The sequence below is a fragment of the Astatotilapia calliptera genome, chromosome 19, assembly GCF_900246225.1.
Source record: "Astatotilapia calliptera chromosome 19, fAstCal1.2, whole genome shotgun sequence".
NCBI classification, from domain to species: Eukaryota; Metazoa; Chordata; class Actinopteri; order Cichliformes; family Cichlidae; genus Astatotilapia; species Astatotilapia calliptera.
This window is the reverse complement of record NC_039320.1, coordinates 22,294,225-22,398,116: the sequence shown is the minus strand read 5'-3', so window position 1 is coordinate 22,398,116 and position 103,892 is coordinate 22,294,225. Positions and strand designations below refer to the sequence as shown.

The 103,892-nt window shown below is 40.1% G+C and overlaps 5 protein-coding genes, 1 long non-coding RNA gene and 1 other non-coding gene across 10 annotated transcripts; 2 read left to right on the top strand and 5 right to left on the bottom strand.

The window, feature by feature from the left end:
• Nucleotides 1–265: 265 nt before the first annotated feature.
• On the bottom strand, nucleotides 266–2,704 carry gnly (granulysin). The gene is made up of 4 exons (XM_026152833.1): nucleotides 2,660–2,704; nucleotides 2,491–2,585; nucleotides 2,301–2,393; nucleotides 266–516 (listed from the first exon to the last, which is right to left on the bottom strand). Exons 1-4 carry the CDS (start codon nucleotides 2,700–2,702, stop codon nucleotides 337–339), a joined length of 411 nt encoding a protein of 136 aa, XP_026008618.1. The 5' UTR covers nucleotides 2,703–2,704; the 3' UTR covers nucleotides 266–336.
• Nucleotides 2,705–19,096: 16,392 nt separating this feature from the next.
• stac (SH3 and cysteine rich domain) lies at nucleotides 19,097–49,488 on the bottom strand. 2 transcript variants are annotated; one of them, XM_026152484.1, is made up of 12 exons: nucleotides 49,033–49,488; nucleotides 47,888–47,920; nucleotides 46,152–46,485; nucleotides 39,117–39,250; nucleotides 32,529–32,610; nucleotides 32,267–32,373; nucleotides 31,425–31,506; nucleotides 30,586–30,653; nucleotides 27,496–27,593; nucleotides 23,730–23,781; nucleotides 23,077–23,214; nucleotides 19,097–21,218 (listed from the first exon to the last, which is right to left on the bottom strand). In XM_026152484.1, the coding sequence occupies exons 1-12, from the start codon at nucleotides 49,144–49,146 to the stop codon at nucleotides 21,120–21,122; spliced, it is 1,341 nt and encodes a 446-aa protein (XP_026008269.1). In that variant the 5' UTR covers nucleotides 49,147–49,488; the 3' UTR covers nucleotides 19,097–21,119. The 2 variants fall into 2 exon arrangements, with proteins under 2 accessions (XP_026008269.1, XP_026008270.1); XM_026152485.1 differs by lacking the exon at nucleotides 47,888–47,920.
• A 4,104-nt stretch (nucleotides 49,489–53,592) lies between these two features.
• LOC113012543 (uncharacterized) lies at nucleotides 53,593–55,680 on the bottom strand. Its single transcript, XR_003270715.1, has 3 exons — nucleotides 55,586–55,680; nucleotides 54,812–54,887; nucleotides 53,593–54,723 (listed from the first exon to the last, which is right to left on the bottom strand). It is a non-coding gene; the product is annotated as an uncharacterized LOC113012543 (long non-coding RNA).
• A 6,472-nt stretch (nucleotides 55,681–62,152) lies between these two features.
• On the top strand, nucleotides 62,153–62,234 carry trnas-gcu (transfer RNA serine (anticodon GCU)). The gene has a single exon. It is a non-coding gene; the product is annotated as a tRNA-Ser (tRNA).
• Nucleotides 62,235–67,235: 5,001 nt separating this feature from the next.
• Nucleotides 67,236–74,148, bottom strand: mtfr1l (mitochondrial fission regulator 1-like). Its single transcript, XM_026152886.1, has 8 exons — nucleotides 74,014–74,148; nucleotides 71,805–71,887; nucleotides 71,606–71,713; nucleotides 71,407–71,516; nucleotides 70,816–71,027; nucleotides 69,307–69,682; nucleotides 69,065–69,224; nucleotides 67,236–68,932 (listed from the first exon to the last, which is right to left on the bottom strand). The coding sequence occupies exons 2-7, from the start codon at nucleotides 71,817–71,819 to the stop codon at nucleotides 69,107–69,109; spliced, it is 939 nt and encodes a 312-aa protein (XP_026008671.1). The 5' UTR covers nucleotides 71,820–71,887; nucleotides 74,014–74,148; the 3' UTR covers nucleotides 67,236–68,932; nucleotides 69,065–69,106.
• Nucleotides 74,149–75,812: 1,664 nt separating this feature from the next.
• LOC113012592 (oxidation resistance protein 1) lies at nucleotides 75,813–94,180 on the top strand. Of its 3 annotated transcripts, none has more exons than XM_026152881.1 (16): nucleotides 75,813–76,023; nucleotides 77,217–77,439; nucleotides 79,164–79,360; nucleotides 79,628–79,707; nucleotides 82,785–82,928; nucleotides 83,407–83,580; nucleotides 86,007–86,138; nucleotides 86,226–86,410; nucleotides 86,493–86,860; nucleotides 88,306–88,465; nucleotides 90,108–90,291; nucleotides 90,509–90,625; nucleotides 91,565–91,717; nucleotides 92,680–92,775; nucleotides 92,979–93,052; nucleotides 93,197–94,180. In XM_026152881.1, the coding sequence occupies exons 2-16, from the start codon at nucleotides 77,339–77,341 to the stop codon at nucleotides 93,330–93,332; spliced, it is 2,301 nt and encodes a 766-aa protein (XP_026008666.1). In that variant the 5' UTR covers nucleotides 75,813–76,023; nucleotides 77,217–77,338; the 3' UTR covers nucleotides 93,333–94,180. The 3 variants fall into 3 exon arrangements, with proteins under 3 accessions (XP_026008666.1, XP_026008668.1, XP_026008669.1); XM_026152883.1 differs by having other exon boundaries at nucleotides 75,814–76,023; nucleotides 83,410–83,580; XM_026152884.1 differs by lacking the exons at nucleotides 75,813–76,023; nucleotides 77,217–77,439; nucleotides 79,164–79,360; nucleotides 79,628–79,707 and adding an exon at nucleotides 79,716–82,017.
• A 193-nt stretch (nucleotides 94,181–94,373) lies between these two features.
• On the bottom strand, nucleotides 94,374–102,401 carry selenon (selenoprotein N). The gene is made up of 12 exons (XM_026152885.1): nucleotides 101,985–102,401; nucleotides 101,192–101,309; nucleotides 99,599–99,729; nucleotides 99,064–99,276; nucleotides 98,841–98,965; nucleotides 97,392–97,529; nucleotides 97,209–97,290; nucleotides 96,717–96,905; nucleotides 96,534–96,639; nucleotides 96,091–96,203; nucleotides 95,866–95,967; nucleotides 94,374–95,452 (listed from the first exon to the last, which is right to left on the bottom strand). The coding sequence occupies exons 1-12, from the start codon at nucleotides 102,171–102,173 to the stop codon at nucleotides 95,285–95,287; spliced, it is 1,674 nt and encodes a 557-aa protein (XP_026008670.1). The 5' UTR covers nucleotides 102,174–102,401; the 3' UTR covers nucleotides 94,374–95,284.
• Nucleotides 102,402–103,892: the final 1,491 nt, after the last annotated feature.

The following is a 103,892-nucleotide window of genomic DNA, read 5'->3' as shown; positions in this document are numbered from 1 at the left end:
AGGACACATTATGAGTAAAATAAGACTTTCTAATTCTAATCAATAGAGTCAATTGCTTTGTTAATAGCTTAGTAGTTACAGAAGACGGTCATGCTTTATGGTGATGACTAATTAGGCAATATGTTTCCAGTATGCACACTCAAAAGCAACTATTTTAATTTTCATCTAGTCTATAGTTGACAGAATATGAGTCTCATAATACGTATATGTATAAGAAAACCAATGACATCACAGTAAAAATATGTTTTTTTATTGGGAGGGAAAAAGCAAGAAAACATGAACACAGGCTTGTGTTATTAACACAAACAGTTGAAGCATCACAAGTTCTTCAGAACTTTATAAAAAGGTGGCCTTGCAGAGTTTCAGATTAGTGCAGATGGTCTTGGCAGACTTGCCGTTGGTCAAGGCGTCAATCAACTTGTTTTTTACTGTTTTCAAGATCTTTCTGCAGGCCGACTTTAGGAAATTGAATTTCAGTTTATTACAGGCACCATCCAACAGCCTCCTGATTTTGTCCTTCAAGTAAAAATATGTGAAAACAGTAAACAAGCAGCTTCAGTATAGGTTTCTTAAAGGTTAAATTAAAATAGCTTTAAATTATGTGTCCAACACTGAGACTATAGACGAAAAAAGTATGACAAAAACAGCAAATGCACAGCATTAATAAAACTTGACAATAATGTCTCTGCTGGCTTGTGGCATATATGTACAAAGCTACAGATGCGTCAAAAAATATTTGCCCCCTTCCCTTTTCTAGATTTTTGCATATTTGTCACACTTACATGTTTCAGATCATCAAACAAAGTTTTACATTAGACAAGGAGAACCCGAGTAAATACAAAATGCAGTTTTTAAATGATGATTTCATTAATTTAGGGGAAACAGCTGTCCAAACCTACCAGGTCCTGTGTGAAAAAATGATTTCCACTCTTGTTAAGTTATGATTTAATTGATTAACCACATTTTTGGAAAGCTGACTTCAATTTCATTAACCCAGCCCAGGCCTCATTACTGCCAGAAATCCTTACAGTAAGCTAAGAAAAAGTGTCAAAAGCAACACATCATGCAACGATGTAAAAGAATCAGCTCATTGACCTCTTTCAGTCTGAAAAGGGTTTCTAAGGCTTTGGGATTCCAATGAACTACAGGGAAAACCATTATCCACAAATGGAGAAAACCTGGAACAGCGGTGAACCTTCCCAGCCTACCAAAATTCCTCCAAAAGCACAGTACTGACTCCTCCAGGAGGTCACTAAGGAGCCCAGAAAACTTCAAAGGAAGTGTCGGCCTCACTTACCGTAGTTAAGGTCAGAGTTCATTATTCAATAATAAGAAAGACACAGGGCAAAACTGAGACCCATGCGCGAGTTCCAAGGTGAAAATCACTGCTGAGCAAAAAGATTACAAAAGCTCACCTCACATATTCCAAAAAACATCTTTATGATCAGTGGGCCCACTGACAAGATAAAAGCGGAACTTTTGAGAAGTCAGAGTCCCATTAAATCTGGCATGAAACTAACACACTATTTCATAAAAAGGCCATCATGGTCAAATACGGTGGCGGTGATATGACGGTCTGGGGCTGTGTTGCTGTTACAGGACCTGGACAGCTTATTGTAACTAATAGACCGATAAAGTCTTCTCTCTACCAAAAAAAAACCCGAAGGCGAATGTTTTAGTTCATGCCCCAAAGCTCAAGTGCACATGGTTTATGTGGCAGGATGGTCATTCAAAATTCAACAACAAGTTCACCTCTGAATGACTCACAAAACAAAACAAAAAAACACCCCAAAAAGCAAAATGAAGGTTTTGAAGTGGTCTAGTCAAAGTCTAAACCCATCAAATGCTTTAGCAGGACCTAGATACAACGGACATAGATACAACTGTCTGTGAAGCAGCTAATAGACTTACATTTGTTTATGTTAGCTAACTAGTGACAGAATCCATAACTATAGGAGGAAAAGAGACAATAAAACTTTAAAAAATCAGTTTAAGGGGATCACATTTGTGCTGCCCCTGACTGCACTGTATATAACTTCCTATTATCTAAAAATCCCCTCCCAAATGTCAAACCCCAGAGGGCTATTTCTGTGTCAGTGTCACATTTATGTGCTGAAGAAGACTTTTCTACACATTTAAATAATTTCCTATACCCTACCACTTCAATCCAATAACAGCTTGATATGCTGGTATTTTATTGGCAGCACTGTCAGGTTCTTTATGTGGAATTTCTGAAAAATTACAAGAAATTCTGAGAGGTTATTACAGCAGTACTGTTCACCATATATTACAGTCATTACCTTTGATTTATCACTTCCAATCTGCTTCTGCACTCTGGACACAATAGTCATGCAAGTATGGCAGGAGCCTGGAAAAACTTCATCCCACAGAATCTGAGATAAAAGTTTTGGTAAAAAGTTTTCAATTTGCACAAAATAACAAAATAAGCTTCTCTACAAGGGAAACTTTGTCAAATTTTAGCTTTCTCACCTCCTCTTTGTTGTGGTCACCTTTCTTTTTTTCATGCTGTGGAAAATGCTCCTCCTTAGTTTGGTCCTTCAGAGTCTTCAACGACGCAACAAAAGCTAAGAAATAAAGCATGCTTTAGAAAAGTAGTTCAGTTATCTTAAAGGTGGAGTAAATATTGCTACTTTTTTACTTGTGGAGAGCAGGAGAAGGCCGATGGTGATGGCAGGACTCATGGTTTTCCACGCTGTCAGATTTGTGCTGTTTTCTGGGCCTTTTATACTTCTCTGCGGCTTATTCAGTTTACTTCTCAAAAAAAAATCAGCACTTATTTTACCACATAGTGACCCTTAAACAGCATTTTTAAAATTTGCAGAATAAAGTGTTTTTTAAACAGCATTAACTGTCAGTTGAAATACAACCCCAACTCTAACAAGGTTGGGATTCTGTGAAAAAAGGAAATCAAAAGAGAATTCATTGATTTGCACATCTAGTAAATAAAATAATTTGCATTGTAAAACATAAAAAACATACCAAATGTTTAAACTGATACATTGTAACCTTTCGAGTAAAATATTGGTTCATGTTGAATTTGATTTCAGCCACATATCTTAAACAAGTTAGGACAGGGGCAAAAAAAAAGCTGGAAAAGTAAGCGGTTCTCAAAGGAAACAGCTGGAAGAACATTTTGCAAATGATTAAACCAGCTGGCTTTATTTAGTATAAAAAAGCGTGTCACGGAGAGGCAAAGGTTTTACAAGTAAAGATGGGCCAAGGTTCACTGATCTGCAAAAAAACCCTGCGAAGTGTGGAATAATTTACAAACAATATTCTTGAGGTTGTCTTGAAAGCTTCCTGAAAACCTTCAGTTGATTCAAAATCCTGCAGTGAGAATACTGACAGGGACTAGAAAGAGAGAGGCATATCATCACTGATCAGGCACAATTAAATGAGCACTGACAAAAAAGAAGTTTAGAATTATTTTACGGGGAAAGTGTTTTTTTTTTGTCCTCAGAGTTGATGTTAGGAGCATAAAAAAATATAAGAGCAAGCATAAGGATTTAAGCAAGTATGACAAGGGTCAAATTGTGATACTGGCTGTAGCTCAGGTGGTAGAGCAGGTCACCTGGACAAGATACTAACTGCATGTTTATTTCTGATTTATCCATAGTAGTATGAATGTGTGTGAATGTTAGTCATAGGAGGCCCTAAAGTGGCTCAAATTCCCAAAAAGGTCAGTGCTTGCTGTAGTTATGGATGAGGGTCGCCTGGTCTACTGAATCTTTTCATTTACATCACATGGATGGCTGGGTGTATGTGCGTAGCTTCCCTGGGGAACATGAGCACCAGGATCTACTTTTGTGTGCTGTGGTTATTTATGCTCCCCTGGTTTGACTTGCACCTTATCGTGGGTGCGCATGAAGAGGTGAAAAACATGCACAAATTTGATAGCTCTTCTTACATTTCTTGTCTTGGCAGCCCATTCTCCCACTGGTAAGCTGCAGCTTTGAGCTAATGTTAAAAGCATATAAGTGCATGGTCTAGCAGCTCCTTTATTTTATGTTTTTAATCAATGCAAAATGTAAAATGCAATGTAAAAATAAAGGAAAAATAGCTTCTTAATGATGTCTGATAACTTGTTCTTAGTGACTGGTATATTTTTGAAGTAAATATTGCAAGGGCAGTGTTATCAGATTTTACTTCAGATCTACATTTTAAAGATCTTACCGGCCCTCTCCACCACCACTATGCTTTTTGTGGCTCTCACACCACAAGTTTTCACATTTTGACCACGTGTATATTTTGAGGTTCCGTCAATATTCGTATCTGTATGTGTTTTTGTGTGAGAATATGTGCAAAATGGTGCAATGTGAAAGAATTGTGCAGGCACCTTTTCTCATTTTACCTGTAAGTTAGTAACGTCCTGACATTATAATGGCAATCTCAATCCCCACACTACAGGGCTGTTGGGCCTCTCACACCGCATGCCACTTTTGATATTTCGCCAAATGTATGGTTTGAGTCTTCCATTGTGTATTTCAATTTTGAAGATATATTTGCTAGTGAGCTTTCTATAGTTTTAACAGCTGAAAAGGAAACGCAGACCAACACCTTCTTGCTTCGAACGCTTACGTGTTGTACATTCTCGCTTTCAAGAGCACAGTCAGCAACATTGTAAAAAGAAAAAAAATGCTGCTGACAGTTGCTGACATGTGTCATAGAGTATAGAGAGTATGTGTGAAAGTTCACAATCTGACAGAATTGCAAAATTGAAAAACAACTTAAAAATGGACATACCTGCATGAAATCCTATCATGTTCTTCTAAAACTGCAAAGAGAATATGGGAATGTGTGGCAAACACCGAAAACGCAAGGTTAATGACTCTTTAGCTTTTACACACTGCTGAGCAGGTAGTGCAGAGCCTGTACAAACAGTGAGGGGGAAATTAAGCAGTCAAGTTGTGGGCCGGCAGGTGCTGTGCATGAAAATATCAGTAAAGACATGAGGTTGGTCAGGTGGGAATAAACTAAGGCTGCTTAAGGTCATCCCCTCTTGTAGGTGCTGTTATGAATCTATTTCAGCTGAAATAGAACAAGATACACCCCAGTTAGGTCACCAGTCTGTCACACATAAGCGGATGAAAATGGATTGATAAAAATATCCAAAAGGACATTCAAGATGATTCACTAAAATAAAAGTATTACCAAATGAACAGTGGTTCATTTCCAACGTCCTATTGGAGAACACATCCGTGAAAGAGTCAGTTTCACACATGCCGCCACAAAGGCACCACTTACAACTGGGGAAATTTCCTGCGGGTTTTTAAAGCCAAGTTGTTCTGAGTGGCAGATAGCTTTGAACAAATTTCATGCATGCAATGGCGAGGCTCTTCTTGAAACAAAGGAAGTGCAGAAAACAGTTTTCTTAAAGTAGATATGAAACACTGCATTTTTAAGGGCTAATTTACTCAATGGACACCTACTATAAAACACTCATAGATTTACTGTGAAGCTTTGATTTCAAGATTTGAGATTCAAAGTGTTTATTGTCATGTGTACAGAAGAAATAGCATTTCTCTGTGCAATGAAATTATTCCTTTGCTGTCCATACACAAATGCCAAGTTAGGTAAGGGTTAAAGGAACAAGATAAATAAGGATAAAAATAAGGATAAAAATTAATGAAAGATAATTAAATAAGTACAAAAATAAGTAAGTGAAGACAAGTGAGGTATGCAGATGTACAAAGGAGCTTAATGTGCAAAATGAACTTAGTGTGCAAAGTGTCCTGATGTGCAAATTGCAGCTGAGGTAGGTCAGCCGTTCAGGAGTCTGATAGCAGTGGGGAAGAAGGAGTTGTTGAGTTGTGAATTTCTGGATTGGAACAGTGCGTGTTGAGCGTGTGTGGGGTCTTTGAGGATGGAGGCAGCTCTCCTCTGGACTCTGTGATGGTATGCTCTGCAGAGAGGGCAGCGGACTCCTGGTGATCTTCTCCGCAGTCATCACTCTCTGCAGGCGTTTGCGGTCCGTAGCAGTAGTGCTGCCGTTCCATGCAGTGATGCAGCTGGTCAATGTGCTCTCCACAGTGCAGCTGTAGAAGCTGCTGAGGATCTATCTTGGTCGACATACCAAATTTCCTCAGCCTCCTCAGGAAATGCAGCCGCTGCTGAGCCTTCTTGACCAGCTGTTTGGTGTCCAGGTGAGGTCCTCACTGAGACCCACCACAGTCGTGTCATCGGTTGCTGCACAGTTATGAGTCAGCAGAGTGAACAGCAGTGGGTTGAGCACACAGCCCTGAGGGGCTCCAGTGCTCAGTGTGGTGTGTGGTGTATACTCTGTCGCAGGGCTAAAACAGAGACTGGCAACTCATCCATACATGTGTAACCAGTATGAGGCTTTTATTGCGTTACCCTTACCCCAGATAGAAAAGGGGTGTTTTTGTTCATTTACTTTTAATATTCCCCACTGAAAACAGAAAATAGAGGTCTGACTTTCTTTACACCATTAAAAATTCTAAGAATTGCCACCAGAAGAATCACTAAAAATGTATGTGCATGACTTGACTCAGCAAAAGCTGTGGTGCTCCTGCTTCATAGTGACAGTTCGAACATTCATATCTTTGATAACAATGGCTGCTCTGAACTTGAAGTTTCATTTAGATTTGGCAAACACAAAAAAACAGAGTCAGTGAAATGATTTAATCTGTTTATTTTTTAAGCTCTGCATAGATAGAAGAATGGAAAATGCAGCCATTGTAAAGGAAATAAAGGTAAGCTGTTTTGAAGGATAAAAGTGATGATACTTTAAAGTGTGGGAGCTAGCTCTTGTCAATTATTTTTGGAATAAAGTTTGATGGGTTTTTTTTTCATGCATGTAAGGTCATTGAAACTCCTTAATTTCAGTGTCTGGACCTCCCTCCTTTGGATAAAAGAACAGGTCCACTTCCCTTGGCCTAAAGAGGGAAAATTGGAAAAACAGAAACACATACGTTTAAATATAATGAGTTATGATAAAAACTATATTTCATTGTTTTATTGTAATCATCATTAAAGTATCAAGGGTGTGAACCCTGATTTAAACCATATGGTTTCAGGTCAGTAAGACAAAATAGTGGGAACTTAAAGTCGCTACAAAGTGACTAATCCCAATAATCTGAAAAATGAAAGCATTTAGATGAACCACTGCGAACTTACTTGCATGCTCCCATGTTGACACAGATGGTCGTGAGTTCCTCGATCAATTCTTCCAGGTGCACCTTCACAAATTTGCGGCACAAAGATTTTAAGAGTCCAATTTCATCGCAGATAGAGAGCAACTTTGACTTCAGGCTCTGTGAAAGTAAAACTTGCATTACTGTTCTGACTGAATGATGCCGTTAACTGCTGCAGGTACTCTATCAGACATTTTACCTCTGCAGTGGCTTTTGGTCCTGCAAGTTTCTTCACCTTGTTTAAAATCCACTTGCAAGCCCAGCACTTTCCTGGAAGCTGCAAATATAAGACACACCCATGCATGTTAGGTTTATTGGTGACGTTAATTTTAGTAGTACTTTTTCCAGGTTGGAATCATTAAACAACATATATCTTTCAATTTCGGCACCATGGTGAAAAAGGCATGGATGTGAGAGTGAATGTTTCTGTGTTTCTGTCTCTGTGGCATTCACGTGATGATGATGATGATGATGATTGGCTGTCTGACCACAGTGTACCCTGCATCTCTGTGATGGACCAAGCAATGAAGAAAACTTAGGCACAGATTAAAGTCCAAAAAAATGATTTTTTTATTTAACCCAAAAAACATAATTGGTTAACTCATGCAAAAAGACTCAAAATCTTGGGCACATAAAAGAGGTCAAAATAACAAAACTCTACTCAAAGTTGACACCACAACTGATAACTCAAACAAACTGACCAAGACAAAGGGGAAACTTAAATAGTGGCTGATCAGCCCACAAAAACAGGAGAAGGGGTAAAACACACAAAACCTAACTAAACCAAACATAATGAACTCCAATTCCCCGCCATGGTCCTGAGTTATGGCGTGAACCAATTTGTAGTCTTCCTTTAAAGCTCGCTCCGCCCCTTTTCTGCCTCTTGGCTCCTTAATCAAGGGACTGGAACAGCTGGAACTAAGGTAACTCAGAAAACAAAAAATTAATCATACATAACAGTGTAAACTAAAATGTGCGCACTTATTTTAGAATGCAGTGTTATGTGGATATGTGGATTAACTCTAAACCAAAACCAGTTATTTATTGTCCTGTAAATTAATTCCTATATTTAAAGAAAGAAATGTGAATGCAAGGTTACTTATTAGCCTCTACACTAACATGGTGATATTACCACTGTGTGGCTGTAAGTGCAGCCATCACAATCTCCATCCCAAGTGCAAAAGTAGTTTGATAAGTCACTGAGACAATGGACCCTACTTGCTGATACTATTATTAATATATTCTTTGTTTCTCTTTCTCTTTTACTAAGTTCACTTTTAAATTCACTGTATTCACTTGTGCCAGGGATCTTTTTTTTTTACTTAGGTAAACTCTGAATACTTCTACCATTACTGATCATAAGTCGTATTTTTTGTTTAGTCATGTGAGGATGAACATCACATGTGCATTGGGGACTGCAGTCTCAGATAAACTGCACACCACAGGACCCACCCTTTATCTGGTAGATTAAGATAGCTTAATAATCTGGAGTGAAAGATCAACGAAAAGTTCCTCACATGGTGAACTCCCTCACTTGTAGTCATTTCTTCTGACCTGGCTGATGCTGCCTCCCCCTCTCTCATCTCTGTCCTCATTTTTCTGAACATTTGCCTCTGATCATCTGCAGAGTGTTGCAGGGCACGAAGCATCTCTTCTTTCCACTTGCCACTCTGATGAAGCTGCTGCTGATGGGATATACAGTGCATCTTTTTCTAAATGATTATAAAACTGATCATTAATGACAGGGAATGTGGGTGTTTTTTAAGGAATAAATACGTTTTTGTCAACAGGAAAATTAGCATAATGTATTTGCATTCCTGCTCTGAAGATTCCCAAACAGCTTTCCTTGGGACTGAAAGGCTGGAGAGTGAGTGGGTCATAGTATCATTTTGTGTTTGGTGGTTAAATCTCTACAGGGGTTGCTTACTTTAATTCTCCTTGTAGTCCTAACATGCCCTGGACAGCATTGTGGGAAGTGCAGCCTCTGATGATGCAGGATAACGCACCATGTCATGAATCTCAAACTGGTTTATTAAACATGACAATGAGTTCATTGTATTGGAAGTCACAGTCATCAGATCTCAATCACACAGATAGATATGCTGCTAACATATCTGCAGCAGTCACCCCCAATATGGACCAAAATCTCTGAGAAATGTTTCCAGCACCTTGTTGAATCTCTGTCACAAAGTGTGAAGACAGTTCTGAAAGCAAGTGTGCTCCAACCTTTTACTACAGCACTATAACTAACTTCAATGAGCTGAACTGAACAGCGAGTTCTTTACTTGTTCTTACACACTGATCATTTATTAACCTGATGTTATTTTTTTTTAAAGCTAGTTAGCTCTAAGCAAAGTAAAATGATGCTACTGTTGATGATGAGCACAGTGTGGGAATCTTTAGTTTGAGCTACACAAAACTTATCTACGATCGAGACTTTGCATAGAATGTGGGTTCTGTTTTTTTTTTCTCTGGTTAGACACTTGACCCATGATCGGTTATTTATTTTTAGTTTTTTCATGCAAAGTTATTTGCTGGCGAAATGTTCAAGAACGACACAGACAGCTCACTAAGTCATCATTTTCACTGACACATGCCACACCAAGAAGAAATAATGGTCTTTGGCTGAGGATATTAGCAGCACACACCAGCATCCTGTTATGGTGAAGCCTGATGGGCTGAATGAATTAATGAATGCTTTTCCTCTTAATATTTAAATGATCATTACATGGATTTCTTTACAGGATTAAAGGTTTCAACAAAGTCCCCCCTGAAGAATTGTTTAAAATTTATGTGCATGACTTTATTGAAGTGCTGCTGCTTCATAGCGACAGTGCTGGCATTCATATCTCTGATCAGAGTGGCTACTCTGAAGTTTGGTTTGGAAAACAACAACAATAACAACAACAAAACAGAGTCAATGTGATGATTTCAGCGGTTTATTTGTGATACCAGTGCATAGATACAGATAAAGAAATTGAACGTATGGCATTGCAAAGGAAATAAAGGTAAATTGATGCCGTTTGAAAAGAAAGCAGAAGAAGAAACTAAGTGGTTAATTATTGGCAAATGCGACTGGGATGACTTGTTGATTGTTTTTTCCAAAGCCGTTGTGGATTGTATTCGTGCAGATGAAGTCAGTGAAACTCCTTAACGTCAATGCGTGGAGCTCCCTTCTCTGGATAAAAAAACAGGTCCACCTCCTTTGGGCTAAAGAGAGCAAATCAAAACAAACAGAAACATTAAAAACATATAATGAGCTATTACAGATAATATTAGGGTATGTTTGCATATTGAAGCTAGCCTATGTATTTAGCATTTATCACCTGAAGTTAAAGTTGTAACAAAGTGAAGTAAACACTGCTGAGACATTTCTGAAAATGAACTGTAACCCACTTTAATATAATCTAATGTGAATTGTATTTTGCACTCATAAATAACATTGCTGTTGTTATTTTGCACGCTTCTATTTGGTGTATTGTCCCTTTATCAAATTTACCAGAGACAGCCACTCGCTGGTGGAAGTAAAGGGGGGGAGAACGCACGAACGTACGAGCCTGTGAGTGAAGAGAGACTACCGAGCACGTTGGGAACAGATGCCTTTTTAAAAATTTTATTTTAATGTGATTGTGTCCAGCTTCGGTCCTTGTGGATAACATCTACTGTGAGTCTGAATGAGGATTTGGCCAAGTTGTGCCGCGTGGAGACCCTAGCGTTGAAAACCCGACGCTGTTAACCTGAGACTGTTGGATCAACTCACGTCCCAGAGATAAGGAAATGATTCACACTTCTGGTAGCACTTCACTTTAATCTCTGTTCCGCAAGGACTCAAGCCAACATTTGATTTTACACATGTGATCCCCAAATAGCGCGCATAAGAGTGGTCAGTTTTCCGGGTTATTTATAAAAGCTGTGCTATTTTTTTTTTTTTTTCATCCAGACGCCTTCAAATTTAAGAGCAAAATACCTTAACCTCCCCTTTCCGGCGTGAAATATCAGCGCAAAGATTAGTAGATTTCATGTCGCAAACGTTATTAAATCTGTTTGTGCACTTAATTTAAATATTCTCCTCCCAAAACTATCTGAAATGCATATGCAACACGGTCAGCTGCAAAAGTCTTTTTCTCTAAGAAGTTCACACCTGTTGGAGGCAATCTTGTCACTGCGCTCTCTTTGAAAGTATCGACAGTAACGCTTTCATTGTAATTGTATTGGTAACCCACTGAAGTGCTACTGAACGTTCCCAACCAGTCATTCTGCAAGTGTAGCAGACAGAAGAAATCTAGATTAACCGCAAAGGAGCTGATGATGGTTAGCATGTGTTACAGGCATGGCCCTTTAAGGATGAAGCCTGATGGGAAATGTATTCGGGATGTGTGTAGCGGGACTGCCTGGTGGGTGTGTGTAGAGAGAGAGCGGAGAAGAAAGTAACGGTTAGCTACAGAAGAGACGAAAAGAAAATAAATAAAAGGAATATAATAACTCCCTCGACAGCCAGAGTTGTGTCGGCGATGCTCGCTGTGAGTAAACTTTCAGCCCACTGTACGCGGTGTTCGTGCCTTGGAGAAGAAATAAAGTTCGGTGAAGCAGTTTCCTACGCCTCCTTCGATCTTTTTGCTAGCGGAGTTGACCTGTATAGTAAGCTGTTGCCGGCTACGCGTCAGTTACGGAACCTTCAAGTAACTGCCAGAGGTTTCCGCGGATCTGGCGCGGTAACACATGACAGAAAAACCTGAACTGGACACGGAGAGATATTTATTTATTCTGGGACTTAGATGTATAGATTATTTTGCATGGATATTTCTGTGTCTTCTATTTCCCATAAACAAGCCAGCACTTCAAAATTCACGCTGGTCTGTTTTTTTTAGGGCTCCTACTTATAAACTGCTACTTTGGTCCCATAGCTATCTCTAAAATTCTGCAATGCTGCAGAAACCATTCAGATCAACCCTGATTTAAACTATGTGGTTTCAGATCAACAAGACAAAATAGTGGGAACTTACTTGCATGCTCCCGTGTTGACACAGATGGTCCTCACATCATCAGTTGTCGTGAGTTCCTCGATCAATTCTTCCAGGTGCACCTTCACAAATTTGCGGCACAAAGGTTTTAAGAGTCCAATTTCATCGCAGATAGAGAGCAACTTTGACTTCAGGCTCTGTGAAAGTAAAACTTGCATTACTGTTCTGACTGAATGATGCCGTTAACTGCTGCAGGTACTCTATCAGACATTTTACCTCTGCAGTGGCGTTTGGTCCTGCAAATTTCTTCATCTTGTTTAAAATCCACTTGCAAGCCCAGCACTTTCCTGGAAGCTGCAAATATAAGACACACCCATGCATGTTAGGGTTATTGGTGGCTCTAAATAAGACGTTAATTATAGTAGTACTTTTTCCAGGTTGGAATCATTAAACAACATATATCTTTCAATTTCGGCACCATGGTGAAAAAAAAAAATCAGTTCAAAGGAATCCTTAAAAAAAAAAAAAATTCCCGGATATTCATGCCGAAGATGAGTGTATCCAAACCTCTGACCACAACTGTATCTGTATATTTGTGATATACTGTATGTGTACTGCTGTTTATTAATAATAATGATGTATAAAAATATAAAATACGTTTTTAATAAAGGCATGGATGTGAGAGTGAATGTTTCTCTGTGTCTCTGTGGCATTCACATGATGATGATGATTGGCTGTCTGACCAGTGTACCCTGCATCTCCATCCCAAGTGCAAAAGTAGTTTGATAAGTCACTGAGACAATGGACCCTACTTGGTGAAACTATTAATATATTTATTCTTTGTTTCTCTTTCTCTTTTACTAAGTTCACTTTTAAATTCACTGTATTCACTTGTGCCAGGAATCTTTTTTTTTTTACTTAGGTAAACTCTGAATACTTCTACCATTACTGATCATAAGTCTTATTTTTTGTTTAGTCAGGTTGACTTAGAAATTAAGTTGAAATGGAAAAAGTTCAGATTTTTCACTGAGACCGCGAAGTGCCACCCCTGATATTCAAAGTGCAAGCTCAGTTCTTTAAAGCGGTAACATTAACCACTTGCCCCCATCGAAACTTCGATGTCCACGTCCTCTTCATCATCGATGCTGACCTCTAAGGTCCGTCCATGGACAGCACGGACTGCGATTCAAACAAGTAGAAATGCCAAATTACAATTTAAGTCATAAAGACACATCGGTGATTTTGCAGTTTCATATCCACTCTCATGCAAACAAGTGTTAAGGTACACACCTGAAAATGCTGCCACAAGGCACAGAAGGAGGAGTGAAGATGTTTCCATCGCAGCCAGTGAGAGATGATGCCTGAGTATCTGTGGTTATAGATGCTTTTATATAGGAAAAGGTGCATGGGTTGCACATGTACATTTCTGAAATTCAAACCCAGTTACCACAGAGCAGAAAATATACACATCACCGCAACAACCTACATATTTGGATTTGTCTTTTTTAGTCAGTCAGTGCACTCCCTTATTAACATAAAAGGCAATGGCATCTTGGGGCAATATTTTATCTCTTATTTGAATATTAATGTTTATATGACCATCTTTATCGAGTTTATTTAGTTAAGTTTTGCAAAATCTAATAACAGCTAGTGTGTTGTCCACATTTAGAGCAGGGCGATGCTTTTATGCACAATGTTCTCACATCACTTTAGAGGTTTTTGTGACTGGTTAACAGTAGAATTTCAGAGAAAACTGATTATAAATTTACTATAATATAATATATAGATGTGGTATTGTTAGTGCTTTTTGACTTGTATTTCACAGTGTTTCTGACTTATTGGTAAAGCCCCTGCCATGTAGCCACTGATTAATGGTATATATTATATATATGTAATTTTACCCATAACTGATCCATGAATGTGGGTTTAGATATTTGCCAGTTTTGCAGTCATATAAAATAAATAAATAAATCCAACACTGATGTGTACAGGGGTAATCATAACTGTGTGCATACATATTCTCATCTTGCCTCTAAACGAATAACTTCCTCCAACGTAATGTTTGACGTTATAAAGGTATTTGTGTCCGGTGTGGTGACTCAAAGCTGCCCAAGTGGACTTTCGAAATTTCTGTCAGTGATCAAAGGTGAGAAAGAACAAGGGTTCATTAGCAGCTTGTTGATAGGAAGAAAGGAAGTGTATGAAAAAAGTATGCATACTTCAATTTTCTTAGCAAGAAGAAGAGGAGTCAACTTCCAGATGGAACCTGTGTGGGTTAATGACCTTTATTCAAAGTTATGTCCAAGCATACGCATAGGAAAATTAATGACATCGCAGAAATAAAAACTAATTTTGCAATGATAAATAGAAAGTAACTATACTGTCCTGTTTCTGATGGATGCAAAGGGCTGATTTAGTGTCATTATCTCAGATGTTTCTGTCTGTTTGGACTGGCTGTTAGATTGAGTTGATAAAGAATGTATCTTGCACACCCACAGAGACTGCTGCGGCTGCTGCACCTGCAAACATTCGTTTGTCTGTGGTAGGTTGCATAAGATTCACTCCCTGTGAATCAAGTTCCAGCTTCAGTTTTAAAATGTAATGTGCAAACACAATATGTACACATAGCTCACCACTGACTACCTAAAATGAACAACTGCTGCATGTTGCTTACACAGCATGCATCTGTAATTCCCCACTAACACAACAGCATCCCACGGCACTGCAGAATGAATAAATGACTCAAAGATGGTCAAATAGTCATACAACTTGTGGAGAACTTTCATCAGTCAAAGGTCCGCAAACAGTTTGGGCCCCATGAGAGTAGCGTAAGTGCTAGTAGATTTTTTTTAGGGGTGGAAATGCTCAATATGCAGATGTCCAACTAAACTGTGCGACGATGAAATGCTTACAGAGTTTCAGATTAGCACATATGGTCCGGGCAGAGTGGTTGTTTGTTAAGACATTGATCAACTTGATTTTTTACCGTTTTTAAGATCCTTCATTAGCCCAGCTTCAGAAGTCTGCCACTCGCTGGCACATTAAAGGCCTCCTCATTTTGTTCTTTAAGTAAATACATTTAAAATAGTAAATTAGCAGATTCACTATGGGTTTCTTCAAGGTTACGCCAAAATAACTTATTTATTTGCATGTATATAAACTGTAAAACAACAAAACTATAGAAGTGATAAAGCAGAAAGTAAAAGCACTACTGACTTGTGGCATATTTACTGAGATTTACAGGAATTATGAGAGATGGATTTCTCCAAAATAATTTTATTTATACAAACAAGATACAGTAAAATAAATGAAATCATCATTTAAAAACTGTATTTTGTATTTACTTTGTTTTTTTTGTCTAATATTAATATTAATTGGTGATTAAACCCTCAGAAACCCTCCAATGGGCCGGAATTAAAGGAATTCTGCAAAGATGAGTGGGTCAGTTATCACAAATACTTGATTGCAGGTCTTGTTGAAGAACTGGTTATTAGGTTTAGGGGGCAATTAATTTTTCACATCAGACGTAGGCATACCTGAGTTTCAGGATATGAACTGATGATTGTCCAGGTCCTGAACCAACAAAGCAGCCCCAGTCTATTACACTACCACCACCATGTATGATGTTCTTTTTAAGAAATAGTGTGTTAGTTTTATGCCGGATGTAGCCAAATTTAAACCTTCCAGAAAATTCAGCTTTTGTCTTTTCACTATTTCTTTTTGTTGAATCATAAAGTCTGACCTCAGCTGAGTCAAGTGAGGCCTGCAGTTCTTTAGATGTTGTTCTGGGTTCTTCATTGACCTCCCGGATGAGTCATTGGTACATTCTTGGAGTAATTTTGGTAGGCCAGCCACTCCTGGGAAGTTTTCTCACCTCTTTTCCCATTTGTGGATAACAGTTCTCTCTGTAGTTCACCAGAGTCCCAAAGCCATAGAAATAGTAACTTGTTCCAGACTTATAGATATTGATGACTTTGTTGTTTCTTAGTAATTTCTTTAGATCACATCATGTGTGGCTTTTTGAGATCTTTTAGCCTGCTTTACTTGCATAATAAGCTAAAAGTCTCAGCTAAAAAAAACGCTTTCAAAATAAAAAAGCACTCGTTTGGATGAATATAATAAATGCAATGTGCTCACATGTCAGTGAGTCACTATCTCTGCAGAGGAAGTTTTAGCTTTCTCACCTCCTCTTTGTGGTCTTTGTTGTGGTCATCTTTCTTGTTTTCATGTCGTCATAACTGCTGTGGAAAATGCTTCTGTACAGTTTGGACCTTCAGAGACTTCCATGACTCAACAAAAGCTAAGAAATAGAACATGCTTTAGAAAAGTAGCTGAATTATCATTAAGGTTTAGTAAATATTGATGCTTTTCTTACTTGTAGAGAGCAAGAGAAGGCCGATGGTGATGGCAGGACTCATAGTTGTCCACGCTGTTTCATCACAGCTGTTTTGTGGGCCTTTTATTCTCTTTTCAGCTTATGGAGATTGTTTGTCAACTGTATCAGGGCTTATTTTACTACATATGTGACCCTTAAACAGAATGCAATTATTTGCAAATCTCATAAAGCCATCTTTGACGCCCAGCATGTTTGCAATCTGAACCCAGGGCCCTGCAGATCAACATTTTTAATAACATTCAGCTTCTTAATGATCTGAACCACATCCAGCTGTTAATTCTTTCTTGATGGTCTTAAGTTTTAAATTAAAAATTCCCAAGGTGGTATTGTCAGGCTTTTCTTTTCAACGTCAAAGCTTTTCGAGGTCTCGGTCTCCACACCACCACCATCAATCACTACTAGGGTGCATGTTGGACCTCTCACACCACATACCACTTTTCATATTTGCCCACATGCATAATTTAAATATGTACTGTATTTTGATTGTAAAGGTTTATGTATCCATGAGGGTTTTATGGGTCAACAGCTGAAAAGGAAACACAGACAACCACCACCTTCCTGCATCACACCTATTCAAGCACATGATGTACGTGCCTTCTTTTAAATGCACACTTGGCAAATTTATGAAAAGAAAAAAACTTTACAAGAAGTCGTCTTATTGCTGCTGACAGCAGGTGCTGTCATTTTGTACATCTGCATATACATTTGTGAGTCAGAGATGCAGCGTATGTGCGAAATGACACGATGTGAAAGAATTGAAAAACTAATCTGAATGAAAAAAAATGCATGTATCCGCATGAACCCCCTTCAAATTCTTTTAAAAGTGCATAAATATAGAAATATGTGATAAATACAGGAAGCACACGGTGAATGGCTCTTTAACTTTTTCACTCTGCTCATAAGCAACTGTGTGTTGCTTAGTGCTGAGCAGGTAGTCCAGATCCTGTGCAAACAATGAGGTAAAAAGCAAGCAGTCAAGCTGTGGAACTAATCAATGTGACCACTGAAAATATCAGTATCAGTAAATATCAGTTCAGAAAACATGAGCTCAAAACAGACACTTTGTCAGTTATGACAGTTAAGTTTTGCACAGTTTGTGAGTTCCTATTTTGTTTTGTTGAGAACATTAAACATTTGGCAGTAGCTCCAACCAAAGGGCAGATGGAGGAGGTGTCCGTGCTGAAGATATTAAGGTTTTAATTGGGGGTTATCAGAGTAGCCAATCAGAATCTAAGGTGCTGCACTGCAGTGGAATAAATCAGAATTTCCGAACAGTTTTTGTGAAAAGGCGAATCTTCTTCACACACAAAGGTTAACTATGGAGTTCCACAGGGTTCTGTGCTAGGACCAGTTCTGTACTATTTACATTGATCTTACTTGTCTTAGGCAGTACAATTACAAGGCATAGTATACATTTCCACCCACCTTTTTCTTGCCATGACATCCGATGGCATTCATTGATTAGTTAGACTTATGGCTTAAAGACAGAAGGGCCCAGATGGCCTCCTATGAGGTCATTGGGGCAATCGTGGTTCAAGATTTGGGCGTTCGCCTTGTAATCGGAAGGTTGCCGGTTCGAGCCCCGGCTTGGACGTTTTCGGTCATTGTGTCCTTGGGCAAGACATTGCACCTTATTGCCTACTGGTGGTGGTCAGAGGGCCCGGTGGCGCCCGGTGTCCGGCAGCCTTGCCTCTGTCAGTGCGCCCCAGGGTGGCTGTGGCTACAATGTAGCTGCCATCACCAGTGTGTGAATGTGTGTGTGGATGACTGGATGTGTAAAGTGCTTTGTGGTCCTTAGGGACTAGTAAAAGTGCTATACAAATACAGGCCATTTACCATATTGTTTTTTAGCAAATATGGTGTCAAAGCAGATACCTAGTGCACTGTAAGGAATTTTTTTGACCAGGATATCCCCTTCAATGCGCATATTAAACAAATGTGTAGGACTGCCTTCTTGCATTTCGACAGTATCTCTAAAATTAGAAACAGTTCAGAGTGATGCTCTCTCAGAGCACTCCTCTTTCAGACTCCTGACTTTTTTGTGGTTCCTAAAAATTAGAATGGGAGCCTTCGGGTTTCAAGCTGCTTTTCTCTGGAACCAGCTCCCAGTTTCAATTTGGGAGAAAGACACCCTCTCTATTTTTAAGATTAAGCTTGTTTCTTCCTCATTCACCTGTTTTCACTTTCTGTGTATAATTAATCTCTGGCTCTCCCACAGCCTGTCCTTCATTGTGTGTTCTTCGCCTCACCTCAAACGGTTGTTTCTACTGTAATCAGCCACCAGGGGGCGTTGCAGTCAAATATATGAGACCTGCTGGCGCCCTGCAGTGATGACCTGGTGGGCGTTAGCAATTTCACAAACAAAGAACAGGAAGATTAGGAAACACCAAAATAGCAAATTGTTTGTGGTTGTCTCAACCTCTATAGTTAGGCAACTATTTAAACTTGTGAGCAGATGCTTAATGGAGCTGCTGAAGCCTCTGAATGTGCAATAAAATTCTCAGAATGCAGGATGTGCACTGACTCTGCTTGCGCTAGATCAAACAGGAATAAACCAGGACTGCTTACAGACTTAAAAGAGTCCTTTAAAAGAGTGTACAGGTTACATTTTGTTAGCAGGCTCCATTTAAAGACCGTTAACATCCATGCGTCACAATTTTCTTGCAAATACCGAACTTTTAGCCCCCTTTCTTCCTTATTTTACTCTTTGTTTGTCTAAAGTGTCAGTACATTTAGACATTTTGTGATTATACATTATAAACAACGACATGGTCTATGCAAAGCAGACAACCCACAAACCCAATATCAACTTTTACCTTTTACCTTTTATTTATATTTGTGTACAAATGTATAAAAAGTATTTGTACACAATCAAGGCTCATTCTTTCTCAAATCAGAATGGGTCCACGGTCGTCTCAAGGTGCTTTAGGCACTACAAAACAAGACTTTGGTCCTAAAAGAGTTGCTCATTTAGCCTAATTTTTAGCATTAAATACCTGAGAATACATTAAGCTAAAACTCAACATAGATTTTTTTCTCTGATGTTTGATTGCAACCTTTGAGCTGCCAGTTTGGAAACTGATGTGAAGAGCGAGAAAATGTAAGTGTGAGATAAATGAAACATATCCTCCTAAGTAATTTTCTGATACTGCTGCAAAGATGAATTTGTTTCGCACGCCTAATAAATTGAGTCACAACCATTCACTTCCACTGAAAGCCAGAATAAACTGTGCCTATAACTGTGGCCTATGTCAGCTTATCATAAGGTGAGTGGAAGGGTACATCCTGAACAGGACCCATAATCTTTTTGCTGTGAGACGAGAAGACCGACCATGAAGCTTTTCGGGAATAACTCTCTGCAGAATACTTTAATAAAGAATTTTATTTTTGTACATATATTATGTACAGTTAAGCTTCCTTGGACATTCAATAAAGCCAAGTTTCAGTGCAGAACAGCCTTTAACAGATATACTATATCTACTCTGATGCAACAGCTTGCTGTAAATGCACTTGGCTATAAACTGAATATGAAGTCCCGCTCATGAGAGTCTGTGCCGAGGAGGAGGAAAAGCACACCAGTTAGCACTTCGAAGTTAACACGCTAACTAGAAATGTGTCATTTAGTTACACATTTTCTCCACAGGCCTTTCCCAGCAGATCAAACACATTGTGATCATTAAAAACACTATTCTGTTCCTATTATACTGCCATACTGTAAATCTTTGATGAAAAATTTAAGCAAATAATAAATCAATGGATAAAATAATAATTTTGAGACAAGTCTTGAAAGTAAAGATGGTGAAAGGACAGTGAAGCTTGGGAGTGTGCGGGCAATTATTTTGGAAGACCACAGAGAATTTCAAACTCTTTTGAAATTACTCCCTTATGTGCTTTTCTTTAACTTCCTGCGCTTTGCTGTTTCGTACCTGTTACAAGAGAAACGTGTTCCTTTTTTTTGGAGGACTCTGTAGAGAGACAAAGGACAAACTGGAGGCTTAAATAATCTAATTTTGCAGTAAGCAGTTTATACAAGTTGCTCGTACGTGTTCATTTCAGTTTATTTTCCATTGCCCTCCCATGATGTGCACTCTGCCATTCAAAATAGCCATCTTTGAGCTTACACTATGTTGCATTTACTCTATTTTTGCTTGGAGCATAATATAAAAGCATGAGAAACTAAATTATTTGAAGGACTTCCATTTATATACTGAAAAATAATCATTCAAGCATGTGTTTGTGTTTTAGGCTTAAAATGTTAGCCCTGCTTTCAAAAAGTAAACAGGCTGGATAGAACTAAGGGGAAATTTTTAAAAAACAAACCCCATCTAGGATAAATTTAAATAAAATCCAGTGACACAGTGATCTCCCGTCTCCTTGCAAACAAAAAGCAGTTTCTCATCTCATCTCTCCTTTTGGTTCGAGAGGGAACAAAGAGGAAGGCGTGCTGATAAAACAAGCGCCGCTTTTACGAGTTCGAACTCCAGTTTCTGATGGGGTGAACTCCTCCAGGTGGCTCATCCTGAGCTCTCTCTCTCTCTCTCTCTCTGACTCTCTCCGTCTCGGTCTTCATTTCTCTGAAAGTTTGTCTCAGATGATCTCCAGGACATCGCAGGGCACGAAGCCCCTCTTCTTTCCGCTCTCCACTCTGATGAAGCCGCTGTGCTCGCCCTCGCTGCTCACACAGATCTGAAAGCCAGAAGAAAAATTTTACTTTACCGACAAACAGGACATGTAGAAAGCAGTTAATCAGAAAAAAGTACCTAATAAAGCACAAACAGGTCTTACTATGGATCCATTCTGAGTTACTGGAAGGTAAGATGCTGGAAAACCATAGCCATAATAAGGAAAATCCAGAATGTATATTTTATGAGAGTTATAAATTGCCTCTTTTAAAAATACATAATGGTTATCAAACTAATAATCAATTATAGACAGCAGGAGTGTGTTTTAAGGAAATAAGATCATAACATGATCAAGCTTATTCACTCATTGACACTCACAATAAGTCAGAGCACACTGTGTTTGCAAGCTTGATCTGAGTACTCCCTAACAACTTCCCTTGGGATTGAGAGGCTGGAAGGAGAGTGAGTGGGTCATAGGATCATTTTGTGTTTGGTGGTTAAATCTCCACTGGGGGTTGCTTACTTTAAATCTCCTCAGAGTCCCAACATGCCCTGGACAGCATTGTGGGAAAAAGGGGCCCTGATTTAAGTGCAGCCATTATGCTCCTCTGTCTGCCAAATCCACTTGAGCTTTTCAGTGAATAATTGTCTACAATTGAAGAGTCACTGGAGGTAAGAGGCAATGCGGGAGCTGCAGGAAGGTAATATGATGTCTGAAGAGCTGCTGGATAATATGAATCAGATGCAATGTAGTAGCTGGAGTGTGCTCGTGAATTAGATACAGGCCTAATGTGGAAATGTTAATATCCATAATAAGGTCATTGCTTCCCCAACCCAAAATGAAGATGTTGCTCCCTATATGAATCGTGCTAATGTTAAGCCCGAAGACTACTAAAAGCTTCCACAAGTGCCATGAAAAGGACCCATATCCTTACTTTTAATCATAAGAACGACTGTTTGCAGTTTTCTTTAGCATTGCATTAAAAAAAATCAGAATACTGGACATATTCCAAATCTGACTTTCATAAATTGCACCTGACCCAAACAAACACTGCCACTAAAGCATGCAGCTCTATCGTCTATCCTTTACGCAGCTGTAGCTGAACATGTACGACTGTGTTATACGCCTTGATGAAGAGAGTGTACTTGAATCCATCCTGATATTAAACATACACACAGACCTGAGATGTGTTACAGCAAACATCTCCCATACCTGACCTGATTACAGACTAGCTTGGATCCAGGCTGACGTAAGTCCCGTGTTCCCTCCTAGAACACTTTATCATAATCACTGCAGCTCTGAACTTTTCTCAGCTTCTCGCGTGAAAAGAAGAAACATTTTTAGTGTCCAATCGCTTTTATGTGAGAATACAGTAGCTAATTATCTGGTGAATCTACAATGAGCCAAAGGTGGTCGTGTCATACCTCTCGCATACTTACCCAGATGCCATTCTTTCCTAAACCTGTCAGGTACTGTAGCTAAATCCCGACTGTGTGCTCCACTTGGGAAAGTGCAACAACAGACGATGTCATGTGACTTGATTTTCTAGATATTGCTTCATGATGACAGAAAGAGAGTTTCACTGGTCTAGGTCAATGAAGATCATTTTTTATTTTAATTTAAGCCAACATGAAATAATCACGGGAGCGTGTTTAAACAGACATTATTAACACATTTACATGTAAATACATATCAGCCCCATATGTTAATCGAGTCTGACCATTAAGGACCCTGGAATGTACTTAGTACGCTTTTTGTGGCTTTAAATATATTGTCTTTCCCTGCTGGTAATGCAATTTCTGTATGAGTGCCCATTTCATGTCTATTACACGTTTGCCATTGGACACTTCACTACTGTCTCGAGATTAAAACAGCTTTTACTCATCCCCCACGAGGACACATCTGCTCAAGCCTGCAGTACCTGTCCCTCCTTCAGGGTGATTTGGCCTTGTTCCTTGCAGCCGATGAACGTCCTGTTACACCTGAAGACTTGGTCACCAGCCCGCAGTTGATGAGCAAAGGCTGCTGGGAAGAATCCGATCCTGTCCTCAATTACACCCTGAAAAAAGGAGTCATAAAACGGCAGGACATGAGAGGGTTCAAACTTGGCACGATTACATCGAAGCCTTGATAAAAACCGTCCACACACCTTTAGAGTAAATGCTGTTGTAAATCATGTATTAGGTTCACTATGATGTTTTCACATTGCATGCAGGTGCTTCATCAGGTGCTAATGTTTGCCTCTTTCCTTGGTATCTCTTGTTTAAAGACCAAACTGGCCAGATGTCTCTGTTTATCTACAGCCTACAGAGCACAATGGTGTTAAAATGCGTGATGATTTTCTTCATGGTCTGGTGGCGACAGGTTGTCTCTGTGCTGTCATGCAATCGGCCCTTTCGTCTCCCTAATTTATCTGTTATGCATTTGTGTCCCGAGTTACCCTGTTTCCTTGCTCCTATAATTCACAACCAGACTTATATCATTTATCGGTCTGTTTCTTTTAAAGCTTTTTCTTGGCTTTGTGTAAAAAAAACTTAGTGAAACTTTGCTGTAACACAGAGATGTAATACCTACCTTCCACCAGTCATCATTGGAGTCATCGGCCACCAAGATCCTGTCTCCTGCTCTGCAATACATGAAAACATCCATGAATTATTTGAAAACAAAGGAAAAATACTCAAATCCATCACTGATTGGAAACATAATGACATTTAGACTTCGATAGAGAGGGTATTTTCACACTTAAATGGCATGTAATGCCCCTAAATTCCATTTGCTCCGAGTAATTTTCCTTCATCCATCCAGGAAATGCATGAATCAGTCTATCCCACTGCCCTGTGTGCCATAATTACAAACATCTGTTCAAAGCTACGGGCTAAATTTGACTAATAAAAATCTAAAGGACCAACGCTGCGGTGCCAAGTGTTGGTTTATGTAATTGTCTTCCTTTTACTTCCTTTTGTGATTCAAAAAGGAAATGATTCACAAAAAAACACCTTTCATGGAAGGTGAGAAACGCAAAGTGCCCAACACTGTAAAATCTTGAGAGGTGATGGCAACAATGCAGATTAATGCTCCAATTAGAAGCAGGGGAAATGTTACTTCAAATAATTTAATTACGAAAAAAATGAGCTGTGAAAGCGAGAAGAGGGTTGCTGTGCTGCTAAACTGCAAAAACATTCGTCATCATTACAATCACTGTGGCCAAAGGTAATCAAGTAATCAAAGCGTGTGGTGGAAAGTGAAACTAATCATAAACCTGTCCCCCCCCCCCCCCCCCCCCCCACACACACACACACACTTTAAAATTAAAATGAAATGTGAACTTTCTGAATAAGGAATCAGTTCAATCATCTTTGTTTTATGTGTTTTTGTTTGAGGTATTGATTACAGCCTGAAATAAGCCCAGCTGAGGAAGAAAAAAACCCTCATGCAGCCTTTCAGAAGAAGAAAATAGATTTGAAATAAAGGCATTGGAGGAGTTGAAGTACTTGAGATGAATGAATTTCAAATGAAGTTTAACGACTGAAGTTTTTTTCTCGACGAGGGAGGGGAGCGACCCACGACTGTGTGCATGTAGGAAAGAGATGAAAAGAACAAGTGCACTCCTGCTCGCTTGTCCTTAAATCCTCAGAAGATTTCTGCGAGAGCAAGAACAAATGGGCACTTAGGCTGAAGGACTGTTCTTTCCCGAGGGCCTATTTCAAAGTATGACGCCCAATCAGTCATGGTTAAGGCGGGGAGTAAAACCTGGACCCTTCGTTTCAGACTGATAAAAAGGCAGGCCAGACATGTGAAGCTCTGCCTACTTTAAATTACTCTTCAAGTATGTGTGCGTAAAAATCATCGTCTGCTGTCAATGTTAATAAATCTTTGGATGCAATTTTTAAATATGTTTTTGAGGACACCAAGGCTGTGTAGCTCTGGGTCAGAAATGCAACCTTTTTTTTCAGTTCTGACCACAGACCAACCGGTGCTACATCAGGTGATTTTAATTAGTTGTTTGTTAAAACCAAAAACAACTGCTGACATCATGAACCAGGCATGTCTGGAAATGTACAGACAGTGAACTCACAGGCTGGGTTGGAAATTAAACACCAGCTTCCCCCCCCCCCCCCCCCCCCCCGAGTCTCAGCAACAAGAACAAGTTGACTCAGACTGTCAACTTGTTGCCTTGTGTATAAGCTAAGCTAAGCTAAGCTAAGCTAAGCTAAGCTAAGATAAGATAAGATAAGATAAGATAACCTTTATTAGTCCCACACGTGGGAAATTTGTTTTGTCACAGCAGGAAGTGGACAGTGCAAAAGTTATATAGCAAAATTAGAATACAATAAGAATAAAATACTGTACTGAATAGAATAAAATAAAATAAAATACTATATACAGTAGAATAAATAGAATAAAATATACAATAGGATAAAAATAGAATGCAAATGCTTTATACAACTGAGTAAAAATACAACTTTTTCAGAAAATACTGACCTGTTCTGCTTAAAATTAGTCTGCGCCAACATTTTAGGAAATACTATGTTATTTTTTGGCTCTATCGATAGGAAAGTGTAGAGAGCCGACAGGAAAGCAGGGAGAGAGCGAGGGGAGACTGACTGCTCACTGGGCTGAGCAGGTGACCAGTTCAGTTCAGTTCAGAGGGATAGTGTAGAGCACCAAATCACAACAACAGTCACCTCAAGGCATGTTTTCTTGTAAGTTAAAAACCTGAAAATAACAGAAAGAAAACCCCAACAATCAGACGACACCCTCTGAACAAGCAGAACTAGGAGGGATGGTTTTCCTGCATGTATTTCATTCTCCTTGCTCTCCTCTGTTTCCACGCTTTCCTCTCTACTCTACTGTCTGGTCAAAAATAAAGGCTAAAAAGCTCAAAATAAGCCTGCTTAGTATAAAAGTCAGAAATTTGTTTTCATATACTATCATAACACAATATTGTCTGACTAAGTGTTCAAAATTAGAATAATGCATATGTGAATAATGTCTGAGGTGATACTTAAGATTGTGTTGATGCCATGGCTGAGCTTACAAACTTATTTGTACTATGAGCAACATAAACATCAATGATGTTATCAAGCTCATAATCCATTATAATTCAAAGGTTATTTTAAAGCATGAAGCACTAAAGTTTAAGTGTCACTGGTTTTAGTGCGGCACAAACTAATGACTGAGGGGAAATCCATTGAAAATAACCAATGAAACTTTGACTCTGAGTCCAATTTGGACACCATGACCCATTAGGTGATCACTGTCTCGGGATTTAATTAAAAACTACCAAAACAATAGTCTAGATGGGGTGGTGGTCACTGTGAAAATGGGAAAATGACAGACAAGCTCCACAATGTAATGCCTTTAGATATCATGCAGTTTTTGACACTTTAAATGCAGTTTTTGAAATTAGTATTTTGCTTTAATTGATGGAATTTCAAAATATTTGTTTACATTCTTATTACAATTCAAAACAACCTATTTCAAGCAATTAGTGGTGGACTTCTTCCACCACTAATAGCCAATTACTAAATGTTACTAATTAGTAATTACATTTAGTAATTACTAATAACTAAAATGTCTAATCGTTATGGAGCAAACTGTGAACAATACACGAACAAGTGAGGCTTTTGGCATCTGTGCCCAAATTATGCAAGTATCTGCTTCTGCGCCGACCTGAAAAGCATGAATGTCTCATCACTTTAACTACAATAAACTCAGTGTTATCCTTCAGAAACAGCATGTGTGCCTGGTACACTGAAGGGACCCTTTAAAGGATCTATAAATGGACTTTCAAAGACCCTCATACTCTCTGAAGATAAATCTAAGAAGACATGTAACAGATTTGATATTAATAAATAATGCTGGCACGCACCCAGGTAACATTAATGAGGCCACACCAGAGAAATAAATCTTTGAGGAGTGTTACATAAAAAGAGGGCACTAATTAGTTCCTTTTGTGAATCCATTCTTGTCTCTGAAGACAGTAATTAGTCTATATAAGATAAAAATGACACAAGATAAAGAGAGAACAAAGTGGAATTGAGCAACATGACTTCTTGTCTTTTAAATTTTCCCTTGCTTCCCTTCCCTTTGAGGATATGAGTAAGCGCTGAATTCCATCTGTTTTGTTCGGAAAGTTGAACTTAAATTTCAGTGAAGATAAATCATGTTTGGGTTGCACTGCGTGAGCCTCGTATTTGCTTCTATTTCTTATTTAAAAGAAAAGAGAAATCTATCTAAAGAAATCACTATGTCAAAGTCAGTTAATTCACAGTCTAAGTTCATGTGCAGGTGTTCTTATTATTAGAGCGTCTGTGCATGTGTGTGTACGTGCGCTAACCTCATCTCCAGGTCGTGGCTCTCCTGGGCGGTGAAGCTGTACAAGGCCACATACGTGTTGAGCTTGAGGACGTCTTTCTGTAGCATGCTCTGCTCCATCTACAAGACAGACCAAAATGCAGTCTAACACTACTTTCTCTGTTGTCATATCTTAAAATAGTCTTTTGGCATTCACATTAGTGTATTTACAGCACACTGATAGACTGAGGAGCTGCTTAAGTTGCTTTACAATCTGTTCCCTTTAATCCTCCATCAACATGAGTGGGAGAAAGATCGGGGTTTTTCTTTTTTCTTACAAACACTTGGGAAGTTTAAACAGGACATGGTTGTGGGTGGAGAGGAAGTTCTCAGAGAAGTGTTAGCACAATTAGCAGGGAGATATGCCGCCATTCTGGCGCTATTCACACCTGCTCATAAAACCTGGTGGGTGTGTTTTCCCATTTCATCACCTTGAATCTGAATCGTGCCTGCTGTGCCCATGAAATCCATCCAAACAATAACTTGCCCTCTTTTTGCATGGTAACAGCAAGGAAAATGCAAAAAAAAAAAAAAAAAGGATAATAGCTGTTTTAGGACAGCAGGAGACTTTTCTATAATCGTGGCACTTTACAGTAATGAAAAAAAGTGGGTTTTGGTCCCCCAGCACCAGCCATGTGGACTGGAAATGTGGGTGATGGATGAGCTTAGTTATCTGCGGCCACGAGGAAAAGTGCCTCTGTGACTTCTGGGTGAAAACTGCATCAGACAGTGGCGATCCATTACAACTAACTAGGAGCAGCTCACAGGCCTTGTGAGGTCCCGATGTTGTGGCCGCCGGGATCAGTGGATGTGAGGTCGGTTTGGGTGAGATAATAATCTCCTTTGCAAGAGAGCTATCAAAATAAGAAGCAGGGACAAATGTAAAAAAGCTCATTATAGATATTACTTGTATACTTACTGTTTAATCTTATATTCATACATCAGTTTTTTTTAGCCCTATATCAGGATCGTGGGAGGTTGGAGCTTGATTGGGGCGAAAAACAGGGTTTTAAATCTGGATCTGTGAATCGGTGAATCTCTATAAACTATAACCTCAGTTACTCAAATTGTCAGGTCTGTTCATGCACACTCAGTTAGTAGTTTAACTGGAATAGTTCATCTTTTAACAAAACTTCTGGCAACTGAATAAGCATCTCCTGTTTAGGAATCTCTGTGTTATGTGTTATGCTGGCCATCTCACGAGTGTAAGTCGAGTGCTGTCTTCAGCTCTGGTGGCTACAACTCCTGTTGGAACGATCCAGCTCTAACTAGGCATGCCATTTGTTGCTGAGTGGGCAAATAAAGTGGGCCATCAGAAAATCTTCATTAAATCAGCTGCCTGCTGTCTAGAGCTAAGGCTAATTCAAAACAGCAAAGCTGCAAAAAATAAAGATAAAAACAGCTGAAAGGCTCCAGGTCTGGGGCCTGAATGATATTTATCAGTATTTTTTACGAGTTGATTCCAAATGATGATACGTTTTATGTGTCCAGCAGCAGTGAATGAGCAGAGGCCACAGCAGTTTAAAAGAAAACAGAGAAGGTACCAAGAAAAAAAGAGAATAGAAGGAAAAAGATGTCATTAATCAGCAAGAATCAGACCATTTTACTGGCTATTGATCTCTGAGAATTTAACAGTAAACCTGAAAAGTGTGAACAGATGGCCATCCTGTCATGTGTTCCCATTTCAGACCGCGAGTCCCTCATCTCAATTTGAAAACTGCTCCTTCTCAAGGGAAGAAGCCGTTTTCAACCTTTTTTCCTTTCTCTGCTCATTACCCTGCAGTGCCTCCATCTGTCTGTCCGCCAGCCTGAGCTAATGGAGCTGTCGGCTGACAGACAAACAGCCTGCTGCCAGCTGTGCTCGGTCCAGCCTGATAACACTGCACAATGCATTTCAAGCTCTGAAATGGACGACTGGACTGCTAGATTATATTGCAGAGTCGAGGTGTTTATATGTGCATCTGCGCGTGTGTGTTCCCTTGTACGGATATTTGCTCATTTTTGTGTTTGTCTGAGTATCTGTGGTCTTTTTCCATTGTTGACAACGGAGATAAACATGTTAAGCAATAAAAGTAAACAGAATAGATGGCGGCACATAGAAAATATCTACAAAGAGCATCAATACTAAGAACACCTCTCCCACAAATTCCAGCGTGGAAGGAAAAGGCAGAGAGGAGGAGAAGAGTTGAAATATGCCAATGAAATATTCATGGATGCTCCACAGGGGGCGATAAGACATTCACAGAGGTTTAACCTTTTTCTTTCTCTGGCATGAATTTTGCACTGCATCTACACTGTGGAGAATAAACAGACCGAATCCAAACATCAAGGTCAAGAGTTGTCTGTATCAGCGCTGGCCAGTGGTCGTGTCAGACCGGGTTTGATTTGTTACGGCAGGAAGAGAAAAGAGAGTGCTCCCCCGAAGTCCTGGGAAATTTAGCAGTGATGATGGAGGCGGAGATGAAGAACGGGCTGGCAGGGTATCAGTTCTCAGGTGAGCCAGAAAGTTCAGGAACTGAGCTCCAAAAAAAAAACTAACGTTGTGAAAGCTAAGAGGGAAAATGTGGAAAAGTTCACTACACAGTCAGAGTTGCTGAAACTGCTGAAAAGACAGTTATAGGATGCAGTCACTTTACTTTCTCTCGCTCTTACCTATATAATTACCAGTTTAGTGCTTCTCTAAAAAGCTTTTTTGTAATTTGTGAAAGGACAACAAATTGTATCTGCATGTGAAAAATCAATCTGTACCTCAGATGTCTGTTTTTAAACTAAACTGGAAGCTCGTGTGGCTTCCGAAGAACAAACTGGGCTGAAACAACCGACAGCTGTTGTGCTTTTTGGCTTTGAGGAACACGTGTTACTCATAAATAAGGACTGTCTGTCTGTCCATCTGACATTTACATAGATTTAAGAAGGAAAAAAGAAACCGTGCAACTCTTTCCTGCATATAAAACGACAACATCAATCCAGATAAACTGGTATTCCAAGAACAGTACTTCTCAGTGTTGTACTATACTCATGCACATGCACACAAAACCAATCTATTATAAAATGTAAAATAATGGTTTCTCACCTGCAAACTGTCGGGTTTTGTTTCTGGGTGGTGGTACTGCTCTGTCCCGTTCTCAACGACCGTAAAAACTGAGAAAACAACACAAAATGAACTTTGCCCAACTAAACAGTCTGAATAAAGTTGTACTTAGTTTTAAGGTAGCAGGATATAACTGTATCAGAAGACAAAAAATGGATCTAATGTTGTCACATGTGGAAGAAAATCAAGACTAAATCAAGAGCATAAACATGTCTACAGCGGGAACCATTGGCCTGAAAGTGGCACTTCAAATCTAAATGTCATCACTGTGATCATAGAAATCCACATACAGTTTTCAGTTAACATAATTAGCTTTTTTCCTTGTTAGCTTGAGGTAATCATAAAACAAGAGCAGTTGGAAGGCGAGCACATGACACAAGCTAAAAGTGAAGTCATTTCTTCTTTTGTTCGGTTAGTTCAGCAGTATTATTACCATGCTTCAAACAGCATTTTCCAAAACAATGTCTTCTTTTTGTAGTCTTTAGTTCTATCGTCTTAGGCTTAATACTCTGGAGTATAAAGGGTCACTGCATTGCCCTTTACTACAGATGCTATTGTACAGCTGGAAAACCCTGCCCACTGCTGAATCAAGAGCTAAGCACAGTAAAGAACACAGAAAAGTTCACAGAACATCTTATTTTAAAGACTGACTTTAATGGAGAATAAGGAGAAAATTTCGTTGATGGTTCATAGATGGAGAATTTGATGTTGCAACCTTCTTCAATTCTCTCATTTATGGGAAGAGCAACAGCGGTGCATTTTTTCCTGTCACTACGTGGCATTAATCCAGATGCACACTGTGTACTGCAGTGAATACTCACCATCATCGCTGTGTTTTCTCGACAGCTCCTGCCTGCTGCTGTGAGCCACAACTTCCTCTGGAACCTTATCCAAATCACTGGTCTGCAAAGACAAAAATTGAACGGGCAAAATTCAATTAGATAAGTGCAGAAATAGAGAGGGAATGATGTACTACTAATTAGATAGATAGTTGAAGGTTTGAGCACAGGATTAGTTAAAATTCATTCTTTTTTACAGAATAACCAGCTATCTGGGAGTCTGGCGAGCAGTAAACATGCTGTTTCATAGTCTACATTTGGAAACTATTATGAGAACCCCCGTTGAGATCACATTGTCTCTGTAAGCCTCAACTGACACACACATACACCCATTCACTAACAGCTGCAGAGGACAGGACAGAATGGCCCTAACCCAACAGCTTTCAAATGTCATCATACAGAGGTGCGTATCCAGACTTCTCGTGCAGTTTAGCTTACATTAGCAGTGATACAATGTGAAGAACACATTTCCCTGTGCATTAAACGTACCGATGGAAGAAGGCCGGAAGGGACTTTGGCTAAACAATCATTTTAATTCATCTTCAGAGCTGTAACGTGAGAGTTCCTGTCATAGGTCTGGACCAGACTGCCTTTATTGGTAGTGTTTACAGCCCTGCAGTAGCAATATCTATTTAGATCATCAGCTACACAGTGTCTGCTACAGTGAGACAAAATATAAAGTGTAGTCCATTTCCTGATAGAAAGTCTTTATATGCCACAATAAAGAGGATACTTTATGATATGGACAAAAAGAAACTGGCAAAATAAATAAATAAATCGAATTAATCTTTAAATAAAAGTAGAGAGGGGTATGTTGCTCTTACAGAGTTTCTGTGGGGAGATTCAGAACCGCTGGCTCTCTTTGTCTTTTGTGCCAATGATGTGCCGAACCTCAGGGCTTCATACACGGGGTCCACCTTATTGCCGCAGGCTTTAGAAAAGCATGTTACAGACACAAAACCATGTGGCAAATTACCAGACTGTAAAACCTCGTGCATCCATTTTATGAAACTGCTCAATTAGAAACCCAGTTTTGGGAGAATTAAGTTGAAATGAACCAAAAGTATCCTAAGATAAGCTGCTCACCAATAGGCATGACTTCTTTGATGCAGCCATACTGTTCCTGGATCAGTAATGGAGAGCTGTAGTACCGCCGAAAGCCTTTTGGCTGAAGCGAGAAAGACACAGAGCGGTGACAGGCATTAGAGACAAATCAATATACAGCACCGCAGGCAGTAAAGTGCTCCGACCATTAAATACAGCACATAACTCTGTTCATTTGGAGTCTCGGAATGTGGCTCTCACTTCATAGGGATAAAGTTCTGCTACACTGGATGGTGCACAGGATGGAAGTCAAACACTGTGAATGAATGCAGAGCCTAATATTAACATGAAAAACAAAACCTTTAAAGCCTCAGCTAAATGGCTTTTTTCGTCTTTTCGTGAGAATAAGAGGAGGACAGGGAATATCATTTTCTAAGATCGATCATGTGTTGCGTTTTGTAACCTGTGCATAAGGTAAAGAGGGGGAAAGCTGGCAAACACTACAAAGCAATTCCAGTACTAATCACGAGTTTTCATACACAGATAACGCTCTGTAATGTTGACAATATTCATCACACCATAATGACATAATAACTACAGCAGCACCAAAAAGCGTGTAGGCATGAATACGTGGTCAATGGTATGTGCTTTTATGGCTTACTCTGCAAAGCAAATGACGAAACGAACATATAGAGGATAGTTGGAGAGACAGATGAAGGGCGGAGTGGAGCACAGATGCTGAAGGGGCTGTTTCTGTTTACAAAGTGACGTCAGACTCGGTCCACACTCAATACTGCATTAAGCTGAGGCTGAGAAGCAACATTAGTCCTATTCAGCTTTACTTTTCTTCCATGCTAATGATGTATAATTTTAGAACTGTGCACGACCATGATAGCAGAGCAGTGGATTTGTTACACAGAGTTAAAATCTGAATGTGTAGCAGTAGAAAACAGGATCAAATATAATACTTTGGTTCATGGAGTTCACTGCTATGAAACCGAGAAGGACAACTTCTAAAGTTTTTATCGTAATTTATCTGCCTGTCAAGTTTTCCCCCGATCTCCCAGGCCTTCAAACATTTATCATTTATATATCTATTACCTGCCTGCGTTCCATCTAATCAATACCACCTCATCAGGTCTGAATCCTTGGTAAGCATACAGAAGATTGAAATGATGTCGGTGTCATCTACAGCACACCCAGTAATGATTAATGTATATATTTGCAGTTTATTTTCACACACTGCAGCAATTCATCGATATTGTACTGTTGTCAGTGTTGCTTGATTAAAGCAGCTTAATTTCCCAACTGGATGTGCGGCTCACTGAGCGTTTCTTGCTCATAGGGTTGCCTTTTTTTCCCGTTTGTTTACACTTCGAGTACTCAAGTCGCGGGTGGTGAAATCGGCGTCGCTAATCAGTCCTGATTAATTCTTCGTTTGACACTTCTCGTGATGAGGCGGCTAAAATAAGCAACCCCTGAGCGCTTCGGGCACATCTCAAGAAACGAGGCGTCAGACTTCCAGGGCCAAAATCATTAAGGAAAAGGTTAAAAGAGCGTGCTCGTTGGAGCCCATCTGGTTCACGTGGCAACAAACAAAGTGATACCACTCACTGCTCGATGCCAGAAGTCACAGACAGCTTAGGTTTATTTTACAAACCATCCAGTATATGACAATTATAGTTTCTTTGCAGTTTCTAAACTTCTTTAGAAAACTGGAAAAAGACACTCATCTGTCAACTTCCTGTTTATTGGGAAAATAGTCCAGGGAAAATGTAATGTTTTGTTTCTGGAAGTATCCAGAAAATGTATTAATTAGAAGGGATCAATACAATATTATTATAGCTATATCCTAACACGTTTTCAAGTAATCTGCATCACATGTAAAAGGTCAACACATAACACATAAAAAGTACTATGTCAAAGTCTTCTTTGAAAGTTTCTTTTTTACAAAAACTGGGAAAAATGTAGTGATTACTGAAAGAAACCCAGTTCTTGAAAATTTAGTATAAAAGGCAAAACCTTGGCTTGAAAACCTTGAATGTCAATATTTGGTATGAGCACATTCATATGAACTTTCTTTTAATTTCATTAAGTAGTCTTTGGCTTCTTGAAGGACATTTTAAAATCTTATCTGTTTAATACCAGAAAGTCTGGCTCCTTAGAAGCAAAATATGCAGAAATGAATGGTGGCTCATGACTTTTGCACTGTAGCTCTTGGTTGGGTCCAAGAGATTTTTGTTTCTGGGTTCTGACTTTGGCCCGTATAACAGTATTTTTTGACGTTTTGGACTGCTGCTGTATACCTTTGATACTACTGAGTCTTTGAGTTTTGTTTTTGCTTCATAGTTTTGCAATCCTGTGTTTTGGTTCATGTTTCCATTGATACTGTAGTAAGATAAGCTTTTATTTTAGCATTTGAGCCATGTCTTGTCTTGCTTTATTTTAGCTTTAGCTATTTTAGCTTCAGTTCCTACTTTGAGTTTCTCTCTTTATTACATCATCCAGCTCATCTTCCTATGCTTAGCCATCTGTTCTCAAGTGTTCCCCATCTCAGTCTTTATGTTTAGTGTGAGTCTTCTTGTCTCCATGTTTAGTATTTGTCTTTTGGATCGTTCCCGCTTTACTTCGAAGCACTGTTTCCTTCATGCCTCGTGTTCGTTTTGCTTCCCACTTTGTAACTGTCCTGATTGTTTTCACCCATGTAATCCCCTTCACCTGTGTCTTGGTCCTTGTATAAATAATCCAGTCTCTCTCTCTTTGTCCTCAGAGTAAGAAGTTTGACGTGAGTTCAAGCTGGTTATCAGCTCACTAATGCTGTGTTCCTGAATAAGTCAGAAGTCAGAGTTTCTGAGTTCCCAGTCAGAAGTTAAATCTGGAATGCTCCCTCAACTCAGCCCCAGCAACCCAGAGTCAACAATCCAAGCTGGCGGCATTGAACATAAACAGTAGTAAAACTGTAAAACTTTTAATCTGTACTGCCACCGTTGTGTATTTGTGCCTCACTAAATAAACCATACACAGAGCACTGACCCACCTCTATCCGTGAATGTGCTGCGGCGGTGTTTTAAGTGCAAAAAAAAAAAAAATAGTGATAGCTCTACCTAGCTTAAGAACCAAACCAAAACCTGTTTTTCTTCACTTTTTCTGCTACGCACTCAACGAACTCAGGTGTGACGTCACTCCCTGGTTCAGACATCCGAGGTCTGAGATGTCTGGAGCGCTGCATAAGTTAACCTAATCGGTTTTCTCTGGTGTTCAGACATCTGACTAATCGCAATTACTGATAAGTGTACTGCCAGCAGAGCGGCTGGTTGCGTAAAAGAAGATAAAACTGTACTATGAGAAAAATATGAAGAGGTTAAACGAATAATACAGGCTAAAAGCAACGTAGCTGCTGCAGACAAATCAGCAGCGTGAGTTTGCGCGAGAGGAAAAGCAGTAGCACTAAAAGCACTGTATGAATGTGTGAGTGCTCTAAGCTCTTTGGTCAGTAAGACTGGGAAATAACTACTAAATTAATGAAGTCTGGTATATCTGGAGGCAGCAATGACAGCTGGAAAAAATGCCGACTGTGGAATTAACAGACTTGCCAACATCACCGCTCTGTCACTATGACACAGGAGAAACTGATGTGTTATAATTACATTTTACATTTACATTTGGTGGTGTTTAACGATCTGAGATTAAAAATGAAATGTAAATAGAATTCAAACATAGGTTTTGTCTATGTGCAAATAGGTGTCAGGGGGAAAATAATCTAAGAATAAATAGGAATAAATGTCTAAGAATCTCTATTTAACACTAACAGTCATCAGGACCAGACAAAGACTTCAGACCATCGTGCTATTCTTGCACAGAAGTATGTGGGATCTTCCAGGAATGGTAAAGTTATTTTCCAGAGAATTGGTTGGTCAGTAAGCGGTGATTTCATATCGTGATCATAACCACCTGGTAGGTCTTCAGCATTATTTATGTTAACCACTTTCATAGTACAGAAAAACCAGGATTAATCCTAATGGTACCCAGATAAGACAAAGTCCTGCTTCATTTGTCTAGGTTCCCTGTCTGCTCCTCAAGTTTTCCATTATCCCCTACCTGTTTTTGGACTGATCTCACATCATCTACCTTCGTGTCTTGCATTTGGGTGGCTGTCTACATGCTACTTCCTTGACAACACATGGCAAATCACTTCAGTGACTTCGCCCTTTTTGAGAAGCTAAACCAAATTTGGCAAAGCACCCGCATCTCAGAGATCTGCTGCGTGTCCCTTCTGACCTCAGAGACTGTAGCACTGAGACTTTGAACCATCATTTGCGCCGAGTACAAAGGAAACACAAAACACTAAAACATCTGGATGAAGCAGTGGAAGTCTTGGAGGTGTTGCAGCATTGTGCAGAACCCCTGTTATTGTTGATATTTGCAATAAACACTGCTCATCAAAAGCTGACGAGTGAATCACCGCGTTCATTATGAGTAATGAGCTAAATTAGTTAAACTACTTTTCGGATCACGTTGTCGAAGCAGAGTTTTTAAGTCCAATATGTAAAACATGCACTGTTGTGAGGGTTTTAGCTGCGTTTCACAGAGTGACTCACAATGAACTGACACATATTGATTAATAATCACGTTTGATCCAAACTGGCAAGTCTCCCAGAAACGTTATTTGTACTGGAGCTGTCGGGGCTGAATGTTAACATAAACCGAGTGCGTCAGAAAAAAGGCGTCAACTTCTCTTTTTAAGTGACCACCATACTATACTGCAAACTGCAGTGTAGTATTTATGTGGAAAAAAGAAAACACATTCCTGTAGAATAAGAAAAACTTGCTGTTAACTGATTATTGTCAGCCCTGAAAAGGTTGTGTCCAGCTTAGCTGTAGTAAAACATTTAACTGAAGTAATGTTATGTAACCAGCAAAGCTGAACTACATGCTGAATAGCAGTAATTATCAGCAGCACTCGATACAGAGTCTCTACAAATGTATGAGTGGGTACAGAAACACACTGGTTTCATGTTAGCAAAGATTCAAAGGATGAGCTAACTTAGTTTCTTTCTGAGTGGCTCTCAGGCCAAGAGAAACAAGCATGGCAGCAGAAGAGTCCAAGTTTAGAGTTAGTTGAATTTAGAGCTGTACTCCACTGGGGAAACTTCCCTTTTTATGCTCGACCTCTCGACCTCATTTTCCACTCCTGAGAGCCGATCATATCTACAGGCCTCATCTCTAAGGCATCTGGTGGAAAGACGACACAAAGAAAAAGGAGAAACACTGCCTGTACTGCCAAATTATTTACACGCATTGATTCACTTTATCCGACTCAACTTATTCCATTTCCTTTAGTAATTTCAGACAAATTTGCTAAGTTGAGGTGTGGACACGAAGTATACATCCAAACATGTGGCTCTAAAGTCTCTTTCTTCAGTGCAGGATGAGCACAAATGATTAAAAGGTCCCAGTTCGATCCAGTCTTCCAGCTTTTGGACTGCTATGGAAGTGAAAATGCTTCTTGGCAGTTGCTTTTACAAGTCAGGCCGAAAACTCCCCAGTTAAAAACACCCGGACCACCCCGGTGGACCCATTCCACAACCAGGTTTCATTTTAATTTCATTCACAGATGATGCGAGCCATTCAAGATTGTGAATCATATTACAGAACACTAATTTAGGTTGTTATCACTCTATAATGAGGCTGTGATGTGTTTCTTGGGGAGAAACCACATTTTGGGGTGAAACGACACAATAATAATTATTTTCTCCAAGTTTTTCATCACATGAATACATTTGAAACCTCTCTCACTGAATGTTGTGGTTCCTGAGCATCAGCTTGTTAATAGGGAAACTTCCTAAATTAAACAATACAGGTTCTGGATTTAAAGCACACTGTAGATTTTTTGCTGAAAGCCCCTAAGAAAGGCGGTTGTGGATCATGAGGTTTATTCATTCACTTAATCTGATCCCCAGATCCTCGTGTCTGTATGAGGAAAGATGTTCGGTATCGCATTGGACCCCAAAAACTCACCACATGTCAATGCTGCGTACCATAAAAAACATGCTATACAGGCATGCAAATGTGGCTTGTAGTGTGAAGCACTTCAGTTGTTGATAAGACTAGAAAAGTGCTGCATAGATGCAGTCCATTTGCATTTTACAGACTTTAGATGAGCACATAAAATATCAGATAAGGTCCTTAATAACCACTCCACCCTGTAATTCCACAGTTCCCCGAGTGTTAAAGTAAGGCCGCTACTCTGAAATGTCAAACACATCATAAAGCCTGCCCATGTGACTTCATCAATAGTGGGTTTAAGAAGCTGCCTCTCGGTGACCACGTTTGTCCAGAAGCGTGGCAGAACTTGAGAGAGGAGGGGAGGAGGTCAGTGTTTTTGTAAACGATGAGTTGCATTATCTAACACAGAGACAGCGATGATATAACGATGATGAGGAGGATGACGAGGATGGATGGTGGTCACAGATGTACTTGCACACTCACACATAGAGTGTGATTTCTGAATAAGCACATTCTGCTGGGAAGCGGTCAGACAGCCAGTTCTGATCTGCTATCACAGTACTGACATCAATAATTATATTCCTGAGACGCAGTCTCCCGAAAGAGTCTTATCATGCATCTTACCAGTTTTCCCATGCAACGCTGCTGCCCAACACCGTTCTCACACTTGTGGTGGAGGCTCATCTTGCAGGCTTTGCAGCGGAGGCCGTGTTTAGCCGTATTTCCCGCCAGGAACACCACATGCTTGGCTGTTGTGCCTGATACATACAGACAAAGAGGCAATGTCGGGAGCTGGAATCAAATTGTGTTCTTACAACCAAACAGCAAGTTACAGAGAAAAAAAGCAGAGGAGATGAAAATATTGTCCAGAACGGCGTCTCATTTATTTATTCATTGTTTTTACACTCTTATTCCTAGTTTCTGGAGCCCTTCCCAGCATGCACTGAGAAAAACCTGTGAAATGACATGTGGAACATTTTAACAGGGACAAAAATTTACAAAATGCAACTCACAGCGTGCACTTCTACAAAAATCAGTCCGACTGTGACTGAGCCAGGCGTGTCTCCACCGTGTTAATATCGCTCGTCAAACTGCTACCTGTGTGCAGGTTCGCTGTCACTTATTAATGCCTGACTCACAGCTGATGAGATAATTGAAGATTAATTTGAGATCCAAAAGTTATGCAACGATGCAGGTGCAATCATTTAGCAAGAGTGTGTGTGTGTATTTGTGCACGCAGGTGTGTAGATTAATAAAAGAAAAATAAAGGGAAATGGAGCGAAGGATAGAGAAACGAAAATAAGAAGGACAGGGCGGAGTCTTAAAGGTATAACAGAATGAACCTCACAAAGAAAGATACCAGCAGTAGATATGCATTAAATAGGGAATATTGGTATTTTTAGGAGTTGAGGAGCACGTATGTCTATAAATCCCTACATGCCCCACACACCTTGAGTTCTTTGCCCGACCCTTCCTGCCCTTTTTTCTCTGTTTGCCATCCTCAGAAGTTTGCAGCAGCTAATCTTCAGTGAAGCTTTTCGCAAACGTAGCCCAACTTCCGGCTTATTTCGTTGGTTCATTATAAAAAAACAATGTTTTTCTTTCACATTTGAAGGAAGAAGACCTCACTGTCAATCACAGACCATATTCTTGCCCAAGGGCAAAAGAAGTTAGCTATATGACATATTTACCTGTAGACTCAGAGTTATCATCCCCTACCCTCTATTCCAGTCAGATACAAATGAGAGACGAGTAAGCTGGCCAAAGCCTTGACCTATTTTCCAATAAAAGTGATAAATCAGTCCAAATCAAAGCTGGTAAGCTAATAACTTTAGTGCTTAAGCTAATGGACAGCTATTATGACTGCTGTGCATCAAGCGACATGAGGCAAGATATGAAAAAAAGACTAATTTATCTTCTTATGAAATAAGTGGGGAGTCTGTGGAGTAATAAATCTAACATGGCAAGATAAAATCAATAAACTGGTATGAGACATACAGCACGTACCACGCTAAAAAAACAAACATCACTTACAACCAGCCACTGTATATCCTATGAGAGCTCGTTCATATTAACAAAAGAGTACAATGTTTCCAAGTCCCAGAGCTGCTATTAGTTGGAATCTGGCAGCTATGCAGCTCTGGCTCTTCATTGATTAATCAATAAGCACGTGCCCTGCTTAGGCCCACGCTCTTCATATGTGCGTGTGAAAATGTGGACATGCGAAAGGAAACATCGATCTGCTTCTGTGAGCATCAAAGGGAACAGACACAACATAAGATGATCTGTCTGCTCCAAGTTTCCTCACAGAAGTGTTGTCAGTATGTGTCGTTTCTGTTTACTGTGGACCCGCCACAGTGGCAAGGAAACAATGTCGTGATTTCAATCCAGATCATCCTCAGAAATGCACGTTCAGTTTCACGAGTGGGTCGAGGGGGGTCATCGAGCAGAGGTAATCAGAGGAAACTTGACCCCCCACAAAAGGACTGTTAACATGAGATACTGTGTGCTTAAGAAACTAAGCTCTTTGTGTGTAGTTTACTTAGCCAACAAGGGGGAAAAATCTCTGCCTGCTCTTCATGTGCTGTAATGTAAACTGGCGTCACAGCTATTTGGATCTGGACAGCAGTGACAGGAACTTGAAACTCAGTAATGGGTGGAAAACAGTATCTGTATTTCCCATTTAAAGCTGTTGTGTCGCTTGGCTGAGGTGGAGTTAGTGATGCTGAGACAGAAACTGAGAGAAACGCGATCCCGGCCCTGAACCCTCGCCACGGAACAACAGAACAACAATGACAGACGCGGAGGCAATGAGAAGCAACCTGCGCCGATTTCTAGGTCGCTCTAAATCAGGTCAACTGATTGTGTTGCTTAACGAGCACCTCGAGTTTCATTTCCCTTCAGGTCAACAAACGATCTCCCTGAGAGATATCTCTGAGACATCCGGATTCAAGCTCTCGTCCGTGCACTGGGACAGGGAGCAAATTAAGCGCTTGTCAAGCTGTTGTTGATCGGCTTGTTTGAGCTGACTCATTCCAACATGGGGGAATAATGAGACGCCTCCATGTTAACTAATAAGGGAACAAACCGCTGTGTTTCAGCAGGCACATATAGGAAGGTGACACTGCCATCCTCCTGAGGTAATGGAAGGATAATGATGTTAGTCTGGATGTGTGTACGTGTGTGTATAGGTGCTTTTTCATTGAGGGCTTGAAGGCATTATAGCTGCGGGGAATCTGAGTGACAGTGCTGATCTCTCTGGCATTTGCTCTTTTTTTTTTGTGGATACTCTGCCATTAAAGCTTATTATTCATTTACAGTACAGTAAAGGACAAGACTCCTGCCAGCTTTTCTGTACCGTCTTCATCTCACCTCATAACCTCTCTCCTTCCATTTCCTCCTCTCTCCTCCCGACAGCCCTTCTCTCAGCCATACATTGATCCATTAAGCCGTCGTCCTTACTTCACGCCTCCTGATTTCCCGTGCAAATAACCCTAACTGAGACAATAACCCCTCCACCTCGTCTTCTTCTTAAACTCTGACCACAAGAAGCTTTCTTTACAATTACTTGCAGACTTGCAGTTAGTTTCTTCCACAGCATCGGTCATCAAGCAGCCTTTCAGTGTATCTGTTAGCATTGTTTATTTATTTATTCACATATCTGATTAATGTCAGATAACATTGTTGCTGTTATATCTCAACAGCCACAGTAACTGCTGAGATATAAGAGTCTGGAGCACGTGGAAACCTCTGGGACTGAAAAATTAAGCCAGTACAGAGATGCAGAAAAACCTTTACTCAACTGGCATCTATAGCAAGTTTTCATTCAAAGAATTTTATGCACAGCTAATCTGATTTTATTGTATTAAGTCATGAAGTGATGTGACGTTACAGGCATAGCTGCTTTAGGGTTTTCACCAGCATCCCTTAATAAAAGCATAAAAATAGCATCACAATTAATTATGGAAGAGCTTTAATTAATAGCTGGTAATGACGCAGCTCCACCCTCTTACCCTCTCATGGACAAGACAAATTGTCACACTTTATGTCCATCTTTTGTATACAGTCTACAGTCCAGGAAATAAATGACCTTCCCGTCAACTGACAGATGCTGAAATTACCGCTTTGAGCCAATGCTCAAACTTCAATACATCAGTTTTTGTTCACATTTAACTGTCTTTAAACTTTTCATGATCCGACTTTCTCCAATGACATTTTCCCCAATGGCTCCCATGCAGTTTAACATTTGGTAATGGTTTTTTGTTAGTGGCGTGCTGGTGCGTGAGACACTTTCAAGGCAGGGCGGACAACGTCAGCTGCTGGATTTAACACTAAAATAGATAAATTAAGAATCAGAGATGTCACAGCACGTACCGTTTGCATCCTGGGTGACAGAAAGAGCTATATGGTGCGTGTGAGATGTGTGCGTGACGTGCAGTGTGTCACTGAAATGTAACAAAATACCGGAAAACGCCACAGACACCAGCACGAACAAAACTCTCACATAGTAAGTGCACGAGTACTGTATGTGTATTAGAGGGAGATGTAATAAAGTGTCATTCAACACCACAGCCAAGCATCTCTACTGGGAAAACCTTGACCTCCTAGCACAAGATTAATTTCTTTCCGTGGTCAACTAAACCTGTCATGCACATTTAAGGAGTTTAATTGCACCGATTAGTGCGTGTTAATTTTGCCAGAATATCGAGTTTTGTTAATCCCAGGAGTGAGCATGGATCCTTTGGGTCTTTTAGGGGATTTTGAAAGTAAATAACTGTTTAACTCGTATAAGCTGACAGAGATTTCATGACATATTCTGCACATATCCTGCATATTCTGTTATCGCAGAAAATCAGGAGCAAGAATAGTCATACATTTTTAAGCTTTTTCTTTCTTGCCAGAAAAAGGCGAAAATTACCAGGGAAACGAGCGAACTGTGAAGATGGATGCTTTATGTGCAAATGCCATACATACCATAGAGACTATGTAATAAATGACAGAAAACACAAGCATGGAACAGAATGAGAAGAAGTTTAAAGTAGCAGGAAAGTGTGGTTTGAAAACTGAATACAGCTCTTTTGTTTTTATTGATCCTTGCTGATGCAGAAAATCCCAGCATGAAGAATGAAACTTGGTTATTCTGTGAGTACATCTAATGTTATGCAAATCCAAATTTCAGTACGTGAAAGTAAACGGGCGTCTATCTTACATACAGGTCATTTTGAAAAATGAATTAAAAACTAATATCTTTATTGCTCAAATAGGAATTAATCTCTTTGTTCTACTACCTTACCTTCATCTAGTAGACCTAATGAATGAGTCAGCGAGCACTATACTATAATTAAACCTATTTTTATTCTAAATGACACACCGAAATTGACGCATTGAGGTAATAAAAGACTCCAGTAGGAAGAAGGTGGGTGTTTATTTCTTTTATGTCTGCCTTACGCAATAATAGCATACATGTATTAGACTGATTATTTAATAGTGAAGGTGCATCATAAATACACTAAACACATAGATTTATATGGCATTTTTTTCTGAAATAGGAACAATTCATATTAGATTGATCCTAGTGTCTAAAAGAAAAACAGCACATCCTTGCTATATTTTTACATTTTGAGTGTATGTGATATTTTTTATAACAGCTTATTCATTTATTTTGTTAGAAAGTCAAATATCTGCTTGCAACACTATTTGTGTACCTTTAGAGGTGCAAGACAGGATATCAGTGCATAAAAATGTGAACTTTACTTGAAAAATGTTATAAAAACTTGTTGCATGATTATCTAACTCCATAAACCTGGAGACATTCCTCGTGGGTGACCATTAGGATTTAATAATTAATCCAATCAGTTTGAGTCCACCTTTCTCCTCCTCTAGTGTCTCTCCTTCTGTCTCCTGTGTGCTGCTCTTTGACTCTGGGATGTTGAGTCAGAATTTGATAACACCATCGCATATCATTACACACAAACACACAGACACACACAGGGAGGGACAGACAGAGAGCGATAGTGTTCTCATTAAGGTGGGACAACTGAAGACGAGGGCAGCATCTTTTTTTCATGTGTGGACCAGAGGGCAGCGCAGCATCACATCCTCACCACCAACAGACCAGCTGAGTCTCATTCAAAGCCACTGGATGCGCCTCACCGATCACACCAGATAAAACAGACCAGCGTATGTTACAACGTTCATAAATGTGTAGCAGTATGTGAGCTAAAGCTGCGAAAAGTTTTTTTCTGTGGCCTCACATTAGAAAAAGTTTCCCTCTTGTTCGGATTCTATCTTTGGGTGATGATACATTCTGTGTTACTCCAAGAAAAGCCTCTAAATTTCCTTTAATGTGAGCGAAAACCGGGTTAAAATCATAAAATTAATCTGTAGAACTCAACTACTTTCCAATATAAATTCATTTAACTGTGGTAAGAACTTCATAAAACTCATTATCAAGTACTGACTTTAACTTTATTGCAAAATAACACCAAAGTGGATATCCTCTCTGGACTTTCTAGCAAGAGGCTGCCCGTTTACAAGGTATTCATTTTATAAATCAGCCACACCACAACATCTTATCCCAACCACAGTAAAAGCAGTATGCTTACACTGTTCAGCCAAACAGATAATTGTTATGCACTGTGACAGTCCAGAAGCCTTCATCCAAAACTTGTGAGACATAATTTACATGAAGACATTTATAAATGGCATAAATGTGTTTTGTTATATTTAAAAACCTGGGTGTCTGGGAATAATGGTCTGTATATATGGAGTGACGGTTGTGTACCTGATTTGATCACAACTATTTTATAACCAATCAAAGACGTGCACGTGTTTCTTTTTCACTGCAGTGATATGATAAATATCGCCTGGTTTGTAAGAAAACCCTGAATGGACCACTGTTTGACACAGCAGCAGTGTCACCATTTATCCACCTGCCTCATAACCATGAAGTACTTTTTGCGCTTGAACTGCAACTTCTAATTGCGCAAATAGAAGCAGAAACTCTTGCAAGATATTAAACTGATGGCATAACTACAATTATAAACGTAGGTGCTCGTTTACATGTCTACCTTCCCGGTACGAAGTCTGATCTCTCTTATCTGCTACCAAACATGATGCCATGGGGCTAGTTGAGCAAATTGTAATTATCAAACTGCAGACTCCCTGAGATGCAGAGCCTTAGCAGTGATGGTTAAGCCAAAGGAACCAGAACATCTGGCAAGGGGAAAACAGGTAGCTGTGCTGGCGCAGACGTTGCTGGCTATCTGACACCCCAGCAGACAGATGGAGGGACTGGGCTCAGTGTGTGAATCAGAAGGATGGAGATACTTTGGTCACGTGTCAACAGATTAAGTCAGATGCTCAGTGTCAGGTGTGCAATTGTCTTTTTTTTTTTGTTTAGATACTCATGGTGTGTGTTTTAGAGCTTTGCCAACTATTCATACTGGATAATGGAGCATAAATCCACATGTCACGTTGCGTTCAACCCTTCGCACACTTTAATGCATGTTTCTCTGGTGGAAGAACACCTAGTGGAGAGCTCATTATTAAAAGGTTTTTCCTCACGATATGATTGCAGGGCTCATTGGATGATCAGGCATTTGCCTTCTCAGCTGTGTTTGATGTTATGATGAAGGAGAGCAGTGCTTTTACCCCTACCTACAATCATGTGGTTGCAGACGTCGCAGAACGTGGGCTTCTTAAAGATGTGCTCCATGAAGCAGTGTCCTGCTGAGTCTAACTGCATCGGGTTGCGTGGTTGTGAGCGCGACGTGGGAGGAGGAGCGCAGGGAATAGCCGGAGGAACTGGAGGAATGGGGAGGTTGGTGTTGTGCGGCGGGGCCATCCCAATGTTGCAAAGATGGCCCGTGCTGCTGCTCACGTCTGAGAGGAGCTCCGTCTTGTTTTCGCTGCTGTTCCGGAAGAAGTTGTCGGCGCTCTTGCTGCGGACGCTCTTGGTCTTGAAGGACAGGGAGCGTTTGAGTCTTTGCAGCTGAAACAGGAGAGGATGAGTTCAAGAAAAGTGGAGCAAAGAAGAGAAAAAGACAGACTGCTTGAGAGAAAATGAGGAGACAGAAAATCTTTGAGTGACCAAGTCCATTACTGCAGTAACCGTCAGGCAAATCTCATTCACTGATGCCCGATAACATGACTATTACCGTGGTCTCAACTTATCACCTTTCAGTAGAAAACCTTCCAGGTTCCCTACCTGGGAGGGTAATGTGATTTTCTGGTTAGGCCAGTGTATCACATTAACACCATTCCTCACACACTGTGCTGTCATTTCTGGCAGCAGCCCCTATCAATCTCATTATGCTTCTCCTTTACAGTAACGCTATTCATAATGCTCCACGCTGACAAATCATTTAATTTAACCAGTGTGTGTACCCCTGAAACCCACTCAAATCTGGGCTCAGACACATAATAAAGAATTGCTAAGCCACTCTAATGTGATTTTATGGTTCAGCTTCCAGGCTGGTGTGGCTATAAATCCCCGATTGAAAAATAGATTATGGTTTCTGATAGGTCGGGAAAGACTCCTAATGATTCTCTCTCACAGCACCGACTCGTCTTTACATCCGCCTTTTGTAAACACCTCTGAGCATTTATTCGTCCTCTTTGGTGTTTGTTGCAAAGCACGCAGACGCAGTCATACGTGGTGCATTGTTTCTGCGCTTGTCATTTTTGTGAACATGCCTGCACAAATTGCTTAGAGTGCTTATCATTGCGGCTTTGTTATGGTGAAGATCAATCAGTCCTGCAAGTCAATCTGGAAACAATCAATTTTAGACCCTTTCTCTGTCATCATCACCCACGCATGAACGCATACACACAGAAGCATGAACCTACAGAACAAATACATCCTCCTGCAACCTGTTACAGCTGTTTTCCTGCTGATCCATGAAAAGAAAAACAGTAGTAAAAGTAGATGGAAAACCTATTTCTACCGGTAAATGTGTGATGATGTGTGATGATAAAGGCCCTCTTTTTTGCTCTACTGTGGCTTTAATGTATATAAAATAAAGCACAGTGAAGGCATGTGTGCATGCATGGAGGAGCTCATGCTGTATTTCGATGGCGCCAAATCTCTATGAGTTCTCAGCTCTCTGTTAGCAGGGAGGGTTAATGGGGGCTGGGTGGAGCACTGCAACACAATCCGCCAAAGCCATTTATCACATGGGATTATAACTCAAATGACTTCAAATACGATGCAGCTTAAACAAAGAGTGCCCTCTAAAAATATGGGTGAAGATGGACTTAACCTGGTTGGCACTGACTTCGTTAAGAGGAATAAAAGTTGTGGAGTGAACAACTTTTATTCACATGCAATCATGACTCTTCTGACGGACTGATATCAGCAGTATGCGCCAGTTTGCACAAGAGTGGAGGCTCACCTTGCGCTTTTGATGTTCAGGCCTCACAGTATTCTTAAAGGAGGGATAAAAACACAAACACAACTTTACTTAATGGTTGTAAACTTGTTCAGCCTTCTGAGGAATTTATTCTACTTATCATGACTGTAAGAAAATTAAAACACTTTCTTTAAATGCCTTTTTTGCTCTATGACAAATCACCTATGATGCTGGAAGTGAGTCTGGTTGTTTGGCAGAAGCTTGGAAATTGCATAAAGTCAGCCAGGAGTCTGCTGAAATATCCAGCGAAACGTGCCAAAGTACGAGTTCCCATGCTGAAATGTTTCAGCTGAAACTAAGAAAACTGAACAACAACTTGATCATACAAAAACCACAACCTCGCTGTCAGAAGGAGACGGAGCATGAGATTCATCTGCCCAGCAAGGGAGTCGTGGTGGGAAGAGCTGTCACAGCTATCCACTGCCATGATCAGTAGTCCAATATTGTACTGCTAAATGTAGTAGTCTGGGGGTCAACATGTGACCCACATAGATGGTAAAACGCCAGAGGCAGCTGCCAGCTCTATCACACAGCCTCATTTCCAAGTAGAAAGTCCAAGCCATGTGCCTTTTATTTATTTATGAAAATGCACATATTTTTAAGACCATATTGTTTCCCGTTTTTAATTCAGTTTTAATTTAAATAACCTTTCCATGCTTGATGTAAACCAGTACCCACAAGAGCTGGACTAAGCAGGTTATTCTCTATTATCTCCTCCAAAGAAAAACACCACAGTACACTTCTCATATAAAACCACAGAGAGCATGTGAGCTGCTGCTGTGAGTTTAAACTGATCTCAGCGTTATCTTCTGTTTAACCTCGTTATCTTCGTGGTTTGTCTCCCAGTTGTAAGCTACAGCTCGTATTATTTGTTATGGCTTCCTTAAATCTAATCACATCAGGTTGTTTTAGGATGTTTTATCAGTGTGTTATCGGTCATTTAAAGGAGGAGGAAATGTGCGGTCTTCTTTCTGGGAGCTCATCCCAATTGAGCCCATTTAAATCTCGTATTAAAAGAAGTTTTTTTAGCCTGCTTAATTTCCTTTTCAGAGTTGCACTGGCGTGCAGTGAAAAACATTTTCGTGGTAAAGAAGAAAACAACAACAACAACAACGGGATAGTCCTACCTTGCTTTCTTGCTGGCTGGCGTTCGCCGTCGGGGATTTGGGTGTCTCATTCTGGTCCCGTTCGTCCTCTTTGCCCCCACTTTCGTCCTGAATTGTGCTGGCCGGCGGAATCATCCTCTCTGTCTGCACTCTGTAAAAAGATACTGCTCAACTGAGTTCGTTTCCCCCCCAAGCGGTTTACATCGTTTCTGTTCTTCTAATGGAAATAATAAAAAAGATAAGTCGTTTAGATCCGTTGCTGATATATTGTGAAGAGGGAAGAAACGAGGAGTAAAACGTACTGAAAAGACACAAGGGTGGAAAAAAGTGGTTTGGGAATCAAAAGTTGCAAGTAATTCCAGATCGGCTTCAAAGTGCCCTGTCCGTCTGAAGGAGGCTTTCGTGTTTATCGTGGCGTCGTGCGTAACTGCCAAGACATCTCCAAGTCCACGCTGTGCGCCGTGCGCCTCGCGTTGTCAATACTTTGAGGGCGGAGAGCTGTAAGCGATCAAGGGAGGGTAGGGCTGAGAAGGATGGAGAAGGAGGAGACACAACGAGTCTGTCCAGATGCACTCAAAGGGAAAAAGCTCATTCTCAAATGGATCATTGCTCTTCTTAAAAGAAAAGTCAAGGACCTACGCTCTTTGCACGAGTGCATGCGCTTCTTTCCAAACCAAATGTTATGTATAGCACACTTGTTCAGATTAATGTCAATAAATTGTTCTTCAGATTGGTCCACCTGCTTTATTTATTAATTCAGTTGACAAAGACTGAGAGAATTTTCCAGAAATGCTTTAGACAGCAAAACTTCACTCGAGTAAGGCTTGAACACCAACCTAACGCTAACTAAAGAATTCTCACAATAGATTTTTTTTTTTGACTGTGTGATGATGGCACAAAAATAAGCTGCTTCGAATTAAAATACTACCTGAGATATTTTTTCTGCTGCAAAGGAGAAAAATGCATGATTACAGATATACATGCAGTTCCTTTTTAGAGTTATCAGACTTTCTTTTAGGTCAGAAAAACGTCTTTCACCTCATGAACTTTAGTCAAGGTCAAACACATTTGTGTTTACTTGTTTAGCTATTATAGTGAGGACCAGGTTGAGGTTCTAGACCATTTTGAGTGAGTTGGTCCTCACTTTTTCACACTCTCTTCAAAGGCCTGTTTCAGGGTTACAGGTTTTTCTCGGGTCCAGGTTAGAATTAGGTTTATGCTAACTCTTGTAGTTGTATTGTTGGGATAATGGGCTAGTATTAAATTACGTCACCAAATATCCTCACAAAGATAGACAGCCAAATATAAGCATGTGTGTACTGAAAATAGATAGAAGCTTTGTTTTTACCAGCAAAATACTAAATTATTAAGGTGATGATGTAACAGCCCTTGCTGACTTTAGATGAAATGATTGATAACCCTTTTATGTTTGACTATCAGCTTTTAAACTACATCATGGACCAGTTAGATTAGATTAAAGACATGAAAAAAACCAAACCACTTACAAAACCAAAGAAAAAATGAAGAAATTCATTGTTTCAGGTAAGAAATAGCGCACTTTGTCACATTCAGTTATTGTGTGAACAAAGGAAATAATACTAGTTTGTGAGCTTCAGAAGTACTAGGCATCTGTACCTTCATCTAACACTAAGCAATAACATGAATAAGGATACCCCATTTCCCAAAATGTCAAACCAGTATTAAGCAAGTAAATATCCTTCAAGGTCCATCTGTCGCGGATTACTTTCAGAAAGAATAGCCCCAAGCCGACACTCACACAATCCAGTATATTCACACACTGGTAAGCTACTGATGAGGAAACTGGCAGTGTTATTACTCTTTAGGTTTCGCAGTGAAACATAAAGCGTTTTACTTCACCTCAGATGGGATAGATGTGATACTCACTGTAGTGATACATCATGATGCCTCCCTCCGGGCTCCCTTGTGATGTCCTTGAAGTTATGTTGCAGGATGAAGGAGGCAGGTGCCAGACTGCAGCCTCCTCACTCTGACAGGAATGCAAACACCAACACAGTCCCAAGGAGTGAGACTACATATTGATTTTTGTAATCCAGAGCAGAATGGATTCAATCCCAGAAAAGTCAGTCACATTCCTGAAAGGTTGGTTTACCTCCTAACATCAAGATTAATATCGCGTTTTGTTTGTCAAATCTTTATCACCAAACTGTGGATGTATTATTTTAACAAGCCACGGTGAAACAGATTCTTTCTACATTTTGCGGGATCATCCAAAATGAAGTTCAGTGATTGGGCATGCATTCAGCGCTAAAGAGTGATACATCAGAGAAAACACAGAAAAAGGAAAGTGCAAAGATTGACTGACATATGTCATGACACAGTACCTATACAGCTGAGGTGAATGACTGAGAGGTTGTGTTTCTGTAGTTTAGATGGTGTGAAGATGGTTTTATTTGTCTAGAGTTTTTCTATATTAGCCCGCAGAAGGTCAGCAGATTTAACCTATTTTCAGAAAGAGCAATCAGTCTTAATAAAGAGTGTGACTTTGTTTTAACACTTAGACTCATCCTGGACTTGTTAATTTGTCAAAGGGTATACTTCTGTATTTTCTCACAGTAGTAAGGGTGGTGTAAAAATGACATCAGCTCATTTGACACCGCAAATGAGCTGATGTCTTGCGCTTTCACACGATAACCCACCACCTGGAGAGAACACAAGACAATCCCCCGGGTTAGTCAGTCCGAGCACGAGTCAATGATACATTCAGTCCATGTGGTGTATGTGTGTGGTTATTGTGACTCATGTCAACAGAAAGAACCAAGTGCTTGACCGATTGTGCCAGGAAGCAAGCGTAGAGAGCCAAGCGTGAAAGCGAGACAGGGAAAGAACATTGTAATTTCCTCTCTCAGCTGCTGGTCCGTCAAGAGTGCAAAGAAGGCGTGAAAAAATGAGAGAAATACTGAGCGATGGAGGACGATAGGCTGGAGGAATAGGGGTTAATTATTCCCAATGAAATGTTTCATTAAGGAGATGCAAAGATCTGAGTTGTGCAGTTTCAGGTCCACAGTTGCTTTTTGGTTTTTAAGTATTTGTCTTTCTTGTTATTAATGCATTAGTCCTGCATATGGGAACCATCAACCACATTCTTGCCACATTCTTGCATCACATTCGCCTAATATGTGAAGGATCCCTTGGGAGGGTTCTATCAGGAAGAGCTTCTGGTGTAAGAATACCGTATGCCAAATCAAATATACAGATCCATGTGTTGACATCTTGTGGATAAGGCATCAGCCAAAAGAACAATAGAAGAGGTATGCCCATCAATGAGCCACCTCTTTCAACTGTTATAACCACAGAGCACATTTTTATTAATTTCTCAAATTTCTATTTACTTTCTCAGGAAAAATGTAATATTTGAAAGACTTGGTTTGATACTTATTTGTGACCGTAACTAAATCCAGAGTAATACGATTTTATTTCTTCACAAAGATAAAAGAGCGCACACTAAATTTTCATGTATTCCTAAATTTTAAACATGTGTTCTTTTTTCATACTAATGCAACAGCTGATGTTGAGGGTAGGAATAAAAAACATATCACACACATGCACCACATACACCATAGAAATGCAGAATTCTTTTTGGTTTTTTTACAAGTAGGCTGAACCATTACCTGATCACACCTGGCCTCTCATGCATGACGAAGAGTTATAGGATGTTAACGAGAAAATGCATTTTGGGATGTCTTATATTTCTTAAGTAGACCTCCCTGCACATATACATTTCAAATCAACTTTGGTTCCATAGTGTTATAAAAGCATCACCAGTGAAGCTGTACTTGGGTTTGGGGTGCTTTGAAATAACACATGTTAATGTGCATGCTAGAAACAGACTGTATATAAAGGTTGGACATAGTTTCCAGGTCTGAAAAGTGAAGCTAATACATAAAACTGATTTGTTCACTGCACATTGTTTTGAAGCTGATGGCTTGTCATTTGCAGACTTTCCAGCCTCCAGTTGCCTAGGTGACCTTCGAACATATTTACTACCAGGTCATACATTAATCAGGGGTACACAGTAAAATTTGCAGTGTCAAACTAACACTTAGAGTTAAATTTAACACTGTTTCCGAGTCTATTTGGTTCCATTCAGAATTGGTGTTAAATCAACTCTTTCTATAGTGTTAAAATTTTAGAGTAAATTTAACTCTAAACAGAGTAAAAATTTAACAGAGTAACACCGCATAGTGTTAAATCAACTTAACACTACTAGTAGTGTCATATTATTTACTCTATTCTAGTGATAAATTAACTCTATTTGAGTAAAATCCCACTGATTTTTAACACTGAATTGTGTTATTTGAAATTAACACTGGGGGTTCAAAGAACTCTGATGGGAGTTGATGTTACTCTATACTGTGTTATTCATACACTAATCTCTAGTGAAAAATTAGCTCCCATAGAGTAAAATTTGTAATTAATTTTACACCAAATAATGTTACTAAAACTCTTCCTGTAGTGTTACCTTTACACACAATTCACTGTTTTGCAGCATGAAAACCTGGTTTTTAATAATGCTTTTACATATAAAACAAGTGAGCAAAAACCACAACTAGATAATACATTTAACAGCTTTATTTTTATGTCAGGCTCAAAATATAAAAACATCTCATGTAGTGTATAAAACACTTTAAAACAATGAATTAGTTCAGCATAAAACGGCAATATGGAACGACATACAGGGAGGAATCTGAAATGCCATACTTGATTTGAAGAAGCAACACAGCTCATTTATGTTCAACATCTTCAGCACCATATTGGGATGCAGTCTGACCCTAAATGCATGATAATGGTCATCAAAACACAGGGTTTCCATCAGTTTTCCACAGAGCAATACAATGCCATCTTTCACAACAGTACTTTTGATCTTACAAAAAACCGGAATCTCAGACACTACATCTGTACAGATGATAAAGTCAGGGCGGTACTCTATACCGTGTTGTTATCCACTTAGCTGAAAACAAACTGGTAGACAACACAGCTCCAAGCAATTTCTGGACCTTCTTCCAGCTCTCCAAGTGTCACCATCTTTCCTGGTCCTAAAGCTAATCTTTCCAGGCTAAAGGACTCCCAATGCTTTATTTTATTACTATTATATTTATTTTTACTTGTGGTGTACTGTAAAGGTACACTCTGTAAGGCTGCATCTTTAGCCTGAGTATGAATCTCAAAAAAACACTTCCTCCATTGAGGAGACAAAACTATTCAAAGTAGATTGGCTCACAGTAGCTGTGCAACAGCAGAGGCACACATATCCAAAGTGCTCTTATTTGACCTTTTCAGATGTTGTGGGTGTTTCTTCTACATTAGTTGACATCACGTCCCCTATAGTGCTAATTTCTTTAACTGCCACATCATGCTGTAGATTAACATCAGTGTCAGCCTGTTGGTCAAAATAGTTAAGGTGTTTGGTATTTAAATATTTTCTAAAACCTGTGGTTTGGATGAACGTGTACATGTTGTGAAGCATAGTGTTGTAAGATGTGCCAAACACAAAATGTGCTTAAACAGTTCATCAAAAGCACCAAGTGAAGAGGTAGACTTGCATGGTATGGCATTCTTGTCAAGAATAATGAAGAACCGGTGGATGTCATTCTTTTTCACCCCAACAGCCAGGAGGTAGGGTTGAGTGCTGGTAGTGATGGCATCAAGGTGCTTTTGGATATTTGTTCCAGTCTGAAAAGACAAATACAGACAGGCAATAAGAATCAAATGTTTCTTAAATTGGTAATTCATAACATAAAAATAGAAAAGAAACACAAACCTTCTTGAAGACCACAAGACGCCTTTCTGCTTGAGAAGCTGACACCTTTCCTGGTCTCTTCCGACCCTGAAGAGTTCTGCTGAGCCAAATAAGACAGGTCAGGGTGAAGAAGTGACAGCCAAAGAAAAGCTTACCACAAAACGGAGAAGTTATGACAAATCAGACTATAAGGCAAAAAGAAAGTGCAGCTTTATGGTTTCATGGACAAAAGAATTTCTGTGGCTGCAATATGACGAGCTAAATAACCAGGGCTGCACATAAGTGGTCCGCAGGTGCGCATTCGCTGTCAAAATAAAAAACACGCACAAGGGTTAGGGTTAAATTTAAAAACTGTACTTTTGAGTTAAAATATATATTTATAATTTTAATAAATGACAAATTAAAAAGGCATGAACATTTTTTTTGTATCGAAAAAATATCGAACCGTGACACCAAAGTATCGAACCGAACCGAACCGTGAATTTTGTGTATCGTTGCACCCCTAGTTAATATGTAGCTCCCAACACATGGAGGGTTTAATTTAATGGAATTTCAAACATGCTAGAACACAACACAATCACCACTACACACTGAAATAAATTAACAAGCCTTACAGTCTTAGCCAACACTAATTAACAACCTTACGTTAGCATACAGACAATGTCACATTTGCTTCAGGTACAAAATGAAATATATAATAAACATGGACAAAAGGAATGTAACCTTATTTTAACATGCTACTTGTGTTTAAAATGTCAAATTGTTGGTTTTAATAAGTGAATATGAACAACTTACCGTGTAACTGATGTAAAGAAAATGGCGTCGTGAAAAATCCTCTTGGTTTGAAAAGGAGTCTGTGGTGGGAGGAGCTTTCTAGAGTAACATTGACACTGCCTCTTTTAACTCCGCGAATTATCACCCACACTGGGAGGCGTTTTGCTCCAGCTGTCGTTATAATGACTCTATTAGAGTAAATACACTTTAACACTGCTGATTTAACACTGGGAAATTTACTGTGTATGTTTCTTTCTCAATGGCAGAAAGATTCCTGGAAGATGAGAAATGTTTACAATTCAGTTTCTACGGTTTCTAAGTTGGCCAGAAGTGGGCAGCTCCTCGGGAAATCTGGTTTTATAGTCAGTTAGTTAATTCCATTTAATTCAATTCAATTCAGTTTAATTTTATTTATATAGGAACTGTAGGAGCCTTTTTGTGTTGTTACCTTATGTGTGCCACTAGGGGTCACTTTTTGTGTTTTTATGGTATAATATGTTTTATGGTACAGTGTTTAAGGTAGGCACGTGTAATTAGTGTCAAGTGTTATTGGTCGGAAGGAGCAAACAATTTGTGATCTCTGTGCTGTTGTGATTTATGTTAAATGAAGTTGTATACTAAGAGAACTGTTGAACTACAAATGCAACTGATGGAAAGCAATAAATGTATTAAACGGACAAGATAAGTACAGCTGCACTCTCAAGTGTCATTCATGACAGTGGCATCATGTCACCTCCGCCATCGAACACCTCAGTGGCTTCAAGCGTAGGCTTAGTCTTTACAGGAACGAATTCACAATAATAGTCACCGCAAGGCACTTTATATGTTAAGGTAAAGACCCAATAATAATAGAGAGAAAATCCCAACAATCACATGACCTCATCAGCAAGCAATTGGTGACAATGGGAAGGAAAAACTCCCTTTTAACAGGAAGAAGCATCCAGAACCAGCCATCGGCCACTACCAGATAAGACAACATGGGACAATTTGAAAATAACACTTGGAACAAGGTAGTTTCAAGCATTTCTGGATACAGAATGAGGTTTTTCTATTTCATGGACCGTGTTGGAGTCAAAAAAGACGATAAAACAGGATATGCTTTAGAGCAGGTTGACCTCACAATTGAGATATGAGTGTGCAGTGTTTCTCCTTCCCTCACAACGTCTGGTTTCCAAACACATTTTGTTTCATAAAATTGTAACAGCCAAAATGCTCACCTAGAGGCTTTACCATGAGGCTCATGTCATGGTGGGCACATCCATCTATATAAAGTCTCTGATGCTAACATGCTCAAAATGCTAACATTAACATTCTATTAATGCACAAAACGTCCACAACCTGTTGATCGTGGTAGCACAACAATGGTTTAATTACATTTTATCAGCATACTTAGTTGGCTGTTTTAACAGTGATTTACATGCAAAAGAGCTTTCATCAATAATCCTCTGGTTGTTCGCATATCTTTATTTAACATCTGTTTGTCTACAATGATTGCAATATATTAATAATTATTTAACTGGAGAAATATTTCTTTACCAGATTTCCATCAGAACCAAAAGTTCAGTAATAGGAACAGGCTGTAAACACCTTATATCCACCAAAGTTACTGAAAACATGACATTTGTGGCACAAATTTGTGGCACAAAAAAGGGCGCAAAAGTATTTATGCTAGTAGTAATTGTAAGAAGGCAGTGTGATTCATGTTAAGTCATAAAGATCTTCTTGAATGTCTTGCTATCGCGACATGAATGAGTAACACTTCTGACTTGTTCTTCATTCATGATGTGTCCTTATAAAAAAAAATCACCAAATATGAGATTAAAACCTCGCTTTACTCACTGAACAGTGGGTCTGATCCACTGGTGCCACTGGTGACTGGTTCCGCTCATTGTGTCTTGAATACCATGAGGTTATGAAATCCCCTCTCAGACTTTGTCACACTTGCATGTGCCAAACTCCACATTTTGCCTCTTTCTGTTGGGTTCGCAGCTCCTCTGGGAGACTCAACATGTCACCAAGCTATTCTTGGAGTGTAGTCTCCTGCTCACACACACATGGCATTCACATCAGTTTCTGTGCCAAGAAGACATGATCAGTGTTGTCACATTCAGGGATGAATTGAAGGGCTGATAGACGGAGTGAATGTTTGGATCATTAGCTATCATAACTAATGATAGATTGTGTAATTATTACTCATTTTAAGATTCATTCCAACTGTGACTTTCTGACAACACAGTGGAAAATTGATAAGAAAATTACTTCCTGAATAAAAGATTACTATCATCGCATTTAAGCTTCTGTACAGTAAATTATTATAAGAGAGATTATAAGCCACTACAAAGCATTTCTGTTGAATTGAATATTTTCAGATCAAACAAGCAAATTTGAAGCCTTCAAATATTGTAATTCTATCTGGATTCACTGGACACGAACAGTAGAGAAATAAAGAAGCAACATATTTGATGAAATTGGAAATGTAAGGGCTACACGGTGGCACAGTGGTTAGCACTGTTGCCGCACAGCAAGAAGGTCCTGAGTTCAATTCCACCATCAGGCCGGGATCTTTCTGTGTGGAGTTTGCATGTTCTCCCCGTGTTTGCGTGGGTTCTCTCCGGGTACTCCGGCTTCCTCCCACCGTCCAAAGACATGTAGTTTGTGGGGATAGGTTAATTGGAAAATCCAAATTGCCACTAGGTGTGAATGTGAGTGTGAATGGTTGTCTGTCCCTGTGTGTTGGCCCTGTGACAGACTGGTGACCTGTCCAGGGTGTACCCTGCCTCTCGCCCTATGACAGCTGGGATAGGCTCCAGCGCCCCCCGCGACCCTGAAAAGGGTAAACAGAAGCGAATGGATGGATGGAAATGTAAGTCTTCAAAAAGTGATGTGATCAAGTACAAATGAACCAGCATATACAACAGACACACACCTACACATATTTATGCAGACACACACAAATGTCCCAGCATGTGTTACAGTAATGGGCAAGTGGATTCCCCAAGAACCCAGTCTAATTAGCCTATCTTATTAAGAGCCACCCCAAGACTGGTCTCTGCAGGGTACAATAAAGTAATGAGAGCTAGGAGTAGGTGTGTGTGTGTGTGTGTGCGCGTGTGTGTGTGTGTGTGAGGGAGAGAGAGCTTTCACTTTTTCACAATTGACCACGTGTAGCCAACTTTATCTCTACACACAGTACCTACTTTGATTCAGGGACCTTTGTCACATGGTAAACTCCACTTTCTAATAGTATTTCTGTCGTGAGCTACACTGTCATCTACACAACATATACAAAAATATCTCGTAGTTCATTTCATGCATTAGCAGGAGGATTAGCAGGACTGAAATCAGTAAAACAGTTTGTTATTATGGCTTTTACAAACACTTTCTGTTTAAATTATGCTACTAAAAATCCTCTTTGTTTCTGACCTCTTAAAAAGTTATGAAAATAATTTTCATCTTATTAAGTTGAAAATAATCATATGTTTGTTTTTTAGCATACATGGTTAATCATTAGATTGTTTCTCATTCCTTAGTCGCTGTTATCAGGTTGCTTTAAATCACGGTTGGCATCATTAAAACAGTGTTACCCTGCTTGACTTGCAACCAGGGTAACACTGTTTTGATGATCAATAACTAGGGAATAAGAAACAAGCTGGTGAACACCATTACCCCACGCCCTTGTTTTCATGAAGTCCTCACTCTACCTTTAAGACATATTAAGACATATTCCTTACTCCTGCTAGTTTGTATCTGTGCACAGCATAAGAAAGAGTAGCACAAATAAAATGTTAGCTTAGTACAAATAGTAAAAATGCAGAAAAGTTGCCCTATGTTGAAATTGAACACTTCTGAGGTTCACTAATGATCTCTTTTTAGAGATAAAAAAAACAAAATAAAATAAAACAGCTATGGCTTTATGGAGAATCATATGTTGGAGTCCCCCTTAGAAAAGTGACATCAATTCTTCCACCAAACCCTCTGGAGAAATTAAGACATAATACACCTGTGGCGTGTCCATATGTCCCTTCAAGCGTGCACACATTTATGTTTTGTGAACACCACAGTTTGATATTAATGGCAGGTTTCTAAAACAACAACTTTGCCTCATGTGTCTCTGCTGATTCATGAGTCTTCAACACCTCACAGGATCTCACACTCGAGAGGTGTAAAACTCGGCTGATTGAGATATTGAACATTTTGTTCATTTTACTGAATGCTGATTTAAGTAGGAGCTTTTCAAACTGATACACCGTTCTTGCATCACTGTATTTGATCCAGTGACGCACTTCCTGACAGTGTAGCTGGTCTCCAGCTGGTCACTTTTTAGCCTACTGTGTGCCAGTCAGGACTAATGAGACAACAGAGGCCAAAAGCAACACAGAACAGCTGATCCCCTGTTTCATTAAGAGGATCACATCTCTGTGAGAGGATGAACAACTGTTCATCGTTACAGTGTATTTAACAAATAATAATCTCTTCCTCAGGTCTGTCTTCCAAGAATGATAACTTATCAAGACTGAATTATCTAGATAACGTCAAGTTTAACTAACTGACTTTAATATTTTCAGTAACTTAGTTAAAGTTACAGTCGTGATTTTAAAGGTTTTGCATTACTGGATATGGTAATTGCATCTATGTTGAAGCACTCACAAGTGAGCATCACACTTGTGCTATCTTCAGCAACCTTATACTTGTATATAATTAAAGGCAGAATAGAGAGAAAGCTAACCAGTTCCCTTATTAAAGCAACCAGTAAATCTTGGCTAGCCGTGTTATAGAGGGATTAACAGCACAGTTGGAATCCTTCTTTAATGAATCAGGTTGCATGGCTGGACTGATCCCAGAATATAGATAAAGCATCCCACTTTATGCCAAGTGTGCACTTCTACAAGAACTGCATATTTGATGAAGTATGCAACCAGTGATCACATTTTTGTCAAAAAGGATGGTTTATGGTCCAGTACTCTTTATCTGTAGTTGCCCAGATGTTCCATTCTGTCTCTGTTATGAAGCAGGAAAATGTGTTTGAGGGAAATCACTAGTGTTTGAGTCACAGACACATTTACTGACCGGCAAATAATGGACAATCATCATGTCAGAGCTGAAGTTTTCTGTAAGGGCTTCTCTAGCTTTTGATGTTTTTGTGGAATTTATATTATAAAGATTATTACTATGTTTTTTTCCTCATATATTTTCGTTACCAACAACAAAATCCCACGAAGCAACACGCTGACCACAATACCAGTGATTTCTCAAACTACTCTTGTTTTCAAAAATATACAATTAAGCTAATAGCTTCCTCTATTCCCTCCACTTTCCAAGCCCTTGATTCATTGGTCAGACCAATCCATCTTTAGAAGTGAATTAAACTATCTTAGCTTTTGTTAAATAAATAATGACATGATGTAATATGTCATGTGTTGTTGCTCTTCTGAGGGTATTTTTATTATGTCCTAATAGCTGGGATGGGCTCCAACCAAACCACTAACCTGAATTGGATAAGTGGAAGAAAATGGTTGTAAATGGATGGACTGATGACCTGATATGAAAACTTTGAAACTAAGGTTGTACTTTTGATACACCACAGTTTTCAAAAGGAATTATACACCAAGAACATATTTCACACATAATGAGAACTGAAAACACCACCACTCCTCATTTGAAATAACATTAACTCAGAGGACCAGGACAAGGACAAAAATGGTCATCATTTTAAAATTTTACCATCAACACTGCTTTAGTCTGTCTCTTAGTATTGAGATCTCAAGTCCATTTTTCCCCAGAGGATGCACAGTTTTTTAAATGGCTAAGAAAACATAATATTCCCTAAAATACCTACAATATATAGAAGTAGAAGTAGAGAGAGTAATAAGCCAGGAGTTAAACGATATTCATTGTTTTGAATTATAAACAAGAACTTTAATTATAGATATTTTAATTATAAATTCCACAGACATTTTGAAAGACAGAGAATCACATACAGAAAATTCATGCTTTGAGACGTTGGCCCATATTTACTGGTTAATAAATGTGTCTGTGACTCAAATACTGGTGATACTTTATGACTTCATAACAGTGACAGAGTGGAACATCTGAACAAGTACAGATAAACAGGACTGGGCCATAAAATTCATATTTGATCACTGGTTACATACTTTATCAGCCATGTAATTAGAAGTGCACACTTGGCATGAAATGGGATGTTTTATTTAAAGTGAGAGAAGGACTCCAACTGCGCTGTTAATCCCTGCCTTTAATTCATATACAATATATATATATATATATATATATATATATATATATATATATATATATATATATATCTTCAGCTGAAGATAACGCAAGCGTGAGGATGTGCTTAAGTGCTGCCACTGCTTGTATATTGTGAATATATGTACTCTTATTTCATTTTTAATTTAATTTAATTTTAATTAATTTTTAAAGGCATAGTTTTAAAACAGGAGATGCTTGATGAATGAGGATGCATTAACTCTAGTGGTAGTTCACAAACAACACGAACTTGAGCTTTCAAAATTCCTTAATAATAATAATATCGGTCTCTCAAATACCCTGAGCGTTCGAGCAGCACATGACGAGGTGGCCGAGTGGTTAAGGCGATGGACTGCTAATCCATTGTGCTCTGCACGCGTGGGTTCGAATCCCATCCTCGTCGGTCTCATTTTCGGGAGGAGAAAGCTCACTAGGTTCGCCCAATGATCGGGATGAAATGCGGGGGTTCAAATCCACCCAACAGCTCCCCTGAGGTACGTCTGAGCAAGTTACAGTCCCTACACTCTGCTCCCTGGGCGCTAGATTGGTGGCTGCGCAATGGGTTAAAATTTCTCTACAAGGGATTATTAATAAAGTATACCAAAACCCGCAGTTTGCTAGTAATGTTTATGTAAAGTGGTCTAAACGGGACCAGTAAATGCGTCTGAATAAATTGTACAAAGTAAGCTCATCAGTTTTTTTTCATTCATGTCAGTAACAGGCCACTTTAAGAAAACTGTTATTTACATCCAGTCTTTCCTTTGAGTCAACACATATTTCTGCATATCATATTATTAGCTACAGAAATTGCATCACTTATTAATGGCTGCCATGTAGGCCACAATACTGGGTACCATCTGGGACTCACAAACTGGCTCTTATCAATTTCTAATCAAAACATGACTCAGAGCTTCGGGGTTAATTCATGCATCCATCTCCTTATCATTTCTGAAAACAATCATAGCCCTATTTGTTTACCAGATTTACCAAATTTGGGAGTCTACATTTTGAGATGAGCCGATCGTTAAACTGCTTTCTAGATATTTACTTACAAAGCCATCTAATGAAACAAATGTCATGCATGATCATTTTGCAGGCTGAATTAAGGCCATGAAGATTACTTTCTCCAATTTGTGATGTCAAATGACGCATTTGAGCAAATGACAGGTATCAGGTGCTCTGCTTTGCCCGTACAGAACCCATTAGACCTGTCTGCAATTCATTTTCATTACATCGCTCACCTTTCATGTCATCTTTTCTTGTCATTTATCAATTCACTTGCACTTTTTAGAGCCATATTTAAAGGTCTATGTTGTTTTTGACATAAAAAAGTGACAGAAATAATTAAGTCCTGATTTTTTAAGAAAGCAAGTAATTGTTGCGAATTGAAGTTAGAAAAGAAATTCAGCAAATGTAGCATCAAATAAAAGGCAGATAAAGTGAGAGTTAAATTAACACTGTGTAAATTTACAGGTATTCTACTCTGATGTTCTGGAAAGAGCTGCAACAGGTTCGCCGCGCTGTTAAAGTGAGAGGCAGGGTAACGCCGCACTCGAGTGCTATCAACAGCACCACTTACAGACGCAATTTACTTTGCATCACAAAGCAATCATGTAGAGGGCTAACCCACTAATAAGATAGAAGCACTACAAAGGCCCCAAAATAGAAGCAACAGAGTGAATTCAATTGAGCTGCAACAGCTCTTGTGGAGCTTTTGCTGTTGTGAGTCATAAGTGTTGGTTCTGTGTCTTGATGACGCGGGCGGATGCGTGGGTGACTCTTGGGGAGGGTGGGCGGGTAGAAGTAGCAGATGCTGTGCTTGTGTTACCCCAGACCCTTGTCATCCACTCAGTTGCTGCTTCATTCAGTCGGTTGTTGCTACGATACTACGTGGAAGATGACACTTGAAGTGAACACGCAAACACAAAAAAGCTGTTACGTTTTTACACATTCTGTGTTTTTTCTTCTTTGTATGGTAGACACAATTGAAAAGTCTTGCGCACATCAGAGTGGTGTGAAGCCATACTGGGATTGCTTTGCCGTTAGCACTTTACATAATGCTGCCGTGGTCAATATAAATCACACACACACACACACACACACATACAAAAAAAGCAAACACTTGACCTATTAATGAAACGCTGGAACACTCATGTTTCCACAGGTTGCTCTTTCTCTTGGGTGGATAATGAGGAGCACAGAGTTTGGGAGCTGTTTTGATCATCATGAAGCCCAGTGCACTTTACCTTTGGTATTTCCTGTGGTATTTCCACAGCTGAGCTGCAAAAGTGACATTTCTATGCAGAAGTGAAAGCAGCTTCATGGTTTCTACCTGAAAACCAAGTAGTTTTGCAATATTTTGACAAAGAATGCTTTATCCCAGCTATTCTAGGGCTGAAACTGGACCCTGGATAGGTTGTCAATGCTCACTTTGGCTATGGCAAATTTAGAGTCATCAGTTAAACTAACAAGCATGTCTTTGGACTGTAGGATGAAGCTGGAGTACCTGGAGAGAACCAGCTCGAGCAAAGGGAGAATATACAAATCTCAATGTTGTCTCAAAGCGCAAATTTCAACTAACATATTCAAAATATATGTAACAATTTAAAAAACTGAAAGTCTGTTTTGGATAGATATAGAAAATGTGTCATTTATATGTTATTACATTAATTACTGTATCATTCTTTAATATTCAGTGTCAGAGTCTTTGCACGGATATATTAATGTCACATTTCTCTGGAGCCTCAGTGCGTGTATTTTGATCTCAAATGCTAATGGTGTATTTTGAGGTGTGAGCTACGAATGAAGCCATTCCCTGGGAAAGATGCAATGAATGTGCTATTATAAATTCTTGCGCCTGTGACATGTTCTCTGTTACACCTGAGCTGTGAGACTGATGGCTGCAGGCTGGCTTCCCATCACTCCATCAGCTGTAACTCAGGCACACCCTCCTTTCTGCAATAGCTGTTTGCACATTTGTCAGACGGATTAATCAAAACGAGAAGCCCTGACAACCCTTCTGCTCAAAGTAAAACTCCCATCCAATTCTACAGCCACAAAGCAACCTAAAAGCAGTCCCACAGATCATATTGTTCTTGAAAGTAACAGATGCCTCTGGGCAGCATGAAAAAACATCTGGGACACGTGAGGGATGTTTCTTCTTCCAAAGACAGACTTCTGTAGAGCTTCCCGTCATGTAAAGAGACAGTGACAAAAAGCTTTAGTGGTTAGGGACATGGACAAGACATGCTGACCAGTCAGAATGACAGATGCTCTAACTGTTTGCATGCTTGCTGCTTCGATTCTTCTTCCAGAGCAGAAACTTGGCTGGAGCTGCTTCCCAGTTTGGGGCGATGGCCCAAACTCCAAAGCCACACAGGTCCCAAAAGCTGCAGTTCCTCAAATGACCACTTGAGGCTGAAGGATGAGTCAGTCTGTTAAAACAACTAACTTTAAAGTTGCAATAAAAACATTTTGTAGGTATAAAAAGTGCTTTTAATCTCTAAAGTCAGTTTCTTTATATATGTTTGTGCTAAGGTGATAGTGGTCAAAGTCACATGGAAGTACTTCCCGGAAGCACCGCTTGCATTGTGCTGCAATTTGCTCGCAGCAAATCACTCGTGCACAGCGCAAGCCAAAGTGTTGTTGTTGTGAGAAGGGGGCTTTATAGTGACCTATTTTTAGAGGTGTTGCTGCTTTGAGAGGCAGGTGCCAGAATGTGGTGCTTACATCTGTAAATGTACTGTGTACTAACAGGGGGAGGGGGGTAAAGCAATTAAGCAATAAATCACCAAAACAATTGCCAGTAACAATATTTTACATAGTATATGCTGCTGCGCTCACTTCTGCAACTGGAAATAAGTCATTACTCAGTTGAGTCAGGAATAACACATTTGAGGTGTGGTCTATAGTCCGATAGGGTGCTGATTGTGCTGTCTGATGTGACGTCTGAAGTCAGAAATATAGAATTCATATATGACAGGATTTATAAGAACAGCAACCTCTAAGTAAAAACTCACGTCTCTGGCGTGAAACTCCAAGTTTGGGTTTGTTCTGTCAAGTTTAATCACTTTTGACATTTCTAAGGAACTTTTTGCAGCTGCTCATTCAAAAGTGCATTAGCCCGCTTTGAAATTCTTCTAACGAGTGTCGTAGTGATGAAAATGTGTCAATGTCACTTTGAACTAAAGGCCTTTATTTATAGGTTTAGAAGAGCCTCATTTTGACACTGAGACCTATTAATTGAGCTCTCCACAGACATCTCCCTGTATCTAAAATAGGTAGGAAGTCCATCGTGGAGGTGAAGAGGGACAAAGTAGGCCAAGGACTCTCACAGAAAATAGACTGCGATTCACTGAGGGGCCGGATCATCCCGAGAAAAAACAGGAAATGGGAAAGAATGTGGGTTAACAATAATTGTGGAAAGTCACATGAGTACAGACACTCCACTGGAGTAATCAAGTGAAGAGATTTAGTAGGTATGATGTGATATTACATGCACTTAAACTTTATCTAACATTATCTACATGAGGGCTAGAGTTAGGTTGCATCGGGAAAGGAAAGCAACTAAATACAGCTGTTCACATCATTTACAGAAGTAATTTTAAAGACACTTAAATCTGAGGATTTTGATATTATGCTACTTTTTCCATCCAACTACATTTCAGAGAACCTTTGTAACTCCTGTATTTATTTGACAACTGTTAGCATTGTTTTGGTTGAATGTGAGCATTTTGACATTTGACCTCTTTATAAAATGGTTCTCATTGTTAGGGCCAAATGACCCATTTTTGCACAAGATAAAATTAGCTCTATTTTGACACCATGATACTACTTGCATGTGAAGGCATCACTAATAATATATCAATAAAATATTCTGTATTGGGCAACAATAACAGCTGAATCCACAAAACTTAGTTGTGACTTGCAGTGGAATAATTTAGAACATACAATGCAAATAAGTGGATACCATTCATAAATCTATGAGAATTCCACTGTCTACCTGATATGAATTTATTGTTGAAATATGGATTTAGATCATTTACTTTATATAGTTAATGTGTGCTTAGTTTCATCTAAATGTAGGTTTTGTATACAGAGTTTTTTTTTAAGTCCATGATTTTCCTTTGAAGTATAAATTAGCTTCTAAACCAAAGAACAAGAAACTTCAAATCACACTTTGGCACAGTACATGAGGAAATGTATTTTATTTTGTAAGTTACTTTGCACCAGTGCTAAAACTAATAGTAGGCTGCCTCCTTACTGAACTTAGACCTGCCAAACTGTTTCTGAACAAAGAACCATCATGCCTTTGAATAGAGCATCAACTCCTTGGTTTACCTGCACTGCCCTCTTGTGGTAACGTCCATCGCTGCATGGTAATTTAAAAAAAAAAATGACGCTGTTTCAAAACATCAGCACATTCTTTATTTACAAGTCCTTACATGACAAAAAAAATGGTGTTGACAGGCTCAAGACTACATGGAGATACAATGGCGACAAATGCTCAAACTAGAATTTCAAAGCAAATGGAGCAAGTCTGACGACCGGTGACGCAGCTGGTAGTGAATGCGGTGTATGGGTCATCATTTCAAGTCTAGAGACTTAGTAAATCTATTTAAACTTGCATATGGCATTTTCCTCAGTGTTCAAGTCAAGCATGTGACATGATCTACCGAGACTCAGCTTGGAGCCAGTTCCAGCAAGTCAAAGAAAAACTTGAACTCCACTACATGAAGACAGGAATGTGCACATTCTTGTTCAGTTCAAACACAAATATCCTAGCAGTATATTTTCACACAGCAAAACCACACCAAAGAAAATCCCCACTCCTGTCAGCCAGGACATGACAGCAACAACAGAGGAGGAGGGACACGTGTGGAAGTATTTTTCTTGCGACAACTTTCTTCTTTTTTAAATAAAAAAAACCTAACACTTGTGAATGTCACACATACACACAGCTGGTTAACAGGCTAACTGTATGCTTGGGAGTCTTAATATAAAAGCTGAGAACAAAGGGCACATTTAGGACAAACGGAGGGCAGGATGGATGAAACAAACCCATGGCACTTTGAATAAACAAGGGGATAAAATTAGGCATCTGAACAGGTAAGGCGTGGACCGATCTAAATAGACTTTCTGTAAAAACTCTGCACGATGTAAAAGCTCTCTTACACATAAGCTTAGTCTCTGCCTAAAGTAAAATCACCTGTTTAATATTACATTATAAACATTATACAGATGGTTTTCCCTACCAACTAGTCATGCTGCACACAGGCAAAATTGTTAAGAGTCTTAGTTGTACAAGCTTGCATCTGTTGTTGGCTTTACTGGAAATACAACTCAGGATGGGGGCATATTTCCCTCCTTTGTCCTCTTTATTATCAATGTAATCTCTCCCCTTTCAGTTGTAAAATCACTGACTATGGATCTGGATGTTACTCTGAAACTAAAGGGCAGAAGTGTAGTGGATCGAGCAATACAACAGTACATGATGCTGTGCATTTCCACAGACTCAGTACTGAAATGCACACATCAACAGCAAACATCCTAAATGATTTTTATGATAAACCTGCAGTACTTCCCTGCATATGCACTACAGCTGTTTCATCTGTACATACACATTTTCAAGTATGCGAGAGGACTTCTTGACATAGCTAAAACAGGTTTGCATCTCCTTAGTGAAAGAACTGAAAACAAAACTAAGAAAGACAGGCAGTACCCTCTTCAAAGCGAGGGGCATTCCACAATTTGGGTCCAAAAACTAAATGATACTGGTTTAATGTCAGCCTCCCCGGTGTAGTATTATAAAAACAAAAGCAAATCAGATTTACATGACCGAGTGATTGGTCATCATTGGGATCAAGTCTGTTTGAAAATAAAACTAAGAAATTTTAGAGAGAAACACACTGAAAGTGTTGTGTGACGCAGTGCTTAAACTGACTGTTACCAAGAGTTGGCTGTTCCCCTTCACAATGCACCCGCACTGGTTTTAAGTGTCTGGGACAAAGTGTTTTTGTTCTATCTCTGGCAGACAGCTATTGCCTTGGGTCTGAGGAGCGAGGTTGTGGATCCACGGGTACATTATCCACAGGCAAAGGCCTAAAAATCACGAGGAAAAGAGAAAAAAGCAACTAAGAAAAAACAGTTACCTAACACTTGTGGTCAAAGGTTTAATTTCTTTTTTTCTTTTAAAACAGGAACTACAAAAACTGAGTCTCTCCCCAGACTTACATGGAGCAGCAGGATTGGGTATTTCTTATTAACATGATCGCACTACTTTCTTTTCACAGAGGCAGCATCTTCATCCTTCAGGACAAACTTTTTCCTCAGAGCTTCTGAAATCAGCGAGGCCGAGTCCTCCTCCCTGAGGGAAGTGCAGCCTCTGTTGTACCTGCATCACAACACCAAAACCATTAAATTCATGACTACAAACCTGAGAACTCTGAGGCTTTCTGCACATCAACATCTCCTACCTGTCTTTGCTCATCTTCATGCGGTTCATGTCCTTCAGGATGTCCATAACATCAGCAAAACTGGTGGACTTTGATAGCGACACTGTATCCTCCTCTGCCTCCCGGAAGTCCATGCTAGGCCTGTCCAAATCAAAGGTAGCTGATGCTGTCATAGAAACAGGGGGCAGAGGGTCAGGGACGAGCTCTGAAACCACAGAGACGGCATCTTTCTCATCTTCCTCTTCCTCCGGTTCTTCTTCCTCTGTGACGTCGCTGATGACAAAGGAAGCAGCCGCCGTGGGGGCCGGCTGGTAGGACGCCGCCTCGAAAGGCGCCATGGAAAAGCTCATGCTTGTGTCATCAGGCGAGAGCAGATCTGGGGTGAGGGGGTTAGAGCCTGAAAGAAAGCAGAGAAATGGTCTGTGCAGCAGTTGTTTAGTTTGTGCCTCTCAGTAATGTCCCACATAAACAACTGCACCTTTCAAACTGAGCCACGTCTGATTATTTCCTTTGAATCTAATATAAAGTCAAAGTATAAACATAAACAAGCATAAAGCGTTTTAAGCACTGCTTCTACGTCTTATTGTCCTAATTATTCATAGTTCACGTAATCCCCTATGTGTGAGCTCCCTCCAGTGCTCACACATCACAGCTGTGCACAAAATCAATTCATCAGGCAGTTGGAAATTTTAAATCAGTACCTAAGTACTTAAACATCAGTTCCAAAGAGCCACTTCAAGCTGGATCCACAGATCACTTGTTCAAGTGGCCTATTAAATAACAAAGGTAAACATGTCTACAGCTTCTTCGTTTTGGTTTCTATAGCCCATTTCCCCATTAATGACATTAAGGTGGAGGTGTGATCATACTCTAGTGCAGGGGGTGGGCAACTCCAGCCCATGAGGGTCGGTGCCCTGCAGGTTTTAGATGTGTCCTTGAACCAACACAGCTGATTTAAATGGCTAAATGACCTCCTCAATATGTCCCGAAGTTTTCCAGAGGCCTGGTAACGAATTAATGATGTGATTCAGGTGTGTTGACCCAGGCTGATATCTAAAACCTGCAGGACACTTGACCTCGATGCCTGGAGTTGCCCATCCCTGCTCTAGTGGAATTGTTTGCCTGATAGATGAAGACTTCCATTTTTTTAATCATAAATCAGAATTAAAGTCAGAATCCATTTATTTGAATTATAATACAACACAAAGAACACAATGCAAATGAATAGAGCTCATATTAAATGGGTAACTCTCAGAGATTATCTTTACTCACTGACCTACAAACTGATGCCAAGATATCTTAGTACCAAAGAGCCATGCAAAATCAGGGCTGCTGACTTGGCAACAAAGGAAACACAGTCATGGGAAAAGTAACTCTGTCACAGGCTCAATAAAGCAATCTTAAAGCTCCAATCCACTGCGGACCTCATTTAACCAGACTGCCAGTTTCCACCCACCACAGCGCTATGGTTGATATAGCAACAGCTGACAACACCTTACCAGTGTGGTAGCAAATCTCTGGTTGTGTTACCTGAATCACTTGCCACAATTTTAGCGATCTGCGCTCGAAGTCTGCTGAGCTCATCCTGCAGTGCTGTAGTACGGTTCAGTGCAGTCACGCCAGGCTTCTTCAGCCCCTCCATCCTTTTGCCCTCACGGCGGAAATTGGGCACAGATGAATTCCTGTGAAGCACCAGGAGCGGTGTGGGTCGCCATTCGTGTTTCAGAGGACGTGTGTCACTTCTAAAAACAGAAGAGCAAGTGTTTACTGTCACAAAAAACAGATTTGAGGTGTTGAGTCTGTTTATCTCCCCAGGGTACAAATGTCTCCTTTTAACAACTCCCCAGAAGAGATCTTTGTCAACAGCTCATCAGATAGAGGTGTCTATTGTGAAACACTGGCACTGTAATTAAGCCGACCTTTTTCAAATTTCATGAATAAAAGGACAAAAAAACCCCACCAAGATGAAGCAACACCTGTCTAGTACAGGAAAATAGGACAATATATCAGTTTCCTAAGTTGGAAAATAAGTGTCTGGTTTAATGCTGTTGAGAAGAATTAACCCGGCACTACTCCATAACCTTCATGTTTACCTTTCTATTCGGTTCAGTCTAGACTCACCTCACTCTGGCATATGTCTCCTCTTCATCTGCAACAATCCAGGCTATGTCTGCCAAGGTAGGAACCATAGGCCCGTCCATTGGACGAAGAGAAGGCAGACCTGGTAGCTCCTAATGCACAAAGACATTAATGTATACAGCAGCGATTTTTTATATAAAAAGGACAGAATAATTAGGAGAATACAGTATTTTTCATATACCTGGAAGCATGCCCTTTGAGGAGGTTTAAGTGGAAGAGTGGAACCTATTCTTCTCACAACACTGCGCGTGGATCCATGAGGCTTATTTTGCCAGATGGGTATAACTTCCTGCAAACAATAAAAACACATAAGTTTTTTTTTCTTGCTGGATTTGTTTCTCTGAACAATCCGTGTGTGTAAAACACTCTTTAAAACTTACCGTTTCTGCTTCCATGTTAATTGTGGATCAGTCTCATTCGTCTCATCAGGAAGTTGCACACCAAAGTTTATTGCTGGGAGTGTCTGAAGACAGAGAATTTCAGTAAACAGATGTCATGTGAGAGAGACTGCCAGTTCTCGGGACCGAAAATTGCTTATTATTTAAGAGCAATGATGGGAATAGCGGCGTTACATGTAACGGCATTACTAACGGCGTTACTTTTTTCAGTAACGAGTAATCTAACTAATTACTATTCCTATCGTTACAACGCCGTTACAGTTACTAACAAGAAAATATGATCCGTTACTATTTTTCAACAAACAGATGGTTGAAGCTGTGTTCAGCTTACTGCATCTTATATCAGTTGCACGGAAGTAGCTGTAAGTAATCTGGACGCTACAGCTTTAAGCAGCTGCACGCACTCCCGCAGACGGTAATCACGATCACTGTCTAGCACAACACCTGGAGCTAAGGGTGCAAAACAATCGCATGAGTGCTGCTGTTTGACTGAGGAAGAATAAAGTAGTCGTGGTAAGCCAATCACATGACCACTTAAAGACAAAGCAACAAGGTGATATAAACCAGTTTTTAAATTGTGTTGATAGGCCACGTAAAACCAGAGTCATGATAAACAATATATACGCGGTGTTTTTTCCTCAATAGTTTCGCCACGTTTACTGTCTAAGCCAGGGGTGGGCAACTCCAGGCCTCAAGGGCCGGTGTCCCTGCAGGTTTTAGATGTGTCCTTGAACTGACACAGCTGATTTAAATGGCTAAATTAGCTCCTCAACATGTCCTGAAGTTCTCCAGAGGTGTGGTAACAAACTAATCATGTGATTCAGGTGTGTTGACCCAAGGTGAGATCTAAAACCTGCAGGACACCGGCGAGGCCTGGAATTGCCCACCCCTGGTCTAAGCACAGCGCTAGCAAGCACTCTCTGCTTATGAGCAAAAACCAGGGGAAGTTTTAGGAGTGACAGCGAGAGAGAGAGAGAGAGAGAGAGAGAGAGAGAGACAGCAGAAAAAGAGAGAGAGCGAGTTTTGAGATGTGAGAGATGTGTGACGTTTAGCGTGTTTGGAGTGTGATACACCTGCTGCTGTCAGACCTGCAGGTATCAGGCTTTGATGTTCTCCCTTATAGTGGACAGAAATTATTTTTTCAGAGTGGCACAAATAATTTGTGTGGCATCTTATTGAATGCAGAACAGCTGATTGTTCTGTAAATAGTTTGAAATGGTTATTTTAAAAAATCAAGGTAGAAGGTAAATGGATGCAAATAAGAAGGGAGGGAAAATCAAAAGTAGTTAAAAATTGCCAATTATACCCTGGACCCCAGAGGGTTAAACGTTTTTTAAAGTAACGCAATAGTTACTTTTCAATAAATTACTTTTAGAATATTGTAACTCAGTTACTAACTCGGTTACTTTTTTTTGAAGAACTAACTAGTAACTATAATTAATTACTTTTTCAAAGTAACTTGCCCAAAACTGTTTAAGAGTAACAGGAAAAATCTGAACACATGGTTACTTCACAAGAACTAGTACTCTCCCATAAATTTGATTTTGCTTGTTTTAGTAAAATATGATATAAAGCAGTTGTGAATATCGATGACTTGTTACTTAGTACTAATGCAGGGCGATTCGTGTTACTTACCAAACTTTCCAAACACATCAGAAATCGCCATAAAAGGCTCAAATACACAGTTAAGTTATCAGCACTCATTTGATTGTGGCTTTTTTGAGAAATTTCTTTTTAAAAAACGAGTCGTAAACAGGTGTTATAAACTGTCACGCCTCGGGAGCTAGTCAGAGCTGGTACAGCTTAATCACACTCCATCGTCTATCTGGTAAACATCAAATAACGGAGTAATAATCGTGAATGCTAAAATTGCTAGGTAGCTAAAACCGGTAATTTTATTAATGAAAACGACGCATGCTACTTTGTCTGACGTTAAACTGGATGAAAGCAGGTGCAAAGCGGTAGAAAGATAACATTTAGTCCTGTGATTTGCGAACAGCTTTGCTGAGTTTGTCATTAGCCGGGTAGCTAACCTAAAAAATGGTCCCAAACACAGGCACCGTCACCTAGCTTTAGCAGCGCCAAAAACGGCCCCCTGCTTGACCCCTCAAATGTAAAATTCATCAACATATCTCAGCATGTTTCGTACAACTTAACAGAATTCAGCACAAGCTTGAAAACTGTAACTTACCGCTGATTATAAATGACTACAATCCCGACGATGAAGTGGAAGCAGCAGCTTCTCCTCTTCGTCTTTCAGATTGTTGTCGTTCAGCAGGCCGGAAACCTGTACCTCTCTGTCCTGCGATCTGATTGGCTGCAGCTTCACGGGCTTCCTTTCCTTGGTTCTAGAGCACCTCCTACAGGTGGAAGTGAACAGTGCTTACAAATAAATCCACGAATATCTTTTACCAAAAACCACGAGCTGTTATTGTTGTCAAACTATGTTCAGTATATTGCTGTGTTGAGCCCAACCCTCAACACCACATGACCTACTTTTAAGAATAGTACAATTATAATTTGAGGGTTTATAAAGTCTTGCAGGTGTTTAATGCTATTTACTACAAAAGTCGGATTATTTGTTGTTGATTATGAATTGCACAATGCAATGATATAAGTGGCCAAAAAGTACTTCTCAGTATAAGGTAGTGCATTTCAATATCCCGTATGGATTTATGTTTAAAACCCAGTGCAATTAATTTAGACATGATTAAAATAACCTGCTGATGTTCAAGCCAAACATCAGAATGGGGAAGAAAAAAATGTGTTTTAAGTGACATGAACATAGGATGGATGTTTGTGCCAAAAGTTTGGACTGCTGATCTGGGCAGTGGGGGTGGGGGTTCCTTCACAACCATATATATATATACAACAGTAACTCAAACAACCACTGGTTACAACCAAAGTATGCAGATGAACATCTCCAAAAGCACCAAACCTTGAAGCAAATGTGCTGAAGCCGTAGAAGACCACAGCTGGCCACTCCCAAGAGCTAAGAACAAAAAAATGAGGGTACATTTGATATTGACTCACCACAACTTGACAATAGAAGACTGGGATACAACATCTGATGACTCTCAGTTTTTGATACAACATTCCGGTTTTAGAATTCAACATAAAGAACATGAAATCATAGATCTATTGTTCCTTGTATCAATAGTTTAGATTGCTGCTAATGGTGATGTAATGGTGTGAGGGATAGCACACTTTGGGTAACTTCATGCCAGCTGAGCAAGCCTCATTTAAACACAACAAAACCCTACTTAAGTAATTGTTGATGACCATGACGGGAGCGTTTCCATTTTCTAATGTCTGCTTTTGGCAGGACAACACATTATGTCACAAAACACAAATAATCTCAGAGTGGTTCCTTGAACATGACATTGAGTTCACTGTACTAACACACAGACAGACTCAGTTCAATACAGTGCATTTGGAATGTGGTTGAACAGGAAATTTGCATCATGGATGTGCAGCTAACAAATCTGTAGCTACTGTAAGATGCTGTCATGTCAATCTGAGGAATGTTTTTAGTACCTTGTTGAATCTGTACCATGAAGGATTTAAGACAGTTCTTGACAAGCAGGTATACCTAATAAAGTGAGTGGTTACCTGCATTATATTTTTCATAAATTGATTACATTAATTTTTGTTTTGTTTGTTCTGTTTTTGCTGTGAAGCTTAACCATGTGCAGGTAAGTAGGAAATATTTTGTCTTTTATTGTTGTTTTGTTGTCGCATACTGTATTTCCCTACTTTATTTCAGGGAAACAGTAATCTTTTATAATATTTGTATTTTTAGAAAAGAGTACTCTTTGATTATAATATTCTTTAAGAAATGCATATGCCTGTATTTATATCTAAATACGTGCGTAGTATTGTATTCTCTGACGTTTATAGTAAGGGTTCTTTGGACAAACTAGTCCTCTGTAGCTGTGTCCCAAAACGTCGGCTGCATCCTGTCTCAGAAGCAATGAGAAAAGATGCGGTGAAAAGACAAGATGTTTCCCTGCTACATACTTCCGCCTTCGCCGTTGCCTGCCGATGGTGGAGGAACAATCTTGACAGGTAGCTGTGAATCGGCGCGACGCCGGGAACAGGGCGGAACTTGTTACTGTTGTCTGCAGTGATATCATAACACTGCAATATGAAGACGCGCTCATATGACCGCCACCCGTCTCCATCCCTGGGCTAGACACAGGTCAGTGAAGACAACACTCGGTTAACCTGCTGCTCCTATAAATCCCCCATCTCCCCCAAATCTGCCGCTAATGTATATAAATATATATATTTTTGCCATAGCTGTTGTCTTGATGATTCTGTGATGTCGTCTCAAATGCTTACTTCCTCCACGCTGATAATGACACCTTATACATTTACATGAAGCATGTTATTATCGTTTTTTTAACCTATGATCGTGTAATGTTCCTAAAGTATGCAGTACAAAGCTAAGCTAGCTAACACTGCTGTTGCCGCTAATTCAGATATAACAAATAACTAATCGCTCAGGGATGTGAGCTTTGGGATGCCACATGAAATGCAGGAATTAGGCTGTAGCTACAATGGTGCATATATTACGACGTGAACATAGTTTTAAGTAGTGCCTAAGTAGCGCCTTCCCCAGCTAAAAAGCCAGCACATACATTATCTGATCCATCTATAAGGACATTCCTGCATAACAATATCCTGTTTTACATAGTTACAGAAATGCAAAACAAAACGGTAAGCTGGTCAGCAATCTTTGATCACTATAGTTCCCATTGACTGTAAGCACGTATTTTGATGGATATTTTTATTGAACTGGAAATCTGTCTTAATTCCCTTGAGTATTCTCACCCTTTATTATCTCATAGTATGCCACTGGGAGAGGATAGAGGGTTAATAAGTCAGATAGTGTGTGTAACCTTACTTTATAGATCTCTCTGAGCAAAAAGACGGTGGTGAAGGAAAACATTAATACAGTTCAGTGTTGCAATATGTTGTAATATTGTTTTCCTGCAATATCCCACTGTTCCGACTGCGTAAAAAGTAAACCTCTTTTAGATTCAATGCTTATCTTGTTGCGTTCTTTCTATTGTGATAGTTGACCTATAACAGGGCTATAGTAGCATGTGACTGGCCGTTGATGAGGCATCATATAAGTTTGTGCTCTGCTTGTTTGATTTGAAGATTTAAATGGCTCTTTTCTTCCCAGGTCTTATCATTTTGGTCAGGCTGCAACCTATTTAAGAGTGTGCAAAACATTTCTCCTGCTTGGATTAACCCTGTTAATGTGTATCTCACTTCTTTCTAGGGTAAAGTGTAGGCTTTTGATTCACTCATCTCTCTTTCATAATTAGGTGGATGCTTGTAAAATCCCTCCACATTTTCTGACTTTATTGCTGTCTTGTGTAGGTGCCATAACTGGGGCAGGAGGTAGGCATGGGGAATAAAAGGAGGAGGAAGGATGCCAGCTGAGCCACTCGTCCCTCTGCATCTGCCACTGCTGCCAGCAACAGACTAAAGAAAAACAGAAAATGGCTCAGTCTGTGAGGAGGGCTGGGACTTTAGGAGCCATGGACCGTGAGCCCCAGAGAGACAAGGCGAGGACTAGCTACTTCGGCAATGTGAAGACCAGGTCAGGCCTCTAATACTTGGATTACTGGAAAGAAAGCAAAGAAGAAAGCATGTCTGTGATATGTTTGACTGATATTAGCTTGAGTAAGCTACAATTTAGTCCTTGTGTGTGATGCCTGACTACTAAACAGAATCCCAAAATGCAAATTTCCAACAACTCCACGCTCAGTCACATCATGTGGGTGAGAGCCATAGCATCTTGCCAAGAACTCTTTCAGTCTCTTCTCTACCCATTGCAAAGACAACTCCTACTCCCCTATAAATAACTGGGCTCTGGCTGTGAACGCTGCTGTAGTCTGTTATTCACACTTCAGATACTCTAAACAACACAATCTTTGAATCCCTGCTGTTAAAGGGAAAGTCCACCTTAAAATATAATTTATATTTGAGTGTTAATATTCATTCTCGGCCAATGGTTACATACATTTGTGGTTAGAAGTTTACATCCACCCATTATGGGCATTAATGTCATGGTAATTTTTGACTTTTAACTATATCTAGAACGGTTCTTTTTTCCAGGATGGAATAATTGGACATAACACTTCTTAAATTACTTTAAAATGCCAGAATTGGGTCACAAGGTTGAAGTTATCTTGGATTCTCTAATCCAGACAGGGTCAAAAGTAAACATAAAGATTCAACTATACACATCCACTTTTCAATAAGTGGTGCTGAAAGTTCTAAAGTGTTATTAAACTTGAAGGCCAAGACCTATTGACTTCTCCTTGGTGATCATGATTGACTAAACCTGGTAGTTTCTCTTTGTTAGCAATAAAAAAAAGATCTGTTTGACAGGCTCAGACCAGTGGGAAGTCCAAGGAACTCAGTGAAGATCTAGAAAGCAGAGTTCTAAACAACTGCAGATTTCACGATCATCATTTCAAACAATTGTGCATAAGTAGATGTTATTCAGATATGTCACCACTTTTTCCAAAGTCTGGAAGAAGACTAAATTGTTGCCTAAATTGACTTTGGTTAGGATGTTCAGGAACTGCACAGGAACCAATAAGGATTAAGCCTGCGATGAACTAGAAACTGCTGGAATATCAGTGTCATTGTCCACAGTGGAGGAAAGTTTTATGGTCAGACAAGACAAAGATTAAGCTTTGTGGCCACAATGGCAAGAGGCATGTTTGGAGGAGTAAAGGTGAGGCTTTCAAAACTAAGAACACTGTACCAGTTGTAAGCATGGTGGTGGTAGCATCATGCTCTGGGGGTGTTTTGATGCCAGTGGTACGAGTACACTGTACAAAGTGGATGAAATAATGAAGGAAGAGGACTACTTCCAAATTCTTCACCTTCTCCTCAAATCAACAGTTAGACAGTTAAAACTTGGACACAACTGGGTGTACCGGCAGGTCAGTGATCCCAAACATCAAAACTGGTTTTGGAATAGCTAAAGTAGGCTAACATTAACCTTCCGTAATTTCTTTCCCAATGCTCAGACCGCAGTCCTACTGAAAATTTGTGCAGTATACTTAAAAGCGAATCTGTGCCAGGAAACCAACAAATTTAAGTTAATCCTACTGATTCATCCAAGAAGAGTGGTCAAAGATCCCCCCAGAGTTATGCAAAAACTTTCTTGGCAGCTACTAAAATGTTTGGTCAAGTTACATTTAACCAAATATTAGTTGGATTATTGGCGTGTTAGTACAGAGCCTTGTTAAACATTGCAGAGCTTTAATATAAAGGCATTAAATCTGTTTTTGATTCTCTGTGCCTCAGGTTGGGATCCAAGCTGCCTGCTGGTGTCTCTCAGCCTCCACAGTTTGCAAAACGGCCCTGGGAGACACAACCATCAGGCCGAGTGTTGCAGGAGGCTACAACCAGCAGCCAGCTCCAGCACCAGACAATTGTGTGTCGACCCCTCAACCACATCCCGCACATCAGAAACCCTAAGCTGCGGCAGTACTACCTCGCAGGTACTCCTGCAGTGTTCGATATCCTCAGGCAGGCTGTTTGCATCATGTAGAAGCAAAGCGCTGCTGGAAGAACTGCAGCTTGAATTAGCATTTTATAACAGACATGTAGAGCCTGCTGGCTGGTTCATGTTCATTACTTAAACTAGTATTCAAGCAGACTTGTAGTAACTGTGATATTAAGCTGCTTCCTCATACTTCTGCTGCTGCTCAGAGTGCTTTATCATACCAGAATGGCATAGCAGAAATGTGTGTTTTTTTTCCACACAGGGACTTCATGGGATCTGAACAATACTGTAGTGACAAACGAGCAAGTGGGTGGATCGTCAGGTGACGGCCCAAGCAGCAGGGTGAGTCACATGGTTTTCTTTTAAACTTTATTTGACCTTTTGTGGGTGGTGAGGCACGCAGCTGTGGGAATATGGAAGAGAAAATTTGGAATTTATGGATTTATTGGCTGATTTATGTAACTTTATATCATTGGGTGTCCCAGAGTTAGCAGCTTGAGGGTAGTAATTGGTTTCATAATTTATGGTCTTCAGAGAATTTGATAAAGATTGTCCAAGGTTCAGCGATGAGTTGAGAGTCAGATTCTTTGATTGAGAATCAGAAATCGCTCAGCTGTTGTCAGACACCATGGGCAAAGAGAGTCTGTTTAAGAGCTTCTGCAACAAATACAGGAGGATTGCATTCTCAGACGTTCATTCTAAGGTTTGTCAGCTTGGATTTTAAAATTGAATGACAAAGCATGTAGCAATGAGGTAAAAGATGAGAAGATTTGTTTGTCTGTCCTCCCTCTGCCTTCTCCCACTTTTAATCCTTTCCTTTTTCATTGAAATTAAATTTGCTCTGTATTTATTTTAAATGCTGTTATGCTTTGGTGCAGTTTTCTTTTTTTGGTAATTGAAATCACACTGGGAGAGAGTTGAATTGTATTCTATTTAATGTGTAGACGGCTAAAAGACTAAACATGTATTATCAGGGGTGATAAACCAAGTGAAGGAGCTAATTCAGACCTGCTAGCTCTAACATCTGACCAGTCCTCTGAACACTTATTAACAACTTACATAAACTCACAATGGACACACAAGCTCTCCACATATAGGTGTCACTCTAGGAGTGGCCTTTTCATAGAAGTGTATCTTTAACACAGATTAAAAAGTGCTGTAGTGTACTCGTCACCTGATTTAGTGCAGCATACACCACACCTACCTGTACCTATAATCCCATATCAACACATATTTTACACTCGCACAATAAAACCTTTGACAGTTTGATCGGTGTCTTAGCGTCCATGTGATTAGACATTCCTTTAACAGGGAGCCTTGAAACTTTTATCCAAATCTGGGCTTTTCTAAAAAGCAGGCTTAGTTTATTAAATAGCTGCATTTATGGGTACTTCATTCTACACATCTGATTGGAATAAATATGTAGCAGAGTATCATGCTGAAGCTCATAAATGGGTTTTAGCTGATGTACCCAGACAGGTGTCCGTGTTTGAGGATAAGAAGCTCACTAATGCTAAGTATAAATATGCAGTCCATATTTGTAAAAAAAAAAAAAAGCTGATCTGCTGGAGGAGAAGCTACTATGTAACAATATGACAGGTTTCTGGAAAGAGGTGAGAGTTTGTAGTAACTGCAGGATATCGCTCCAAAATACAGTCGAAGGGATTTCTGGAACAAATAACATTGTTGCATAATGACAGAAGCATTATAGCACCTTATTTAATTGTTTTCCTAGTGAGCTGTAGAAGGTGGATAATACTGGAAGCACTGACTTCATGGTCATTAGGGCACATACTATACCTGACCTACCAGGTAATAAAGCATGAAGGTTGTGATCATTTTTGTCAAGCGTCATAAATATGCCAGTGTTAGGCTGACTTCTCTGTTTTCAAAAAGGTTACCCAAATACATCGTGACGGTTGTGGCTTATTCTCATGCCAACCAGCGGCTTCGAGTAAAGTCAGGAGACAGCGTTTCAGCTTTATTAGCGGCGAACAATGGAGTTGGACAAGGAGAGATTTAGTCTCCAGCTCTTTTAAATCTTTATGTTGATGTATGTCAAAGAAGTTGAGGACAGGCGTTTAGCATTGCAGATAATAAGGAAAAAGATCTGGGACATGTTATTACAGATTAAATGGCAGGTGATGATTATGTTTATAGGCAATGCCAGATTACACATGCATGAAATGTGTGTAAAGATACTGCGAAGATCTCTCTAATTACAGCATATTGTTCACCTCTGTAAACGGCACATGGAGAACTACAGGAAAGCACGCTTCAACTTCAGGTAGCTCATAATGACACTCTGAGGTTATTATTGAAGAAACCGAGGTGGCTCGGTGCAAGTGAGATGTTTGTAACGGCTGGAGTCAGTACAATTGAAGCTTTATTTAGAAGTCTCATGTGTAAGTTTATTTAGAGGCTCAACACCTCTGAGAATGAGAATGTGGGCTCAATGGATATGAGGTTTGAAACCACATACGTTATCCGTCTTTGTTGATGAGACACAGATGTAGTTGGCTGTTTGTGGGAGGGCGATTTGGGGTGTATTTTGTTTGTTTTTAATTTTGTTTCTTGTCTTTTTATGAGTTTTTTCGTCTCCACGGGCCAAGTTTCCAGAATAAAGACCGATTGATATACATTGAAATCTGGGTGCGTTCGCTGTTTTCTCCACTGCATCTAATATGCACTGCACTCACAGCACTTATGTGTACACTTAGTTGTCAAACTAAGGTATTGTGTATTAATGAGATGTTTGCTGCAACTCGCCAAATTATTGTGCGTTAGCCGGCACTAATGCGTACATGTCCATGTCCTAAGACGCGGCTAAAAGCCCACGCCCACACGAGAGCACTGTGATTTTCCACGGTTATATAATATGTCAGGCGCCACTAATAAAATTTAGGTCGATGGATCCATCTGTCAGCCGATGACAGTCGTTATGCTTTACTCCCACTGTTTCAAATTGATGATCTTACGTGTTTGTGTCTATGTGTGTGTGTGTGTGTGTGTGTGTGTGTGTGTGTGTGTGTGTGTGTGAGAGAGAGAGAGAGAGAGAGAGAGTCCACAGGTTTATTGGAAATTCAATCCGATTCTCTGATGTTTGAACTTGTTTAAACTGGAAGCGCACAGAGGGCTCCATAACAAATGATGTCCCCATGTGCATTTAAGGAGGCTGTATTTATATTAAACCAACTCTCTGATAAGGAACCGAATGGCTTTTGCTGCACACAAACAATCAAATAAAAAAAATGCAGAACGATTATATATTTTATTTGGTCCCGGTAGTGTACTAGGCAAATCCAAAACAGGCCCATTTATATCTTTCATTATTAAAATATGACCTCTCCTTGTGTTGTGTAATCACATTTCAATTTACTGACGGAGACTTTCTTGTGTTTGTGTTTCTCCCCACTCAGGGTCTCCCTCGGGATGGTGTGTTCAGCGTCTCATCTAAGTTTAACAGTAATGCATCCTCAACGGAGGAGAGCGACATGGGTCACCAGTCCACCCTTACAGGAACTAAACCATCCTCGTCGTCTGCTACCCTCATCGCCAGAGAGGTAAGTGTCAACTGTAAGCACACGATAGTTGCTGACATTTGACTCACATATTTAGTGCGCCTGTTAAGCGTGTACACACATCAGAATGACACATCTGCTGCAGCTGATTTGAAATGCAAAGCAGTGCCTCCCTCTTGCCTGCCTGTGAAAGTGTTTTGTTTTGTTTTTTTGCTCCACCTTAAACCAATGTATGCATCACTACCCAACCAGAACTTATGTTTATGAGAAAGAACAGGCTCAAAGTCATAATTTCTTTAAGTGTTGTCACATTAATGCTTTAAATTGGTATATTGTGGCTGTAAAACAAAGTGCTCAACCTCGCATCCAGAGCCCTATATGGAGCCTAGATGTCACTACAAACAAAGAAGTAGGAAAATGCGGGGCTGTAGAATGAGGAACTGCTCTGTTCTCTTCCAGTGTTACACGGTGTGCCCACGTGAGTGTCACAGCTATTCTTACAATGGCATTTTCTCTTAAGCAGCTGGTCGTCCCAAAAGGAAAAAACACTTCTCCTGGAGAAGGATCGTCGCATCCAGAACTGGATTCCGATACTAAGGAGAGACCAGAAGCGGAAGTAGATCAAGACCCTTTGAATCCACTCGCTGCTCAGCCTCAGTCCCCGTCACCAGAAGCAGAATACGACAAACTACTGGTAAGCAGAAATACAACTGATAATAATAGCATGTGGTGCAATCCCGAGAGTACTGATTTTGCAGTTTTGTTGTTTTTAAAAAATGTGACTGAAGTGAAAGTAAGTGGTAAAAAAAAGCCCACTTTTATGCTTCTTTATGGTTTATACAGATATACTTTGCTATTTGATATTTTCATAGCTGAGGATCATAGTTACTTTGTATATAAGATTATAATAAAGACTTTGTAGCATCGTTCAGTAACATGTGTCTGGGTCTAGACTTTTGAATCCACTTCAGTTTCCAGTTCTGCCTGTTATCAGGTTACAAAGCCATAATAAAAGAGTGGTTTCATAAACATTTCTATTTAAAACTGATGCATCAGTGTTTGAATCAGGGATAGTATCATGGCACCATAATATGGGACTCTGTATGACGTATAATTTGGTTGGTTTGTGAGGCATTTAACTGTCCCCTGCAGTTTAATGAGAGAAAACAGTCATTAAGGTGTGTTTGCTCAAAGGGAACTGTTGGATTTCTTTTTATCATAAAAAGTATTTACGTGACAGTGTAAAGAAAGGACCGTGAAATGACTAATGTAAGGAATTGGTGCCATATTAAGAAAGCGTAAGAACTTAAATGTGGTAGTCTGAGACATTTTGCCTTTTTCAGAGAGCGTAGTGGAGACAGACGGGAAGAGTGGGAAAAGCATCGGGGAATGATTTGTAGCAAAGGTCCAGTTGGCTGGGAGTCAAACCCAGGAGCCAGCTGCTGAAGGCATTTTAGGCCATGTGATATGCATCCTTACTTATCTGTAAGGCTCCAGATCACAGTTTTTAATCAGCCTTTTACTCTTACATTGTGCATTTATTGCAATTATTAGGTTCGGTTTCTCCTCATAAACAGCCGATAAGTGCAGCAGAACATGTTGTACTGTGTAAACATTTGGCCAGGGTAGCTGCAGAGGGAAATGCAGTAAATGCTTACAAAAAAATAAGTGGCTGTTTTGAACCATAACAGCTTCTCTTGATGTAATTTGTATTTAACCCTTAGAGGATCCTTAAAAATCCTGACTCTCTCTACTCTAAGGACAGAAAACGCCATCTTCCCCAAAACTGCTGTAAAAATATTATATAGTAATATTGTTTTCCACTTTAAATGACTCAGTCTTTTAAAAATATAGTTGTCCTTTGGATAAAATGTGGCGTTTTTTTTGCATAGCTCAGCCATTTTAAGAAACTGAGACAACAATTCTTAAATTTACAGAAAATAATATCGTAAAGTAATGACAGATATGAGCTATATTCATTCAGCACAGCCAAAATAGCATAAAAATAACGAAATGGAATGGCACACAATGTCCTCAGGATCATCTCAGGGTTAATCATTGTCTGGTCATAACATCACATTACCCCTTGAACTCCAAGTCGAAACGTTCCCTGCGGAGTTTTATTTTAACAAAACACCCAAATGTTTGGTTTTTTTTCCCCGTGGCACCATACTGGAAAAAAAAACATTCTCTTCCAACAATTCAGGGACAATTCTGTTTAAATCTGTTCATTTTCTAGCATGTTGGAGCTGATAATGCTTAAATAGATCCCCATCAATCAGGTTTTCACCCAGAAGCTGATATTCTGCGTGCCACAGAGAATTACAGAAGTTAATAAGAAGAAGGGTCAACATTTTAAATACTGAGTCTCTCATAAATTAGATTGTAGATTGTAAATATCCTCAGCACCCAAAGTATGTGTTAGATATGTTTGTTCATGGCATTAATTAATTAATGTGATGCCCATCCTTTTTATATTTATATGCATGAAAATATTCACTCATATTTACTATTTTGACATTTCCAAGTGACATTTTGATACCCAGGGTGCATTTTCGTGCTAACCTTTTGAGCTTTTTTTTGAGAGTCAGATTTTTATTGCAGATCTGTTATTAATAAAAGTATTTATAAACTCAGATATTGGTGCTTTTGCTTAAGACCTGACTAAAGCTGAATATGACAAGGTGATCCACAGCCAAGTCAACCTGAAAAACGATGGATTAATAATAAAGAAGCTGAAGAAGATTATGATTGTAATGAAAAAAACAAGAAGCTTTCATTATGGGGCTAATAACGGTTATTAGCCGTGGTGAGAAAAACATGAGGCCAGAAGGCTGTAAAATGAATCAAATGACTGTTACTGTGGAAACGAGCAGCAAAAACATCACAGCTCTGAGAACAGGCTGGAAAAGTGATGTGGGCAGTGAACAAACAGCAACATCTGACAAATGATGCACTGATACAGATATAAAATGCTTTTGATGTTATCTTCAGTTTAAGACCTTAAAAACAGAAACAGGTCAAACATTTACATTGACTAAAGCCAAAAAGCTTGTTGACTAAAAGTCCTTTTACTCTCTATTAAACGCTGTATTTTGTTGTTACCTGCGATCCCGACAGGATGTGGAGGCAGTACCGATGCCTGATGGGCAGCTCTGCTTATTGGCTCTGCCACCAGAGTGCTGTGAGGGGGAGGGACCAGAGCCCATGCCATATCTCAAACTGATCTGCCGCTACATCACTGATCGTAAGGTGAGTCTGAAGAACAGGTTAAGAAGGTTGGGGTTTTTTTTGGACGTTTGTAAGTTAACGTTAGCATTTTCTGTCTCTCTTTGTCAGGGTTGTGTTTCAGGCATCCTGCTGGTGACTTCTAATAAAATCTTCTTTGATCCGTGTAAGACACATCCTCTGGTGAAGGAGCATGGCTGCGAGGAGTACCTTCTGTCATACTCTGTTGACAATCTGGCATCTGTCTCCTTCTTCTCTGATATCTCACATGTTCACTTCAACACCTCTCAGCAGAGGTCAGCAGGGATGCATAGTTAAGCACGTGGATATCGGATTACATGAAATGCCAGTATAACCACTTTTTTTCACTTTTTTCAGGAGAAAAGGGAAAAAACTTTTCCAGAAGCTGAAAATGGCCAAAAAACAAGGTCAGTTGAATCACAAGGGGGAGTCGTGCCCACCTCTGGTGTCTGCTGCTCCAGCTGATTTATCCAGACTGGCTCTGAGCCCGACCAAGGAGGTTTCTGAAGATGAGGAGGCAGAGAGCAAGGACATGGCTGAAGTTGAACAGGAGCTGGATAGCAGCCCTCTGGAGGTGCTGACTGAAGCATCGGTCGGCAGCCTGGCTGTCCTGAGCAGTGCTGCCACCTTCTGCTGTGGAAGTCAAGAGGTGGCGAGCAAAGTGAACATGGACCAACTGCAATCTGAAGAAATGGAGAAGACCTCTGTAAAAAATCAAACTGCAGGTCTGAATGTGAATTACACTCAACAAAAATATAAACGCAACACCTTTGTTACTGCTCCCATTCCCCATGGGATGGACGTAGAGACCTAAAATTCATTCCAGATACACAATATAACCATCCCTCCCAAACAGTGGTCACAAATCAGTCCAAATGTGTGGTAGTGGGCACATCTGCTATATTGAGATAATCCATCCCACCTCACAGGTGTGCCACATCAGGATGCTGATCTGACATCATGAGTAGTGCACAGGTGTACCTCAGACTGCCCACAACAAAAGGCCACCCTGGAATGTGCAGTTTTGTCTCACAGCAAAAGGCCACAGATGCCACAAGCAATGAGGGAGCGTGCAATTGGCATGCTGACAGCAGGAATGTCAACCAGATCTGTCGCCCGTGCATTGAATGTTCATTTCTCAACCATAAGCCGTCTCCACAGGCGTTTCAGAGAATATGGCAGCACATCCAACCGGCCTCACAACCGCAGACCTCGTGTAACCACACCAGCCCAGGACCTCCACATCCAGCAGGTTCACCTCCAAGATCGTCTGAGACCAGCCACCCAGACAGCTGCTGGAACAATTGGTTTGCACAACCAAACAATTTCTGCACAAACTGTCAGAAACCGTCTCAGGGACGCTCAACTGCATGCCCGTCGTCCTCATCGGGGTCTTGACCTGACTCCAGCTCGTCGCCATAACAGACTTGTGTGGGCAAATGCTCACATTCGATGGCGTCTGGCACGTTGGAGAGGTGTGCGCTTCACGGATGAATCATGGTTCACATTGTTCAGGGCAGATGGCAGCTGAGAACGTCCCAGTTCTTGCATGGCCAGCATACTCACCGGACATGTCACCCATTGAGCATGTTCGGGATGTGCTTGACCGGCGTATACGACAGCGTGTACCAGTTCCCACGAATATCCAACAACCTCGCACAGCCATTGTAGTGGAGTGGACCAACATTCCACAGGCCACATTGTCAATCTGATAGACTCCATGCGACGATGTGTTGCACTGCATGAGGCAAATGGTGGTCACACCAGATACTGACCGGTTCTGGGTCCCCAGACCCCCAATAGCGCAAAAAACTGCACATTCCAGGGTGGCCTTTTGTTGTGGGCAGTCTGAGGTACACCTGTGCACTACTCATGATGTCAGATCAGCATCCTGATGTGGCACACCTGTGAGGTGGGATGGATTATCTCAATATAGCAGATGTGCCCACTACCACACATTTGGACTGATTTGTGACCACTGTTTGGGAGGGATGGTTATATTGTGTATCTGGAATGAATTTTAGGTCTCTACGTCCATCCCATGGGGAATGGGAGCAGTAACAAAGGTGTTGCGTTTATATTTTTGTTGAGTGTATGTCTGTCTGGCTGATGTGTTAGATGTGTTATTCCTTTGACGTGAGGCCATCTTTGCTCTTTGTTTCCTTCACAGCACCTAAGAGGTCATCAGCGAGCAGTCCTGGGGGTCTGATGTTTGTGAGGCTGCGGGTTCAGCCATCGGCAGGAAAGAAAAAGGGTGTCGGAGGTCTTCACCTCGGACCAGCCAAAGCATTACCTAAAAGGGATACCTGGCTTGCACTGTCACAGGAAAGGTAACCAAAGCACTTCTAAGAAAAGTATCAAAGATTTAAAGAAAAACTCCATCAGACTTAAAATAATCACTGCATTTCTTGTCATGCAAATCAGGAGAGCTTTTTAAAGACTCCTAACCTTTACAACTGCACTTTATAATGAAAGCTCTTGGTTAAATCTCGAGCCCACGCCGCTGTGCTCTATAATCCAGGTTACTCAGAGGAGCACATTCAGCCAGAGAACTAAAGTATTTAAATATTCCACCCTGTCGTCATTCTGTTACACAAGTCCTCGTCTTTCTGCTTTAGCAAATTCTCCGGCTCCCACAGTCTTGTCCATCAATTTCAGGTATCAACGTCATATTTCCAGATACCGATAAAGCACTGATCAACTTTTATTAACATAATATAAAATCTTCTGAGCTAGAGAGGACATGCCAACTATTTTAACTGGCTATGTTGTCATCCATCTACAGTGCTGTGAACACCCTGTGTGAAAAGTAAAGCCCTCCACTTGTTCATTGCTACTAGACCTGTTGAATAAAGAAATCACTTAAATAGAACCTGTGTGGCAAAGTTGAAGTGGGCTAATAGACCTCAAAAGCATCATATTATGGGGCAATCTAAAAATGCCAAGTCATTGAGATTTATTACTCTGCAAAGGGTCTTTTTCAAGGCATTGGGACTCCAGCAAGAATCATTATGGACAGACTGAGAAATCTTGGAACAGTGGTGAACTTTCCCAGGAGGGGCCAGCATACCAAATTTACTCAGAGAGTGCATTTGAGGCTTATTTAGGAGGTCAGAAGAACCCCTAATATTTAAATTTGTTTGATGAAATGAAACATGTAAGTGTGACAAAAGTGCTTTTTTCCAGCACTGTACTCGTGCTAACAAGGGTCACTTCGTTAAATGCTTACTTGGCACGCTTATCTTTTGCCACTCAGCGAACAATGGACACATAAACATTACTTTGTCTTCAGAAAAATAGAGTCAGTCTGTCAGCTTGTGTGTGCATAATAAGGGCCACTGTGGCATCCAATAATAAAACGATGTTGGTCAGACTCGGTGCCAGTACCTGAATCTGTATAATGGTTTTAGTCAACTCTAGATTTCTACTCTATAACATTTCATAAATTCTAGTGTTTTTGTTTCACAGCTACATTTATCCTTCTCATCTATAGTATGAAGTAGTTCCAATTAGCTGTGCGTAAGCCAGCATCAGTAATAGTGATGCAGTAATAATAGAAACAATGTAACAACACTAAATTCGACCCTACTGCTGTTTTTCTTTCTGATTTTCTTACATGCTCTGGCATCACTACTTTCAAGTAAATGATTGTGAATACTTCTCACACGGCTATTCAAATGTAACATCCATGCAGTCCAAACAGTGACTCTTTAACTGAGCGATCCTCACCGAAGCACTGACTCCGTTCTGAGAAAGCTGAATCTCAGGAAAACAATGCAACCAGAAAATCTGCGGCAGTAAAAGGATAATTGAAAGCCACATAAACGAGCTGAACCAGCGTTCCCCACCTCTCCGCCTGCAGCTGAGCAGAAAACCACACCCGGGTGCCACGCTCTCACTGTGTTGGTGCAGCTGTCGTGTTGTTTGTCGATTCAACATTTCTGAGCGAGTGCCTTCTCCTCCCTGCTGTAGCTCCGACGAGCTGTACGCCTACTTAAAACACTGCCGACCAGACTTGTGTATGCTTGAGGGAGGAAAGGAGGACGGGGAGGGAGACCGTGATGATGAGGAATTCGTACTCATTGAAGACGAGGAGGAGGAGGAAGAGGAGGATGAGGACAAGCTGCTTCAGAGACACTCAGGGGACGATTGGGAAGTGAGTGGATTATTATTGTTTGGGTCTCACAGGATAGCAGACGATGAGAGATGAGGTCAGTCGGACTTTTATGCCGATAATGGAGAATAACGTTTGTAAGTTTGTGACCTGCACTGCAGGTTAAAACATTTGTTTCCTGATGAAGAAAAACTTGTTTTTATTAGAATATTCTAGAAGAAAAACAGCTTTTTTCAAATGTACAAGTGTCTTTTTGCAGATGGTGTTGATGGAGGAGAGTAGAGACAAGCCGCTCTTGGTCGTTGATAGAGACCCCGAAGGACTCAGTAATATTGTTGAGAACAGCCAGATTTTGGAGGCTTCACACGTCAGAGAGGTTGGTGAGACCAAACAAGCGTTTATATGTGAGTTTTAATCATCTGATGATGTAAGAGCATCTAGGTTTAGCTTCAGAATTCAAGGGGACACAAGAAGTTAAAGGTTCTTTAAGTAAAGACATAAAGAAATTAAAACCGGGCTTATGATAAACAACAGCTTGTCTTTATGCAACAGAAATTACTGTCCTTTTTGCCTTTTTGAGACTTTTTAAGTAAATATAAGTAAGTATTGATGAAACTAAATATGCATTTGAAAATCATTTTAGCCTCCCAAGTTTTAAAGGGTTTCATCAGATTATAAGATAAATGTAAAGTGGGTTTTTGTTTTCTTACTTTGAAAGAGGAATAGCTAATCTTATTTAAAATGATGTAAGAAAAGAACTGTTTGACCTCATAAGCGACAGTATAATACAGTTAGATTTACTGCTTAGTGTTTTATGGCCAAGTATCTTCAGGAGACTATTTAAAGAAAGCTGAGTTGGCTCACACACTGCTCTTATATAGATGTCCTAGAGTAGTGGCACTCATTCTGTGGTGTTTCTGCTTAATTAAAGGTTGACAAGAAATGTCTTGATGCAAGCTCAATCATGCAGTTAAGGAATTCCCAGAAAGACGTTTCTGTTCATGTGCATAATGACCTGTAGTCAGCAGATGCTGAAGGAGTGACTGGGATGATTCTCACACTGAAAACGCTACAATCACATGAGCAGAATAAAACTTGTGGGGTTGACACGGAAGAGATACCATTACTTTTTCAATGCCTGTTATTGTTGTTATTATTATTACAGGTAGTTCATTATTCAGAAATGAATAAATGCCAGTTTCCTAACATTTTCTAGAAAACACACACAGATGGTATCTCCAGTATTTAATTGCTATGTCACCCTTTCTAATGTTCATTTCATTTATTTTACTTCCCGCCTTTCATCTGTTTCCAGCTGTGTAAGGAGCTTCCTCCCAGGACTGTTGGCTACACGTGGCAGCTGGCTTACAGCACGTCGCGTCACGGCGCCAGCCTCAAGTCTCTTTACAGAAAACTCAGCGGCACGGACTCGCCTGTTATTATTGTCATCAAGGATGCGCTCGATGAGGTAAAAATGTACTGTCAGCTCTAGAGCCAGACCAGTCTAGGATTTCCATGACCGATATTTGGTGATTTTAAAATCTGATAAATCAGTAGACTATCAGCAGATTTCCCTAATGTTTGTTATGTGTAGTATTTATAAGTACTTGTTAAGATAATATGATTGTGCTTGCTTTATTGCCACAAGTCATAGATTACTGCTGAGAGCTTCCCATGAAGCACTGTTTCTTCTTCACTCACCTTTTCACTCACTATGTGTTTATACACCTCTCTGTATTTAATCTTTAGTTATTATTAATCGCTCGCTCTCTTCCACAGTCCTGTCTTCCTTCTTTCACCCCCAACCAGTCATGGCAGATGGCCCTGCCCCTCCCTGAGCCTAGTTCTGCCGAAGGTTTCTTCCTGTTAAAAGGGAGTTTTTCCTTCCTGCTGTCACCAAGTGCTTGCTAATGGGGGATATTTGATTGTCAGGCTTGGCTCTGTATTATTGTACTGTCTTTACCTTACAATATAAAAGGCCTTGAGGTGACTGTTGAATTGAATTACTTTTTCACGCTCTGCCGAACTCTCAGATCAGCTGGTTATTCTGGTTGTCGTGTTTGTGGTGTTCCAAACACACATTTACAGTACGTAGGTTGCAGGATGGCCAACTCTGAAACATTAACGCGTATAATATGGTTGAACGGTGTTTCTCCCTTCTCGTCTTTACTCGTCTTTTAATTTATCATTCATCAGCTGCTATAAATGAATATATATGTATGTATTATTGTACGGTCTTCCGTGTTGTTGTGATTTGGCACTGTTTAAATAAAATTGAATTGAAAATACCAATATATCTGCAAATATTGGCCGATACTAGCGACTTACCAACATATCGATTGGTAAAAATGAACTATTCTATCTCAAATAAACAATATATATCTTTAGTCTTTAGTTTTTTAATTTTCTCTTATGACTTTTTCTAATCAGATATTTGGGGCCTTCCTCTCTCACCCTTTGAGGTCTAGTGAGATGTTTTACGGTACAGGAGAAACGTTTCTCTTCATGTTGCATCCTCGCTTCAAGGTAACCAATCCAGATTTTTTTTTCTTTAGTGTAGAAAATATATTCTAAACCGTTTAAAATGCAAAATAACAGGATGGTATGACTGAAGGAATGGATCTGAGTTGTGATGAATGATGCTTCCTGGGAAAATGAATTGATGGAGGTAAAACAGAGACACTCCGTGTGTTATAAATGTGAGATGATTATCTGATGTCTCTCTGCAGTGTTTCAAGTGGACTGGAGAGAATTCCTTTTTTATTAAGGGAGACTTGGATTGCTTTGCTATTGGTGGAGGCAGGTAATTAAGTAGCTTTCTCGACTTCCACTCTTCCATAATTTATACTTCTGTGGCTTACAAAAAATAATATTGCTCTAATTTTCAAACCAAGCCAAGAAGGGTCGGTTTCCTTTCGCTAACCACCGTCTCCCTCTTTTTCCACAGTGGTCACTTCGGTCTGTGGGTGGATGAGAACCTATACCTGGGCCGTAGCAGTCCCTGCTACACTTTTAATAACTGCTGCCTTTCAGAAACCGATGACTTCCGAGTCATGGAGCTAGAAGTGTGGAAATTCAGCTGAGGAGATTGGACGACGTTTCAGCTTGTTTCACGTCGTCGCTGCTGATCGGCTTTAATTGAGACAGAATTATCACTGAGCGGAAACATGCAGCAGCTCCTTCATTTCATGGTAACATCCATAAACGAAAACAATCAACCTTAAACTTCTGGATTAATCCATGTGATTAAGTGCTGTGGATTTTAACAAAGTGAACTGAAATAAAGCTGATCCGTAACAGCCTACTGTCAGAGTGGGCTCTGAGGGTGGACTGCTTAGTGGCCGACTCATTCCTGTGGGTTTGGCAAACAAACTAAGTTGTGCTACAGTGAACTGTAGAGCTGAACTGGATTCTTTGAATCCTAATTTTTGGATGGACTACGTTACAAATGGAGTGAGTTATAAATCTCAGACTGCACTTTGCTGTTAATATGAATCGGTAACATCACAATATCCCATTATTTATTGTGTAAACGTCTCCCTTCATAGTTAAAGCATGCCCCCACTTCAATGCTTTCTGAACTGCATGTGTACAGCCCAAACTCTCGCAAACACTTCCCTTCCTTAACCACTAATCATCACTTTAATGGCTTTTCGTTCATCGGTGACGCAGACGGCTAAAATGAACGCCGAACACTTGGAGCTCCGCTTTTAGAAAGCCTTCTGAATAGAAGATCATCTGTACTTCTGACTTTAACAGCCTCATTTGTCACTATTCACCACTGTGGTTTCTGAACGTGCAAAAATCAATACTTCAGATTCATGTAATTATGTCATTCGGCTGTATCTTACTCTGATAGACCAATCTACTCTAACTACACTCTACAGTACTGTAGATGCGTTAATAAAAATCAGCACAATGTGAATTTAAACGTGTGTGTGTGTGTGTGTGTGTTATAAAGAAAACAATTCTTTTTGTTTAAAAAAAATGTTTTTGTTATACAAGTGAAAATCAAACGGCACTGCTAGTTACAGAAGAATATTGGGGGAGTTTTCTCTCTAAAGGCTCCAAGCAGCAAGATATTTCACATGGGTGTGTGTGTGTGAGATCATTGGGCTCTTCTGTTCTGAAATTAGGACTTGAAGATGCCAACTGTTCTGTTTATACGATGGGAAGAGAGACAGAGAAATTATTTGCTCCTCACTAAAGAAACAATCCAACTGTTTTTCACCCTGATTTACACAGATATGAGCCATAATAGGAAAGCAGCCTAACAAATTCATCTGCTTACACAGTAAAAGAGAAGTTCTTTGGTGTGGTCATATCGTTCTGTGAATAGATTGTAACATTTGGTTTTAAACACAAGCTATATGGGAAAACGTCTGATTCATTCATTTTACGTTCTCCAGTCCAGTTTCTAAGTTCCTCTTCATGCCTTTGTCCCGAGTCAGAGAAGGGTGTTTCCCTCCAGCAGCCTCAACAAGAACATCAGGCGTTACCCAGCTCGGGGAGAGCTTTCAGGCAAAGCCTTCACTAACTGCAGAAACACAGCTGGAGGAAACAACAACAGCAGCTCCGTCTCTGGGTACACTCAGCAGAGAAGCTCAGTTAGTCAATAAATACTGCACATGCAACACCACCACATAAAAGAAGAAATACTGAACACAATACTGGATGTAACGCACTAAAGAATGGTACTGACACTAAACTGGGACTTGGTAGGCCTCCATCTATATCTTATAGCTAAGTTATTCAGCAGCTACAAGGATAAAGAGCAAGTCTAAATGTGTGACATACTGTATTTGTTCCTGCTCAGCGTGGAAGGCCTTTGGATTTCTACTTGTCACAATACAAATACTATATAAAACTTCTTTTTTTTTTAACCGAGAGAGTCGTCCAAATAAATAGTAGCAAAGAGTACAGAAGGCAAAAATGTTTCCAGCTGCCAACACACACAGAAGAGGAACGCCACCAGATGCTTAGTAGGTTTTCCTAATCTTGGATCATTTGCCCAGTCTGGTTAAGCTCAAACACATTACTGTGCCAGGTACTCCTTGGCTTTCTCCAAGCCCTCTTTCAGAAAGCTGATATAAGTGGATGTGGAGGGATCTTCGAAGCCGCCAGAGAAGCTGAAAGTTGCTTCTTCCTCCTCTGGTTTCATGGCAGTTTGATCTAAGAAGAAGTTGGCATTGATGTGATGAACCTGAAACCACATAAAAGAGGATAAAAGGCTTTAGAGGCTTCTTTCTTCTTCGCATCTATACTTGGTCAGTCAGGGTTAATATGGCATTTTCAAAGTAAGACTTTCTGCAATAGCTGCTAATAAAACTGTAAATAACTTTCTATGTAGTACATTTTTGGCAGAGTCTTCCATATCTCTGCCAGTTTTATTATGCTTGGCTAGTGTGTGGGCACTTACAGGGATATGATGCATCCACTTAAGCTAATGTTACCGTATTTCATTTTTATTATTTCATTGCCATCAGCCTTACAGTTGACTGTGTCGTTTCACTGCTAATGCAACATGGAGAATGCAGATAGCCAACATTTATTATCCTAATATTCCCAATAGTGTGCTTTTGCCTATGATTTAATTCTATGAAAAATAATATTTACAATGGTTCCATTGGGCAGAGCCACCATCATCTCCACAGGAAAACTGTACTTTTCAAGGTGTAAGCGAGCCTTTTCACTCAACGCAGGGTTTTGCTCATCAGCCTGGGAAAACAGGAAGCAGGATATTTATTAAGTGGAAACACAGCTGTACTTAAAGTAAGAAGATAAGCACATTTTTCAGTAATTGCACAACTTTCTGGATTTTTCATCACTGTAGCTGCTTACCTGCAGGTTCTCCAGCTCTTTGACCAGAGACCAGCTGCTTATAAAGCTCTGGTTGAGGAGGGCGAGGACGGGCGAACTTTCCAGGACTGTCTCCCGGAGAGTTCGCCCCGAACCTATAAAAGCGTGGGGAGGAGACAAAGATACGGTGAACATATTAGGAACAAGGTAGAACTCCAAATAGGTGTAATGGTCGTCAAAGTTGGCAGACTGAATGAATTATAATTAACCAGCACAGGTATTAATAATGACATGAGTAACTGTCACAGATCCTTAATTAACATAATTAGTACATCATTAGTAACACCTGTATTTACCTGCCATTTCAGAAAATGGGCTTAAGTGCACTTTACAGTAATATTTAATTGGTAATGGTATGCCTTTAGAAAGCTAGCAGCTTAAATTTAATGACTGTGATGCACTTTTGAAGCATGACATTATCTCACCTCAGCATGACTGGTCATCTAAAGCTCCCCACAGCAGAATAGAGTGCACCAGCTTTTTCTCTGCTTGGGCTCGATCGAAAGCCTCTGAAAAAGGCAGGTAGGACACCTGGGAAGGAGCACAGTGTTACACCGACACTGTGTGCAATAACACAATCACCAACTTATTCGAACATAGAGAATTACCTTCTTAAAGGGATAGAAGGTGACCTCCACGCGGCGAGCAGCTTCCTCCTGACTGATCTCAGAGGTCCAGTGGATTTCCTCAAAGACAAACTGGATGGGCTCATTGCTGCTGTCACGCCGATCAATGATATTACCCTGCTCGTCAGTGATGACGGAGGGAGTGGACGGGCCCGCCGACTGGAGCTCTAACTGCAAACGCAAGTTCTCGTTAGACATAGTACACACGCTTTACATCAGACACTCTTGTGTGTCTTTTCTGAGGATCATCTTTTACATTCTGTGAAATTCCACACGTTCATAAGTATTTAATCCATATGTATTTTAAATTAAAGTCAAAACAGGCAGTTACCGTGACATTAATACTGTTTGATTGACTGGAAATCAAATAGATGTGACTTAACTTAAAGACTAAGTTAGGACAGTCAGCCAAAAACAATACTGATGTAGCTACTCAGTGATGAGAACAGTTAGTGTTGAGATAAACAGCCATACCTGTGGCAGGTAACCAATGTCCACCTCCATATTGCTGCTCTCACTGGCTCCGTAGAGCCACTCCATGTCTACATTCAGAGACCTGTAACACAGCACAGGTGGCACCCAAACTTCATAACGATCCATCGATAGGGGAGTATATGAACACGTGTGACAGTTTGTGTGTGTATGAGAGGGATTTACCTGTTATTGGGGACATAAAGGTGGAAGAGGCGGACGTGAGAGGCGTCTTTAGAAAGGACAATATTGCCAGTGAACTGGCCTGGTGTGAACCAGAAGGGAAAATCTGGAATATCATTGAGCTGGAATTCTGCATGAATCCTGCAGGGGGTGAACAGAAGGAGTAAAAATTGAGAGCACGTAAGTCTCTGTCAGAAATCCCTACAAGAACTAACCAGGGAGTCGGGTCATAACATTTGCACGGTGTTTTGATTTTCGACCTTCACAAAGCTGTCAGAGGCTTTATTTTACTACAGCAGCATCACAAAGACTTCAAACCACAGGTGTCAAACTCAAGAATTAACTGAATCCTACCCACATATCACTTTGGGTTTTCAGGACATTTTGGCCAGCCCATTTCTGGGAATGGTCCCCATAGCAACATGCATCTCACGCACACAGCAAGTTAAACAAAAGGGTGCCCTTCCACTGCACCTGCAAGCTACTAAGCTCAGAGTAACAGAAAAGGCCAGTTGATGCTGGAGGCAGACAATTTTGCGAGAGGCGGGAGACTGATTTTTTATTTACCAAGTGTAAGGAATGGTCTGTACAACCATCTGCAATGAGATAAAGGCTACTGTCAAAGAATTTTAACTACTATAACTACTAACTGTTTTTCTTTTAATTGAAATCTCCCACATGAGTACTGAGTTGTTGCTTTCAGGCCCCTGAAACAGGCTCCGTGAGATTTGTAGAAATACATGCAAGATCACAAGTAGTAAATCTTCATTATTGTGTTTTATCTGATTGAATTTTGTCTTCTAAAAGCTGCCACTAGTTGTCACATTCAGGCTTGTGAAACGGGTTCTTGTGAGTTGATCGTAGGGCAGTCTACATATTTATTTAAAGCACATCAACATACGTGCTTTTCTCATTTTCCAACATGCCTTTGAGCGAGTTTGAAACTTCTGCTTTAAATATTTACAATTAGAGTGCTTTTTCAATTCAATTGTATTTATATAGCACCAAATCACCACAAAAGTCACCTCAAGGCGCTTTATATTGCAAGGTAAAGACCCTACAATAATAAAGAGAAAACCCCAACAATCAGCCCACTCCCTGTGACAAGAACTTGGCGATAGCAGGGGGGGGGGGGCAGAACCGGGCTCACTCTGTCTATGGTTTGTGGCTGTCATATGGAACTAAAGCTGGAAACTAAAAAGTCATGAATGAGCATAAAAACAAATAATTCCATCTTTTGCTTCCTTACGAACTAAAAGTGGAATTCATCCACACAGAATTCCTGTAAAACCTTTGACAGAATAATAAAGTGAACACAGTGACTCGTAATAAATTTAAAATTCACTGTGTGCTTTAGACATCAATCAGCACTAATGCATAATACACATATTTTGCAGTTTAATAGTTCAAACGTATTAAAAAACACCGCCATCCTCCTTACTCCCTCCTCACCTGAAGATAATGTCATAATAGAAGTCGTTGCTGGCTCGGATGCAGGCGACTGCACCCTGCGGAGCAAAGCGGGTTTTGATGAAGGGCCGAGGGTGGAACATGCTCAACAAGGAGTGGATGAGTACCTGCACCAAGAGCCAAAGAACCATCAGCCACTATACAGTGCAATAATCGCATGTTACAATCTAACCATAGGCCAAACAGAGATGGATTTTTAGGCTACCTCTCTGCCCCTCGGTGTGGGAGGGTGATAACGGTTATTGGGCAGGTATCCAGTGAAAATGTTGAGCTCGCTGGGGATCACCCACCACGTGTCACCAACTTCTATCTTGTTCTTCGGGGGCAAGAACACCCTAAACTGGCTTGCAGAGAAGGACGAAGAAGGCACTACTGGGCTCTTCCAAGACCGCAGCCCACTCAGAGAGCTGTGAGAAACCTGAAAGAGATGGAGGAAGGTAATTTTGGAAAGCACAAGCATTACAAATTCTCAGCAGTTTCATTCTGGATTCAATTCAAGGCTGCTTGCACCTTTTGAATGAGCTGCATTCACAAAGAGCTGAGTAAGACAGTCAGACAATGTACAAGCACATTTATCAACAATAACTGCATCAACATGCTATAATTTAGCCCCTTCTGGGATTTTCTGTGCTGTGATTTTGATTAAAGCAGTCCTCTGCAGACGCTGTAGAGCAGCGATGAGAAAGAGAACAATAAACCAGCAGCATAAAGGAAGCACGCAGAGTTTGGTATTGTCTTACTCCAAGGAAACCATCTTTGCTTTTTGTCATGGAGTCAAGCAGGAGAGGCTGCATTTTGGCTTCCAAGGTTAAAGTCTCCCCGTTGGGATCATGGATCGCTTCCTCCTCAAAATCCGCTGGGTTTGTAATCCCTGTAAGTAAACCAGAGTCAGTGTGAGGCTATACATTTGTGGTCACAAGTTTACATACACTCATGTACGTGAATGTCATGATGATTTGGGGCATTTAATTTTTTCTTTGAACTGTTCTTTTTCAAGGATGGAACAAGTAGACATGCTTTATAGCTAAGTGGTGCCGAAGGTTCTGTAATGTCTTTAACCTTGAAGGCCAAGTCCAATTAACTTCTCCTTAGTGATCATAATTGACTACAGCTGGTAGTTTCTCTTAAAGATGTATGCTGCACAATCATTCCACCCTGAAAAAAAGAACTATTCAAACGAATCAGTAAAATCTGATTACTTTGAAATAGGGCTGCCACGATTAGTCGAATAGTCACGATTACGTCGACTATCAAAACCGTCGACGACTGATTTAATAGTCGACGCGTCGTTTGAAGCTTTGTAAGATCACAAAAGCCGCAGGAATAAGTAGCAGGATTTAAGAGTGTAATAACGGACTGAAACAGAAGATGGCAGCACTGCATGTACAAGGATGCCAGCTGCCGTTAAACCCCGAAGAAGAAGAAGCTGTGTCCCAGAATTCATAGCAGCCCAGCTCAGTTTCCAACAGTGGTGGCAGCTAGTTTTAATATTACTCTTATTATTCTTTCTGGGTCACAAAATAAATGTTTAACATATTTTCAGGCGAGAATGTAGCTGTGTAAACCTCAAATATCTGCTCAGTTTATCAGGACACCACATATTTTCAAAAGCGCTCCGACGTTTTCGGAGACGTCTGTTACCCACTAGCTCGATAGCTAGCCGGGGGCAAGGCTCACCCCATGAGAGCACCGGACTCCCGGCAAATCGTTTTCAAACCCACTGCTGTCTTTCGCTACTCAGGTTAAACATATATAATTCACTTAGATAACTTACAAATGTTATTGTTTGGCTTTTTTTTAGTATTTTATTTGTTCCTGAGTAAATCGGTTTGGCTGAGATTAAAGTTATAGTTTTTACACAGCTGAATAAATGTCAAGCAGACAGCTGATTATCAGAAGTGTGAGATGCTCGAGAATATACTCCGGTGTCCTGTTATATTTTAGATAGCAAGGAGTTTATTAAACTTCACCGAAACAATCTGCAAATTTCATTAAAATGTAATAAACTATCATCTTGTCTTTATTTTTAGTTAGCACATACCTTACACACTTAAAGCTGTAAGCTAATGATAGTTATATAAGAGCAGATGCATGCTGGTGCAATGAACTGTACGTTTTACGTCCAATGGATGCATGATCTAATTAGTCTACTAATCGCAAAAATAATCGGTGACTAGTCTACTATCAAAATAATCGTTTCTGGCAGCCCTACTTTGAAATTCATGCCTCATGAGTATATGTAAGCTTGTGACCACAAGGATAGGTAACAAAGGAGACTGAAGGAAAATGATTGGACAAAAGTGACAAGCACAAAGAAAGGTAACATGATGCACCTGTGAGCTTCTCTGCAATAGGTTTAAACTCCTCCGGACTGAGATAGAAGTCGTGGTCCGTGTCTAAAGAGGAGAAGAGAAAAAGCCCCTCGGCACCCAGTGTCCGAACACTCTCTTCCTATTGGAGGGACACATGCATTAGACTGATCTTCACGGTCAATTCATATGCTTTTTTTTAATGCAGCATAAAAAATATTAGGACATTAAGACCCCATCACATGAAATGCAAATATTTTAAATTATTACAACTACAAAAACATTCGCTCAGATGTGTGACACATTTAAAGTAATGTGCTACATTATCCCAAATGACTGAGCATCCTGCCTGGATAAAGATCATCCCTGAGGAGGCAGATTCCTAGCATGCATTTCAGTCAAACCACCCTTTCTGAAGCAGACGCGTGCCTACCAGCGACCTTACAATGGAGGGAAGAGGGGGAGGGAGATGCAAGAACAACTTGGAGACCCTCAGTAACCAAACAAGTCTGGATTTGGACAAGGGGGTGAGTTTTAGCAGCTGTGACAAAGACCCACCCCCTATAATAAAACACTACGGGGGTGGAAAAACTGCAGATGTGGAGCTTTATGGTGACTGCGTGTCCGCTAAATAAATAATCGAAACACATCGGTTACAGAGAAAACTACTGCAAGATAACAGCAGAATTTTAATGTAATCATGGGTCCTCAAAAGGACGAGAAGGTCACTGCAAAGTTTCTATTAACACAGCTAGACCCACCAAGTCGAGATCACTGTTAAACTGTGATATAACATAATTACAGATTTGGGTCTTACATGACATTTGAGGAGCTGGGCATCTTGGTAGTACTTTATCCCAAAAGCGAACAGAGGAACAGCACAGACGACCACCCAAGTCCACAACCCCCTGTAGATCCAGGATCTCGAGCCCGGGCTCTGCTTCCCATTCTGCGGCGCAATCTTTTTCTCTTCCTCCGGGATTCTTTTATCTACGTCTGCGGCCATCCTCGACCTCCACCACAGCTATTTAGTCGAAGGCATGTTCGTCTTTCAGTGTAAACTTGCTCTTTTAAAAAGTGCGACGAGTCTAGCGGGACTTTTTCTGTCCCGCAGGAGAGGATCTCGCTTCTTCTCTGGCCGTTACCCCCGCTGGCAACAGCTGTGCAACGTTAGCTAGCAGCACAGATTTCTTATTTCCCACATCCAATCTCGAGCCATATGGATGCAGTTAAGGTGTCAAGCTAGCATGTAATTGGCACGGTAAAGCGGATGTATAGTGTTTTGGCGTTCAAAATAAAAGCGCGAGGGTGTCGTAATGTAGCAATTCTTTGATGATATTATGATCAACTTGTTTTGAATTCAAATTTTTTTTTTTTAGCAAAATGCCAAAGTTGTTGTTGGTTACTGGCAAAAAAGAAAAACTCAATTAAACTAAGCTAAGCGCTACGATTTATTTTGAAAGTAATAACCGGAAGTATAACTTTACAATCTTTCTACTGGGTACACTGGGGCACTAGCTGTATTTAAAGACGCAGGGTTGCATTGTTCACGCAACAATGCAACTGTTTTATAATGAGTTAAATTATAAATGTATCTGCCAAATGGCTCTGTCCAAAATTTAGATTTTACTTACCTTTATTTCATGTAAGTTAATCTAGAAGCAGAAGTTTAACATTTGTTTCTTTTTATCTTCTCTTTAATGGTTAGATTTGTCTGCAATAGAATTAAACACTCCATTAAAACTATCAAACCTTTACTTTGATGCTGTGTCATAAGCGTGTGCTAAGATGTAAGAAGCTTTTTGCTTAAAGTGAAAATCTCCGCTCTTACTTTTAAACAGAAAAATCAATTCATGTATCACTTAATTAATTGGGTTATCTTAAATGCATTGACGGTTTGTATTTATTTATCTGCTGCTTTGTAATATATACATTGCGGGGATAAGGGTCCTGTTCAAGAGCCAAGCTCAGCAGAGCTGGGGTTTGAACCTATAGCTATAGCTGATCTATGGACACCTCCTCACCTCAAAAGGTGGCATATGAGTTACGAAAATCCATGGGTTTATAAATGTAAATGTATTTATCATTGATGTACAATAGGCCCATTTAAAAGGTTACTCCCCCAAGCAAAAGGCACTAAAGTAGCCTTATCTCACACAGAATCCTCAACATTTTAGTGCAATATCAATTCAGTGCCACAGGATTACAGGCCTGTGGGACGTTGTGAAGACCCTGGAAAGACTTATCGTTGCCCAGCCCCGACCCAGTCAGGCCACATCAGAATCCCCTTGAGTTTGCTTGCCAGCCCCACCTCAGAGCTGAGGGCGCCATCATCTAACTGCTCATTCTTGTCTACGCCCATCTGGGCCAGCCGGTGAGACCTGTGAGGGTCATGTTTTTCAACTTTTCCAGTTCATTCAATACCATCAGGTCAACCCTTCTGAGTGATAAGCTGACAGTGATGCAGGTGGATGCATCTCTTGTGTCCTTGATTGTTGATTACCTTACAGGAAGACCACAATATGTGCGTCTTTAACATTGTGTGTCTAACAAGGTGATAAGCAACACAGGAGCACCTCCCCTTCCTCTTCACCATCTATATTACAGACTTCAGCCACTGCACAGAGACCTGCCATCTTCAGAAGTTTTCTGATGATTCTGCAGTGGTTGGATGCATCAATGAGGGTGATGAGATGGAGTACCGGGCTGTGGTTGACTCCTTTGT

What these genes read in the sequence shown, in the direction of transcription:
- gnly (XM_026152833.1), bottom strand. Translation starts at nt 2,702, where the DNA reads ATGAGTCCTGCCATCACCATCGGCCTTCTCCTGCTCTCCACAA. An exon ending in GTGACCACAACAAAGAGGAG is followed by an intron (nt 2,394 to 2,490) that starts GTGAGAAAGCTA and finishes CTTTTATCTCAG; the next exon opens with ATTCTGTGGGATGAAGTTTT. An exon ending in TTGGAAGTGATAAATCAAAG is followed by an intron (nt 517 to 2,300) that starts GTAATGACTGTA and finishes TTTTACTTGAAG; the next exon opens with GACAAAATCAGGAGGCTGTT.
- mtfr1l (XM_026152886.1), bottom strand. An exon ending in AATTGTGGCAAGTGATTCAG is followed by an intron (nt 69,683 to 70,815) that starts GTAACACAACCA and finishes GCTTTCTTTCAG; the next exon opens with GCTCTAACCCCCTCACCCCA. An exon ending in ATGAAGATGAGCAAAGACAG is followed by an intron (nt 69,225 to 69,306) that starts GTAGGAGATGTT and finishes GTTGTGATGCAG; the next exon opens with GTACAACAGAGGCTGCACTT.
- stac (XM_026152484.1), bottom strand. Translation starts at nt 49,146, where the DNA reads ATGATTCCGCCGGCCAGCACAATTCAGGACGAAAGTGGGGGCAAAGAG. An exon ending in CCAGCCAGCAAGAAAGCAAG is followed by an intron (nt 47,921 to 49,032) that starts GTAGGACTATCC and finishes CCCTCCTTTAAG; the next exon opens with AATACTGTGAGGCCTGAACA. An exon ending in CCAATGATGACTGGTGGAAG is followed by an intron (nt 23,215 to 23,729) that starts GTAGGTATTACA and finishes TCCTTTTTTCAG; the next exon opens with GGTGTAATTGAGGACAGGAT.
- LOC113012592 (XM_026152881.1), top strand. Translation starts at nt 77,339, where the DNA reads ATGGCTCAGTCTGTGAGGAGGGCTGGGACTTTAGGAGCCATGGACCGT. An exon ending in CTTGCACTGTCACAGGAAAG is followed by an intron (nt 88,466 to 90,107) that starts GTAACCAAAGCA and finishes TCCCTGCTGTAG; the next exon opens with CTCCGACGAGCTGTACGCCT. An exon ending in TCAAGGATGCGCTCGATGAG is followed by an intron (nt 91,718 to 92,679) that starts GTAAAAATGTAC and finishes TTTTCTAATCAG; the next exon opens with ATATTTGGGGCCTTCCTCTC.